The sequence below is a fragment of the Perca flavescens genome, chromosome 5, assembly GCF_004354835.1.
Source record: "Perca flavescens isolate YP-PL-M2 chromosome 5, PFLA_1.0, whole genome shotgun sequence".
In the NCBI taxonomy this organism is placed as follows: Eukaryota; Metazoa; Chordata; class Actinopteri; order Perciformes; family Percidae; genus Perca; species Perca flavescens.
In genome coordinates, this window is record NC_041335.1 from 18190400 (window position 1) to 18304224 (window position 113825).

Genomic DNA, 113825 nt, shown 5'->3' on the forward strand with positions numbered 1-113825 from the left:
TACATAGCCAGAGTATCATACATTAAATATCAGTTAAATTAATTATAAAGTTAAATCAGATAAGCATTGCATACATTTTGATGGTGATTCACCCTCTAATCCAGAAATACAATCTATATAATTTTTTAAGTCAATTTTAAAGATATTGAAAAGAGGTTTATTTTTCATAAATTTCGATTTATGAATAAAGAATTTTCCAAGCAAAATTATTAAGTTGACTATATATTGTACAGAGGAGTTGGAGTCAGAAAAGTAAAACAAGATATCAAAAGTAGATAAATTTATGTTTGAGCCAAGTTGTCCATTAATGAAAGAGCTATGTGAACAGCTATAGAATAAATGGTCTATTGTTTCTGTTTCCATAAAGCAAAAGCTGCATTTTTCGTCTACGGTAGGGATAAATTTAGAGATAATCTTGTTACAGGGGTAAAAAAGGTGAAGAATTTTAAATGATATTTCTTTTACTTTGTTTGTAATTAAAAACCTATGTGGGTTACTCCATGCTCTATTCCAGTTAATATTTTCATATAAGGGGGCCCATTTGTATCTGGAGGCAGAGATAGATTTTGCACATAGAAGTTTTTGTATTACTTTGTTGTTGACTTTTCTGTCTAGGAAAGATAGACCATTTACCAATTACCGCATAGTACAGGATAAGCTCGCAGGCAGTTTGGACTTACATTAGCTGTTTAGGTTTAATTGCTGATGTTAACTAGCATTTTAGTTAGCAATAATTAGCCTGTGCCCATGTTATCTCCTTACATATACCTACGCTCTCTGTCTCTGTAAGATTGGGAATGATTGAGATTTCTCTTGGCACAGCTACCAGAAGACTTACAACTTTCAGACACGTTGCTCACGTCACATTTACATTGTCTCGGTCAGTTGGAGGCTGCGCAGTAAAGCAAGTGATCCCCGGAAAAGTGCTTCTAATAGCCTTCACTGGTCTCCGTCCAGAGCAACGGCCTCTGTTGGTCCATTTTATATATGTCAATGCTCAGTTCTAAACATAGAAAAGAAATGGACAATGTCACACTGTTGTTTTCCACAGAGACCAGTGAAGTCTATAGAGAGCCAAAGGCACATCCCTTCCGGTGGACCTCATGGGACCTTATTTCAGAAAAAGAGATAATAATTATTTTTTGATCCCATTTGAATTGAGCCATGGATTACAAATATGATGTTCGTCAATTTAAAAGATAATTTTTCAACCGAAGTCTCGGTTAGCCGTAGGTTTGTCATATGACCACTTAGTTTTGTGTGAAACCGCTTAGTGAACTACCTCTCTCGTCTCACACAATTTACGTCACCTAGCTTGATGCTCAACTTGCTCGCTAGCTAGCTTAGCTTTGTTCCACAACACATGTAATATTATCTTACCTGATGTGTTTTATCCAGTGAAGTGTTTTCAGCAGATAAGCAAAAGAACAAGCAAGATCCTCTGTTCATTTGAGTAACATTACATCCCCGGTACGATACACAGAGACATCGTAGCTTCAGCGAGACGTCATCCATGCGACATTGAAGTGTGTAGTCTTTGTAATTATGTATTTTCAAAGTCTTATACTTTTACTTTAACATCATATTTGTAATCCATGGCTCAATTCAAACGGGATAAATAAAATATTATCTCATTGACTCTCGTTCATATTCTTTCGAAAGATAGGTCCCATTGGCCGGAAATAGAAGGGCGTAACTTCGGCTCTCTATTAGAAGTACTTTTTTGGTGATGGCTGAGCGTTACTGTGCAGCCTCCAACTGAGCTTGACGACATAGATGTGACATGAGCAACCTGTCTGAAAATTGTAAGTCTTGTGGTAGCTGTGCCAAGAGAAATCTCAATCATTCCACATTTTGCAGAGACGGAGAACATTGGTATATGTTAGGAGACAACATAGGCACAGACTAATTATTGCTAACTAAAATGCTAGTTAACATTAGTTATTAAACTTAAACAGCTAATGTAAGTCGAAACTGCCTGCAAGCTTCTCCTGTACTGTACGGTAATTCCTCTACTATGCAACAGTAAGTTGCGTGGCTATGACACAATCGTTAGCCTATTTTTACAAAAACGTCTGCTACGGAGCCATAACGTGAGATACAAGGTAATGGAGCCTTTTATACATTGTTGTGTTTCTTTATAAATAAACAATGGACAAATAGTCTTTAAACACTTCAGATGTAAAGTTATTAGCTGTCAAAGTGACGCCAAAATGAATGGCAGTCAATGGAATGCTCCATCTACTGAGCATGCGCCAACCAAGCTCAAGAAAACACTCAACACACACATTTTTTTCTATGTTTGATGTGGCACACTTACTGTCTATATATATATATATATATATATATATATATATATATATATATATATATATATATATATATATATTAGGGCTGCTCCATCTTAGTCAATTAGTCGACTAATCGGTCGTTTTGGTCTTAGTCAGCTTAGATTTCTTTAGTCGATTAGTCATGTTCTATGCTTTTTTCATGCTGAATGACTTATTTCCAAGAAACATATGAGCGCATCTCTGTTAAACACAAGAATTAAAGTGGTGCTTTTGCATGACTCTTTGCGGAGAAACTCAGATTTACAGATCTGTCGATCAAATCAACTAATCGATTAGTCGATACAATTGAATGCGTGTTAGTTGACTAAGAATTTCTTCAATCGAGCACAGCCCTAATATATATATATATATATATATATATATATATATATATATATATATATATATATATATATATGTTACCTTAACTGTTATACCTTAAACTTATTCAACTATATAAATTCAACAGAAAATAAGTGGGTATTATGTAGATTTCAAATTACCTTAACTTTGCAAAATTATGAGTTTCTACTACTAAAGTTAAGATAGGAAAGGTTTTGAACTTATCTCAATGTATTGTTATAAAATACTGCAACTTTGAGTTAACATAAGTACGGTTTTAAAAGTGAACTTTATTTATTGTTATGAGTTAATGCAACTTGGAGTTAATAAAAACAAAAATTGAAAGCGGCACCAACTCTTTTTTTTACAGTATTTCCTCTGATCTGCTGCCATCTACTGGTCCCTTCAGAAGCTTTCATTAGCTGTTATTTTCAACAAAGTATTACAAAGTAATTCAGGCATATTCCTCTTTATTTAGAGAATGGACTACATACAATCTATGGTTTAGACACCCGGTATTGGCCTTACCAAACTCCAGATATGTGCAGCAAGAAGTCAAACACCCAAGTAAGGCTAAATCTCAGTCTTAATATACACTCACCTAAAGGATTATTAGGAACACCCTACTACCATGTTTTACCCCCTTTTGCCTTCAGAACTGCCTTAATTCTTCGTGGCATTGATTCAACAGGGTGCTGGAAGCATTCTTTAGAAATGTTGGCCTATATTGATAGGATAGCATCTTGTAGTTGATGGAGATTTGTGGGATGCACATCCAGGGCACGAAGCTCCCGTTCCACCACATTCCAAATATGTTCTATTGGGTTGAGATCTGGTGACTGTGGGGGTCAATTTAGTACAGTGAACTCATTGTCATGTTAAAGAAACCAATTTGAAATGATTGGAGCTTTGTGACATGGTGCATTATCCTGCTGGAAGTAGCCATCAGAGGATGGGTACATGGTGGTCATAAAGGGATGGACATGGTCAGAACAATGCTCAGGTAGGCTGTGGCATTTAAATGATGCCCAATTGGTACTAAGGGGCCTAAAGTGTGCCAAGAAAACATTCCCACCACCAGCCTGCCCAGTGGTAACAAGGCATGACGGATCCATGTTCTCATTCTGTTAACACCAAATTCTGACTATACCATCTGAATGTCTCAACAGAAATCGAGACTCATCAGACCAGGCAACATTTTTACAGTCTTCAACTGTCCAATTTTGCTGAGCTCGTGCAAATTGTAGCCTCATTTTCCTATTTTCAGTGGCGATGAGTGGTACCCGGTGGGGTCTTCTGCTGGTGTAGCCCATCCACCTCAAGGTTGTTCATGTTGTGGTTTCACAAATGCTTTGCTGCATACCTCGGTTGTAACGAGTGGTTATTTTTGTCAAAGTTTATCTTCTATCAGCTGGAATCAGTCGGCCCATTCTCCTCTGACCTCTAGCATCAACAAGGCACTTTTGCCCAAAGGACTGTCGCATACTGGATGTTTTTCCCGTTTCAGACCATTCTTTGTAAACCCTAGAAATGGTTGTGCATGAAAATGCCAGTAACTGAGCAGATTGTGAAATACTCAGACCAGCCCGTCTGGCACCAACAACCATGCCACGCTCAAAGTTGCTAAGATCACCTTTTGTTCCCATTCTGACATTCAGTTTGGAGTTCAGGAGATTGTCTAGACCTGGACGACACCCCTAAATGCATTGAAGCAGCTGCCATGTGATTGGTTGATTAGATAATTGCATTAACGAGAAATCTTACAGGTGTTCCTAATAATCCTTTAGGTGAGTGTACAAAGCCCAGATAAAGTAGTAACATATTTTTGTCTGTATTGTTATTTTTTAAAGAAAGGTTTATTGTCTTACAGTTTGACAATATTACATATATTCAAGGACTTGAGGTCATTTCTCCACTTCTAGTCTATTTTACACTGCAGTGAAAATTTGTGGTTTAGAGATTTACACATAGCCTTTAAATTGATTACCAAGTTATCTTTTGTTTGTTTTCTTGTTGAAATGACTTGCTCCACAGCACCTGCACATTACACCTGCCACTGTGATTGGGTGACCCAAGTCATCAAAGTAGAATTATTTTTCCTTTATTACAAAACAAGTGCAATAACAGAAAAAATACCAATGGTTCAGGGTTAAAAAAAAATAATATTAAAAAGGAAGGATTAAGTTCAGACAATTATAAAATGTGCATATATATATATATATATATATATGCACATTTTATAATTGTTGCATCGATGAATTTGAAGCAGACATCTCCAGATCGTGAACTAGGCCTAAATAGTTTTTTTATTTTATCAAACAACATTACATGCTACATGCTCGTCCGAAGCAGACGGTGGCGATAATGCACCTAATACGTAGTTTGCCAACTGTGGTTAAAACCTACAAAGAAGAAGAGCAGCACGGATGTTATTATAGACAAAAATCACCTGCGGCTCATATCGTTTTGTGCTTCTTCACATCATGTCAACATCTGGCTTTATCCTGGTGGTCCTCGCGGTGTCTCTGTGGCCCGGTAAGATAAACATTTACTGGCAACGACTTTAATGTCCGCATCACTGTCACCTGACTAGTCGCCATTCGTGCTGTTGTCAAAGATCAGGTTCTTATCGTCGGATTTATCACAACGTACCCTCAAAACACGTTACACCCCAATACTTCTGACAAGTGCTGAAATATATAGCATAATTATATAGTAGGCTACCTTTACCTTTTTTAAAAGCGTGTCCTTTGTCTCTTTCTCTCCCCACCACTGTCTTTTCTCTTTCTGATAAAAGGAGACTCCAGGTTCATCAAACAGAAATCTGTGGTAAAATTGTATTAGAATAATCCTAATTCTCTTTTTGCACGTATGTGTGTGTTTGTTTGAAATAGCCAATGCATTTATTAATTAAAGGTGATGTTATTGCCATATGTCACTGGGCTTTAACTGAATCAAATATTGCTGACATGATTTTTCAGGTCTAATAAATCTCACTGTGGCTTCTCTTTATTAGACATTAGCTATGTGTTCAGAGTGCAGTCAGGTCATCCAGCTGTCTGCCAACATGATTTCCAGCAGAGATACCAAGGTAAGGATGTTGGTGACCGCAGTTTCACTTTACTGACCACACACGTGCAGGGTTTGTGGAATTGGTTAAAGGGGAAACTGGCAGACACACCCAGCAGCTGGGATCCCAGTAATGTCTTTAAAAGTGAAACCTTAAAATGAGCGCTTATAATGAGGTACTTGTGCGTTGTAATCCGATTCGATGAGAGAAATTCCAATATTCTAATGTCAGGGCGTTGAAATGTGACTTTCAAAGCTTTACATTTTGTCAAGCTATTTTTCACGTGCCCGCTTTGCACTCTGCAGAGTAGATACCCAGTATTATTGCCACAACATAGACAATGCACTGACTGCTGTGCTTTTGCAGGAGACTGTATATGGAACCTTGTATGCTCTTTGCCAAAGCCTCCCAAGAGAGCAGGCATCAGAGTGTGAATCACAGGTGAAGATGTATTTGCTGAAAGTCCTGCAGCAGACACCAGGTCACCTGGTGAGTTTATTCACCTATTTAGGCTTCTTTAAAGATACATAGGGGAAAAGAATTAACACTATGGCCTTCAATGGTCACCTTTTAATGCAAGATAATGTGTTTATGTAGAAACCAGGAGAGACCTGTATGGTTTTTGGACTTTGTGTTGCCCGTAAGGAGGATGAACTGCTGAAACTTCCCCACCATGCCACCAATAAAGATGTATCCAGTTCTGCACTCAGCACAGCCACCAGCACCCATGTTAGTATGAGAAAGCAGAAGTGGCTGTTAAATGAAAGTTGAAATGAAACTTATGTTTTTTATTTCCATCTTATATATGGCCATCTTATCAGCTATCATCTCTTTAGGGGCAGTTCAACCCAGCTTGCACCCTGTGTTTGTTTATTATCAAGAAACTGGAAACCCTGTTGCCCAAGAATATGACTGAGGTAACTTTTTTTCTATCATTTTGTATAACATCAGGCACATATCCGGTACATCACATCATGTAAATATCTTCTTTTTTGCCCTGCAGGATGCTTTGATGAAGATCATGGGAGAGGTGTGTGGTCTCGTACCAGAGAGCTATAAGGACAGATGTGATGATTTTGTCGACAAATATGGCACGCAGATAGTCGAATTCCTCTTATCGTCAGCTGCACCTCACACAATATGTACTCTTTTGCACCTCTGTTTGTTCGAGGAGGAGCCTGATGCAGGTTAGTCACATGTTTATAATGAATACATTAGGCCATCGTTTGCTAATCAGTTTGACCAGAAACTCACACTTTTAACAAGTTTAACGCTCCGCTGATTTCCTAGAGTGGTTCCTCCCCTCGGATTGTGAGTCATGTCGCACGCTGGCTGTGCTGAGCCGACTTCACCTGGGTCTCAACTCTACCGAACCTCAGACTTCCTCTTTCCTCCAGTCTGTGTGTGTCCACCACCCCAATGCCATCCCCAAGGTCTGACCCTCAGCTCCCACTAACACTAAATATCCATCAGTACTCCCAACTAACACCTTCACAAATCAGTACAACTATAGAATATATGGCCTCTCCTTTTTTAGTTAAGACTAAGGAAACAAAATTTTTGTCACTTTGCATGGAAGTAACTCTTGTGCTCTTTGCAGTGTGAGGCTTTCACTAAAATCTATGGCTCCCGACTGCAAAAAGTTTTGGGAAACCAGATGGACGTTCTGCATGCTTGTGAGGTAAGAATGAGCTCTTTTACAATGACCTGTCTTACTGGAGGGACAAAAAAGATATTTCTATATCCACAAGTCTTGATTTACAACAGTATGCTGAGCCCTAGAAAATGCAATACCAATCATAAACCAAGTATAACCACTTGAACTCATGAACACACATTCTTTGGTCTGGTTCATTTTCTCGGGATCTCTCGTCTGTCCTGCAGAGAGCTGATCTGTGCGTGGCCTCCAAGAAGTTGGAGCCGCTGGGAAAGAATCGCTGTACTTGGGGGCCAAGCTACTGGTGCAAAGACATTCAAACTGCTCAGAAATGTGGTGTAAGTTAATTTTTTCTTTTTTAATTTTTTTTTTTTTTTTTTTAAATACAGCGTACAACAATGCATTAGGTTTTTCAACAAAACCGTATTTTGCCATTTGCAGCATAGGCCACCCATATCATCATGTCATTTCACAACCATTAAACCTGACCCAAGCTTTACTCAGCTACAGGACTCCCGGCTGTTCTCTTATTTTAAGTCCACTGTATCTAGCTTCTCTTTTGTAGAGATTTTAACCTATTAATTCAGGATTGTTTTCAATGTTTTGTTCCGTGATGGTGAATAAGTAAGTAAATACTGTATTTTTAGTACCAGGGGAGGCAACTACGATGGTCTGCATTGAGAGTCCAGATGCTTTATCTGCAGCATGGATGATAGGCATAAGGTTTTTCCGGGCAAAAATGACAAATCACAGCTAGAATTTACATAATTTCATTTTAGAGAAATGTTGAAAAATTTGAAATGGGTTTAAAATGCATGGAAAATCTATTTTCTTTTCTTGAAAAAGACAGACTTGGGTCCCTTCCCCCCTATGCGGACTAGTCAAAACACTGTTTAAAAGTGTGAATAATTGAATTTGTTTCACATCCTCTTTCTGTTTGCATCTGCAGAACCAGGCCTTTTGTGAGAAGTACATGTGGAAGGAGTGAACCAAACTGCCGCCCTGTGTGCACACAAAGAACTACTTCCTTTTCACAAATGTATTGCACTGATGAACTTTTATAAATGTATTGCACTTAAACTTTTTTTTACTTTTTTGGGGAATTTATCCATCTCATATCAATGAGCCATACATATTCATCATTAAATGTTCTACTTTGCATGAAGTGTCACAAACATCAGTTTCTGCAGTGATTAACAGTTTTGTGAAGCGTTATTCTGTAGATTGCTACATGTATGTTATTATGAATGTAGAAATTGCAAAGAAAAAGTTAATTATATAGAATAAGCTCTTGGTATGTATTCAAGACCATTTGGATGACTTGACTACTCAAAAAAAGCATCTGTTATCTTGTTGCAGTTCTATGATCCCTGGTGCAAATAACCACATACGCACGACAAAGTCCTAAAACTAAATTACAATCAAATGGTTTGTCATTAAAATTCAACATACAGACACGTGTCCTGGAGTTTGTTTATTTGGAAACTTCCACATAGTAAAAACGTAAAACTTTAAAAAAACAAAACTAAAAAAAAAAAAAAAAAAACATGGGAGACATTTATATTTGCTTTTTTGTGTCTATAAAGAAAAAGTCCTGATGCTCTTTTGCCCCTCATTTCTATATTCTGTTATTTTCAATCACTTAAATACCCCATTAATTTCCAAACTGATGACAACACTTCTTGCCATTCACACAGAGGAAAATGCTGCCTCACTTACACCCCTGTGTGGTGGTTTGTGCCATTGTCACTGCCTTGTCTCTTCCAGATCTAAGAGAGAGAAAAAAAAAAAGCACAATGTTACCTTCAAAGACTATTTCTTTCTTAATGATTTAAAACTGCAATCTGGTATGAAAAATTATTCAACTGATAACAGGTTTTTGAAAGCTGCGGTATCTTTATACTGAAACTCCTAATACTTTGTCCTAATAATCTGTATCATTAACTTTTACAAATCAGTCCTCCACTGTGTACATCAGCAAAATCACCACTTCTACACCAGATACATTAAATTCTCTGCAGCAGCGCTTCAAGGAGGCATGATCTAGTTCCTTTATTTGATAAAAATGAAGATGTATTTACATTACTCATTTATGAGTGATATATATTTATCTTTACAAAAAGGCCATCGCACAACAGTAACATTCATTTATGTAAAGAACAATAATGATTTGATTTTATGTTTTAGGGCTGGGCAAGTTAACGTATTATCTTGTTAACGTCAACAATTATCGCGCATTAACGCAGTTTTTATCATTTCTTTTATTATTGTAAAAGTCTGTTGCTCACAGGCTTTTATTTTGTAAAAGTCTGTTGCTGACTGCTGCCGTGCTTACAGGAACCGGAAAAGAAAATAATTAGCGGATAAACAAACCAAACATGGAGAAGGGTACGGAACTTTTACATCGCCATTTTCCTTTTAAAGTTCTTCCAGATGGCGCATGTTAAGAGTAATACTGTCTATTTATTTTTTCATATCACTACTATTACTCCCAAGCATTACAAGTTAAACGCACCTTAGTCTATCACATTATCAGAAGCTGCAACTGTCTGTACTGTAGCTTTGCCTTTAAAAATGTAACATTTTACAACATGAACAGAATAAGCTGGAGGACTTGCCTGGATGTAGGCCTCCGACAGCGTAATCATCTGGGGGAGAATGTCGGTCACCTGCAGGTCCTGCATCTCATACCACTTCCCAGTTCCCTGATTAACACAAAGATTATTTGATGCATTTTTGGGGTAGTTTGTACCAATGCCACCAGAAATCATTTCAGAAATATCTGGCTGCAACCTACGTGATGCAGAACATGTATTCTGTATGCTCCCTCGGTGGGTTTCCCATCATGCACTACGTTGGCGACCAGGTCATACGTTGTGTTTTTCTCTGTAACTTGCGCTTCTTCTGTCAAGTACTCACGAAGGTCTACATTCCTGTTGAGGCAAATACAGAGCGACAACATGAACAAGTGCATATACTGGAGGACAAAATGACATCACTTCTCACAAGAGTTACATTATAACAACCATTCATTACTATTATCAGAAACCACTTTATGGTTTGGTCAAAAACTTTGATCAATGCTACATATTTCGTCTTATGGTGTATGAACAGCACTTACGTGATGGGGAAGTTGACAATTGTGGGATTCTTTTCCACAAAGAAGTTGTTCTTGGTGAATCTTTTGATGCAAAAGACGAGGTACGGAGGCAGTTTGGTCAGCTGGAACCTTTTGAGAAAATTCTCTTTGTAGGTTTTGTACTCCTGAATAAAAAAATTAGATGGGAAAGCATGCACAGATATTTAGAGTGCTCAATACAGGAAAAAAATGGAAAGTGGATGGCACAGATTTAACGCGAGGCTAATAGCAAATTGTGGGGCAACAGGCAAAGTATGGTTGTCGTAATTTGCTGGTAGATGGCAGAAGTTAGGATTTCTTTTAAAGAAGATAGTAACTGTGGTCACCATGAACAAGGTAGATTAAGAAAAACTTGGAAGTACATGCCTCAGTGCCAACAAGCCGCGAGATATTGTCATACACCAAACCGCTGGTAAGAATGATCAGATCTAACGTGGAGTGGTTCTCCAGAAGGAAAATGTCTAACTGCTGGCTTGTCAGAGAAGAACCTTCTTTAGCTTCCTGTGTGTGTTATCCAGGAAAGGTACCGGGCAAGAACAGACTTTCAGGATCTCAAGCATCTTTCTGAGAGGATTACCAAACATCAAAAGCAGCAGGACAATGTGGTAAAATTGAGCTTGTTTGCCAGAGGAAACACAGCAACTGACAGTGCATACAAATGCGGAATAACAGCATATTGAGGAGAACAGGTTTGTGACCAGTCTTGTTGAACTGTGTGGGAAATGTGACATGGCACATTATGTCAAATTGTGTAATTTTCTTGTTTTGCACCTGTTCAAAGTAGTTGTTGCCCCACCATTATCCACCCTAAAAAAACGCCACTGGCTTTGAATATGTCAGAAATGTAATCAACCAGTTTTGGGCGAAAAATCTTTATCAACACCAAGGCTTTTCCGTTAAAAGTACTGCTTTGTAATATTGCTTTAAGTCATTTTTCCTCAATTTTATTATATTTTGCTTGTTACATTTGAGACAATTGGTACCTTCTCTGTGTTGCCATTGAACTTGCCCAGGATGTTGAAGAGGGGGACCTGTGGGATAATAAGCTGCTCCTTCTCATCCTTGTACAGTGGAGCTGTTGGGAGGTCAAGGGTTAGAAAAAGGAAGGTGGACTCAGACATCTGCTCCTGGTACTCCTCTGTCACGAGCAATGCCTCTTTCTCCTCCGGAGTCTGGGGAATTTAAAAGAAGAAGCCTTTGTTAAGGTATTACTATCTGCAAAACTGGTAAGATCATTTAAATTAACATTTTTGAATAACCCTGAGCTATTCTATTCGTAAAATAATTCATATTCCAGATGTCAATTTATTATTTTATAACACAGGCAGGAAACTCACCAAGTCTGGGTGTGGAAGTTTCTTGGAGAAGATCCGCATGGAGCCTTGAAACGCTTTAGCAATGATTGCTTTGAGGGCAGAAAGACAAATGAGGACATCATTTAATTTACATTTTTCTAACAATAAATGATATATGAAACAAACTTTGATTTCCCTACTCACATGATTTTTTCTTTGTGCCTCCAAGAGCACCATGCAGAGCATTCAAGAACCACGTCATGAAGTCCACAGCATCTCCTGCAGAACAGAAAACAATGACTCAGCATCACAACATAGTCTCTAAAGAGCAGCATGTGTTAAGATCTGCAATGTGTAGCATAGTACAGCACTACAATTTCTGGCAACTAAAGCTTACCTTGCTTGGTAATTTGGAAGTTCTTCTTGCTGCACAGCACCACAGCCTGCAGCATCTCATGTGGTGACACATGAGCTTTGAAGTTTCTCGGATTCCAAAGTTTGCGCATCAGTTCACCAAACCTCTGCACCAAGAGGAACATAATGTCCCCCGGTGGCCTACGGATTCCCCTGTAGTTTTCCTCCTCCAGGAAGTAGTTTCGCAACGGTGGAACATTGGAAAAAGCCTAGGAAGAAGAGGCAAACATGAAATGGTCGGGATTCTTTAAAACCTTTATGACCAAGTGCGGAGAAGGTTCACCGTGGGAGTTCATCATACCTGTAACACCACATTGGCGTAGTCATTGGCTTTGATGTTGTTGAGCCCTACAATGCCTGGCAGGTAGGTCGTACCATCATAGGCTCGGTACAGTTTACCCTGCTTGTCCAGCCCCGCAATGTGCTGCTTGGTGAAAGTTGGTTTTAGCACATACTGCGGAGAAAGTGAGAAAGTGTCAGATTACCAACACAAAAGTACAGTTTGCAGTGGAGTATTTTTATGCAGAACCTCAATATTGACAATGTGATACTGAATATGACCTGTGATGCTTTAAAACAGCATAACTAATGCTGTGTCAGACAAAACATTTGAATATTGGATAAATTGACTGTGGTGCAACCTTTAAAACAGGATCAGATGGCCTTTAAAATATATCCTGATACAACATTCTCAACTACAAACTATAGCTAGTATAGTGGTTATTAACCCTTTCAGCTCTACCCATAACAACATGCAGCGTGAGATTTAAGTTGTTTTTCTTTTTTTAAAGGAGGGTTCTGAACATAAAAATGAATTAAACATTTGCAATCAAAAATAAAATGATGACTTTACTTACCGTGATATCTTCTAGTGAAGAGTCAATGATCTCGTAGTTGTCTGGCAGACAGTAAAACTTAAGTGTGTGCAGATTCAGGAACACATGATGGGTAAACTGCACACTGTGAGTGTAAGCATGGGACTTCAAACCTCTACCTACAAGAACAAATACATAAATAAATCAGTCGATGTACAAGAAGGTGTTTGATGCCTGGTTAAATGTCAGATAATTCACCTACCTTGAAAGTATTTCCCACATATAAGGCAGGCATAGACATTGATATGGGAGAGAGAGATTGAGCAGAGTTTCTCAAAGTCGAAGTCCAGCACACTCCTAATGGATAAACCAGACAAGACTGTGAATCAGCTGCAGAGCTATAGGGGAGGACAGAGCTAACTAACTTTTAGCAATAACATTAGCTATGCACATTTAACAATCTTGCCTGTTTATGGTGTCAAGGTAAGGACAGTGGCGGCTTCTTCGGTCTTCTAGTACACGTCCTCTGCCCATTTTGGCTGGCACTGCAAAATGAAGTAAAACAACGAGATTGTGTTCAATTAGCCAAATGTAAGCTAGCTAATGTTATACATGCTAGCTGACCTAGCATTTAGCGATAGCTAGGTTGTTAGGAGATAATGGATTTGAAACAGAGTGAATTTGAAGGGTGGTAAATTACATTTGTTTAAGCCAGTTCAAATTACACCGTAGTGGTAGCTACTTGTTGATCTGCCTGTGTGTGACTGGTCCGACATGTGAATAAAATCCCACGCACTTTCATCTGGCTTCTACAAGTAGCATTGGTTAGCTCTATGTGATTAGCTAACGTCGCACACACGTTAGAAGTAAACAAACGTACCTCTGTCTTCGTTGTCATCATCGTCCACTTCAACCTCTCTTTCTCGTTTCAGAGAAACCATCGTAACACTAAGCCTGTGATTGTATTGTCAAAACAACGGAGAAGGCACAACTTTATTTCAAAGAGATGAATGAGTCAAGGACCGTGCGCGTCGAAACTCGCGGTGGTAATATACGTTCGTGTCGCGCAAATACAAACAGCAGGCTAAAAACTAGCCCGGAGTTTGAAGCCATCTACATCGATCATTGAGCTGCTCGATTCAAGTTTAAATTTCAAGTTATTTGTTGTCAGGATGCACGACAAATACAGAAGCAGTCACTGTCACTGTAAATCTTGGGTCTCAGGCTCCCTCCAACAATGCTAATTAAATTAAAATAAAACGAGATGAGAACCTACATAAAGTAGTGCAAGTTAAAATATAGGTATACATATACATAATGTAATGTGAAATAAGTTAATGTAAATGTGTGGAAGACAGTAATTGTAAATTAATAAGCTTAACGTAAACATGAATGTAGTTTTTTTTTTTTTTAAAGTATAATTTCTAGCTATTGTTAAGTTGTAAACTCCGGGAGTGTTACATTTGGACAACAACTTACCAAGCTAGCATGTAGCTTTTTGTCACTACTTTCGATGGATATGAGACCAATCATTAGCGTCATTAGCTCACAGATACTGTCACCGCATTTAAGCTGTTTGTTAAAATGGACATGTTAAGAGACGAAGAAGTGCATGAGCTGAAATACAAACCTGGGGGCCGCTTGGATATGAGCCATGGCTTCCTGCACCATATCCGGAGGAACCAGATTGCTAGGTTATTTCCTCAACTAGCTACCGTTAGCTAATGCTAGTAGCTAGCCTACAAGCTAGTTCACAATATCTAGAGCTGCAACCACACATTTCTTTTTATAGAAGTCAATCTGGTGGTAAGGGAAGGTTCAGTTGCAGGGCAGGTACAAATATATGCAGCTTCTTCTACGTTAAAAATGAAAATATAAAGAAAGGTCGCACAGGCCCAATGGCCAAAGTTATCATTTGTTTAGGATACTGCTGGAAGCAAACAACCTAACGCACCTTTTACATCATATTATATTTGTATGGGTGTGTAATGTATGACCTCAAGACATTAAAACATTGGCCTTTGTTGCTCATTGACACAACATAGAAATGCAGAGGAAAATGCATTTGAGAATGCCACAATTCATTTGTCTCTGAAATGCATTTCACTAAAGCAAATGTATATAAGAAATAATTTATTTATATACTTAAAAAAAAAAACGTTACTTTCTTGAAGGTAGAACAATAGTTGAAGTAAAGCAACTTTAGACTTGTTAATATATATATATATATATATATATATATATATATATATATATAATATATATATATTTTTAGGAACAGGATTCATTCATCCTTATACAAACTACAGTAAAACAAGAACAATATTGCTGTAGTTTAACTAAGGTCAGCGATATGCTGCAATGCATGTTTTGAAACGCATATGGTATATTGTACATTTCCAAGCAATAACAAAATGTTTAAATTATTGTCTCTTCAAGGGATGACTATGATAAAGAGGTGAAGCAAGCCAAAGAGGTCAAGCAAGCTAAAGAGCTTCAGCGGCGGAGGCACACCACAACCCCTAGACGACCCCGTCGACCTGATATTCAAGTGTATCATCCTCGACGCAGACGTAAGTTTGATACGCTTTGTTGTTGTGTTTTTTTGTCGACACTAAATCCAGTAAAGAATATGCATGTGTTTGCTAATTTCCCAGATGGATCAGAGCCGGGGGCCAGTGCTGAGGCTGAAGAGTCTAATGAGAGTGGGTCGAGCACAGAGACGGAGACCCATGGTACTGAACTCTTCTGGCTCGACTATCAGGCAGACTCTGGTACCATTACCTCCTTCCTTGTGCACAAGGTTAATGCAGATCCCTTTGACTGATATTTCTGACTCTTTGACCTATTTTACTTTGCCTTGGTCTTAATTCCCCTCATGATCTTTCTGTTTTTAAAGGAGGATAATCCTGAGAAGGTGGTGGAACGTGTCACAGAGAACAATATCTTAGATTCAGCCATGAGGGCAGCTCTAGAGGCTCGAATTCGAAAGGAAATTGACAAAAGACGAGACAAACGCTGAGTGATATTCTCAAATAGTAGATTATGATGATAGAGGGGCTACACGCAAAGAGGAGCAAGACTTCATTTGCAGTTCTACACTCCTAGAAAGCATCAATGCCGTTGACAGTGTAAAAGGAGGACTCTGGGATCATGAACAGTGACTGTCAGCAGAGATCCAACTTGATGAGCTACAAATAATCCGTCTTCTGTTTTCTAAGGAGAAGGAACAGCACTTATCAAAGACAGTATAGTTGGGAGTTGACTGTCATGTTTACTACATTTTACTCACCATGGATTGTTACCTCATACCCTCATTCATAACTTTAAGGACACGTGAGAGAGCACTGTTAACCATCCTCCTCTGTTGAACATGTCCTGTGTTTCTTGTGTTTACAAAGATCTAGTTTTTTTATGAACAAGATTTTGACTTTTTTTGGAAAAATGCTGTGAAGGGAACATCAGTCTATCAGCGATTCTATGTTTAGAAATGTGAGAATTTAGTTTGGTTTCTTTTTGAGTTGGAGTTTGTGGATGTCCATGATGTGTTTGTGTGGAAACTGTGTTTCATTGTTTTCAGTATTATAATTTATTTTGGATTGTTGAAATACTTTTATTTTTGATACTGTAATATTTTGAGGACACAACTCAGTATATGTATGAAATGACATATATATATATATATATACATATATATATATATAAAGGCATTTATGACTGTCCAACTGTGTCATAAAATGATATGCTGTAAAAACACTCAAATATGTGGGGTGGAACTACTTCTATCCTGAAATATACATATTGGTGGGAATATAGAACTGAAAAATACTTACTAAAGAACGGCAAAATACTGTATCAATTTAAACTGAGTGATCGAAGTGTTTCACATCATGTCCTCAGCAGGTGGCAGTATGAATCAGCTTTTCAGACTGCACGCCACCTTCTGTGTCTAAACTTTTTTTTTTTAATCATAAGTCAAATTGGATTTTTGTCCATAAGCAGTGGATAGAATACAAGACAAATAGCCAAACTGTAATTTTCTATACACAAGAAATGAACAGCTATTCTCAATCCTTCTGAAATGTCACTTCTGTGGGCAAGGACACTTCAGGTACTACTTGCTGAACTTGCATCACTACTCAAAAGGTAGAAATAAACTGGAGAGCTAAACCTTGGATTTCCAGGGTGACTGGTGTATAATATCATATAATACTGGTGGGTGCTTGTCTGATAAAGAGGCCTGTTTTGGTATCAGCCATTTTCATTTCTTTTACCACCCTTCAACCTGGCGGACTAGTTTTTGGCCTGTTTTTCCTGCTAAGACAAACCCAGCAAGTTAGAATCAGCCAGGCGCTTTGAAACCTACACACCTACAACAACATTGATGTAAAGAAGAGGTATTTATATGGCCCTGGGACGCACCTAGAGAAAAAAAATTGTGTTCTTAAAAAGCATAGCATTCCCCTTTTCATCAGATACCAGTATTAGTGTACAGGTTTAATGTATTGCTTTCCCATTCATCCTCACATAAATAGACAAATTCCTCCCATCCCCATGCTGAAAAGCAGATACAAAGTTCCACGACCATGCCCTGGCTGTGGAAAAAAACATAGTTTAGTTAACATTTCGACAGACAAGCTGTTGATCCGCACCAAAGTAGGAGCTTAATTCATTGTTTTCATTAATGCATAAAAATATGCAAACTTCATCCTCTGCCCACATGGCGGGCCAAGTCTCCACAGTGTTATGCAAAGTCTAGTCATGGTGGATTGGTCTCTGCTATGCTATTGGTGAAACAGAGACACTCCCCAATAGATTGTTGACGCCCTTCTCCAGCTCACTTTTCATCTTCCAGTCAGCATGTGACTGAAGTTATGTCACCTATTCCACTGCTCGCCAGATTATCTCCAGTTTCACCATTTGTCAGTTGGCTGAAAATGATCCAATCACAACTCACACCTTCCCCTCTTTGTGCATCTTTACATTATATAAAACACAAAAACCAGTCGGTGCAGTTATTAGCCTGCAGGAAACACTTTGTTGTTTTAAATGCATGAAAATATGCAATTTACTGAGGTACCTGTTGTGACAGGCAGGCTGGCAGGTATGTTTGTATGAAATATGTGAGAATATCTGCCTCAACAGTGGATACTCAAACAGCTTCCATCTTATCATGGCCTCCATCACATTGTTAGTGATGACTTATTTATACTTATTTATTTATTTATGGAGGTACTAAACTTCAATAGTTATGTAAATATTGTAAACAAAGCTCCATTGTTAAACACAAAAGTACACAATATCAGTCGCCCCTTTCTCTGTATCTTGGTTAATGGAGTTGTGTTTTCTTAGTAGGCAGAACGTGTAGCCTATATTAACATTCTGTTTTTATTCTCTTTTATTTGTTTGACCAAAATGGTGACATTCCAGGGTCAGGGGCCAGTTTTCCTCATCATCCCGCAATGTCTCTTGATTTCTCTATAGTTTTGACTGCAACTAAACTGAAATAAACTACTTTAATATGCTCATGATAATCTAGTGTAACAAAACACACACATTTGGGAGTTTGTAATAGGATCAACACGTCTACCGCACATTCATATTTTGGACCATTTTTTTTTAAGTGGCTTTTAAACTTACACAAGTAGTCTCAAAGACGGATGTTATGTAACATTCTGTAGAATTTAGGCTGGGCTGGGTTCAATGACACATTGAGTCTAAAACAACTTTAATAACAGTCTAGATCTGGCTACTTAAAACGCAGTTGCATTGCGTCAACACTGACGATGGCAGGTTGATTCAAAGGTGCATATATGTAATCTGATGACGTACCTTTGTAACCATCAAAACAGAAGATATGAAGATAAGGTGTTATTACTCAATAACCAAATCACACAACATATCCAGAGTTAAGAAAGTCAGAACTATTGGCTGAACATAGGCTACATAACATGCAGATGGTTCAGGTTAATGTTATATTTCATATTTTACATTTTTAAAACATGTAGGCTGTGCAATAAGGCAGTATGAATACAAAATAGTTTGCATAAAAACAGGACTATACTTAACAAATTTGCATTTCACATTAGACTATAAAAATACTTAAGTACAGTAAAAGCAAATTCATATACCGTTTATACCCAGTGTAAAAACACTACAAATTGAAAGACAAGCTATGAAAAAACAGTTTAGAAAACATTGTTTCCTTCCTCCTATTTGGTGCTGAATCAGGAAAAAGCACAAACATAAACCTGCTAAAGTCAAATGTTAATTTTGAGAATGACTGCTGAACCAACATCAGTTTAAGGGCACCAATGTTAACAATTTGGAGTGAAATTGAGTAGTTTATCACATGCAAAAAAAGAGCAATGTGTGGCTGTGTACTTTCCTGCAAAAGTACAGTAAAGCAACAGCAAGCTCCCACAGATATTGCATCAGCTGTCACCCAATCCTTACAAGTCTACTGACCTTAACTAAACAGCTGACCTGTTTCTGCTCTCTACACTGTTGGGCTCAAATGGTGTGTGTTGGCAGTGAGAAAATTAAAGACATTTTATCTTTCAGTCTGCAACAATATTTTTTATATTGTCCCACTGTCATGCTCTGTTTAGGCGTATATAGCACTTTGTTTTGTCTCAGATGTGAGCAGAGTACAAGTGGTGTCCTCTGAGCTATTTGTTGTGGGAAGAATTTTCTGTCTAGAAAAAAAAGAATTTGTTTAGGAGAAATAATATAAACTTGTATCAAAGATGTATGTGCCACAAAAAGGTACCTTTTTTAACATCAATCCAAAACATTGTAATAGTGCAGATCTTGTGCGCATGTAAAAGTGTGATGCTTTGTCAGCTTGTCATTGCCTCACACAGTGAGGGTAGTCTAATGCTCTCCAAGTACAGTTTCCCAAAATTTTATTAAACCCACCCAGGACATTTCAGCTGCAACAGCCTCCATTACTGCTGCGATACTGGTGCAGTAGTGAATGGTCTTGCCCATTCAAGGCTGTGGGAGTGTAACCCCCCATCATTCAGAGATAAATATAGACGTTTGACGGAGCCAATGTGGTCGTGGAAATGCACAGCTGCTGTAGTCCCACTGCACATAGGACTTGAGGTCTGAATTTGATGATGTTACTTGAGCATGAATACTACTCATAGCTTGATATAGTGTAACTGTAGTGATGTAGTTACTTTGTAAAATGATCTGGGCCGGCTCTTCTAGACATTATTCATAATGCCAGCTTGTAGATGTAGGCTATTTAGAGTTTGTAATTCAACCTCCAAAACTTTTATACACCTTCACATTTACCTTATAACATACAAAACATAAAGTTGTATATCAACACCTTCCATTAACTTCCTTTCATGAATAATACAACCAAAGTAAGCATGTTTTATCCAAGTGTTGCCATAGGCGGCAAAAGTACCTGAAATGTAAGTATGCAAGTCTCCTTAACACCAAAACTCTTATTCACATGGGCAGACCACAAAATCATTAATTCATTAATTAATTAATTATTTAAGCAGTAATGAGTTCAGTCTAACTCATTACTGCTGAGTTAGACTGAATTTTAATAATGCGCGTTACTATTGGAAGATATCTTCATTGTTTAAACTGCTAAAGTAAACATACTGTAGCTTTGAATCCTGTTGGAACTAAGCAAACCAGTTCAAATTACATAACATTAGCAAAATGTACCTAAAAGTATACAAGCATGTGAGAAATTTATGTTGGGGTTAAGAAGGGCTGCAACATGTTCTTTTTTTAAAGGTCAAGCCGTATCTTGAATTAGCTGCAGGACTTTAAGGGTTTGATCATGTGGGCCAGAAAGCCATACAGTGCAAATTAAAGGTCCCATGACATGGTGCTCTTTGGATGCTTTTATATAGACCTTAGTGGTCCCCTAATACTGTATCTGAAATCTCTTTCCCAGACTTAGAGCCACTAGAGCCAGTCCCACAATGAGCTTTCCTTAGTATGTGCCATGTCTGTAGCTATTGAGGAGGAGAGAGGGGGGCAAGGTGGAGGGTGGGGGTGTGGCCTTGACCAACTGCCACTTTGCTTGTTTGAAAGCCATGATGTCTCTCTCTCATGGGTGGGCCTAATTCTCTGGGCGGGCGAAGCGGAGAAAGGGGAGGTAACCTTGCTCCTTATGACCTCATAAGGAGAAGATTCCAGATCGGCTCATCTGAGCTTTCATTTTCTCAAAGGCAGAGCAGGATACCCAGGGCTCGGTTTACACCTATCACCATTTCTAGCCACTGGAGGACCATAGGCAGGCTGGGGGAAGCATATTAATGTTAAAAAACCTCATAAAGTAAAATTTTCATGCCATGGGACCTTTAATAAAACGCATGATTATATCTTCATCATGCGTTTTATTAATTTGCACTGTCCCCTTCTTATATAAACTGAAGAAAATTGAATTAAGACGGCAGCAGCTCGCTAAATGTCTAAAGTCCTTTTCTAAACTTCTTTGCTTTACACTTTCTCAGCTTAGTGTTGACAAACTGCTTTATCTCACTTTGCCATTTGCTCCATTTCCTGCTTCCACAGTTACAGTATTGTTTTGTTAAATAAATATTTGCTTACACCAGAACCAAGGCCTCCATGAGCCCTTTGTGTTTAGGTTACAGTGTCAAAGGGCCAAATGTTTTTGCTGAAATACTGAGAACTACAAATGGCCATAGTCACAAAGTACGCATTTCTGCCCTGTATCTAATCAATTCAAGAGCCACTTGATAAAGGTCACTCAAGTCACTGTTCCGTTGTCCCTGTTCCTAATTATTAACAATGCAAAGTTTGGAATCCTTAAAGTAAATAGTTAACTACACTTTTAAAGAGAATGTCTTGAACAAATTTGAACCAAATTACAATTACCATTGTCTGCTGGCATCTGCTGCTGCATCTGAAGCTTAGCTTGGTATGTAACTGGCCAACAAAAATACACGTTTGGGATAATATGATTCTTTATTGACTACAAGTCCTTCAGGGAAATGCGTTGGACAGTCAGTTAAAGCTCCTTTTCTTTTTTCTTTTTTAAAGAAAATGTGTTCAGAGAAAACATTTATATAGCAGAAAATAACATGCTGATTCAACTCAGGTTTTAATTTTGAAAATCAATAAATTACAAAATCTGAAGGTATATCATTATAGACCAAAGTGTTGGCTGTTCAGCAATGTACTGGTGCAACCTCCTCATTTTGTATTTTTTTCAAAAAATAGATGTTTTTCCAGTTATTACTTTGTTTTTGTCAACACCGTCAGACACAATAAAAAGCATATTATGTTTTATTTATTTGGTCTAATATGTATTTAGAGTTTTTAAATCATTATCTGGCATTTGTAGTAGCCTACACAGATATGCTGTTAAATGTTGAATATTCACTTTTGTTCATTTTTTATACTGTTTCACGTGTACTCCTTTAAAAGATCTAACATCATACAACGTTTACTTTAAGCCTAAATAGAAAAAAATAATGTTTTTTTATTTAACAAACTTATATTTGTATTAAAAGAGACTTTTACTTTAATAACTCAACGGCACTGAAGAAACATATTGTAAGCATATTCATTTAAAACAAATAAAACTCCCTCTGATGGTGGTGACTTTAAAACTGACGGTGGTGACACTAATCTGGTAACAGTGGCCTCATAACAACTAACAATTCCAAAATGTATACCACACAAGATGGCTTCTTGCTTAACAACTTCATTTAACTATTGGGTCCAAAAAATAACAATCCTGAGCATGCATATCATGTGAAAGAGTAGGTTTTTGTCACCACCGTCAGACATCACCACCGTCAGGTTTATTGTGACGTACAGTCTGACGGTGGTGACAAAAACCTCCAAATGGTCCTTAACAGAGGCTAGAATATAATTGTTGATCACAATAAATACGGGCTCACGGCTGTGGTTTGGCCGCAGCCTCGAGGCCGAACCACAGCTGTGAGGATATCCACAAAAACCTGACGGTGGTGACAAAAACCTACTCTTTCACATGATATGCATGAGTTGTTTACATTATCCATTTTGTTTCCCCTCTATTGCTAGTTACTTCAGACCTCTTCTTAAAAAGTATACATTTATGTCATAATCTAATCTAATATTTTTTTTTATACAAAAGAGACGCTGTTTACATGTTATGGTGGCGACAGTAGCCTAAGTTTAAGAGAAAATAGCAAATTTAAGGGAGCTTGAGTGATCTTGACGCATGCAGTAGAGCTGAAGGCATAGACAGTATATAAGGTTTGAAAATGGGGTCCTCAGGTATGTAGTTGACATTTTAGTGTCCTGACTTTATTGCTTTTTATAAATATCTGACGGTGACGAATATGTGGGACACATTTTGAGCAACCACAAAATAATAGAAAATTTTGTTAAAAACTCACTGTTTGTAGTTTTTAAAACATATTACAATGTACTATTTCATGTGGTAAAGATATTATTCAATTCAATTATTACTTTTTGTTTTTTAATCAAGTTGAAATGATTATCTCCTATCCGAGGACAACTGATTTTGTAGGCAATGGGCCAGCAAATAATCATTAAATTAATCAAAATTAAAAATAAAACTATAAAAGAACCTTACATATGTGCAAAGGAACCCTTAATTATAACCGTGATTCTTTTTATTCATGAAAATGTTATTAATTTCCAACAGAATTGGCACTTTTCTTAGTGGGAAAGGTTTTTGCCAAAGTGTCAAGAATCACAAACCATTTGTTAACCTGCTTGAAAATTTCATGATATAAATCACTAATATTAAACAATATTTGACATAAGTAATGTGACGAAAAGAAGATTAAAATGTGTAATAATGTAATCAATGTGTGCTTTGAATGCTGGCCTGTTGGTGTTACACAAAGAGCATAACGGCTGACTTATTTGTTGGAAGCAGGGTCTGGGCCTAATCTCAGAAGGTGGATGTTGATTAAAAAGGGCTGTTAGTAGTGGGGGTGATAATAAATTATGCTCAGGATGCCGATACAGAGTGATGTCAGTGCTACTGCAGTACGTACTCTAGACACATGAAACCTTTTCTAAATTGTGTCTCAGTTGTACTTTAAGTAAGTTTTTCAGGGTGTTCATCCTGGAAAAACAACTAAATACACAATGATGCTTGGTGTCAAAGAAAGCTGGAGATTGACTGGTGAAGGCGGGATAGGTTAAAAAACCCGGAAAACAACCTCAGCTTTCACAATACAAATACCTTAACACTAATTTAAAAGGAAAGGCCAGCACCTGCTTCGAAAGCTGAGGTAGCTGGATGTGCCGTTACTCTCCAAGAGCTATCTGTCACACTAAAAGTATTCTGACCTTTTCATTAGGTTCAGGCAGCTGTCAGAGGCCAATATGGGTTGTCGGCTTGGGGTCAAACACTGCACAGGAATGTACCATGTCCAGGAGCAAGAGGCTTATCCTACACACAACTATGAACCTTGAACTACTTACCTCTGTCAAGAAGTGATGGGCGAAGCTACTTTGAAAGCAAGCTACCAATTACTTCAGACTGGAAGGAGTTGAGATACAGCAAAGCTAGGGAGAAATCTATAGTGTGGTTGACTAAAGCTACTTAAAAAAAAAAAGTGGTTCAAACTACTTGTCACATGCCAGCAGGAGTTGCCACTCAATGAAGTTTATTGCAAAAAAGTGCCCACTTGTTCACAGGTCATACATAAACCAAAAAATTTAAATACCCCACTATTCATTAGAAATTATGAATATGATAGCAATAATCAGTGCCTATGACTAATTGACACCTATATATATTCAAGTTTAGTTTTACAAATTCAGATTCAAAAAATAAAAACTATAGTCAAATATTTTTCACAGGTGAGCTTCCTGAAAAAACTCCCTGAGAACTAAACCTGTCCTAAACAAAAGTGGCTGCCTGAATGAGAATAGAATATGAACAGTAGTAATAATAAAAGCAATAATGATAATATAACTATGACTAATAATGATTATAGCAGTGGGTATGATAAGAGTGCACGTGTCCTCAACACTACAGGCAAGACACAAACACAAGGCCTCAACAGTGATCCAGCAGATGAACAGAAAACAACTGTCACACAAACCATTTTTGCGGACTTCAAGTTCCATTTGACATTTCATATTAACATAGAGCTCAACAGGCTCAACAGTGACCGCTCACTTTGTTTACTCCGGAAGTGTTTTTCCCCATTCAATTGTTTCATTGACGTTTCGAAAATTGCTTATTCACCTTATTTTTAAGTATTAAGTATTATTTTATTTTTAGAGAGTTTTAAGTCTCGAACCAAGCTAACCAGCTACGAGATGAATAGAGCATAACACATTTGATTCGGTGCAAAAAAACATTTTGAAAACGGCAAAAAAAAAAAAAGGCAAAGGTACAAGACCGTGTACAGACTTCAATGGTAGAAGCTCGCTCGCGGGTACGGTAAACGTTTCTATGGTAACAGCGAGTTGGACCAATCAGAGACGTGCTGTTACGCTTAGGATTGTGAGTAGTGTAGTTTTTCTCCATAAGATAAAACATGTTTTTCTTAAAGCAAGGTTGATTTCATACGGACTTCTAGCTTCTACAGGAGCAGAAACCTTCGTTTTACAACCACGTAGCTCGGGGTCAGTCTACCTCGGATGGTTTAGACATTATGACTGGTATTCTAAATCCTTATGGAGAAAATCAATGGGATTTTTACTTCCGGAGTCTGTGGAAGGGTCTGTTGAGGGCGGTTGAGGGTCACTCAAGCTAGCGTGGTTCTGATTATTTAGCATGAAAGCTAACATCTGGGCCTTTCCAAAGAGGGCTTGTGTGATACAGAGATCGCAAAAAATCTGAATAGTTTTATTTGTTTGCTACAGTGTTTTTATTTGTGTTTTCCACTGATTGCCAATACTTGGGAAAACAATTTTCATAAGTCTTGTTCATTATTGTTTTACTGTGAGATTTCAATGCATTCTTGTGAGATTCAATTTACGTTTATCTTTTCTTTTGTCATATAACATTTTATATATTAAGACATCACTGCAGCATATATCCTGATAGTCCAGGTTGTCCCAGAAAAAAAAAAATCTAATTGTGCAGAGTTGACGTTATACAAGCATTCTTACACAATGGGGGGAGGGGAGGGGAGAGAGAGACTGGTTTACACTCCAGGGTTAAACCTTTTAATGACCGCCAACTATGGTGACCTGTGAATGGGGATTTTCCAGTGTTTCAGCTGATTATACATGAACATATATAGTATCCTGGAGGGAAATTCTTAGTCCCAATTACATTTCAAAATCAACTACATTACACTATGAAGAGTATGGAAATGTTTTAAATGTGCCCTAAAGTCATTGGGATGTGCTGCTAAACAGCTTTAGAGGGCTTTGCCAATGCAATCACTTATTTTCATGTGATAATCAGTTACCCTAGCAAAATCTAAAACCTAAGAATGGGGAAACTAAACAGTTCAGCTGCAATCAATTTCTTTCCAAGCAGTAAACAATTTAGCAGGAAGTAGGAAATTTCCAACGATGACTAGAAATACAATGGGAGCCTTAAATGCTCTTGCTGTGGATAAATACCTTTTCATTTGGTTATCAGCCATGTATTATGCTTCCACCACAGGGAAAAGAGAATAGGCTTTTTAACCAGTCCGACTTATCAGACAAGCACAGGTGTTGGTAACACCTGCTGCTGTAACCAACGAGGATTGGGGATCTAGTACAGAAACTCTTGACATAGGTCAGAATGAATAGTTGTCAGTATGAAAACCCTACATCCTCACGGTTTCCTTTTTAGAACTGGGACCTTCTTCTGCACGTACAATATCAATGAACATGCCTACATCTTTATGGTTTGATATAGAAAGCTTTGTGTCCAAATTTCCCTTGAACTTTCTTAAAAAAAAAAAAAAAAAAAAAAAAAATCTGTGTAACCCCATTAAACAGGCATCATTAAGCATTATGGGCTAGAAGACACAAGTGTAGAACTCGAATAGACCCATTTTTAAGTCCTTATCAATTAAAATGATGCAATAGGCATGCTACTGGATACCAAGTTGATTTATTACTGATCAGAAGGAAACAATATATCAATATCGTCATACAAGACTAGATATCATCTTAGATTTTGGATATCATAACATGACATAAGTGTTGTCTTTTACTGGTTTTAAAGGCTGCATTACAGTAGTGTTGTACTTTCCTGAACTTAACAGACCGCTCTAGTTGTTCTATTATTTGCCTTTACCCCCACTTAGACATTATGTCCACATTACTTATCTAAAATCTTAGTGTGAAGATATTTTGTTAAAAAGCACCAATGGTCAACCCTAGAATATCTTTGAGGTATTTGGTCAAGAATATCGTGACCTCTGATTTTCTCCCCATCGCCAAACCCTAAAGGAAACTTTATAAACTGCTTTTTTGGATAACAGACAAGTCCTTGAAAAGAGTTGTGTTGTCCTGGAAACCAATCTTAAAAAATAAAATAAAAACATAATGACAGACATTTGAAAGGAGTAGTTTTTATTACAGAGCATAAGGAAACTACCCAGTCTAGACATGAAGCACAATACAGTATGAGCTACTTGCTCCTCTGGAAGTAGAGCACATGTTGGTAGGAGGGGAGAAAAGCAAATTGGGGGCAGGCAGGGGCGTAGAGGAAATAGAAAAGGCACTCTTACACTTACTGTAGCCAACGGGATGACCTCCGAGTTGGTAAAAAGGAACAAAACCAAAACCTATCCCACGCATGAGATGGCCATGTAAACAAGGCTGGTTTCTCTGTACTACACCAACCAAATGTTGCCATTCCATCAAGGATAGGTAAGAGCTAAAGAATTGCACCAGGCATTTAAAAAATGGGATTTCAAAACCAACCCACTTTGATCTACAGTCAAAATAAATAAAAAAGGTTGTAAAACAGTAGCCAGTGACACTCTTGTTGAGGCGTACCAAAGCTTTTCTGTAGAACACTCTGGAGCCTCAAGCCAAACACTGAAAAATGGTCAAGTCAAAAGGAATTCAAGATTCAATAGCCAAATGCGTTTAAAGCTGCCTTCTGAAACATCGGCTTCTCTGTATCCACGCCGAGTTTCAGAGAACAAATAAATAGTGTTAAGAGGTTTGACCTCAAGCCAATAAGACTCAGTGGCAAAGAACACACTCCTTTAAGAATAAAGATGGGGACCAGGTTTCTCTGTAGCTACACCTGCCATCAATATACTTAAGGCTTAAAAAAGGACCTTTAGTCACTTCAAACCAAAAAAAAAAAAAAAAAAAAAAAAAAAAAAAAAAAAAGAGACTCATTTAAAATTGAATGTCAATGCATAAACAATCCAATTTTTGCCATTACTAATCAAGTATAACCAAAACCTCTGCAGACCAGAGCAGGGACATAGCAGCTTCTGACTTTTCTGTATTACGTCAGAAAACAGCAAAGGTCTGTAGGGGCATTTGAGGCTTCATGCTCATTTGAGAGCTTCAATTAAAATTTGGCTTGCCCATTAGCCTGCAATGCATAGCATTTTTTGTGACAATAGCAACAACCCTTACATTTTAATTGTGCGATTCTAGCATCCTCCACAAAGACGAGGGAATAAAGCAAACAAAGGATAAAAGAACACTGGGTCAAGGAACAATTGGAACAGACTGAAAAAAGGAGGAATGTTTAGAAAGCCACTAAACTTGTTTGGGAAGGTGCCAGATAATATTACATTTTGCTTCCAAATGGACTTAAATTTAGATGTCATGCAGACTCATACATCAGTAGCCCCGGTGAAATAAGGAGTATTGCACATAGCCTAATATGCTACCGCCATGACACTGAAGACTGATGATATTGATGTGTGGAATGCCAAAAAGGTGAACAACTGAACGCAGCTATTCAGGGTCTATCCCAACAAGAAACCTCAAGACATGAGAGAACATGAAGTACTACGGTGCATGAGTTCATGGAACCCATCCAATTATTTAACAATCAAGTTTCTGAGGCATGCTTCCTATGACCCAGCATGATACTGCAACCAGCAGAAAACAGCAAGAAGACAGAAGGAGAGAGAGTTTGAGTGAGGAAAGGGAGTCATGTGTTAAATGATATAACTAAGAGAGACAAGGGCATTTCACCCCCGGAACCTTGGAGGCTTCTCTGTAGTATACACCAACAGGCCTGGGGGGGGAAAAGCTTAACAGGTTTAGTATTTAAGTTTTTTGGGCACCTCCCATGGGAAGGAGTCTCGGCCAAAGTGGCCGTAGGCTGCAGTCCTCTGATACAAGGGCTTCTTCAGATCCAGCTCCCTGGAATACATAATCAACATATTTAGCAGCAGTCTCACACACAGCAATCTCAAATGCACAAAATCTTACTCATACGAATTAACACTGACATTAGCCAGTGTGAGTGTATAGAGTCACCAAATAAAATAAAAGGAGAGGTCAAAAACAAAAATCAGGTTTGTTAGACCAACTTGTTAAGAGGGTAACATGAAGCTTCGCCACTTACCCTGACAACCAAACTCATCCCTGTGCAGTGTGGTGACTGCAGCTGGAAACCACACTCAAGGCTGCTAATTTAACTATGAGCTACAGGGCTTCGTTACAAAAGAGATCATACATTGTCTACCCAAATAATTGAGACTTCTGCTCCCACTAATGGCCACATGTGTAACTTTCAACTCTGCCATATAATTCAATGGAAAGAGCTAAGGCAATATAAAAGCTTTTAGTCACAGAAGCCAAACAAAGTGAAATCTGTATCAAAAGGATGGTTTCAGCAGAGTTTCACAATACATTAACTTAACCCTAAATTCTGGGCAGGGCAATGTACATTTATTTTATAAAAAAAAAAAAAAAAAACACAACAGCAAAAAGACCTGCTGTTTTACTGAGTAACGGCAGCTTTAGAGGTTATACATTACCTGACAATGACTCCAGGACGGAGATCAAAGTTCCTCTTCACAATATCAAGCAGCTCCCTCTCACTCTTGTGGGAGGTCCCATAGTGGAAGATAGAAATGGAAAGGGGATGGGCAACTCCAATGGCATAGGAAACCTAATACAACATACACGCACATGTATTATATCAAACAAAAAACTTCAGGTGGGAACCTCTTGCAGCCCCTCTTTCTAAAATGAAGAGCGGTGGGTTCTTCCACTCACCTGGACCAACACCCTCCTGCAGAGCTCAGCCTTCACCAGAGACTTGGCCACCCAGCGGGCAGCATAAGCAGCAGAGCGGTCCACCTTCGTGTAGTCCTTTCCAGAGAAAGCACCACCACCGTGGGCTCCCCAGCCACCATAAGTGTCAACAATGATTTTGCGCCCTGTCAGTCCAGCATCACCCTGTGATGAAGAACAGATGTTACACAGGTAAGCAACTCACAGGCTGTCATTTTCTGAAAGCCAAACCCTCTGACATTTACCTGTGGGCCTCCAATAACAAATCGCCCGCTGGGTTGCAGATGGTAGATGGTGTCATCATCCAAATAGATGCATGGAACAACAGCCTTGACAACCTTCTCCTTAAGGGTGTCCCTCATCTCCTCCAGGCAAATATCCTCATCATGCTGAACAGAGACAACAATTGTGTGCACACGCACTGGAAGCATGGCGCCACGGTCCTGTCGGTACTGGACAGTGACCTGCGAAAAAGATGCAAATATAAAAATGAGCTAAATCGCACTAACATGAGATAATTACAGTAGTCAATTACAGCAAGTATAACAGCTTCACCTGTGTCTTGGAGTCTGGCCGGAGCCATGGAAGGGTGCCATTGCGACGCAACTCAGCCATCTTAGCGTTCAGTTTGTGGGCAAGAACAATTGTGAGAGGCATGCTCTCCTCAGTCTCATCAGTAGCATAGCCAAACATCAATCCCTGTAAAGAAAGAAAGAAAAAAAAGTAATTGCTTAAAAAGCACACCTCATTTAAGGACAATAAAAGACCGGCAATCCAACTTCAGGACACACACAGACCAAAATGTGGATAGTCACTACTGACCTGGTCCCCTGCGCCAATGTCCTCCTCATTGCGATCAATATGAACACCCTGAGCAATGTCAGGAGACTGCTGCTCCAAGGCCACAAGAACATTACAGGTCTTATAGTCAAAGCCTAAGCAGGAGACAGACAGCAGCAGATCAGAACACTACTCTTAAGACCGTACACTTAAAAACAGAAACCAGAAATACAATAACATGCCACACACCTTTGGAGGAGTCATCATATCCAATTTGGCGGATTGTGTCACGAACAACTTTCTGGTAGTCCACTGTAGCACGTGATGTCACCTCACCAGCCAACAGGATCATCCCAGTCTTGGCAACAGTCTCTGCACCAGGTAAGAAGTAAAGTCAACATTTCAGTGTCAATGTAAACATCGGATTTGTGCCAACAAAGATATCAAAATTTGACTTACCACATGCAACTTTGGCATCAGGATCCTGCTTGAGATGGGCATCTAGAACTGCATCACTGATCTGATCACAGATCTTGTCTGAAAAAGAAGAACAATGCAACTAAACACCGGCAACAATGATGGACTGCTCCAAAACTGTTCTGTTGCTTTAGCGCCACCGACCAGTCTCGTGCTCAGTGGGAGTGGCTCGGAGCCTCTCAACAGTCGCCATTTCAGCATGCGCACATGTGGTGGGGAAGGGAGGGCGCGCGCAACTAACCGGGGACCTGAAGGCAAGCGTGATACACTTCTAAACATTGAACCGCTTTTCTCTGGCGACAATAAAAACGTGGTTCGCATAAAAAAAAAAAAAAAAAAAAAAAAAAAAAAAAAAAAAAAAGGGAAAGAAAACACCCACCATCCCACGCTGCTGTTCAGTCCAAAAGTTACTCGCAGCAGTCATTGTGCCTCATGAATAGCCACGAACTAGTTGGCACATTAAGGAAAACGTTCACCAATTAAGAAATAAGGACAGTGATGTGAACAGAGTGTTCAAGTAACGTAACGTTACAGTGATTGTCTGGTAGGAACACTAGTGCGTTTGCGGTCGATTGACTAAACACGCGTTGGCATTATTATTTTAGCAAAGATTAACTTAGCTAGCTAAGTAGCGCGTGCTCTAGACACCGGCCCAGCTAACGTTACAGTGACGTAGCGGAAAAGGCCGTAACATCCAAAATTCAATGAAAGTAGATTCAATTTTTCTTTTTCAAGTCAAATTGTACAGTAACGTTATGTTGGGCAAACGACGTCGTAAAATATTATTTTTTGCTCATTTCCTCAGACAGACTCAAAGAACCGTGTGTAGGGTCTTACCGGGATGTCCTTCCCCGACCGACTCCGAGGTGAACAAGAAGCAGTCCTCGTCAATGAGGGAGTTATGAAACCCATTAATCTGTCCGTTCATTGTCTTTAACGGCTGCTGTTAAGTTAAAATGTTACGGCGTTAATATAAAGCTAACTTATGTTTCGTATACTCGCGGTGTCTCGGCGTTTTCCCTCCTCTCCCAAAGGACAGTCCTGTTAATTCGGTGTATTGATCCTCAAGATGAGCCTCATGGCGCAGAGCTCCAGTATTTATCCTATGAAGTCAGACGCTTTGACGTCACGCGGAGGTGGACCTTACCATCGAGCCTATCAAAGGGGTTGTAGCAAACATTAATAACCGGATGAAGTGTAGAATGGCAAGTACACACAGCGATAATACCTATGAAAACGTTACAGTGACACGAGAGCCTTGCTCAATCAGAACCTTACCTAAACAGTAACGTTACCATATCGTGTGTGTGTGTGTGTGTGTGTGTGTGTGTGTGTGTGATAAGAATGATGATGTAATAATAGAGTTAGTTGCGCCTTGTGTTGTGTTGTCATTTTAAATGAGATGTACAAGCTAGAAACCATTCCAGTCTTGAATCAAACCGTTGTTAGACCTGACTTTAAAACAGCTGGATTTGAATCATAAACTTCTCTGCCAACATACACCCACACACACAGGCTTGTATTTCTTTTTTCCCTAGCCTTGATACCATCAGTGCTACATGCCATTCCTTAACCATTACCCAAACACAAACTGTATCTTCATTCTAACAATAAATCAAAATTAACATCAATCCCTAACCCTAAAATAGCTTCTTTAAGAAGTTAGGACTGGTCAAGATATCCTTGCTTTACAAAACATAAAAAAACATAACAAGATTGTGAATAATTCCAAATATGAGGATGTGGCCCGAATGGTTGTCACTTGAAAGAAGAGCCGGCTGTCATTGTGCATACAGGAAGATTTACTTGTTCAACAGAGCAGTGTTTGTTGCAGTGACAGTTGTGTTTTTAAGATGTTATGATCAGTTTAAAAACTTATATTTAATCAATAAGTTAGACAATAGAGACTTAAAAGCCCTTATAAAAGCTCAGATGTTAGACAGTTTGTGTTGTGTGTGTGTGTGTGTGTGTGTGTGTGTGTGTGTGTGTGTGTGTGTGTGTGTGTGTGTGTGTGTGTGTGTGTGTGTGTGTGTGTGATGTGTACCAGAAGTGTACCACACAACAAATAAAAGTTTCCCAGAAACCATTATTAGAGTTTGGTATAAACCAACACTGGTTAATTCAATCTGATAAACTGCATTCATTTTAGCTATCACCAGAACATCAGAACATGTGCATTCCTGGTGAAACAACCTGGAGGTACATTTGCTACAAAGTGAAAACTGGACAGTGGAGAAAAGAGCAGAGGCTGAGGATGTTGTATCTCAACATAACTTGATTATACTTTACTCAAAATCCATGTTCCTCGTATCCTTCAGGCACTGTTGTTTAATATAATCAAAAGCTCTGATTGTGAACATGATCTGTGAAGGCAACAGATGGGTTTTATTGTCGCTACAAGGACTGGTTTACCATGGTTTTAGCTTCAAAGCAGCATTTTATTCATTTGAGAGGAGTAGTATCTCTAATTTCACTTCCAGTGCCTGTTTAAGTTTTTTTTGCTGGTCATTATGAATACGTACTATCTGACACCCTGCAACTATTAATCATCCCATTATAAGGGTATATTTAAATGTTAAACATGGCTAGTCACAGTGACAAAGCATTTATGAAGGTGTGGAACACACAAACAGCCGTTTCCACAATCAAAGCCCCGTGTTACATCATAGAGCAAAGAGACCTGCTGTTCTATCTGACCTACAGTGAGGAGATATAACATGTTCTAGGTGCTCAACTTGAAGTCAATAGTCCATCAGTGTTAAGGTGTAAAGATTACTCTAACAGTAGTGTTGGGTCATTTTTATTATCATAATGCAAGATAAAAAATAAAGGCAGCATTGGTAACTTTTAGTGTGGCACATACTGATAATGGTTATTCCACACACAGTGGATCATAAGTCATAAAAGGTAAAAAAAAAAATCAAAGGTTACTTTTGACATATCAGGGTCATTAGTATGGTCATTTTCTACCCTTTTAGTCCGTTCATTTAAATATGTTATTCTGGTGTTTATTGTCACTAAAACAACCAACCCAATCCCTGACCAGTGTTGCATCAGAGTGGTACATTCATTTGTCACCATGAATTTGCAGGGTGGACACTTTCTGTTCAGAAGACAAAAGCATGATGCAAGATGCACCTGCTGTTGCCTTTTGCAGGATGCGTTGTTGTGTCTGTTGCCCTCATTTATTCAGAAAGTCTAAAATAGCAGGTACCAATTATAACTCACAAAGAGCTGAATGGTTGTCCAAAGATGAATAATAGTAGACTGGAGGTCCACTCTAATACTGGTAATCACTTAATGAAGTTCAATTCTTTTATATAATTGAAGATAATGCATGTGCAGTACTGTTATTGCATTAACAACCTTTGTAGTCACACACACACACACACACACACACACACACACACACACACACACACACCTTTTTATGATCTAGACTACTGCTTTCTTTCTATTGTGAACTATTAAAGATATACTTGATTATGTGAGTAACTATGTATTAGACAGGTTTTGGACTTGTTTTGAGTGTTTTCCAATGTATTGTTTATTTTTGTTATGCTGTAAGTATGAATAAAATAAAAATATAAGAAACAATAGATTACAATGTAATTACCCATTTTTCAAGCAATGACAATACACATGAACAGACTCAGGAAACACACAGACTGCACAATTTGAAAGGGAGTATATTTTTTCTTTGGACAGTGTTGCACTAGTTTTAGGTTAAAGAACAAAGAAAGCAACCCCTAAAAACCCTTTTGCTTCATTCATCAGATGATTTCACAGAGATAAACAATTTTCATATGCCATCAATTAGTATCTTAGTATCTATCATAGGCTTGCTATTTTTTTTTATTTTTTATTTCATTCACAATTATACAACAACCGGTAGACTAAACAATCTACACTTCAGACAATAAAAGCAACATTTTATCTGGATTTACTAAAATGGCATACTGGAGAAATCTGACACTCTCTTCATAGTTGCTTATAGAGCAAGAAAATAATTATCAATATTCTGTAATATCCATTGAAATAATGCTCCCTCACTGGCCAGCAGAATTCAGGCTCATTTAACAGTTAAATAAGAAAATAAATACATAATTTAAGTAAAATAATCTTTGTGGCATAGATTGTCTCCTATTATGTTTTCTACCATACTTAATATTTGTCCTTTACATACATATTTCTTCTATTTTAGCCACTTCATTATAAAACAATAACATTCTGTAGACACAGCATTTTTTCCATTAACATTTCACATTAGATAGTCACTGGTCATGACTACAGAACTGACCATACTTACTTACTTAAATTACTTAAAGTAGGACACAGTCATACAATCTTAATCTTTTTTTAAACAAGTTACTCTAAACAAATGTCCATTAGATTTTTCATTTTCAAAAACAATAAAAATACATGAATGCACTATGAAATTAGTCAAACAATTTCAGATTACTGCATAAGCATAATTGCCCTGCATTTTCTTCACCTAACACTTACACTGAAGTTAAATGTTTATACTGTCCTTACCAAGTTTTTCTAACAATTTTCACAGCCACAATTATAACAAAGAGGAGTCAAAAACAGCACTTTACGGCACAAAAAATCACAGTACCGGAATGTACAGTATGTCCAGCAGCAAACCATGCAAACACAGTCACACCGCCTTCACTGCCACACACACACACACACACACACACCCATAAAAACACATACACACAAAAAACTGATTACAGACATACACACTGAGGTTACAGCCACAACAGTATACACTGTCCTACGCTAACAGCCCAAAAGTACAAGTGTCTAAGATGGTGCATCAGAGGTCACCCGGTAACAATGCAACACGATTATTGTGACTATTGTCTGCTAACCACCAGGATCAGTAAGGGAGGATCTGAGCAAGAGAAAAATGCAAAAACGAACACAGGAACAGTGAACTGAATGAAAGCAAAATTTCATACAAAAAAATAAAAGCATTAGATAAGACAATTTCATTTATTGGAAATATCACATTAGCATTGTGATATTTCACAATAGTGGAACATTTCAGCATTGTATCATACTACTTACAATGCAGTAACAAATATGATTGTTTTGTTTTCTTGAAAAATTCAAAAAGTAACTTTGCTGCTGTGAAAAGCAAGAGTTATGTAAGGCGCATTAACTCATATAGAAGGAATGAGTCCAAGCAATATACTCTATATGTTTCCTGGGTCAGATATTGCTGTAGTTAACACTGAAGTACAGAGTTGGAGACCAACAATTAATCAACTAGTTCTGCCAAGACAGCCATGCAGATAGCTGCCGGTTAGCCTTCCACACCCATCACATCCCACTGTACTGATTTGGTGGCCTATTTAAAGGCCTTTTACGTATTACACAATCACTTTCTAAGCTGACATGTGCTGCGATGCTGCCATGGCTGGTGGCCGAGCCCCCTGAACCCCAGGCCCCACCACTTTTTTTCATGCATCCTAGAGGGATCATTTGAAACGTTCCTTGCGTCATGTTGCTATGTAATGCTGAATTTCCGTAGCATGGAATATCCACAAGAGTAGACTTATACCGCCAAGTCAAGGTGCATATCTCCATTTGCAGAAGCTAAAAATGTTAGTGATTGTTGATAGAGCTGGTGATGCTTATATGGGATGTTTTGGAATAAAATGCTTTTTTCACTGTGTCTATGGTCCTATTGGTCTGAGCGGATAGATACATGTTCCACAACTAAAGCAGGTGAGCTATTTGTGAGCATTGTCTGTGTCAAGTACGTCATACTCCTCGTCTCAAAAGTGTTTACTTTCATTGGTATGCAGTCTGCTGACTTGACTGATAAGTAAATCAGTGCAGAGTTTCAAATCATCGTCTGAATATGGGGAAGATGGTTTCTTAAAAGCATTAAGTAACCATTCTTTTACTTTACATGACCATAACATCCGTGAGTTATTTCCTAATGCAAGGTGTCAGCTCCCTGTACTGTCCACACCTGAGAACGGACAAAGGTAGAAGAAACACAGGACAGAGTAAAAGGTTTACAAATAACAAAATATGTGCACAGCTTAAAAGAACAACTCAAGGCAAAGTAAGCCTTCTGGACAAACAGATGGCTGTTCCTGAAAAGGATGGCATCAGAAACTGTATATTTTCATTACAGAAAACATACAGTGTAGTGGATGTATTTAATAAAAGACACAACAGTTGGCTATGTGACTTGTGACAACAGAAGGACTATGTTGTGTATCACAGCCCTGAACCCTCCATGTCTTTTTCTTTCACCACAGGAGCAGACACCTGGCTGCTGCTGCCCTCTGCTGGACGTCTTGTGGACTCACTCTCAGCTGTGGTGGTGGTGGAGGGAGAACCAGTGACATTGAGCATTTTCATTTTGGCCTGTGCAGGGCTGCCAGAGCGGCTGCGACTGTGGCTGTGGCTGTGGCTGCGGTGGCTGCGATGGCTGCGGTGCTTGGCCTTGCGTGGACTGGGACTGCGGGACCTCGTCTTCATGAGGACAACAGTGCTGTCGTCCTCTGAGCTGAAGTCAGAGCTGTCTGAAGAACTGGTGTCAAGACCTGAAGTGGGAAGCTGGATCTGAAGAAAGATAAAAAATAATAATAATAATAAAAAAATAAAAGGAGGACAAGAGGGGGATGTAAGAGATAGAATATGGAGAAAGAGCAGCAAAATGTTGGTAAATATTGGTAAAGGTAATTAAATAATTGTTAAGAATTGTTAAGATGCAGATGGGAACACCAGCAGTATTAGTATACAACAGATGTAATGTCCCTTTCTTAGTGCTAATGCATTTGATTGATTTAACCTCAAGAAAGCAGTGCCAGAGTGCCATGATTACCTGAAATGGCTCTGTTACACCCACAATGGTGCTCATGTTGTTGCTATAGTAACCCAAGATAAAGTCCCCTGAGCCTTTGGGCAATTCCTCCTCGGTAAAGGTTACCTGGAAAACAGTTAGTCAGACATCTATTAAATGTGAAACAAAATGATCTCTGAAGAGAATCCAGCACGCAACCAGATTACCTGCTGTTCTTGTCGATTAAAATCAGCTTCCTCTTGCTTGGCCCACACGTATCCCACATAGTCCTTATGGTGCTTGAAACCCACCTGGGGATGGGCAGCACAATCACTAACAGTAACTACATGATTAAGATTAGTAATGCACAGAAATATGTCGTGGATGACGTGGATTCTTCAGCCATAACGTTATTTGGCCAGTAGAGGTAAGACTTTTTACCTTGTACAGTCCGATCCAGTCCCAGGAGCTGCGAGGGTAGCTGGGCACCAGTTTGAATTTTGCTGTGGCATCAGCAATACTATTCCACTCATCCTCCACTATGATTGTGACCAGGGGAACATCCACCTTGTATGGGAACTACAAAGAACATTTACCATAAACATTTATGTAGTGCAAAGTGACTGTAAAGTTTCTTTCTTTTTTTTAAAGATTTTTTGGGGGACATTTTAGGCCTTTATTTTTATAGGACAGCTCGAGACATGGAAGCGGAGAGAGAGGGGTATTGGCATAAAGCAAAGGGCCGTTGGTCAGAATCAAACCCGCGGCCACTGTGTCGAGGAGTAAACCTCTCTACATATGGGTGCACACTCTACCAACTGAGCTACCCAGGCGCTCGACTGTAAAGTTTCTAAGATAAATTTAAATGATAATGAGGACAGAGTATCGAACCTCAGTAAAAGTGTCCACGGCATCAATTATTATAAAAAACTGTTAAGTTGGCACCAAAAGTTCATGTTCTTAGGTCCAATATGAGCAGTTTCCTGATTTAAATCATAAATTTGCTAAGTTAAAACTGTTTAATTTACTTTGGCAATGTTCTTGTACAGCAGTTTGAGTTTACATATTAAACATTGTTGTTTAATTCTCAAACTAAGGTGTTGAAAATAGTATTGTTTTGGTGTTGTATTTTATTATGTTATTAGCACCAGTATCGAAAGATTTCAAACCTGCAGGGTAAAGATGGAGGAGACTGGTTTGTGGTCACTGACGGTGTATTCCATGTGACTTCGGTAATAGTGCTGTGTCACTTTGGTCCCGCTGGTCAGCCCTGAAATGGAGCTACGCTTCCCTGAGTTGACAGCAGCGCCGGCAGTGGCTCTCAGGCGCCACAGGATCCGGTCGGTCCAAGCTGGTTTACGCTTCTTCCCACTTGGTGGACGACAGAAAGAGAGATGGAGCAAGAGAAAAAATACCAACTTGTTAAAAAAAAGAAAATGGAGAGAAAAAAAAAAAGAGGCACTTTCATGCTCCCCCTCCCCTCCCCCCCGGGCTAGTGAGGACCTTTCAGAGAGGAGAGTGTAAGTATTACTAAGCTAGGCTGTGATATCTGGTCAGTTGTCTAGAATTCATAACAGCAGCCCTGGCATCACCAACCTTGTGTCGTATGTATCTGTTCCAACATCAAACTTGTAGGTGGGAGGGAATTTTAGCGGCCCCTCTTGGAAACCCTCCAACACTGTCTCACTGTCTTTGGCCATATTGAGCTGTAACAATGAGAATTAGTAGACATCACTCACTGAGGATTTCTGTTTGGCACTCACTGACAGCTCCTGTGAGAAGATAGTGTGTTTCTTTATTGCCCTCTAGTGACATCACCTACACAATCCACCAGACAAAAACAAAACATTTACTACATTTAATTAATTAATTACATTTAATTAAAAACATAACGTAAACGTAATTTCAGCTTGTGAAATGACAAGTCATCACAAGAATTCTGATCTCAAGTTAAGATTTTAGGGTGGGGGCGGGAGGGTCTTAATGATTTTCCATAAGATTTAAATGGAAAGACTATTTTTGTTCAAAATTAAAAAGTCAATCAAAAGTTAACCTGATACCAGGAATACAGACAGAGTTAAGGGGCAAGTTGCTTTTCAGGAGGACTACATGCAGACGAGTTAAATGTCCCATCCCCATTTTTACCTGATCCTTTTCCAACAACATTGAAAATTTGTTGTTATCGATGGCTGATTTTACCACTTGCATATCTAGGTCATCAATGCGGAAATTGAGATCTCCAAACCAGAACACCACACTGTGAAAAAATAAGTGCATAAGTATTTTTGCTATGCCGATTGTGACACCATTTCCCTCATAAGACATGAATATGGAGAAAACAAGTCTGGGATTGTTAAGCACAGATATATCAGAGTGCAAAGGTTGTGCTGACTTACTCATGGTCAAGAACCCCAATGGCAGCCTGGCCCTCAAACTGCTGCTGCTGCAGGATACTTTCAAAGTCCTCCATGCGCTGCTCCGAGTTTTCCATGTGAGCCGGCAGGTGGCAGTTGAGGAAGCAGATGGTGTGGCCGAACGCTGACATGCGGGCGCTCACACCACCTTTATTCCCCTGTAACACCGACAAGCACAGGGGAGGTTAAATAATATTAAAGAGAGGAAGGCAAGAAAGCTTTTGTATTAATTGTCTCATTTCACTGGAAGCTAAATTAAATAGTCAGTGATGGAAAAGTGCCTAAAGACTGTGTATGTCAGTGTTTCTACTGTATTGATTGGTGCAAGTGTCTGTGCCACAGACAAACAGGAAGTTTACTCATTCATCTTCATTAGTGAAGAACAACATCAATATTTAATGCTAACAGTTGGGGGACAGGATGAGTCTGCGGATTTCTACCTGCTGGTCTCCCAACAGCTCTGACCCACTAAAACACAAGATGTTTCAGTATAAAATGTGCGGAATGTGGTGATGCCTGTCTGACTTCATACAGGGAGGATTTCACTAAAAAATAAGGGCTACATAACTTTTCAGGGGACAGCACTTAGTTCTGTCTCAGAGCATGTCATTGTCTTTTAATAACATATTGCAGCAAACATCTTTTTTTCCCCCACCTGTTTAAAAAAAGAACTGGTCTTTATTCTCATAAAACTGGATGAATCAGCATTGTATATATCATGGCATATCAAGTAACAAGATAAGGATAACAAGGATAAATACAAACAACCTCCATTATTTACAAACCAAGCCGTAGCAGTGTGTACTGTAGTGGAAAGTTAGTGTCTGTCAGATCTCTATCAGGGTATCAGTGACAGTGATACAGGCTTAAATCTAGTCACTCCTGCAGAGATGTTGTCCTATGTACAACAACACAGTGCTTATCACAGAAAGGTGTCAGGAGCCGTCTCACCCAGTAACCCCCCAGGCCAGTACGGGTGGTCTCAGTCTGGACTCCGCGGAGGAAGGGCAGATGGAAGTACTTGGCAAAGACCAGTAGTAACAATCCCTGCATCCGCTGGGAGGTCACCTGAGGCACAGGCAGGAGAGACAGACAGACATGGCGAAAAAATATGATAACATGAATAGGTAGGTACACAGTGCAAATTAGTAGGAGGCACTTTGCATATTTCTGAAAAGAGAAATCTATACATAGCTTTATCTTTAGCACTAATATTTCAATAAACAAATTCTCTGAGCTGAGTCCAGCTTTGCTGTGTGTCCATTTCTGCTGCTTTGCTTAACTTTCTCTCCCCCCTCCTCTTTCTGACCCTTTGCATTTCCATTTAGCCCTGCAGGAGCCAGCGGTCCAGCTCTCCTACTACTTTACATGAAGCACTGCACATTAAGGAGGCCATAGCTTGTGGTCTGCCCTCGCTGTGGCATTAAACCACTTTGTAGAGGAAACGTGACGTACACGCTGAAGGCACTTGATGGTCAGACCTTTCCTTTCTCCATGCCCTCCACCATTATCTCAATAGCACTTGCATCTTGTTCTGCTACATAATGAAATGTCGATTTTGACATTTGTTCGCCACTGGTATAAAAAAAGGTGTACATATTTATGTACTGTACAAGAGGGGCAGAAATATGACACATACATTGTGAAACAACATGAGGTATTTGCATGCTATGTCAAGCCCCTCACCAGATATTTATGTCCATCCCTCCCTCTCCCTTTCTCCAGTGGCCCACACATCCCAACCCCCAACTGCAGACGGAAGAAGCATGAACACACCCCGCCTGAAATGCCCTGTGGCCAGTAATGGACGCACACATCTTTGCACGTGACATACAGTAAGACCCGCTCGCTTGTATACTAAGCAGCTAATGTAGATTTTGACATTTGTTCGCCACTTACTGTTTTTGTTATGCAACAAAACTTTGTTATGTAATGCATTCTACTGAACCGTAAAGTGGACCCAGTTTATTTGTGCTATGTGTGTGGACACATACAATGTGTGTGTGTGTGTGTGTGTGTGTGTGTGTGTGTGTGTGTGTGTGTGTGTGTGTGTGTGTGTGTGTGTATGTGTATGTGTGTGTGCATCTGTGTCTAAAGTCTGAGAGAATAGAATCCCCTTTTTCGCTTGCATGTACTGTGGTTGAAAAGCACATACAATAAGTCACGGTAACACATTCAAAAGAGTGGCCATGTTGCATTTTGTGATTAGGGCCAGAAATTGCTAATTTGTGCATATAAATTGTAGCTTACTGAAACATAAATGATGGGGACAATCCGCAACTGTGCGGTGAATAGCCAGAAAAAATGTTTTGTTGGCTCAATGTTTCTGCAGTGAAGGGCAATAAGCGTTCCTGTGTCTGCAGTAGTTACAGTTTGAACCTGACTGAATGAGCGTTGGTGAGCACTATCTCAGAGCGAAAAAGAACTGATGGGGTGTCTCATTACTACGTGTCTGTCCACCATGTCATAACTAGACTGATTCCTACTGACACCTTGCATCTCCCTCTGCTCAAGACAATCTACAATTAACACATCCCCTCAACCTGTTCACAGTATTAATATCCACATGAAGTACACAAAAAGGAAATGATTTCAACGAGGTTAAAGCTAATGTAGCGGACCGCGATACAGCCGGGGGACAGCATCAGTCTCACTGTCAGAGGCCCATCAACCCGGACAACAACGTGATCCAAAAATAAAACAGCATCCTGGGAGACATTTGTCTAGCTCTTTCAGCTCGACAGCTGATTCACGCTCTCTGGCTCACCATGCCAACAGAGCCAAGCATCGTTTCAGATGCAGCCAGACGAACACCAACCACAGCTGCAGTACTTGCCCCTTAAAAACATAAAACCTGGTAGATACCAACAAACCAGACAGTTCTTCAGAAAATAAACATTTTTGAGGATTTCCCATAGATATTTTACAGAAACACAGCCATGCTTTTTACATCTTATTTTATATACGGTATGGAATACATTTTAGGAAGTATTTGCTACATCCGATTTATTGTGTGCATTCCATGAAACCTATTGTATATGGTATGGTATGGTATGTGTAGGCATTGTGAAATAGAAAGATAGAGAAAAAGGTGCAGATACTGTATGCAGTCATAAAGGCACACAGAAGGGAGACTGAGAAACAGTGAGAGCTTGACTTTGCATTTTGAGCTTGGCAGACAGCGGAAGATAGCAGATACGCTGACATTACACGCCTGTTATGAATTATCACCCCATCCGCTGCTCAGGGAACAAAATGAGCCAAAACTGTAGCGGAGAAGCAGAGATCTTATCAGCGATCACGTCATGCGTATGAATCTAAGCTGTTTAGCATTTTACTATGAGAGTGTGCATATGTTTTGATAATAAAAGCCATTACTGACCAGCACATAACCAAAGGGGCTGAGTCTCTCCATGCAGACCTCGCTCCACTGGTCTGTGAAGAGGACATCTTTTAGCCTTTTGTTAATCATGGAGTTCACTTCTTGCAGCCTTGAAGAAAAATGACACACAACAACACAAAGGGGTCAACAGCCGACAGAGATGTAAGAGGAGCTGTTGAGTGGGAGCTTTGATAATGTAAGGGAGGATTAATAAATGAAAGAAAATCATAGCCGTAAGGAGAGAGACATCATCACTGTGGTACAGAACTAAGCCTGGCTGCTCATTAGGGACATTGTTTTAGGTGTCCATGTGGGACAAATGTACATAAATGGAAAATTCAGCTTTTTTTTCAGTAGGACAGATGGGGACATGAAAGGGGAGAGAGAGGGTGAATGACATGCAGCAAAGGGCCACAGGTCGGAGTCGAATCCACGGCCGCTGCGTCGAGGAGTAAACCTCTATATATGGGCACATGCTCTACCAGGTGAGCTAGCTACCCAGGTGCCGGAAAATTCAGCTTTTATGTGGAAGAAACTAGATGTGCCACAAAACACTCACCCGATAATGTACATGTCTGTGTTTCCATCACCAACATTCAGCCCCAGCAAGGAAGTGATGTCATCAGGTGGCGTGGCCGAACCCACGTTCCAAGTGATGATGTGCAGCCTGTTGGAAAAGAGTGTTAGGTAATATCTGTTATAAACTAAAGTTTCCTACACACCTCAGGGTCATAACCTACAGACTCTGAGTGACACAGCGGAACCCTTGTATTAATAAAAATTATTAGGATGTAATCAATTTAGCAATTCTGATTCATATGCAGAGGAAATTGCATAGAATGACTGAAGAAATATTAAGATTAAGTAAAAAGATCAGTACAAACTGACTGTGTTCATTTCCAGCAGCTACTGTTTCCATTAGATTAATTAACACCATTGATTAGGGCAGTTGCCAGACAGCACTGGTGCAAACCAAAGGTTGTGTAAGGGATTGTATTTACACTTTGTATGTTGTTAATTCATGCAGTGTGATTCTTGAAAACAAGAAGTCCTGTGTTCAAATTTGCTGGTGCTGAAAGCCGAGCCAACTCTGGACCAGTCTGAATGTTACACATGTATATGATCTACTGTATATTTAATGCAGTATTTACAGTGCATTTGCAGGCAAGCTATTGAACAATTCCCCCCTCCCCAAAAAAACAACTGAATGATCACCCAGCTCTTCTCTGTTTACTGGCCAAAGGTGATGGCAAAAGATAAAGGACATTTAGGTTTCCAGTTGTTCCAGGGCACTTGAGATTCAGCTCCCAAGAAAATTCAAAAAATGTTCTATAAAAAGCAGTGAGCTCACTATGCTTGCAGTGTTATCATTACATTTCCACTTCCAGCAAACCCTGTGGCTGATAAAACTGCATAAATGTTATTTAGGTTTGCATTTTTTCTTGTTCATTAACATTAGATTGGCATTAAATCAGACTTCAATCATTTAAGTTTTCTGTGCCACAACACTTCTGTTAAATGTTCCCATTAATTTAGCAACCTAAACCAAGTCATTGAATTTACTACTTACTAAAGCAGGAAGTGGTTAGAAACACACCCATAGATTACATTACATGTCATTTAGCTGACGCTTTTATCCATGTCTTATACATAGATAAGAAGGAACCAGAGGGAAAGAAAGACACAAACCTAACACTGAAACCAATTTGGTTGTTGAATTTGTAAAAAAAAAAAAAAAAAAAGTAGTGGAATTACATGTTTCATGACACAGAAACAAATAATTATGATGACAGTATTTCGCAAAAATCACCAGAATCTGACTACATGTTCACTCTAGTCATGTAGCCTTGCAGTGTTGACTGTCAGTGTATATAAATAAATACTATGTGTGCCAGGCTTTTTTTCCTCAGCTGTTTGGGAAATAAAGGCGATGTTAAGACATGCTAAATCATGGTGGGACAAACAGATAAGGGAACTTGCCTGAAGTCTTCCACAATCTGGGTCTGAGTGTCAGCTGTACCTGCTACAGAGAAGGCTCTCTGTGCATGAGGGTTCAGGTGAGGAGCCTCAGGCCTGCTAGCAGGTGGGTGGGGGACTGAGGCAGCCCTAACCGGGTGGTGGCCCAGTCCTTTAGGACCAGCCTTACCGCTGGGCCCGGTGCGCTCTCCTAAGGGTTTGACTGCTCCAGGGCCAGAGGTTTTGGGGCAACTTGCCACAGTGCCATCAGGAATGCACTTGTCCTGGTTAGCCACTGGAGTGGATTCATCTTTGGGTTCAGCTTTAAGTTCAGAGATGTCAACAGAGCCCTCTACTCTGGCGCTTCTCTGGGGCCGTCTAGGCCTGGCAGGAGCTCCAGGCTGGCCGGCAGTGGAATCTGTGGCCGAAGTCGCTGTATCTGATGCCGGAGCTGGAGTTGTTAAAGCTTCTGCTGCTCCCTTTGGGTGGTCTTCTTGCGTCTGGCTTTGGCTTGGATTATCTCCGTCCATTTCTTAATATTTCTGTGACAAAGAAAACAATAGGAATGTTTCCACTTGCAAGATGCACATCATGTTTGCATTTTAGGAATTTAAATTCATATTCTTCCACAACATCTTACCCTGAAGATAACATTCTTGAGTAGCATCAGAATTATATGGAGAGATTTATGTAAGGAACAAGACCAAAGTCTCTGTGTCCAGTAAATGATGATATAATGTAATACAGAAAATGAATTTTAAAAAAAAGAGCTAAAAAGGAGGTACTGAGAGGATTTCTATCACCCGAACACTGAACAGCACGACATGCAGCCTCTTTCACAAATGACAAGTCCATTCAGCTGATGACTGCAGGACTGTCATGAGACCCTATTGAGCCAGCAAGACAACTGAGTGAGTCAGTCAGGCTCCCACCGATTCATGACTGTTCAATTACCTGCCTTCTCATGGCCTTGGAAACAGAAAAATACAGCTGCATGTATGATATGAGACCAAAATACATAAAGCAACAGCTAAAGAGCAGGTAGAGACAAGGAGAAACATCTTCTCCTATTGTCCTAACCTCTTGGAAAAACGCCTGAACACAGTTTAACATCCTCTCTACGTGTGCCTAAGCCGCCCGCCAGTCCAGCAGTAACCAGGGAGATGCTCAGTCAGCTCATATCAGCTCAGAGCACCTGCCACACATTAACATGAAGAACCGCTGCACCGTACAGAACCACAAAAGTCAACAGCAGGGAATAAACAACAACACAGAGAGAGGAGCTGCAGAGAAATCAGACACAAACAGAGAGTAGAGGACAGGAATAAAAAAGAAATCTAAACGCATTAATTCAAGTAACAATCCATTTGATTATTATCGTGTGACTAATAATAACAGATTGATAGGACACAATAGTAATGTAAGCTACTGCCCATTGTTTATAAAAGATTTTTAAATGTCGGATTTAAATGCAAAACGTGAAGCATTTTAACTGCAGAGACAACTGCTTCAATGAGTTGATAAAAAATGTATAAATAACTATGTAATTAGTAATAGTAAATATGGTGATGTCCAACAGGGCTGACGATAAAAGAGTGCCACTTATAGAAATTCAAACTTCCATGGAAAAATATGGCCACACAATTAATTGGAAATCAAAGGAAAAAAAAAAGATACAGACACTGTAGTCCATAAATTGTTCATCACCAAAGATGACGAAATGAAAGCAAGCAAGAAATGGTCAGATGTCAAATCCCTTAAACAAAAAAATCAGCCACATACAGTAGATGGGGACATTGTATTGTGCTTGTGGACACGTCAGAGCCTTAAAACAGCTGATTTGGGCACTAAACTGTGGCAGCAGGGAAACAGGTTAGAAAAGGACCAACAAATGTCAAAATCTTCTATGAGGGTGAGCGGACACTTAATCTAACATTATCAGGTGCACAGCCAAATCTTGGCAGACATTAACCCAATATATTCTTTACATGGTTGAAACGATGCCATGTACATTAGGGACATATTTTTGGTCAGCAGGGAGACAGGGTTATCTGCTTGGGGACGGGGAAACGACAGAGCCTTTTTATAATTATTCACATGACCTTGAAAAGACGGGGGCCATGACTTTCGTGCAGAGAGGAGGGCTGCCTCTGTATTCCACATGTGCCCACCAACATACTGTCCTCTCAGTCCACCAATAACCTGGTGCCTGGCTGGGCATAATGTATTCCTATGGTCCATGTATGGCATTCGGTGGGGGGAGTGTGGAGGAGGGTGGGAGGGCACACGTGGGAGTGGGTGGGTGCAAAACGAGCCGAGGGAAGCGAGAGGGAGAGCGGAGCGAGACAGCCCATTCAGTGACAACACTGTGTCTCTTTGCAGAATGTCTCTAAATTGATCCTCTCACACTTCCCTCTGGCACGGTCTATTTTTTCAAGCTTTAATCTCTCTCTCTCTCTCGCTCTCTCTTATCGTCCCATTTCTCTAATCCTTTCCCTCTCCCCATCTTCTCCCAGACTCTGTTGTTCCATCTTACCCACCTCCACTGCATGGGTACTGAATCGCTCACCCCACCAATTTAGTTTCCCCATCCCTATATTTTCCCTTTCACATCAAGCTGAGCGCAGGCACTATTCCTGGCCTAAAATCATTCCTTTCCTCTCTTATTCCGCCTGCACTCTGAGGTGACACTTGCGCTCCTCCAGCGACGTGCTCTGTATTGTTTCCTTCAGCCAACCACCTCACAGTCACTATCAATGACGTCAACATGCCACAGTCCCAGCGGCCACCGCCACAACAACCGGACATTGATCATAATCAGTGCTAATGTGCTCGGGAACATGGGGAAAAAGCTGGAGAATGAGAACATGTTCAAACCATCTTTGAGAAAAATATCTGGTAACAATGGGGAGGTACAGTATGTAGGACTTTGTGGAGGGGATAGTGAAAGAAGGAAATACTAAAACGTGAGATATGGACACTGATTAAGGTGGAAATAGCACATGCAGAGACACTTTTTTTTTCTGCAAGCCAAAATCTAAATTTCTAATACACAATTTGTTATAATTTGCTTAATGTAAGACAGAGTAAGAGCCAAACATTTGTCTTTCCGGGAACAGTAATGACACATTCCCACTTCTTATTACACTCACGGTCACCGAGGAGAGAGTGGAATGATTTGATAATAACAAATGTGTCATGGTGTTTACATGCGCCCTCCTGAGGGGGCTAAAACTGAGAGAGCCAGGAAGGATGTGGTGTAACCCAAACAGCAGGCTCTAGCCAGCCTTCTTGGCTCCTCTGGTGGGATTATTTGACAACACAGATAGTTTTGGACGACCAGATGATCAGATCACAGCAAAGGCTGTAGGATGTCAAGATGATCTTGTTTACAGTCTAACACTGAAGACATGTGCTGACAACATGCAGTATAATGTCTGCACTGCAAAATTATATTGTAAGATGCAATTTCAGATTCTGTCAATTAACAATTATAGAAATCAGCCAAATGGAAACATTTACTTTGGCTTCATTCTGCTTAAAAAAGGTCCTCTGTAGAGGAAAACTGTCACCATGTTGTTATCAGATGCAAAAGCAGCATCTGGTTCACCAAATAATTGACTTGCATACATTGCACAATTTCAACTAATTGGGATAAAGTTTGTCATTCAGCCCTACCTAATCTGTCTGTGAAGGAATCTGCATGCAATAACAAAAACTCATTAGGGATGATAAAAATAAATCCACTGTGCGTGGACTGGAACGTAAAACAGGCCCACAGCATGTGTACTAAGGTCTGCCTGTACATGGAATTAAAACACTACTTTATAGAGAAGTCTGTTCACTGCCCACATATTTCTACATGCCCAGTTACTGGTATTTAAGTAAGAATCAAGAAATACGTACGGAAAGTTGCAAAAGCTGCTTCACAGTACAGTAACTACTGAGAAAATCTGTTAGGTGAGTGATAGACTCACATTGCCAGACCTGTGCTGTGGAGTGATAGTCAGGGATAATCAGTGAATTTAGACTAAAATTAAATGCAGCATTTTGGAATCCAATGTTGCTACAGATTATTAGGCTTGCAGCTAAATCCTCCCTCAGTGCATCTTTCATATTACATTATATTCTAGCACTATAATGTGCTTGGTGCGATTCAGATTGGCAGAGTAAGGGTAAAGCTTATATGGTTTACACAATTTTAACAGAACATAATGACAAATGTATAACATGAGTTAGTGACCTGAATGCACATAAATATGCAAATATTCATGACAACCAAGAGAAGGATTTGTGTCAGGAAGTGTCTCTGTTTTGTTAACACTAGAACACAAGTTTTATATTGCACACTTTTCAGTGTCCTGTGTTACATATTTACATTCTGAAACAGAAATGACTGATCTATCAGCTGAAAGAGGACAGCAGTAGCAATTACAGTATCTGGCCTAATTACACTCTTGCTTCAACAGCAATTTTTGTCTGGCAGAAAAAGAAGATGAAGGTCATTTTAATGTAGTGTTTTGCCATCAAATTCACTCAAACACATGAGGGCCCTCCTGTGCATTCATTTGTATTTGTGTGTGTGTGTGTGTGTGTGTGTGTGTGTGTGTGTGTGTGTGTGTGTGTGTGTGTGTAAAATATAAATATCAGTGCCAGAGTCTGTAAACTAATGCGTGAAAACCTGATCATGATTCATCTACATGATCTCTAGCATTGAAAAAGGTGATACATTTGATATGTTTATTCATTATTATCATGGTTTTACGTTGCAAACAAATAAGCTGTAACATGTATCAATGGCCAACACATCCACAGCATGAGGATTTCTTTACAGTGGATGTTACAATGAAACAAAAGTAAACAACAATATTTGTGTTTCTGCTGTCACAATCACTGGTAATTAATAGAGGCGCGTCCTGTTACATAAATGTCCCTGATAGGTTTCAAGACTAAACAGCACGCATGTTTGCAGCTGATTAATCATCACCTTTACCTGTTGTGGTTCTTCTGTGCTGAGGATTTTTCCAGCTGATGGCTCTTGAGTAAACCGTTGTCACAGATGTAGCAGTCGGTCAGCCTCGGTAGCCTCGGTGGAGGATGTGAATTAATACGAAACACGAGAAGAAGAAGAAGTGAAACGTTAACCGAAAATACACTGAACTTTCCTTTCCAGTCGCCTCCCAGATGAAACTATCGGCATCCCAGCGCCTTCCTTCCTTCCTCAGCGGGGAATGACAGGGAGGAGGAGCAGGTGGGTTTCTAGCGATGTTGGCGACAGATTTGCCAGGCGGGCTACATCTCAGGAACACAAATGTCTCCCCCTGCGTTTAAAGAAACAGGCTTGCAGCAGCACGCGCACGCATGTGTGTCCTGTGCCTTCACCGTGCCCTTCAAATGAAAAGAAGACTTGTCCGGGACTGCACGAGAGACGGAGAGAGAGAGAGAGAGAGCGCGCTTCCGTAAACGAGCAGCCGCTGCCTGCCAACGATGTTAGGTTGATGATTACAGTAGTCCGGCTCTGAGGCTCCCAGAACTACAGCAAGTAGAATGGAGATATCATGACAATTCCACAAACATGGCTTACATTTGCGAACTTAGCGTACACGTATCTCTCTACAACAACAACAACAACAACAACGACAACAACTTACCGTTTGTCAATTTTAGGCCGCTAGCCAAATTACCTCTTACCTATTAATCAGTGTGGATTTGAATGGCCGTTCTATGTAGTCAAAGTCTATGATGAAGCACTACTGCCGCATAGTGGTTAGTTTGGAGAGGTGCGTGGCATAATTACAGAACAGCACTGAGGGTTGTGTGGCCTTAGCTTCTATAGCATCTTTCAATTGGCCATTTGTAGAGTGTAACTGTCTAAAAAAAACAACTGAGAATATTTTTGTTGGTGGATATAAGATTTGATGCAGCCTACCTTAGATTTCACTAGTTTTAAAAAAGAGCAAGGGCGCCATTTTGGGTCAAGGGTCAAGGTTAGAGTTGCTTGGTATTGTCTTAGCAGAACTTTGAATACTTTAGGCTACTTATTAACTTGACAGGAAAGCCCTAGGCGGACATTTGCCTCCACTAAGCCCTGTCCTCATCACATGAAGACATGCTTTAAGCCAAAACTTTTTTTAAACTATGTAAAAATATCTTACTTATAAACTTGCTCTAGATCTCGCCTTTCTATATCCAAATTGTAATAAATCAAATTAACAAAGCCAATTGACATGCATAACATTTTTTTTCTTCCATTTTTTAATTCATGCTATGTATTGCTATGCTTTTAATTTAAATCATTTGTAACATAACATAGATGCAACTCTTTGTAACTTTTCTTTACAAAGTAATGGGATAACAATGATGCATTTTTCTGTAAATTTAAAAATATTGTATTAATTAATTGTTTGTAATTTAGAACATTGTTACTGGTACCCTGCACTTTCATGCCTATACGTTGCACCTTCAAAAATCAGTGAAACAATAACCAAAAAAACGTTTCTGATGACACTCAAGAGAATAATTTAAATATTTATTCCAGGAATTCAAGTTGTGCAGTACAGTAAATGTGGTGAAGATAGTCGCTTGAAGCTACTGGAGGCAGAAGTAAAAGAAATACTGCAGGATGTGTTGAAAGCTCACTGCACATATATACTCTATCCTCATATGGAAAAAAAAACTAATAGCATATCCATAGTCAACATAGATGTAACGTTGACCGTAACATACATACATAGATTTTTGTTTTTTTCTTATATAATGTGGATTATACACTAAGGCATTTCCAAAACTGCTATATCATAAAAAGCGACTTTCTTTGCATACTAGAGGTTGTTGGGAATTCCTAGGAAGTATAGAGTATATAGTAGGCTAGGTACATTATAAAGTATATCGTCAAAAGTCTTTTGGGTCAATAAGGCTACTATTCTCACTTTGCCAGACCCTAGGCTACTATACAAGTATTGCCAGACCTATCTCTGCAGAGCTGTGTCAGTAGAAATAAGCTAAATACTAAAATCTTATTTTTGTTATAGATTTTCTTTTTCATCCTTTCAATGGTCCTATTCTAGAGCGGACCAGCAGTGCTGTATGTCTTTCTCTTCTGTGATGAATCCCACTGACAACATAGGTTTTTGTGCAGTATATAGGTCTCTGTGTGTGTGTGTGTGTGTGTGTGTGTGTGTGTGTGTGTGTGTGTGTGTGTGTGTGTGTGTGTGTGTGTGTGTTTTTCCTAACCTCTTTGCTGCTTTCCTCATTATATCCCTTCAGTGTTCCTCTGATGTTCTATTGCAACTCATCACACCAAATTCACATGTTTACTGAAATGCTTTTGAAATCGTCCACTTCACTGGCAATAAACACTGCCTCTGTACATCTTATATATCCCATTTTTGTTGAAGTTGTAGCAAAGGAATTACAGGTATTAATTCAATTTTGTGTTCATTTATAAAGCTTGTGGTGTTGCGTTATGCTGAAACGTTGACATTGGAAATCAGTTGTGTTCTGCCACTATGTACATATATGTTTGACATAATATTAAAAGAATATACATTTGAATATAATCAGGTTGGCCTTAACTGAGCAATTTGCTCAAGAAATGCCTCATGATTAAAGAGACTCAAAAGCATCATCACCGTTTTGACAAATGTACTTCAACTCAGCTCAGGGGCCTGTTTCACAAAACCAAGATAAGGGATTCCCAGTTATCCTGGATGAATTAAGCCTTGACTCGGTTTCATGAAAGTGGAGGCACATAAATCACCATGGAGATTTATTCTGTTCAGCTAGCCTGCTCCCGACCAGGCTAACAGCCAGGATTTATTTAATCCTGGAGCCTTTTCTGATCACCCTGCAGTGGTTTTACCCTATTGTTATCAGCCTGCATTAAAATACAACAGGTGCATATTGCTGTTCATTTAAGTACTGTTATTATTTGAAGTTGTGACCATTAAATAATTATTCATGTGACAGTCATTGTTACTGTTATATTGCTGTATGAAGACTGCTGTTCACATATTGTTGTTAGAAGTTTGATGAATATATTATGGCAGTTGTTGAGATAATTAGAAAAGGTTAATAACATTTCAAATGTGTTTTAAATGAAGTCTGTTACTAAGGGCAATATATACAATGCTGTACATTTCTTTAGTTGACCAATGCCCTTGAATTATTTTAGTTGATTAATTTTCTTTTAAATTCTTTAACAATAAGGATCATGTTTGTTCCTCTTCCATGTACATTGTATTTGGCATTCTTAGCACACAATTTGTGTTGTCCAGTAAACTGGGCCTATAATTTGGGAGGATTGTACAATTTTAAGAACATATTGTAATTGTACAATCCTCCCAAATGATAGTCTTAGTTCACTGGACCAGTAACTATCTAGTGGTGTAGGCTACTTTACATGCATGTAACAACAGGGAGAGGACACCTCAATGGTTTTTGACCTTATATTTTGCTGGGGGGATAAAACTGATGAATATACTCTGTTCCATTCATGTTAACAGTGTGCATGGAATTTATCACTTAATTATCTTTATAGTTTCTAGATTTTAGAGTCCAATTGCTTCAGTGTCTTTATTTCCTATGTCCATATATATGAGGGATCAAGGCATATAATATGTAGAGAAGGAAACTCGTCCTCTATAAAAAAAATAAAACAAACGTTATAAAAAGTGTGGCAGATAATAGCGGACCGACTGAATGATAGTCTTAAAATATACATTTATGAACTACAGCTCTTAACTGAAACCATTCAATGAGTCACTTGTTATTTGCAAAAACGAACAGTTGTACACTTTGCATTAAAAGCGAGCAGTGGAAGTTAATATGACTTAGGACATTTATATTTTAGCCCATGAGAGAGAGAGAGAGAGAGAGAGAGAGAGAGAGAGAGAGAGAGAGAGAGAGAGAGAGAGAGAGAGAGATATTTACGCATCATATTCTAGCGTTGTAGAAAATTGATCTTCATGGTAAATTTCCCGAGTAACATTATCTTCTGCTTACTTTTAAGGCAAAGAGTACAACTGTTAATTTGTGCAAATGATTAGTAGCCTAATTCTTGAATGGAATGATTATGACGGCTTCAATTCAGAGCCGTGGTCAGTTAATGTATATATTTAGGATACAATTACGCATTCAGTCGTTCCGTGATCTTCTGCCTCGCTCTCACTCTTTGTTTCATTACAGCGGCCGTGTTTCTTTTCTTTTTTACAAATAATGTGTTTCACGTCATCATACTTCCACAAGAAGCTGCTGCTCTCTCTGTATAAAGTATGTACAATGCGTATTCTCCATTTTGGCATCAGTAAATCTGTGATCGACCTCGCGGTCTTTTGAGGAAAGCCGTGGACGCGCATCTATCTGAATCACTTCAGCCTGGCTTGACCTAGTCGCTCCTCCTCAGCCTGGCTTGGCCTTCGTGAAACTCACCAAGCCAGGATGCACAGGTTAGACTAGGTCAAGCCTCGCTTTATCGGTTATCCTGGATTTAGATATTCTGCTTTTGTGAAACAGGCCCCAGGTCCCCATGTTTTTTTTTTTTGCCAAACACCAATATGTTAACAACTGTTGATACAATCACTTAAAATATCACATTTTTGGACAGGTGTTTTTTTCCATCACATGTAACTCCTCCTAAATGTAGTAACACATGATTTACTTTGTATAAAGTTCATTGTTCATCAACTTCATTTTTTCTAAATATGAAACAACCCACCTGCCATATTCTGCTTGCGTCATCTTAAAGTAGGCCTAAATAAATAGACTACGTAGGCGATCTTTCAGCCTGTATGGTTTTATAAAGTGATTTCATTCTTTCATTTTAACATTGCCGAGGATTAACCATGGATTGCATCTCACATCTATGGGATTAACTGTAACTTGATGGGGATCTCGCAGATAACCAATGAGCGCCCTCTCCACGCCTCTCTCTTTCTCCTCTGGGAGAAATCTTTGACGTGGCAAGAGGTCCGGACGTGACATATCCGTACATCAGCTCTCTTCCTCCTCTCTTCAGCTGAGTTACGTTACTTACCTACAGACATCTGCAGGTAGCCTACTACTGGTCCTGGAGCAGAGCGATTCCTGGTCCACGATCTGAACCAGGAGAAATAATGTGGCTGATCGCGTTGGCCAGTTTACTTCACTGCGTCTCGGCCTACGACGTGGATCTGAAGAAACTGGACGGGCTGGCGAAAGCGAGGGTGGAGGTACAGTAGCCTAACACCGCAGTTTATGATGCTACTCATAGGCTACGTGAGAATAGGCTGATAGTTGCATTTGAAGGTGCGGCCGCTCTGTGACTACATTTTCAGTCTGATTTGGTTAAATGTATGAATGGATGTGTTTTAATCCTTATATTTCCGTGTTGGGCGCATGCGTGAGTGATTTCTTTTTTCTCCAATAGAGCTGTAGGGATCTCCATGCGTTTACAGTATAGGTTACCCAATTAAATACACAGACTGCGTAGACAACATGTAGGCCTATTTTATGTAATAACCATAAAATTGGCAACAAAACGACAGTTCTAATTCTTATCTGAAAAGGACTGGAGGTCTGATTCCTGCACAAAAGTTTCTGAAACTCAACCCCTCTTTTTGTGAGAAACCATGCACTGTTTCCCCCAGGCTGTCACCAAATCACCACCCTCACCCTGTCACCGTCACCGAAGAAAAGCATGTTATCTGTTGCTATTGTTGTGTTAGTCACACCTGCTACTCAATACCTGCGGCTCGGATTTCTACAAAAATGGGTTAGGCATCCATCCCAGAAGCCTAATCTAAATCTGTGCTCTCAAAGGATGCAACGCTGCAGTGATACCAGAACATTAGAGAAGTGTTTTTGAACAAGGAAGCTAACTCAAACAATTGCATCTCCACAAGGCAGATGTGCATAATTCACATTTCAGTGGCTAAAATATGTCAGTTATCTTATTCCTAATTAAGGGGATGTCTCATTTCTAAAGTATGAGAGCTGCTTGTTTAACTTTCCTGTATCTTATGTTCTGTCTCTTTCCAGACTTGTGGCGGATGACAGCTGAACAGGCTCAGAGAGGTAAGTTACCCCCATCAACAGGAACAAAACAGGCAACACACTGAGCGCCAGTGCCAGAGGCCTGAAAGCCCTGCCTAAAAAAATTCAGCTCACTGAGAAACATTTTAGATCTTGAGTTTCACATAATCCCCCCTACAGATCGGTCACTGAAACCAGCTTTGAGTGAAAAACATTAATCCCCACCTCTGTCTGCAGGTCAAAGCCTTTGTGGTCCAGGACATTCCTCTTTAGTATCCTTTGACTCAAGTACACTGCTGTGACTTGTTCTTAAATATGTTGTTTATAATTTGCACACTGTAAAAAGTCCAGCATTTTCTCTCTGTGCCGATCCTTGACCATCACTACCTTAGCCATAACCTGGTGATGAAGCACATTCCTGGGGCCGACCCTGAGCTTGTCCTCCTGAACCACTATTTTGAAGAGCTGGATGTAAGTCTTTGTTTTGCAGCTTATTTATATTTGCATTGTACTTGTTTCACAATATCAGAGCCCCTATATGTAGACTTGGAATGTGATTATAGCATCTGAGGATGTCATGTGACAATTATGATGTAAATCAGAGTTTGTGTGTTTTCATCCTATTTGATCTGTGGAATTGAAGGGGTTGGAGTCTTTCTAAACCAGTTACTACAGTCAACTTTAAAATACCCCACAAACAGAGTCTGTAAGCATTATTTTTAAAATAAGTAAAAAAAAAAAAATTTGGCTTTGATGGTATAATTTATAGCTGCGTTAATGTTTTTGTCCACTTGGGGGCAGAACTCCATACCAAGCTGTAAACCCACATCTGACTTCACCTTTTAAAGCTCTTATAGCAAATTTCCTAGCAAACTGTTGCCAATTAACACATCCAGCAGACACGGAGCAACACGATGTGTAATGCAGTTTTTCACGCAGCATTAACAGTGACCAGAAAGTAAATTTTAAACTGGAATTATAATGCAACCTGCGTGTGTCCTCCACAGCGGATCGCCCTATCTGACATGACCCGCTCGGAGATCAACAAGCTGCTGGGGGAGCTGGGCTTCTACAAGAAGGCTAAACCTGAGGACGAGGTGCCGGAGGAGTTCCACTTTTCTCCTGCCAAAGACAGCCCGTTTAAAGATGATCCGGCCTATAAACCCTCCACTTCCCATCTTGCCTCAGAGAACGCCTCCTCGGAGCCCAAAGCAGAAACCAAGCATACTGACCTATAACCCGTCAGAGTGGAGAAAAGTAGGGATCTCACAGTACCACTAAGCCCCAAAGCTGCTCCACGACCAGCTGGTTATTGCAGTCGATGACAAACAAAATAAGACCAGCAGGTCATGGATCAGCCCTTGGGCAAGGACACAATCTTAGCATCAGCAAAAGGCCTTTAAAAAGTCCACAGTCTGAATTTGCACATATTGTTCTTGCGATTTGTTCTTATTTTTGCAGCAATAATAACCCAACCGGCTGCTTTGTGAGTGCTTTTCTACTCTCTACAACGACTGGAAGTGTGTACATTTTATTGTTCCATCATGTGTCAGCTGTCTTCAGGATTTTCATCTCTCTTGAGTTCTCTTGTGTGTCTGATTGCTTCCTACCTACTGTGAAACCGAATGAAGCCCCAGGCTGAAAACTGTCTGACTGGCCTGAGGCTGATGCTACATGTTCTGGTGGGTTTGACAAATACACACAAGAGGATTTAAGTTGAAGCATTGTAAAAGAATAAAATAAAATATTTGAAAAATAACCTCATCCTCTGCCTTGCTGTGTTGAATGTTTGTTCTCACGTCTGTGTCCTTCAAAGTGTAAATTTGGCAGATGCATGAATGAATGTAAGCACGTTTGACACTAAGAAATAATCTGGTGTGGAAAAAGCAAACGTTAAGTGTTTTATGGGATGATTCAGAGCAATAATCCCCAACAAATGCACTCATTTCTCAAATTGGTTTAATTTTAATTCACATTTAACTGTCGTGCACAGAAACATGAAATTATAACGTGTTTAAGCTCTTATGTACAGAACTCACTGCTCCGTGGCAGGTGTGTCAGTGGGCAGCGGTGATAATTGTCAAATTTCTCTAAATCTACTAAAACAGAGCTTTGAGAAATAAGTTTCTTCAAAATCAGCTCTGAAACAATCAGATTTTCAACATCTTCTCAAAGGAATCTTAATTTTACAAGCGGAATACAAATCTTCATTTAAAAAATGTCCTTAGCTTAATGTTGTCAAAGGTACAATTGGCAGTTATGTTCAGTCATGATTACTCACGTTTAAAACAGAAAGCCGGCTTTCATCAGGCCCATGAACTCGTTCAAAAAGTGACCCCAATTAGTTTCACAAAACATCGTGATAGCTTGAGCTTATTGACTCACTTTAAGCTTTTGAAAGCATTATGTACACACTAACAAAATAAAAAATAATATATTTCAAAAAGATCTACTCAAGCATAAATAAGAAGCCCTCTAAAAGAGCTGTGTTTTGCAGGGCAAGTCAGTGATGCTGGGGATGATGGCAGAACTGCTGTACACACTGTTTGTACATATGCTGTCAATCAAGCAATAAGAAACGTCAAGTAATGATACAAGTCAGCTGTAGACTACCACCCATTGCTTTTTTTCTTTCTACCTGAATAAAAAAACTTGTTTGACTGCAACGCATTTCTGCTGTTATATTATGATGATACAGTGAAACAGGAGGGGTACAATGTTCAAATAATCTGAAACATGTTCTCAGTAGCAATGTAGAGTTCAGAAAAGTGAGATTACTTATAACAATAAAGAAAGAACATACCTGTTCTAATAACTTAATTGAAATACTTCAAGAGTTTGGTAAAAGTTAAAAAGTACAGAAATTAATGCATCATATGGTTAGGTGTATTTTTCTTCTTCTGTGGAATTACAAACAGAAATGCTAGCAAATTGAAGTGTAGCAGAGAAAAATGTAGGTATAAATAACTTAAAGGGGAAATACTATAAAAATATTTCTCTTTTCTCTCTTGATGTGTTTTTCAGTACACTGGCGTAGTGACACAGTTACTGCTAGTTAAATATCACCTAGTACAAAGCTGAGTACAAAAAAAAAGTACAATTTTAAAGATTAAAAGGTAGTCTTATAAAAATGTTGATGCTCTCTTGCTGGAGAAAGGTGGACTTTACGTGAAAAAATTAATAGACATCACCGCTGCCAAGAAAGAAAATAAGCAAACTGACAAACGTTCTCTCTCTCACACACACACACACACACACACACACACACACACACACACACACACACACACACACACACACACACACACACACACACACACACACACACACACAGCTGGGGAGGGGTGAGGGCTGATGAAGAGGAAGTGGAGGGGAGGGGGTGATGCCACGTCAAGGCTGAACCCTCACTGAGCACAGGTCAGAGGTCACAGGGCCGACCCATGGACATCTCGTATCTGCGCAGGTGGTTGACCAGAGACTGTACGTAGGTGAAGACGCATTTGGAGTCGGGTTTATTACCCATGATCATCATGTCCTCCACTTCCAGCAAAGGCATGCAGTTGGCGTAGCTCCTGAGGAACAGCATACAAGACAGTGTGTATGAGAAAGAGGAGGATGAACAGACAGGATGGTAGAGGACCTGAGTTGGAGCAGAGGAGAGGATATTCTCTTCAGATGTCCAGTCATGTTTATTCATATTTAATCTCGTGATCATTGACACACACACACACACACACACACACACACACACACACACACACACACACACACACACACACACACACACACACACACACACACACACACACACACACACACACACACACACACACACACACACACACACACACACACACACACACACACACACACACACACACCCCTTGTTGTGGTTATGCTCTACTTATTCTTTTAAATCCTTTTTTGTCTCGGTTTTCTCTAAAGCAGTGTGGAAAACCCTTTAAAAGCTCTCTATAAATAAACTTCAGTAATGCAGCGCATTTCAATAAACAGTTTTTAGGAACAAAGACTTCACATGTGAGCTATGCAGGGAGTGACCACAGGGCGGCATTATATCTCCATATACTGTAAACCCTCTGACATCCCAAACAAACAAAGTGTAGAGTACAGGAACAGCACGAGGGCAAATCTCTCATATGAGAAAATAAATGTCAACTACATAAAATCGGTTATGTTTTTTTAAAGGAACTGTAGACATGGGGTTATTCTGCACTTTCCTATTTACACTATCTTTAAAATGCTTCACAAGCATAAACACCTATAAATTCACACTTGATAAAAAGTCAGTGGACAACAAAGCCTTCCCGTTCTCTGCTTTGTTTCTCTACTTCTCTGTTTGAAACATTGAGATACAGCAGTTCCTTTTAAAGTGTTGAGCTGCAAATGGTCCTGGCTCTCTGCCTGGGCCATAGTCTGACTATGCAGAAATGCACACATGGAGACACACACACACACACACACACACACGCACACACACACACACACGCATACCATGTTTGGTACTTTGGACCTCAGTAGCTTCAGATTAACATGAACAATCAGATATCCAAAAGTGTCCAATAAAGGAGTTTTCTGAACATCCACGTTTGATTTAAATCCTAACAGCTGCTTAAAACATGCAGTCACACCTACTCATACACACTCCCTCCATCCCGTCTCTCAGAACCAAAGTAAGGTTCCTTCGTAGGTTTGCCCCCTCTCTCACCATGGGTTCAGTTTTAGGTGGGGTGCGACTCTAGGAGGAGTTTTTGGTTTTAACCAGGCCTTTCGTCACCAGACCTCTGTAGAACTCCTGCAGGTACGTATACACACACTTCCAATCCGGCTCGCGCATCTTCACCATGTCGTCCACATCCAACAGCTGGGGACAGTCCACTAGTTTCCTGTGCCCACACCCAGCAGGGGTGTGGGGGGGGGGGAGGGGGAAGAGGGAGGACGAGGACAGGAAGGAAAGGCAGACCCAAACAGATAGAAACAAAGAATAGAAAGGAGGAGAAGGGAGAAGTACAGATAACAATAGAGAAGGAACAGGACAGAGATAGTGGACATAGTGTGGGAAATAGAGTAAGGACGAGGGAAAAAAAACAAACAGATAAAGCAGTGAGCAGCCAAAAACGAATAAGATTCAGGGTGAAGAGACAGAGGGAGAGAGAAATGACACAAAAAGAAACAATAACATTACATTCTCTGTGTTCACAAATCTAGTGTAAGTTGACATGCTTCATGAACATCATGATACATACATTATGTGGCAAACACACACACACACACACACACACACACACACACACACACACACACACACACACACACAAGACAAAACAAAAAGTCAAATGAGCGTCAGGGGATGCTCATTTAGCCTTTTTGTTTGTGGTTGTTTTTTTCTGTGAAACTTTTGACAATTTCAGAAACACAAGACACGATGAAAAAAACAAGGATTCTGCAACAAAAAAAACAACAACTAAAAGACAACCATATGGTGACTCTAAAAACAACACACTGGTGCACAGGATGGAGTGTGTGTGTGTGTGTGTGTATTGGGATTCCAGATAACAGCAAACTGCTGGGAGGGTCAGGAGTGCCCAGGGAAGTGTGTGATAGTGCAACACAAAGGTGGAAATGCGGGGGCTGTGGTTGGGTGACAGTCCGGTGTTGAGAGCATGAATTATACATCATATCAGCATGGACATTATGCTACTGGGAGCATGTGAGAGCACACATACACACACACACACACACAAAAAAGGTGTGTGTGTGTGGGGGGGGTGGGGGGCGGCATTACAAGTCAGAATGGTGTGATGTAAGAGGGATGAGAAAGAGAGGAAAAAGGAGAGGAGAGATATTAGGAGTAAAAGGAGAGGAAATGTCGGGGGCATAGCCGAGAGCTTGTCCGTTGTTTTTTTTAACCTGGTGGTTGTTTGGGGAGGGTTTGCTCATGGGTCTCTGGTTTAGAGGAGATGGAGGGTGTCACAGCAGTTACTCATAGTAGAGGACAGATGGAGAGTGGAGGTTTAGAGGTGGAGTAATTAGAGTAGTAGCCTTGAGGTGGTTCAAGACACCTGGGAGAGACGACAGGAAAATTAACACTGGGACATCAGTGGAGGAGCTTCCACATGTTCTCCGTCCGTCTCTGTACTTAAGGCTCAATTAGATGATGGCAAAACTGAATAAAAGCTTGAAAGGGATTTTACAGAGAAACGAGAGATGGGTGTGAAAAACCTGTATGATGCAAAGAAAGGGAAATGTTGGATGTTTGGAAAAATGGCTTTGACGGTTTGATTGGAGTGTGTATTCACTCCACGGCAGCCTTGGTTGGAAGATCATGTTTCTATCTTTAAGGAAAGCTAAGCCTGCGGTAGCTTCTTCTGCTCCTCATTTTCTTCCATTTTTTCTTCCAAGCGTACGAAAAATGAAGTCTCACTGCAGCGGATGTGGTTTCTCCAACAACGCTCTCACTTAACAGTCAAAACTTAACAACAATAACAACAACAGAACTGATGTGGTTAGTGGACATGTTACTGGGACAAACGTGTTTTTTTTGTTGGTGTGTACTCACTCTGCAGTGCTGAAGGCCACCTCAAAGTTTTGCCTGCGGTTGCTGGGGCTCAGGGAGGCGTAGTCAAAGGATTCAGGGAAAAAATTGTGCACCAGGGCACAAAATGCCATGCCGTTACTCCAGCTGGATGAAAAATTCTGTATATCCACATGCTGAGGGGAGAAGACAAACTCCAAATAAGTGATGGAAAGATTCCAAAAGTAGGAAAATATTATCTCAGCCTATCTTGTCTTAATCATCAGGTTCAGCTACAGCTCCACTGGTTGACATTACAGATGAGCACTAAACACACAATGGGTTGCCATGGCAGGTTGGCTCACCTCATACGAGCGGGTCTTGGCACGGCACCAGTCGAGCAGCATCTGCTTGATGGAGTTTGCGTTGGGTACACCAAAGCTGGTGGAACGCTGGACCTTGTTTACCTTGGCGACCGCCTGATTTCCAGGGCTGAAAGAAAAATTAGCTTTGTGTTAACATTTAGATGCTTCGACCTGCTCATTTTCTTTCTTTGGTAGTGTTTGGTAGTAACACCTCTCTGTTTATCCTTACCCTCCTCCTTCCTTCTCCAGCTTCTCTATCATGGCTTTGCGGGCCTGCATGGCCGAGGTCTTCGGCAGAGTCTGAGCCCTCATCAGCTCCTTGCGCCTCTCTGCCTGCCTTCGCTCCACTGCGGCTAACCCGCCACTGCCGCTGCGGGACGATGTGTCATCCTCGCGATCAAACACACTGAGGCAGGGACACGTACAGCAAGTTAATCTGCAAAAGTCCACGGATTTCAAATTGAGTGTAATTACTGTGCTGATATTTAGTGACCTACCTGCCCACTTTTTTGCTTGTGTTGGAGGAGGAGGAGGAGGAGGATGTGGAAGAGCTGTAGCTGAATGATTTGGACTGGACTGTCCCTCCTGAGATAATAAACAAAAACACAGACATATGAACGATATTGGTGATATAACTGTAATAACTATACAGAATTGTAAGAGAAATAAAGTAATGACTCACTGTCTGTTTTCTGCACATAACTGGCTTCGACGACAGTGCTGCGTGTTGATCGGATCCCATCATCTGTAAACACAAACACTTGAAATGATGTACATATTGGACATATCTGTTTCATGACTGTCAGTAGCCTTTCAATTTGTTTTTCATCTGCTTTTACAGTTAACTTTTACCTCCCAAGATGCCTTTTGTGTCTTGCAATTGTGAATAACAAGTCACTGTGAGTGGTTAAAATACAGGTTCAAAAAAGGTTCAAAAGAAAGTTTCAGAAATGCAGGAAGGAAAGAGAAAAGAAAAAACTACCAGATGAAGCAAAGCGGTCTGTCTTGGTGACTTGACTGAGTTTGGAGCCATCCGCTGACTTCTCCACCTTCCTCATCACCACCTCTCCTGCTCCGACACCAGCGAGGCCTTTCTGTGTTCGCTCTTCTCTCTGCTGCCGGAGCTCCTGCAGACGGGTCTCGCGCTCCTTTTCTCTCTGGTCTGTGTGGAGGAGAGGAGAGAAGGGACGGAGAGAAGGGACAGAGAGGTGGAGAGATGATGTAAGTGGAAAAAGAGGAGGAGGAGGACAAAAGGTCCTAAACAAACTGACAGCACCTCATCTGACAGCCACAAAGATGGATTAAAAACAGGGCTTCCAAATTTGAAGCGATACATTTCAGGATTTTTTTTTTTTTTTTTTCACAGTACCGTAAAATTCCTCTGAACACAAACACCCACACATGGGAGGCTCGGAGCTGAGCCAAAGTTGTCAAGTAGTATGTACTGCGCAAACATATCAGATCAAAGAGAGCAAACACACTCTGACCGTCCTCTGTGGAAGGCTGTGCCAAGTTCAACAATGTCCAGAATACTGATACCTTAACACCTGCAGGGCTACCTAAAGCTTTGACCTGAGAGTGTGCATTATTTAAACCTACTATGCAGTGTTTTTTTTTTGCCCTTGGTATGCTCCATGCCACTGAGTGCACTGAACTTTTACAGATCAAATAAGGAGGTTCAACTGTCAGCCTAATGCAACCAGACGCCTGGTGAAACCATATGTCAAGCACTCACAGCAAGAATACACCAAATGTGGTACACGTTTTAGCAACAATGTTGCAGCACACTGAGGTGAGTGGGAAACCAGGATTCATGCACTCTAACAAAACTGTCAACAAATCCTTCATCATCCACCACAGAGGGCTGAGAGATAAACTGTTGTGGTCCGACAATGACAGGATGGTGCACACAAAAAGACAAATGCAGGCAAGTATCAATTGTTAATGCACACTGCACACCAACCTGCCCTACCTATCTCCTCTTGAGTACATCCCAGCATGGCCTCTGAGGGCAGAATGGATAGAAATCATGCAGAAATTGTAAATTCAAAACCATCAGGCTTGATTATAATGGCGATGTGTCTACCTTTGATGATTTGAAAGAAAGCAGTTGTCATGATAAAATGATGGAGCAAAAACTTTGATGTGGTTGGAATACCAGGTAGAAGATTGTTGTTACCTCTCTTTCTCTTGCGAAGGTCTCTCATTGCTGCACGGATCATCTTCCTCTCTTCAAAGTCTTTCGACTCATCGAGCTGTGGAAGGAAAAAAAAAAAAAAAACACAAACGGAAACAATGAGGTCAATCCTCACAAAAAGCCAACGTAGCATGGCTCTATGTATGCATGCAGTTGTAACATAGCATTACGCATACACACAACACCAAGCCAAGACTTTTCCAAACACACCGTTGCATAGTGAGACATTCAGTGTTATTACACAAACTTTCTGCATGACTGAAGCTGCTGTATTTGTTACAAAGTGGTGCTTTCAAATGTAAATCATCCAGAATTATAACTTGGGTGTGAAGTACCATTTTGTCAAGGAGCTCTTCGTCCTCGATAGCAGCCAGCTGTTCTTCAGTCAGTTTTCCGGAGCGCTCGTCGGGTTTGGCCCGAGTGCTGGAGCCGTTGGGGATGGCCGGGACGTGACACGCCACCTGGGCAGACGGTCCAGCTGAAAACACCGGCTCAGACGCCACGACGGGCTCCGTCTCCATCTGCACAAGTCACATAACACAAAAACACACAGCATGAGCACATACACACAGACATGCAAAAAGATGCAGTTACATTAATTTGTTTCATTGTCTATGTTCATTTAAATCCATTCAAACAGTCATTTGTGACCGTAGTTGCATATGTGTTTTCTTTAACGGCACTATCTCTCTGCCCAAAAGTGTTCAAACAAAGTTAATCAGAAAACGGTATATCACTGAAAACACCAGTGAATCATTCATTCAGCTTTTCTCCTCTACACCCACCCTCACTGGGGCCTCAGTCACTGAGCTTGTAGATAATTTCAACTGTAAAATTACAAATGTTATTGATGCTATTGCTCCCCCGAATTGTTTGGCTTCTGATCTTCTACAGATTGTAAACACATCTCTGCTCTCAGGTATCTTCCTACAGGCCCTGAAAACTGCAGTCATCAAGCCACTCCTAAAAAAGAACCATCTAGACACGACACTAATGAGCAACTATAGGCCAATATCAAACCTTCCATTTTTAAGTTAAATCATAGAAAAAGTGGTTTTTCCAACAACTCAACCTTTTCTTATCGCTTAACAACAGTTTTGATGCCTTCCAGTCAGGTTTTCAACCACACCACAGCACTGACACGGCTCTTGTTAAAGTCTTTAATGACATCCACTTAAACACAGATAGTGGCAAAATTTCAGTCTTAGTATTACTTGATCTCAGTGCTGCATTTGATACGGTAGACCATGACATATTGCTTGACCGATTGGAAAACTGTGTTGGTCTTTCTGGCTCAGTACTAAAGTGGTTTGAATCCTATTTAAAGAATAGGGACTACTTTGTGTCTATAGGTAATTATACATCTGAGCATACAAATATGACGTGCGGAGTTCCCCAATACTCAGTTCTGGGGCCTCTTCTGTTCAACATCTACATGCTTCCACTGGCTCAAATTATGGAAAACAACAAAATAAGTTACCATAGTTATGCGGATTACACACACAAATTTACATAACCTTATCGCCAGGGAACTATAGCCCAATACAACAATTAAATATGTGCATTGAACAGATTAATGATTGGATGTGCCAGAACTTTCTTAAATTAAATGAAGAAAAAACGGAGGTGGTTGTTTTTGGAGCAAAAGAGGAACGATTGAAAGTCAGCGCTCAGCTTCAAACGACAATGTTAAAAACAACAGACAAAGCAAGAAATCTTGGTGTAGTCATGGACTCAGACCTAAATTTTAAAAGCCACATTAACATAATTAAAAAATCAGCCTATTATCACCTTAAAAATATATCAAGGGTTAAAGGGCTTATGTCTCAGCAGGATCTGGAAAAACTTGTCCATGCTTTTATCTTCAGTAGACTTGACTACTGTAACGGTGTCTTTACAAATCTCCCTAAAAAAATCAATCAGACAGCTGCAACTGATTCAGAACGCTGCTGCTCGAGTCCTCACTAAAACCAAGAAAGTGGATCACATCACTCCAGTACTGAAGTCTTTACACTGGCTTCCAGTGCCTCAAAGAATTGATTTCAAAATACTTTTACTGGTTTATAAATCACTAAACGGTTTAGGGCCAAAATACATTTCTGATCTGCTACATTATGACCCACCCAGACCTCTCAGGTGGTCTGGGACAGGTCTACTTGTTGTCCCCAGAGTCAGAACTAAACAGGGGAAAGCAGCGTTCAGTTTTTATGCTCCACATATCTGGAACAAACTCCCAGAAACCTGTAGGTCCGCTGCAACTCTGTTCTTTTCAATCTAAGCTAAAGACTTATCTTTTTGATGTTGCTTTTCTTTAAATAATCTATTTTATTAACTTTAATTTCTTATACTGCACTGTAACTTTTATTCTTATACTGCACTATCAATTTTATTCTTGTCTTTTCATGTTTTTAATTTGTTTATTATTGTTTTTTAATTGTTTTCTAACTGCTCTTTAATGTTTTATGTAAAGCACTTTGAATTGCCCTGTTGCTGAAATGTGCTATACAAATAAAGCTGCCTGGCCTTGCGTTGCCTTGCATTGTCATCTGAGAGCTCTTGCAGGACGAATCCCCTAACCTAAAGCTCAGGCTTTTAAGTTGTACACTTATGAAAAAAGCATGGGGTTTATATAAAAAAAAAAACATAACTGCAGCTTGCTGACATTTAGGACGTGATAAGCACAAGAGAATTTTGGTTAAATACGCTGCAGCCATAATAGACCTGAATGTGTGAAGTAGGCTCCCTCTAATAATCTCTTTTTGTACCAAGACTGCCAGATCGCCACGTCTCATCATTTCTTCCATCCCCTCCGCCTCCCAGCCATGCCAGAGAGGGTGACAGTGAGGACATGAGAGCGAGAGCACCCCTGCCAAGTTACTGTTACCGTAGTTCATGGAGTGTGACTGACACACTGAATGTCTAAATGATACAGAGCTGCTGTAAAGCAAAAGTTTATGTGACAGGTTCGGTACACCATTATGGCTGGAAGATGGGAACAATGCATTAGCAGATATAAACTCTAAGGAGATGGTATATACACCAAAGAAGGAGTGGTGAGCGTAGGAGCAAAAGTAAAGAGTGAAGGAACATGGTGAAAAGGAAGCAGAGCACCAAGAGAACAAACATAACATTATAGGTTGTTAATGTAAACCTAGATATTTACAGTACCAGCATATTTGGAGTGACCATAAATCCTACAGAAAACAACTCTTACATTTTCATTACATATGGTGCTGAATGCCTGCGGCAGACTATGAGCTCTAGCTGTGGCTTCAATGCTTTTGTTGTAACTGAGTCCAGGTCCAGATATAGCTTAGACAACTGGCCCCGTCCCTATCCACAGCTGCCCGGTCCTCCTCCCTGTGGGCCCCAGCAGGGCCAGGTCTCACCAGTGAGGTAGAATGCCCAGCGCAGCCACTGTGTTGTGTGATCACGGGTGGCCACTGGTTTTAAGACTTTTCTGGACATGGGACAGACTGGACTGAGAGGCACTTGACCGACGAGGAATGTTTTGGGACCCAACATAGCCAAACAAGGCCTCTGATAGAGGCAATGAGGGAATGCCAGTGGAGTGAGAAAATCCCAGATAACCTTAGAACCCAAGACATAATTTAATTCAGCTTCAGGATAGTTTTCAGCATCCGGGTAAATGCTCTTTTTATTTAGTTCTTCTCTAATGAGAGGGCTACTATTCTTCTGAAATGTTTTTATTTCACCACTTAGACCAGCAATACAGTCTCTACCAGCAGAATTATATCAAGCTGACATGGGAGAAATAGCTGATATTGCACCACGGCAAAATAGTCAGATAAGGTCACCCCTCATTATCACAATTACGAGAGTAACATTTCAAAGAAGGCCATCACCTTTACTGGAATAGTTGATTGGCAGACCCAGCTGTCTTTGCAGGATTAGACAGGAATATGAACACTGGCTGGTTGAATAACTGAAGATAATGCAGCAAATACTCAATATACATCAAAATGACACCAGTGTACACAAACACACACACACAGGGTTTGTTATGGGATTTTAAGCGTACACAGAACAAACAAGGCTAAAGATGAGGGCCGAGAGTTATCCTGTCAGTCATGTGCATCAATCTCTATAATGATAATGTACATAAGACCTTAAATCCCATTCTTGTTCTGAAGCCAGACAAGTAAAACCTTTTCATTTATGGCTACTTTTTAGAAGAAAATAAAATATCTAATGCTAAGTTTATGTTCCTGCCAAAGTTTACATTATGGATGATCTGAAAATGGCAAACTATAGGTCAGGGCCACGGTAACTGTTAAAACATGGTCATTGTTTCCTCCACCAGGCAGTGTATCCACTCACACTTGCATGCAGACACACATGAGAGCCAGGATCAGAAAAGCATGGTGTTGGAGGATTGGAATACCTCTGTGACAGATTGCAGTGAAGTCCTCCACATAAACACAATCTGTCAAAACTGACTGACAGCTGAGACAGCCTTTGTTTTTATTTTTGTTTTTTTTAAAAGAAGTAAGGATAGAATGTAAGATTAAAACCAATGGAAAGCTAAGAGAGATTGAACAGCAAGTCAACAAGTACGTGAGCAAGAACATAGAGCGTCACTAGCAAGGGACGTAAAAGTACTCATGGCCAGCTCCACATGTATTGTCAACACTGGAACAAAAGACACTCCCATTCTTCACGCAGCTTTTCTGATTTAAAAGCAGTCATGATCAGAATCATTAACAGAGAGCGGTACCGTGCTGTTGTTGCAGGAAATGTTTGCCATCAAAGAAGGAGCAGAGAGGGAGCGGTGGGTTGCAAAGGTGGGGGGGTGAGGGACAGGTGAGGGCTCGGATTTCTGAGGTATGCTTGTCCCAGTAGGTACAGAGTCTGAGTCCTGGGGGCATGATAAAGGTTCCTGGGGTATGCTTGATGGAGTATCCAAGAGAGTGCTAGCTGCACTGGATGGGGAATCTTGGAGAGTACAGGATGAAGTATCATGTGGCGCTTCAAGTGCAGTGTCCTGGGGTGTCCAGGCTGGAGGATAACTGCAGGATGTTAGAATATCACTGGATGAGGATGGAGAATCACTGGATGACGTTTTGCTTTCACATGGAATTGTAGGTGAGCTTTCCTTTTTGGGCACTACATGCAGTAACGTATCAGGTAGCCCCATTACCTGGCACAGGGCCTCCACTTGCCTCACCAGCCTTTCTTGCTGAATCCTCACTCTCAGGTTCTCCTCCTGCAAACTGGCAATGGCCTCGGCCAGAGGACCCACCTGAGCTGCAGCCTCCTCCAGACGGGCATCCACTCGCTTCCCAAAGGCCTGCAGGTCCCTATGGATCTCCCCCACTGCACACTGTCGGGTTAATTCAAATTTCCTCTGGCAAAACTGCTCCTCTTCATCCTTTGCCTCCTCCTGAGCAAGCAGATCACCAATCACCTCTTCCAGGCCAGACTCTGCACAAGCGCTATCTGGGCTGCCCAAAGCCTCTGGAGCCTGTGAGGCTGGTAGGAAGTCCAGGTTTACTCCAGGCATGGCCAGACCAGCTGCACCCAATATCACACTGGCCAAAGTCAGTTTAAATCCCAAAAACTTAAGTCGGGGTGTAAGATCAGAGAAGTCAAAAGGTTGTGGTCTCAGATGGGAGTGTAGGTGTCCTCTCTGTCTGTCTGTCTACGGAGACCTTCCACAACAATGCACGTTCTATATACCCCCCCAACAAATCTCCCCTAGCCAATGAGCATGCAAGGAATCCTGTTTCCCAGACAGCAGTAGCACCACCTCCTTATTTCAAGGGGTCATGGACACATCTATGTATCTCCTGGCCCGCCATCATTCCTCTGAGCCAGTCAGTCCTGGGGCACTGGTGGAGGCCAGAGGGGGAATGGTAGCGGCAACAATTCAGAAAACTCACCCCTCCCTTTTTGAACTTTCCTTTTATTTATAGCCGTTGTCCTTCACACCTCGACTGGCAGGCGACGCTAGGTTTAGATGTGAATCAAGGCCTGGGCTGAGTGGAGTTGCATGTTAGTGTTTCACTCCTCATAAAATCGCTTTCTGACCAAATGCAACTGCGTCATGACTAATCAGGTCAGTTGTGTAGCATGGCTGTGATTCAAGGCAGAGGGAAGATCAGTCCATGAAGGACAACATGCTTAGGGCCATGACCCAGCAGACAGGGTGAGGGTTAGCTGGGGCCCAGTTCTCCGCGCCTCTCGGCAAGGATGTTGGGAAGGTCAATGCGGCCCTTCCAATATTTTGTTTTAGGCTTACTGACAAAGCAGCATGGGCCCAGCTGCTGCTCATGTGGATGCTTCAAGTGCTGTTGTGATAAATTAAGAGCTCTCCAAGAGCGCTGACAGAAGTCTGTGTGTGTACACTGTTCATAGTATAAGATGCTCAAGTACATCTTTGAAATGCCTACTGACAATTTATTGGCATATTGCAGACCATGTAGAGAAATCGAATGGTACATACTGCAGCTCTGAAGGAAGCCCAATAAGAAGCAAAATGTGATTAACCTGTAATTCTTGATTACATGCCAATACATCACAAGCATTAAACTGATTTTACACAACAAAACACTGTAAATATCTGTAACTTCAAAATGCAATGTCATGACTATATAACCAATTTTTATTAATGATCTAAACACATAAACAGTGCATGAATCTAAGATCAAAATAATCTATGCTGGCCGAGGGCAACAGTGGTCTCTCCTGGGATGTACAGGTAAGCAAATCAGTTTCCAAAAACAAATCGGACCTCGAGGGAGAGAAATGTGACTGGCAGCAGGGAAAGTGGGTCAAAACCCAAGAAGGACATGGCTTTAGTCTTACCATGCATCAAAGCCCTAACACACTTTACCCACAGCAAAGCAAAGTGATGTAGAAAGACAAGGAGCATGACAAATGTAGACTGAAAGTACATACACACACACACACACAACAATTTTCTACATATATATGGGTCTGTATTTCTGATTATGGCAGAAACATATGTAGTGGAAACTGTATCTCTTCTCTTATGTATGTGACCACGTCTGTGGCTACTGTGAACCCTCTGCTGCCATTCACAAAAGATTTTCCAAAAAATAATAGCTTCCAACAGTGCTCAAAAATAAAGCAATGCAGAGATTTTAGTCTAAAGAAGAACCAACATGAGGAAGACAATCTAAATCTAAAATGGCAATAAAACGTCATCCAGACATTAGATAATCTCACATCTTTTTCTCCTCAGTCTGCAGACCAGGCTTAAATCTGTGACACGTGTGAACTGGTTGGGTAACCAGCATGTTTCATGGATCAGCAGTATGTTAACAATGGGGTCCTTCTTCCTCCCTGCGACACGAGACAATCTTTCACTGACTGTGGGCCTGTGTGTCCATGTTCACGCAGCAGCACTTTACCAGTGTGACCCAGAGCTTGGCAGTAATCTCCATGACCACTGTCCTGTCATCACTCTGGTAATTAAGCTAAGGCATTGTTTATATTTGTGTTCAAGGCCGAGCGCAGTGGTCGGCATGGACGGACAGCTGAGATGAGTAAGAGCAGCTGTGGTCACTCGGAGCAGGAGGCATCAATATTCAGCTGCTGGTCTTACCTGTCTGAAATGAACTTCCATTACTGCACTGAAACACTACAAGCATCTTGACCTTGCCATTAACTTTATCTTAATGTTGAATGAATAACAAGGAGCAGCTCCGTCTCTTTAGCTCACATTTGTCCCCTCATTGTTTCAAAGTCTTTCCATTGCTTATTTTATCTCAAATGTTTCTCTCCATTGACTCTCAAATAGATTGTAATCTATAGGCAATTCACTGCAAGAACAACTTGTTTTATTGGAATTAAAAAAAAAAAATACCATAAAAGAAATAGGGGAGGTTGTGAGTGCTGAAGTTAGACCACCGAAGAGAAGCCCAGACCACCCAAACAGATGAGAGTCCCAGACAGGAACCAGTGTGGTCAATAAACAACAATCAAACACTAAACAGGAAGAACATATTAAAAGTAATTTTACGCCACTTTGATATCTGCACCCTCTTCTTCTTATAATGAACATATGCACTAATGTGAAAGGGTACTTGTATAAGCTACTTTCACATGAATCCTCCCCTGACCTGTCACACAACCTTGCACTTTGACTAAACCAGGGAAAGTCAGAGGAAGAATTGTCTCTAGATCAGTCTGAAGGTAACTAAGCTGCCTCCCCTCTGGTTGATGCTAACCAATGTCATCTGCCAAGTCACTCAGGCTCAGTGTTTGTATGGGAAAACTTGTGCAGGTGAAATATCAACAGTCAGTGTCAGAGTGACGAGAAGAGAAAGACTTACTTACTGTCATAGCCATGTGTTTCATCAATGCATGCATTCATGTTGAGCCTATACAATGCTGATGCAGTTGTTCGTATAGCTATGAATGTGAATCTCAGCCTTGCATGCAGTCAGCAGGATAGTAACAATTTAAGGCTAAACTAATGATTGGTGACTGGCTATAATCAATAACAGTGAGAGGTCCTGGGAGGTAAATAAACTATTCTAATTGAAAAAAGAAGATCATATGATGCAGACAGCATATATTTCTTTTAGCATAATTTAAAATACATCATGTTTAGTAATATCATACCCATGTGAGTACACGCGCAAAGACATTACCTGCATGCCGTTATGGTAAGGTTGTAGCAGCACTCAGCTCAGACAAATATAAACATCAGCTCCTGCAGAATCTTTGTCCTCTTCTTCCTACAAAATCCCTTTTCTACAAGGCTCTGCTGTGGTATCGTAGTTTGTACCTGCCCTTGTGTTTGTGCGTCTCAACAAGGGCATATCTGATGGAGTCTCATTCCAACACCTTAAATGTACCCCGCAGCCTTGTGGAGCCTCCTCTCAGCCCTAATTAACCAGCTCCCAGATCCCATAACCAGATTACAGCTGCGCTAGACACAGGGGTTGGAATACACAGCCATTTAAGAGAACACAGGACACCACTTCTCCTCTCCTGATCCTCTCAATCCCCCACTCTCCATTTATCAGGACACTTCCTTTCATGGAGGAACGAGGAGGTTATAAGGAATGAGGCAAATGGGAGTTTAGCTGTTCCCCCAGAGGTCACTGTGAGACGGGAGGGGATAATTAGACTCTGATCATTTCCTTCCTATCAGAGTGTGCAAATTAAGAGGCTAGAGTTGAACCTTTAGGTTTTGGCCCCCTGAGAAAAGATGCGATGAAGAACTTGTGTCAACGTGTTTCGATGCAGCTGGACAGCAATCAGTGTGCATGCAGACAGACAGGTGTGATTGGGGACTGAGATAAATCTCAGTGGGTATGGCCTGCCGAGAGAAAAACTAGGAATGCCCGGAGCACCTCCCTCTCCCTCTCTCTCCTTCACATACCCTACAAGGACAGATGTGACTGGCTACCCACTCTGTGTTTGATAAACACTGTTCTTCCCTCTCCTCCCTCCCTTTCTCACACTCTGTCTGTCTTTCACTGTCCTGGCTCACTTACTTTTCAGGCCTTTATAGGGGATTGCTGTGACAGGGACGCAGCAAAAACAAAGCGGAATTCAATTAAGTCCGTTGGGAATGAAATAGTATGAAAATAAAGCGTTAATCTTTAATTGGAAGGAACGGTGAATGTGGTTTTGATATTTGTTTGTCAGGTTCTGTCACCAGATTCTCCGAAGCCTCAATGTTTTGATCATTTCTAAGAAAATAATTTGCAAAGGCAGCCTGTACCTTGATGGAGGATCCGGAGGAGAGGCTGGATGAGGAGATCTTGAACGGTGTAGCTCTGAGGCCAAGGGTCAATTCTGAAACAGACATAATGAAGAGACAAATTTATATGGATTCTATGTATAAAACATTTTATTTCAGGTAGATATAGTCCACAGCTATGGGTTGAATAAAAACAAACTCCAGAAAGACAAGAAAGGTCCCGGCGCCCATATGCCATATGGTGGCCATTAGTCAGTTACATAAGCTGCCATAGCCATAGTGTAATAAACAACACAGTCTCATGTCTAATGAGAGACAAGCGAGAAAATGTAGATGACGCCACCTTTAGTCCTCTTTATTCGCCTGCAAGAGTGCATTGCACATGCATTTCCTTGTGCCCTGTTGTCAAGCTATATGATACAATACAGGATTGATGCACACCAGCCCAGCATAGTGTACATTTAAGACTATTGGTAGGTACTTTTGAAAGAAACTGGAGACACAATCCCAACCTGCCTTTGGTCAGAGGGAGACAGGCAGGTTCCCAAAAAAGGAGCCCAAAACCATTAAAGCAAATTGAGCTGAGAAAAAAAAAAAAAAAAAACAGTGGGACCCTCATGAAGGAGCCCAGTGGGGCTGCCAGAATGTGTCGGGGGTGTTGGTTGTAAGAGGTGTAATTGCACAGGTCCAGCTTGAGTCTTAAATAAACTGTTTGGGTTGGAGGTCCCGGTTGCTGGGAAGAGCTGAAACTTAAGACGGCTTGTTTGGACAGACGGTAATGGCAGCTGCAGCAGCTCTGCTTCTGAAACAGACTGAGATTCAAGCTATTCATGTTTTTGCTTATTGCAATTATTGAATCCCTGCTGGTACCGTTTGCACTATGAGTATGTACTGTGCTGAGTATGTACATGTACAGGAACAATGTGTCGCTGCTTAACATGCTTAATAACTACTTGACAATAAAGAAAATCACACCATCTAAGTATGCTTCATTGAAAACTTGCTGTGGCTCTCTAACACCTACAAAATGCTACATATTTTAGTAATTAAAAGTTGCAAGTAGTGTTTTTCAGTGTGACGTGACTGATAGAAAAAGCAGATACGGTTAGCTCAATACAACTGATAAGGCCATGCATTATTTTGAAAGATATTTATATATTTTCTTCCTTCATCAGCCACCATGTTCCAGGGAAAACTGTCTCATTATTTTGTTCCATAAAAGTTATTTTCACGGGACGCCCCAATGGCCGGCCCAGAAGTTAAAGCCACCTACACATGATATGCGGTGAAACTGCTCGCTGGCCGTTCCATTGTTTTCCTATGGGGAGAGCAGTGCCGCCCAACTAGGCGCAGCGCTACCCTTGCCATCCGAATTGTCGGCGTGGGCTGTGCTCAAATTTCAAATTATTTCAACTTTGACCTACTTGCCGCTGACCTTTCAAGGCACAACCATGGGCGCAACCAATTCCAGAACGTTCCTCCTCTGCGCTTTGCCTCTTTGCTCTGCGCCCTACCTCACGGTTTTGCTGCGGATCATATGCAGGAGGCTTAAGGGAGTGACCTTGAACTGCAACATCCCTGGTTTGTGTCCGCCCCGGGGTCCTATGATGCAGGTCCTTTCCCATTGTGCCCACAGGGTCTAAAACTGCTGGGCCACCACTGGCTAACTCATGACTTTCGTTTCTATGTTTTCATTTCTTATCAGACAAAGTAATCAATTAACTGGTTTCCCAGTTCTTTTCTCATTTAAATGAACACCCAATGAATATCTACAGCATGGAACAAAAAAACACTGTACTGTGTTGTTCTATCAGGCTTCTTCAATTGCACTGTAACAGTATTACTATTCAGTCTGGCCTGAGACAGACAATTATTGTTTCCTTTGTCCCAATACACTCGCTTCTGTTGACTACTGACCTCATCCCCTCCACATTGCAGCATCTTGCCCACTATTATAACAAATACCCTTGAGTACAATCACGCTGTTTCATATTCAGCCCTAACAGTTATCCCCACTCATGCATGCGCTTTGCATCATCCCACTTGTGACCAATTCCTTGGTGCCGGTCGCCTCCCACAGCGACTGGGATTCCATTGTGATCCAAGGGTTGATATAAGCAAGGAAAGACATATAGACGCTAAATTAAGAGTCATACAGCCTGAAATGCAGTGGGCCGCAGATCGACATACTGTACGACCTCCATAGAGAGCTTTAAAAAGGTTTTCATCAAAAGGTTTCACCTAAAAAGCATGGTACATTAAGTGGTTAAAGAAACATAAGTGTTCCGTCATCATTCCAATCCTGAAGTAATAATGCATCATGTGAAGCGACTTATTTGAGCACTGACTGAGCTAGACTTGTTGGTTGGTGCTCCTACCTGCTCTCTGTCCAGGTGCATTAGAGGTAATGCGTGGGGTCACGTTGGTGATGGGTACGATGTTGCCCCGAGGGGAGGACGTAGAGGAGGTGGTGGTACGTCCATCCTTGATCTCGATGGTGAGGAAAGTCTTCATGTCTGGGTCTGCCTCTCCCTGGGTGACCTGCTGTCCAGCTGCTCTCCCTGGGCTCCTGTCTTCCTTTGAGTTACTGGAGGCATGCACATCTTTTTCAGCTGGATGCCTCGTCCCACCCATGGAGTTCTGCCATTGGCTAGCTGAAGACAGAGGTTTGTTAGCCACACCTCTTGGCTGAGGTATGGCCTGACTATGGGATGCGGCAGGGGTGCGGGAAGTGGAGTCCACACATGGCCCTGCTGGCTTGTCTCCAGATGTGCTGAGGGATGCTGCTGTGTGTGTAAACAGCTCAGTGGCTCTGGAGAGATTTGTCATGCCGCTACTGCCAGTGGTGGTCCCGTTCCTTAGAGGATCTTTCTTCAAAGCTGGGACGTTTGGGCTCTGGCTGGGCTCCGTGAACTTGCGCATTCGATCACGTACAGAGTTGGTGCGGTTGAATTGTTCCAATATAACATCTTTCTTCTCAGGTGCTGTGAAGACATAATGCAGGAGGGGAGTTGAAATCACAGAAAAACACAGAGCCTGGATCCCTTCCACTATTCAGGATGAATTCAGCACACATACAGTATCTCTTGCTCTCATCATCAGCTCCTCCTCCACCTTAAAAGCACTCTACAAATCCCATTCCTCTTTTCCTCATCTCTCTACATTTTGTTCCTGCCCCTTCATTTTGCTTGACTTAACCTCCCCCGTTTCACCGCCTTTCAGTTTCTATTTTTTGGACTTTTCAGGACATGTATCTTCCACTCATGGATATATTTTCATTCTCTCATCCGTAATGTTGTCAGATAATGTGTACAAAGCTCACGATTTGGCACAGACCCTCCAACGGAAAAAAACACTAGTCATTAGAGGAGAAGAACTGAAGTCATCCTTCCAAAGAAGCTGCTCAGAAGGAAGACCACAGTTGATAGAACAATGGACACAAAAAAGAACACTGTCTGTTAGAAAGAGAGAAAATTATGTAAATCATAACAATTATAACACTCCCTTCCCAGCACACTTTACAGTCCCACTAATGGCTATCATTGTCTCCATATACTGGAGTCCTGCAGGCTATAAACCATCTGGTGTGATTCCCATTTTATTACACACTTAAGTTCCCCTGATGAAGATGACAAATGCAATGTCATTGACCATAAACTAAACCAAATGAATCTGTGCATACAGTTATAAGAGAATATAAGAGTTATAACGTATGATTTCCATTATTAATAAATCTGGTGATTATTTTTCACAGTTAAAAATTTAATTTAGTCTATAAAAACATTAATGGTAAAAAATGCCCTTCACGATTCTTTCAGAGCCAAGAATATTAAACATTGCTGTCATTTTTCTAAACAACAGTACTGACCCCAAACAATGATTGAAAAGAGAGAGAGATCCAACAAATCATCACATTTGAAAGGCTATAAATTATGAATGTTTGGACTTAAAACATGATCAAAAGTGATGTTGATTGATTTTCTATTGATTAATTAGGTCAGGACTAAGAGTTAGACTAGTTTCTTACCCAAATCCTTTTCTTTGCCACGAGTGAGAGACAGATCGCTGTTAATTGTCATCTAAAAAGGTGGAAAAAACAAAGAAACATGATAGAACAATCAGCAGAGGAAGTAGAGAAGATTAAGGGTTAACATGCACTGTGCCTGGATTGAAACCACAGAGCTACTATACTCAACAGCTCCATGTTTAACAGGGCAGCAAGGCACATTCATGAGAGACTGGAGTCTACATGGGCGGCTGTGGTGACAACTACACACACACACACACAACCACATATAGACCTACACAATCCTAAATACAGAATAAACCGGCAGTGTGTTCATTATGTAACACATTTGTGTTTGGAGTGAAGCAGTGGGCCTCGGTTCTTTTTTTTGGCAGCGGGGCCATGATGGGCCCCAGAGTGTTTACATTACTCTCAGGAGACAGAGCATCAGCACATATTGCAGGGAACAATACAAGAAGCGGTCCGGGGCTAGCCTTGGGTAAACACATTCAGAAGAGCGACACGGTGGTGTCATGGTGACCAGAGCCCCAAAGATGGGAATTGTTGCTCAACAGTTAACGACAAGTACCGAACAGCAGCTCTGTGTGTTTGTGTGTTCTATGTACTGTGGACTGAAGAGAGACAGAACCTGTGGCCTGTAACAATGTCCATCTCTCTCCGACAGCAGGTGAGGGTGACACGCCACTGAGGTGAAGCAGAGACACTCAGGTACACTGTTTGTTTGTGTAGCCAAGTAACAAAAGTTAAACAGCACATAACAGGAGTTCAGCATGGTGTGTTTATGGATGCCGATGTGACCTGGGTGTCACTGAAGAATGGAGTGACGGGGTTTATCAGGGATAATGAAATGGAAAAAAAGAGAGAGCTTGGACTGTTCCTGCATGAGACCGTGGCTGTGTGGCTCAACACCCCACTCTAGTGGTGCATTTATAATAAATACTGTGTATTGTTGTTGCTGTTCAGCTGGCTCAAACTGATACAGATGGGGACAAATTAAAAGAAAAACCAACATGAAGTGTCTCATTAAGCCTCCAGAATAGCTGCAACGCACCTTTGCATAGAGATGTCTCTCTATATACTGGAGGGATGAACACCATTCTTCCAAAAGATATTCCCTCATTTGGTGGTTTGACAACGGGAGTGGAAAGAGCTATCTAACAAATGTGTCCAAAGTCCAACTGTAATCACATTTAGTCATCCATTTTTCGGAGTAAAAAAAATAGAGACAAAGTAACGTGCAGTAACCTACACGTCATGTATGGTGCAGCAAACAAAAAGAAAACACATGTAATTTCAGTTGGACTTTAAAGGTGTTTAATTTTGTTGAAATATGGTAACTGTGAAGTCTTGATCATTTTCATAATCATCAAATCAGTCAGTGACCCCTCCTGCCCTGTATGGAAGCTGCACGTATTAGGTTTCTCTTTTATTCAGGGTTTTCCTTTGATTTGTCACCTGTCTGCATAGTCCAGACTCAAAGACGACAGCCATTCATCTGATACAAGGACTTTGAACTCTACCTTTTGTTTCTGGATGTCGATTTTTCCCTTGGCGCTACCGTTGAGCAGGCCATTTCCAGGATCTCTCCTGGAAAAAACAGCCCCATCAGGCTGCTCCTGGTCAATGATGCGGTCCTGATTGGACCGAGCATGGAGGCTGGCTGGACCTTGGCTTCCGCTCTCGGTTTCTGAATCTGTGCTGGAAGTTGAACCCCTCGTGGCGACCTCCACCTTCTCTGCTGGACTTCTGTCCTCAGAGGATACACTGACACTCTGGTCAGATGTACCCGAGTCAGTCCGTTTCCGTGACAAAAGACCAATGCTGTCTGAAGCCCCAGAGCCCAGACGCGGTCTGACAGAGTCTGAGACATCTGAGCCCAGTCTTTGTCTGACGTAAGACAGGGAGCTGAGGCTTCGCTCTGATGCCCCAGAGTCTAGCCGACCACGCTGTAAGGGACTCTGGCTTCTGTCTGAGGCTCCAGAGTCCAGCCGGGCTCTGTAGGCTGAGCCCAGACTCTTCTCTGAGGCCACAGAATCCAGATTGGGCATTGAAAGCACAGAGGTCACACTGCGGTCTGAAGCTGAGGAGTCGGACCTTTGACGATGAGACAGGACCAGTTCAGGCTCTGTTGTAGCAGCCTCTCTCTGAGGCTGGATCAGCAGAGGTCCAGGGCCATCGTCCTTCACCAGGTGATCCAGAACCAACACCATGCCTGAGTTGGAGCCTGCAGCAGAAAACACAAATGAAATGATGAGCGATAAATACCTTGTGCCTTCCTGATTTTGTAATAAATGGATTCTCACATTACTTCTATTCTTCCGGTCATATCAGTAGTACACCAAAGTGAAGAGGGTGTTACTACATGAGCAAAGGAAACAGTAGGTGGTGAAGTCTGAGATTGAAGCGATGAAAATGAAATACTTCTGGTGGCACAGAGGCCCGCATGGGAGGCCAGGCTAGAAAATATCACTCGGGATCACAGAGGAGGCACGTGGAGACATGAGGGGATGTAGGCATTTCCTCCAGACCAGCCTCAGTTCCTGAGCAAGATTTGTAAGATTGTGCCGGTGGATGTGCGTAAAAGAGAAGGAGGGGTCACAACTAAAGAGAGGGAGCATGTGGCTTAACCATAGGCGGTAAGCAAGTACAAGAAGTCAAGGATGAAGTGGGGGTGAAATAGAGACAAGGACAACTACTTCCCCTTCCCTCTGTCCAAGCTCCTTCAATGCTCCTTTATTCCTCAGGAAACCACACTCCAAACTCAGTGCTGCCCACATCCTCCCTCTGTGATAGTCTTTACCTCTAACACCCCATAGTACGTCTAGTGATTGAAATATCTGAAAACAGAGAAAACCAAGAATGTATCAGATTCCCACACCGAGGCATGAAAACACTTCTGTGTGACCTGTGTTTGCACAAACTCTGCAACCAAATGGGGTTCACCAAGTATGCATGCCTGTCATTTACAAACCAAATCAAAGAGTCTGATCGGCAGCCGCAGAAATCTTTTTCAACTTCCGACAAGACAGGATCAAGACGGATGTTCACAGCTTCATTTAAAGCAGCTGATCTTTATTATTTATTTATTGTGTAACACCTACTATTAAAAGATGCTCGCTAAATTTGTGAACAATCTGTTTATAAATGGCAAGCCGTTTTTGGTTAAACAGACCAGATGATTATGTAATACGGTCTGAATAGAAAAGGTGATTATGAATCGGACAATAAATGGCTGCCATTCTCATATGTGACACTATGAATGGTCTACTAGACAGCAGTGTCTATACCTAATGATGCACTCAGCCCAAACTCAATTACTGCTCAACTAAAGTGAAAGACAAAAACACATTGCTTCTTCTACAAACTCTCACGTTATTGTTCATGTTTTTGCCATCGGGAAGCTCTCATGTCCATTGTGTAGTGATTTCTGGGAAAATCCCTGATGCTGCTGGGTAATGAGAGGCTTGCTTTTTTTTTTTTTTTTTTTTGCTCTGAAATAGCTACAAAAGCAGCCTGAGTTGTGCACTCTGCTGCCAGTCAATATATAGAGCACAAACAAAGGCCAACCAAGGATTTTCTTTATACTTCTTTCACACCGAAGCAATGACCCGAGGAAAGCTGTTGTTTGTCGTTGCTGTGAACAGTTCAACACAGGCTTTTCTACTCTGCCTCGCCTGCTGATGACCTTGGTTTTACATGGGTTCGACACACCTCTGCTTTGGCGTACCAGAAAGAAGAAGTAAATGTTCTGTTACTATCAAAGTCTCATTCAAGCTGTCGGCATTCACTTTTCATAATGGTACCATAAAAAGAAAAGAAATATACACTAGGCTGTAAAAAACATGCAGAAACCATTTATGCCATCAAAAAAGGAGTCTGGCTGACCAACATATTTTTAGGTGATATGCCCATGATTCCTAACCTTTTTGGCTTGTGACCCTTCGTAGTGATCAATGCCCACTCTTGACCCTTTGTTACAGCTTGCATACGTCTCTGAGCTGTGAGAAGTTCATGCAACGTTAGGTTTCCTGATAACATTTTGTTCATTTTTTTTCACAAGATTTGAGTGTTGTCTTTTTTTTCCAATTCTGTTATCCTCTCAGATTTATCTCATGACCACCTCCTCTATGATTTACTGTAGCAGTGACTTGTATGGTGCCACAGTTCCAGACCAAGGTCTTGTGTGAGAGGTAATGACCTGATTTACATGCATGACTAGAGGCCTGTTATAAATGGTCATATATGCTCCTGTGTTCAGTCTTTCACAGGGTTTTGTGTTAAAAATTGGTACAAGTGTCAAACTTCAGTTGAGCAAGTTTCTCTTTCTGGGAACTTGAAGCACACAACACATTCCACTGAGCATCTCTTCAAACATTTCATTTCCTAACTCGCAGACGTACAAGTTGTAGTTTGCACTAGACTACAGTACGGCTGGACGCATGTTCATTGAGGTAAATATAAGCTTTTCTGTCTGCGAGGTGTGTTCAAAGAGCAAAAAGAAGCCGCCACTGATTGTCCAAGTCAATCTCTTATTTTCTGCCACTTTCCCTCTGCTAAAAAGACAACCGCCCATTTAAGAACCACTGGCCCACCCTGGCTACACTGTCTTTTCCCAACCATAAACGGTAGTGTCCTAGTTGATTGGTGTCCACTTTAAAAAGGCACCTTCCTCCTTTGCTTTTCTATGGTGACCTTATTTTGTTCACCCTAGCTTCACACTGGTTTAAATTGTAAGGTAGGGATAAATAAGGAACAGTGGGGACTTTCTCCGCCAAGTCAACTAGGTCTTAGTTCTGGTATCAGCTTTATTTAGCAGAGGTGTGGCTGTTGGGTTTCCCTTTGTTGCTTCCCATAACCCCACCACCAACCCCAGGTCCATGAGAAGGACACTGGGAGCCAAGTCCAGGGCAGCCAAGGCCACACAGAATGACAATTATTATGGCTCTCAGCTAAGGGCCAAGTTAGGTCAGCCCGGCCCGGGCTTAAATAAAAGAAGAAAAACACTTTCATCTTCAGCCAAGGATGATCCAAGTTAAATTTGGTGTCCTATACGAAGAGGAATGTCTAATTAATAGTTTGTCCTGGTTTGTTTAAATTGAACAAGATGTAGGTAGGTTTGTAACAACATTTATGACTTGTCAATAACGCACTTTTGTTGTTTCACAAGCTATTCATCGTCAGCTCTGCGCCTGCAAAGTTTCAAAAGCACAGAAGTGAACGAAGCACATTCATCCCCGTCTGAACGCTTGCATTCATAGTACTTTATTAATGGCTGGGCTAACAGAGTGGTTAATGAAATGACTTCTCACTTAAGAAGCCAAAGTCATTAAGCCTATGGCTGTGAGGGACTCCAAACAGTTAATAAAGTTAGATTAAGGAGCCTGAACTAATATGACCTCCTGACCGCCACCTCAGGAGAATGGCTCCTTCAGCTTACTATTTTAACAGGCAGTGAGGAGGAAATTGCATGAAGACGGATGTATGCAGTCACATAAACGCAACAGAGGTGGTCAGTGTTGGCTTCGAGTTATGAGTTCTTACCCAAACTTGACCTTTAGGTGAATGTTTACAGATAATAAGATTTCATGTTGGCCAAACATGATCTAAGTGTGTATAGCATGCAGACAATGTGTGTTAGGCAGGCGGTCACAATCAGTTTGGTAGTGAGTTTGGTTTCTTACCTCTTCTCTGCAGCTCTCTGCTTTGTTGTGTGTGCTGGGCGTGTAACTCCCGGATCGGAGATCTGATACGCTCTCGCTCACTGTGACTCTCCCGCTCGGTCAACTGTAATGAAAAAAATAAAAAAAAAAAAAAAAAAAAGAATCACACATGCTCAGTGCATTTCAATAAAGCTCCAGGTGTATAATGCTCTTTACATTTCTCAGGTCACAATGTCTTCCAGTTTTTAGTAGGGACAAACTGCCAACCCATTCCTCTGATCAAAACCAAAGTGAAAACATTAGTCCTACAATCCTCTGTTTGAGCTCAGCTGGTGATCACAACAGTCTTTTGTTGGAGGTTAAGGTCAAATGCTCAAGCCATGATGAGCAACATGCTTGTCCAGCTGGAAAAGTAAAGATCTGTTTTATTTTCCATTGTATACATTGGAGAGAGAGAGAGAGAGAGAGAGAGAGAGAGAGAGAGAGAGAGAGAGAGAGAGAGAGAGAGAGAGACCCTGATTGCCAAAAGAGCCAACATATACAGTCGATGTATGGTTCAATACTGTGTTATATCTCTGCTTTGCAGCCTTACTTGACCCGGGTACCGTAGCTCCCACTCCTTCAAGATTACCTGCAGTCTGACTGCAGCACAAAATACAGCTCTTTCCGCAACACGCTGGCCCTAACCTGCACTGATAGAGGAAAGTCGCAGCAGGGGTGAGATCTCGGAGGAGAGGTGGGAGTATTTTGGCATATGGAGAGGAAACGGGAGAGGTGTGGAGGGCAGGCCCAAGTGGGGAAAGATGAAGATGCCGGCACTACTGTTGAGTCTCTGATGCCTGATCTTGAGCTACTCCACAGGAGAATCAGCTGCACAAATAAGCAAACACACACACACACACACACACACACACACAACACACAACACACAACACACACACACACACACACACACACACACACACACACACACACACACACACACACACACACACACACACACACACACACACACACACACACACACACCGAGGACTTGCAAACTTTTCGATGAAAGGGCAAAAAGCTCTCGCGTGTGGAGCTTCAGGTGGTATAGGTCATTCTGTAGCTCATTCGAAATGATTAACTATATCACGGCACAAGATCTGCTTAAAAGGTGTTTCACAAGAGGCATCTGGGTTAAGAATAATCCAACAAAGGTTTGGGTGGATCACAAAAAAACATACAGGACGTGACCTTACATACTTAAAAAATATAACTCCAGATTTAAAGCCTACTATTACTTTCAAAAAGCTTCTGAAAACACATTCACAAGCTCTCAAGCAAGCAAAGAAAGCACACACACTCAACCACACACCATAATCAGTTGACCATGTGTAAACTATGCTATCCTACACAAGAGACTGGCACAGAGTGAAAATCTTATAAGTCACACCTGTGTGTAAAAGAAAAATGAAAAAAAAAAGGCTTTTAATCAATGCAGTGTGTGATCAGAGAGAGACCGAACACAAAGCCTGCTCAAATTTAAACACAAGCCAGAGGCAGAGGTGAGAAAGGACTCAAGGCTTTCTGCTCCGTTGACTGTGATCTTCCCCACCTTGTGCAGATTACAGGGCAGACCGGTTCAATCACTGAAGAGAAAATGTAATCAGACTGTTGCAAGAGATGGCAACACAAACAGGAAAGGTGAATCTGGAATGGCACTGCTCAGGTTATTAACAAAGACACGATGCCAAGTAAATGTTTCACATAATGTAGTTAAGAGGAGATTAAAATTAAAATCGTCCAGGAGAGATCGATCTGTTAAAATCTTCAAAAGAAGCAAGAAAATTGAAATACTACATGTGACATCATAGCAGTGTAAATCTACATACAAGGTGCTCCAATGACATTTTTCCATGCCTTTCCATTTTCCAATAAGGAGCAAAAAAATCTTGGTGGCAGCAAAATTCTGAGGCATAAAAAAAAAAAAAGAAAGTCTTCTCAGCTTTTAAAGCCAACGCTAAAAGTTGCTTATGTTTAGTGGAATGCTCATTTAATGAGTCATTACAGTGTCTGATGAGTTTGGAGGACACAAACAGTATTCTGCAACAACACAAAAGACTTGAAGGCACTACAGTGCAATAATGTGAGAGGTCACACACAAAGGGCATTCTCCTTTTGAGTGGAGTCACTCAAAGAGTCACTGGGGGAGATTATTGTGTTTGAGCCATAAACACAATTAGAGAGGACAAGTCTTTCCTCACCCGCCCCTCCTCTCCTTCTCCTGCTTTTACCAGGAGTCAGACAGACACAGCCATCATTTCACAGCTCCCACTAAACCACAGGGAACATATTTCTCACAGACAGTGAGGCAGAAGGGGAAAAAAAGGGAAGATAAAGTGGAACTGTAGAAGCAGACCAGAGCTCCGAACCTGCTGCCAGCCACCATGCTATCATTAGTGGCTTCCCTCTGGTCCAAACAGTGAAGACCTGACAGAGTGGAACCAACCCTGACACCGAACCACTCATCTCACGTGGCCTCAGGAGCCTGATGCGTTGGACTATAATTGCAAAAACTTAAACCCGTAAACACAAAAACAACTGTCCTCTCTTGTGACCACAACGAGGCGTCGGCCATCTGGATTCCTCTGAACCCTCAACAGAAAAAAAACAAAAACAATGAGACATCGCTGAGGCACACTCACCTCCTTCACTGAGCAACTCAGACAGCTGACATCAGCTACAGAATAACACGCTGGGTTTTAATGCGAAGTTTTCAATGACAGTTAAATCCATCACTATACCGTTAAGGTCAGACCTTTTAAGGGTCTTCCATGGGCTTCACGTTGGAGAGAGAAATAAACCTGGCAGCTCTTTTTCCATTACTGCAGCCTGAGGAGCCACACACTCGGCTTACCTCCAATAACTGAAATACAGTAGCTGGAATGAAGTAGCAATCAACACACACACACACACACACACACACACACACACACACACACACACACACACACACACACACACACACACACACACACACACACACACACACACACACACACACACACACACACACACACACACACACACACACACACACACACACACACACACACACACACACACACACACACACACACACACACACACACACACACACACACACACACACACACACACCTTCCCATTTATACTTAGTGCACATCATCACATGCCAATCTAAGCTGACTTTCTGGTCTTTTTCTTTTTCTACAACTCATCTCCAAAGTCTGCTAAACCCTCTCTATTGCAAACGTTAGGCCCAGTTTAAGACAGCTAAAATGACTCTTTCCTCAGGTCTCTTCTTGCAACATGTTTATGATGAGATCAGAGAGCAAACAAAACTCTGTCTGGAACTGCAACACCCACCATACCCAACAGCCTACCTGAGCTCTCCCAAAACACCTAGACAGCATGCTGTCTACCTAAACTGTGACCTCAAAGAGACAACTTGCAGGGTTAATTCATAAAATACTTAGTCTTTAACTTGTTGTAGAATCCTTATCAAGTTGCATTCATTTTGGAATTAGGCACGTTGTCAATGACCCAGTTTCATCTCATACATCATTAAGGTGTCATCTACATCCTAAGAGTTAAACTGTTAACTTAAGTGAACAAAAATGATCTAACTCAGAAATAAACCATTATGTACACAAACCTGAAAGGTAAACAGAGAGGCAGGTACGTCCCATTCTTCCGTCAGTAAGAAACAAGCGCAGTTCAATGAGGAAAGATGTTGAAATAGACTTTCAGTGCATAAAAGATAAAGACAGTCAAAGAGGAGTCTTTAGTCTGTGACAAATGGCAGCAGAAAAAAATATGAATGACATTTACCTTCTCTTTGCTGACCCACTGCCTGCCTGACTCTCTCTCTTGCTCTCTCTCAGGAGTAACCCTCTTGGAGTCAGGACGTCCGCTACTCTGCCGCTCTACTCCCTAAGCCACATCATACACACTCAGACACACACATACACACACACTACCACCAACACCACACGCACACATAATACCAACAAGCCACTCCTTTGACTTCCCCTCCCTCCCATTTAGTCTCCAAAGGGATCTGACCCCCCACACACACACACACACACACACACACACACACACACACACACACACACACACACACACACACACACACACACACACACACACACACACACACACACACACACACACACACACACACACACACACACACACACACACACAAGGGTTGCCTGGTTGACACATTAACTTCTGACACACTGTCTTAGTTTTGACCTCTTGTTTTCATTTCTCTAATTGTTGTATTACTTGAGACAAAATTAGATATTTGACTGTAACAGGAGCTCATTTAAATTATTAAATATTTTGCACTTTTTGATCCTTTTTCCTACTGGCATTTTTTGTTGCTACATACATATAATTAAAGTTTTTTTTTTAAGCTGTTAAAGTATGGTTTCTCCCAAATGAGCAAAAGGAAACTTTTATTGTACGTCAGCTATCCTTGCATGTCATTAAAACATGGCCATTAAATACAGTTATTACCTTATAATGGGTGTTGGATTCTGGTAGAATTACAGCTACAAGGAATATTTCACCCTCAAAATGATCATTTCTATGTCACATTTCTAGCCCACTTTTTCTTCAATTCATTAATTATTTCCTCTGCATTTGGGTTCTTCATTCACCGTGGAGGCATGCAAAAACTAAATTTTCTTCAAGAATTCAAGATAACACAGTTATTAGAGTAATTGAAATACATATGATAATTTTGAGGATGAAATGTTCCCCAAACCCACTAATTAAACATGCATATACTCCATATATTTTCCATCTTACATTTTGGTTACTTGAGGTCTTGAACTGGTGTTTGTTTCAAGCTGCTGGCAGAGTACACACATTGCGTGTGTGTTTACGTGTGTGTTTGGCTGCTGTGGAGGCCTATCTAGGACCTCCATCTGCCACGGGACAATTGTACGCAGCTCAAAGAGATCCGCTGCTGTGATGTGAGTGGAAGGAGCCCTGCTGCTGCTGGCTGATGTTGTTATTGGCCCGGTCCCCATTCCAGCGCAGACTAGGCTGCTGAGGCACAGCTGGTGGGCTGCCTGTCTGTCTGTCCGAACTTCCCCCGCCCTCCTCACTATCCAGACTTCCAAAACCCCCGTCATCCCTCACACCACCTGTAGCTCACAACTCCACCGCCGTACAGCTCAGCTGTCTTACAGGAAGTGAGGTAAAAACGCTTGAATGTTACAGCATCCTGTGACGCCAGGATGCTGTCCTTGCTTCCTATCGGAGGAGAATACACACACACACGCACACACGCGCACACACACAGCAACAGACAATGGGACGGATACTAACAGCGATTCATTCCTTCCCCTTTACATCACTTTTGCGGGAAAAGTGAGTGCTTTCACACTCGGATAATGCGACTGATTGTATTTTTCCTTTAAAGCGTAAATAGGTGTTCCTCCACTTCCTTGAGCTTGAGCTACAACAGTGACCACATACAGCAAGATATAACTTTGTTTTCCTCCACTAAAATCTCATCCACTGGCAAAAAGAGCATTTATCAAAACAAAACTGTGAGCAAACACAGCAGATAAGATAACATTTGGCTCCCGACAAAGTCTCCCGAACAGTAAGCCTATGTCTTCACATCATGTTTTCTGCAACAATTCAATCGAAGGGCTGTAGAGAGATGGATAGTGGGCAAAATGAGAGTGTCTGGGAGACCGTCCCTGTCAAAAACTATTTACTGCCTTCACTAAACACCAGGCTCAAAGTAAATTTGATCTTTCTCCTCATACTTGGCCAAACCTGAATGAAGATATAAAAAACAAAAGCACATTCTTTGCTGCATGGCAGCCAAAGCACGTGTTTTGTGTGTATGTGTGTGTGTGTGCATTCATGAAATTGTGTGACTCAAGTCACAATGCTTGTTGTCGTTTGTTGCATTCTTCATTGTAGCAGCAGAGAAACCTCAGTAGTCACTGTTGCCATGCAAACAAACATTGCACCCGCAAATTAGTCTGCTGGTCAGTTCATTTTTGCAAATGGAAGCTGACACGAGTGAGTATTAGACTTGGGACAGTTTACTCATTACACACTTGTAATGTGACGTTCAGACTATATCACCATAATGCAGTGACATTTAATAATTTCTCCTTTAAATGACACTGATCATTCTGTTAACTCCGCTGTACTCACCCCAGTTCCCATGCTACTCTGGGGCTCCACACTCTCAGGCTCCAGGCAGCGACCCTGAGCTTTACCCCGCTCCACAGTCCCTAAAAACACACACACACACGGCAGTAGCACAATAATTAGAATGAAGTAGGTGAATCATTATCCCATCTGATTTCAAACCTCTGGTCATTTATGAAATCAGGAGAAGAGAAAACACAAAACAAGATTCTCTGAGGTTCCCAGACATGGCCCTATAGGAGGAGGCTGCATCAGTGTTTGAGAGTGACAGGGGCCTCACACAAACCAGACAGCGCTAAGGAATGACAGGAATCCACTATCTGATCCAGCATCATAGGTAGATCTGCCACAGTAACTATGGCGACCACAGACAGCCCGCTCTCTCTCCCACAGGAATTATGCATTCACATAAACACTACCTATGTATGTACCATGTTTCCTAAAAAATAATTAAACTTTAAAATGAAAATGAAACTGTCAGTTAAGGTCACAGTTTATCTTCTACCTGTAATTTCAGCGCCCTCATCAGGCCAATCGGTGCATTTATTTTTAAATTTGGTACACACACTGAATTTCCCTGAATGCATCTACCTTTTTCATCAAGATTGAAGCAGTGGTGTCCAGAATATCGCATAACATTTAGAATATTGAGTCACTTTTTTTTTGGTGTCCTAATGTATTAAATGTTCGCCCTTAAGGGCGATAGGGCTAGATTTGTGCCAAAAGTTTTCTGTCAACCAGAACATAATTATGGTCTTTCAAAGTCTGACATTTTGACCTTTAACTAGATCTTTGCAGCACAATCTTCAGACTAAACAGTTTTAAGTGTGTGAGTTGCCAGAACACAGTGACAAAATGCACCATCCTCAAATGTTTTGTTACAACCACACAGCTTGTGTCACATAGGAGTTTAATCTGACCAGTGAAAAGAGGCATCTTTCATGTGGTATCATATTTTGAGGCATTTTTTAGGCCTTTATGTCTATAGGATAACTTAGACTTTGAAAGGGGGGAGAAAGAGAGAGAGAGAGCGGGGAATGACATGCAGCAAATGGCCGCAGGTCGGAGTCAAACCCGCGGCCGCTGCGTCGAGGAGTAAACCTCTATATATGGGCACCTGCTCTACCAGGTGAGCTAACCAGGCACCCGTGGTATCATATTTAACAGACATACAGACTTGTCTCCATTTTATCAAAAATAGCTGGACTCTGTGGCCGGGTTGGCTCAGTGGATAGAGCAAGCACACATATATTTAGAGGTTACGCAGAGGTCCTGGGTTCGACTCTGACCTGTGACGATTTCCTGCATGTCTTCCCCCTCTCTCTCTCTCCCCTTTCTCACCCGTCCTGTCCATTAAAAGGCAGAAAAGCCCAAAAAATAAAATAAAAAAAAGAAATAGCTGGACTCACCTTGCTGCTGTTCATTTCGGACTTGTCGGATGGCTGCTCTGATCATCTTCCTCTCCTCATACTCGCTGGCGGCACGGAGCTTTGCACAAACACACACAAAAACAAAATATCAGTGTGCACACAACAAGCATGTAGTGTCACCATTTTTCATGATATTCTGTCCGTTAATACCCACCATTTTCGTGAGCTCATCAATGTCCTCGATTGATTGCAGTTTTCGTGACAGGACGTCCAAGTTGGCGCTGGATTCTGACCTGAGAAGGAGAGATGGTGAAGTGGTTATAATGGTGGTCATTATGACTGAAAGTCAACTTGTGCTCATGCAGCAAGCTACAAACTGGGAAATCATAGTATGTTAAAATATCCAAATACAAAATGGTGTGCTTCACTGACTCTATCCTGAGGCCTCTCTGTGGATGTGAAAGGCAGCAGAAAACAATTCCAAGATAACACATTGTTTTATTGGCCCATCAGGGGAAACGGTCACAAATCGACCGTGGAAAATGTAATACTCTGGCAAAACAGATTTGACAGCAATGACAGAGAGTGTCTAAAATAGGCTTCCCCCCTCTTTTCAGCCTCATTTCCCCGTTTTATTGCTCACTTTTATGTTGGTTTCTATTACTCATACGCTCCTCCAGTTCTCTTATTATCTTCTCTTCAGTCGTTGGTATTAAAGGATGTGTGGCACGTCAGAGTGGAATATTTCACATTCCACCACTGAGAAGTACGGGATAATGCAACTTTCAGACGGGTTTTGTGTGTGTGTGTGTGTGTCTTAACACGTGTGTGCGCATTTGCTTCGGTAGGTATGCTTATTCTAGCAGCTTCAGTGAGGCTTTGTTATTGTAATCCAAGACTTCTGAGAGCAGCAGTGAATGGAAATGATTAGGCCCGGCCACTGGTCTTAATTGTATCCAGTGAGAGAAAACGACAGCAGAAGGTTGAGTATCCTCTTCACATCCAATAGTGTTAAATTGTTGCTGTGCTCAGATTCAGACATTACCAGTCATCAACAGTCCCCGGTTACAAGATTCAGTCCATCCTGACATGCAAAGCTCACCTCATCCACATAGAGAATTAACTTCAGACCATCAAAGCTTTAAGTTCCCATACTATTTGACTTTTGTGATTTGGTCAAATATATGATGGCTAAGGAGGAGCTATGTAGGGTCAAGATCGTCAGACAAAAACCTGCATTGATCACCTAAATTACATAAATCACCCCTAAAATATTATTTTTTAATAAAAGTAACATGAGGTTTGATGAAGACTTATATTCCACTAAGTGTCTTTAAAACACAGATAATTACAATGTTTACAGGAACACCGGGATGATCTTTAATAACTAAAGCCTGTTTGTCCTGTTTCTCATTCACTTTGCCAGCAGAAAACGTGTTTATTAACAAAATGGAGTTATCCTTAGCGGTTTGTTTCTGAACTGGAAATCACTGAAAATTCTCTGACTAAAGCAATAAACAAACAAATGAGCTGAGAAAACTACTTCAGTCTGACTCTCATGAGATGTAATGTGACATAAGGACACATTTTTTAAAGTGAAAGTATTTACAGTGAAATGAGCATACACAATGGAAAATTGAAGATTTACTGTGGTTGCAGTTTTCTGTCTCCTATGATTTCCTGACATGACTTTTCCAGACTTTTCCCTTTTCCCACTTGAGTTGAGGAATGCTGCATCTGGCTTTTGTGAGCGTTTTCTCAGCATCTCCAGTTCACCTGGACTGGTGATATTTGGACAGGTCTCTTTGTGCATTGTGTGTGTGTGTGTGTGTGTGGTCTAGAGGTCGACCGCGATTAATCGGCCGATTTTTTGGCATTTTTTACATAATCGGCATCGGCCAATATCAAGCCGATTAATAGGCAGGCGCATCTGCGGGCAGCCTGGTGTTGTTGTTGTGGAACACGTGTTTGACGCACGCTGCCCCTAGAGTCAATTACCAGCAGAGTGAGCAGACCTCACCCAGTGCCTAAGGAAGGAGCTGTTCTTCGGAGAAAACGGTAAGGATTAAATTCTTAAAGTCCTATATATTTAATGAAAAACGTATGACATGTTACTGCCAACTTCGAGAAAAAAACATAGGCGACATGACGTTCGGCTACTTTGGATTTTAATAGCTGTCATGTCATGCTGTCATGTCACAATAATTAAGCTAGAATTTTGCAATCACAGACAGTGGATCTGAGACTTTTATTATTTGTTCTGTTCTGTTGTTGAGGGTTGTCAACTCAATGCAGAGAAAGAAGTTGTAGTTAAAAGAGACCACCGCACCATAGGCTAGTGAAGGACTGGCTTTGCTAGCGTCGTTGCTAGGGTTGGTACAGAGTAGACCCGCTGCTAATACGGCACCTGTGCCTAACGACCCGTATCTACCGGACCGAATAGCAGCGCGGATTTCTGTGAGTCATTTCGGCGCCACTGATATGCCTGCGTTGCTGTCTGATGCTCGAAAACGAATGTTAGAATAACCGAAACATCGCAGCATGTGACGCTAGTTAACATTACACTCGTCAGCAGCTAATGTTAGCCTACCGTTAGCTAGCAGATGGATTAAACACAATTAAAATGCTGACAGCTAAACGGTGTAAAGTGTGATTTATTTCACTGTATATGATCCAACAGCAGCATGTTAAGCAGTGTGCAGCTGCCGTTGTTTACTTGTCTGAAGAACAACACAGACGGTGCGTCGCGGTGCATTCAAAGTTGTTGTAAAATACCCTTTGGCCATGGTGGTTGTTTTTGTCGTTCAACAGCAATTTACTAGTGAAATACATTATTGTTATAATTTATAGTTATTACATTATTATTAAATCATTTAATTTTGACCATATGGCCTAAAGTTGTTTTTTTTTTTGCGATAATTAGGTTTTGTCCATTTGGCTTTGTCTGTCAACAAACAAAACAAAACAAAAATACATGTTTCAGGACAGTTTTTGGGAAGATGATAGAAATGTTTTTAGCCTTGTATCACTTACAATGCACTGAATTATTAGCTGATTTATAAAACAAATGTTAGATTTTATATCTATACCCATCTATAAAATGACTTGAAGAAGATACTATACAAAATACTAACTTAACCTTGTATTTTCCCCCTTTTTTTAGTCATTAAGTCTGATGGCTGAAAAGAAAACCAGCCCCTTATGGCAGCACTTCACCCAGCCAACACCAAAACAAAGAAATGCTGCTGGTTGCTACTGTGTGTCAGCACTGCTATTGTTAAAATGGTTAATTTATTTTATTGTTCTCAGATGTTTGATAAATGCTGCTAAGTGCACTAAACTTTATCTTTTCATTGAAAAGTTTATTTGACAAATTTAAGTTTATTTTCTTTCTTCTTACCAGTTTTGTGTATTTATACAATATATGTTTTTACATTATACATGTTTAATGTAAGTATACAAGTGCAGACTGGTGTTCAATAAATGTTTTTGTTGAGAAATTTTGTGTATCTTAAGTACTTATTAGTGTTAAATTTTATCTTTCAAATAGGAGGTTAAAAACAAGCAAATATCGGCCAAAAATAATCGGCAGCATATATCGGCCATTGGCCGACCCTGATTTCAAAAGATCGGCATTGGCCTGAGAAAACCCATATCGGTCAACCTCTAGTGTGGTCTTACCTGTGCTGGTTCTCCTTGTCCTCCTGCTGTTTGAGGCGTGTGGGTCGAACTCTCTTGCTGGCCAGAGCGGCCTCCATGTCCTCGATCTCCCTGCTCCTTAACTCCCGGATGGCTGAACGGATGAGGCGCCTCTCGTCCAGATCCATGGTTCCATCCAGCTGCAAGTACAGCAGAAAAAGACAAACAAATAGAGGGCATGAAGACTAATGTGTTTTTATAGTTTGTAGGGGTGTGCAAAAAAAAAAAAAAAATCGATTCACATTCGTATCGCGATTCAAGCTCTACAGATTCAAAATCGGTTCATAGAATTCCAAAAATTGATTCATATTTATTTTTCTCATTTTGTACTGGCGTGTATACTACTATATTGTCCTTAAATGAGTTTAGCTCGCTGCATCAAATTCACAATGACGCCTGGATACTCTTATTATAATCAAAAGAAGAACGAGTGCAGCAGAAGTAGTTTAGTTGGCGCAAACAATGGCAAACCTCACAAAATTATTCAACCTGCTCCATCCTCAGTGAAGCTGAGAGTTTGGGCACATTGCGGCTTTTATAACCTCGAGGGGAAGATGGAACTTGATAGGAATCATGCTATATGCAGGCTTTGCAAAGCGAAAGTTAAGTATTTTGGAAACACCACAAACTTGAGAACTCACATGGTACGCCATCACCCAGAGATTAACATTAAAGACGTGGACAAACAACAACCTAAAGTACCTCCTCCTAACATGCCAGTCAACCAACGCACTCTTTCAATGCTCTAAACTCCCACCAAACTCTGACCAAAAAGCTCTTTTTATTTAACAGTTTTATTTTATACTTGAATTAAATGTATTTGAAAGCTGGCCAAAGCTTGGCACTTTGCAGTTTTTAGTTGCAAAAGTTTTTATTTTTGTATGAAGACACAAAGTAATATCAAACTACATTTCATGTGTTGCATTTTTCTTTTAAAATTGTACGGCTACTGCAATCACATGGGAAAAGTAACTACATTTACATACTGTGAATTGTTTTTTTTAAAATCGAGAATCAATTTGAATCAAAAATCGATTTTGAATCGAATCTTGAGTCTAAAATAAAATCAATATTCAATCGATCGTGACATTTTCTGAATCGTGCATCCCTAATAGTTTGCTAAAAAAAATTAGGACGCGACACAGGACGCCAAACATTCTATCTATCTATCTATGAGTGAGTACACCACAGAAGCATGGTCAGGAAACAGCCATACAGTTATTTAGGAATCCAGTGCTACAGTATAGGTTCACAGGCTTGTTCTCAGTGTAAGTACAGAGCGGTGAATAAGCAGAACAGCAGCGCTCATAGCGTAGAGTCGTAGCTCCAAGTTCCTTCAGTTGCCATCTCTTGCCCTCTGTAATTAATGTTGTCAAGCAAGGACAATAATGCATTTGTTTTCAAGAAGAGAGACTGTGAGCCAATCTGCCTGAACACACAGATGTCCAGCCAGAGTATACTGAAACATTTTGTGAAAAAGTTTTTAGCTGCAGTAGTAGCAGCTTGGCTCTTGGGATAGCAATGTTGGTCTGTCAGTTGACTGAACTATAACAATGCCTAAAGGCTCTGACACACCAACCCGACCGTCAGCACGAAAGGCAGTTGGACTGACTGCCTCCCCGAGTTGGTAAAAAAAGTGCCTCGGAACACACCGAAGCAGTACGTCTCCATAACAACAAGCAGCTCTAATCTGTATTGTTGCCCAAAAAATGAAAATCGGCAGCTGATTGGACGAACGCATCACGTGGGTCTGGCTTCTCCTGAATTTCAAAATCGACCTTAATGGCGGCTTGTTCGTTTCGGAAAACATTTTAAGCGAGAAATAGGCCATGCAGTTGCTGAATCCGTTTTCATTTCAGATCAACAAAGGTCAGTTTAAAAGATTTTCGTCAGATTTTGAGAGGTGTTTGTCACGCTCATCCCACTCGTCATTTCCGGGTTAGCACTCCACCAATCAGATTGGTCACTGAGTCCGACTGCTCACTGTCCGATTCAACAAGTGAAATCGGCCCAAATTAAGGCCGACGGCTCCTCCGACTGACGACGGCACGGAACACCCTCGAATCACTGACCTCGCCAGACTTAAATGGGTTGCCATGAAATTTTGTACAGACGTTAATGGTCCCCAGAGGATGATTCCTACTGACTTTGGTAATCCCCTGACATTTACTCTAGTGCCAACAGCAGGTTGACATCCGGGTTGATCAGCAAGTTAGCATTTTCATTGACATCAAACTCATGCTGTGCCTCAGTTCATAGCTGTAAAGTTTAAGTTTTGTTAAAGATCGCAGCCTAACCAGAGTCATAGCTGACAGATAATAAACACAAGTATCATTCAGGTGTGTGACATGCAGACAGTATTAGACTAAACGGCCCTGGCTTAGTTTTAGATGTGTGATAGGGAGTTACAGGGTCAGCAGGGCCGATGAACGGCTTATCGATTGGTGATGACAAGTGATCTGACTTCACTAATGTGAAAAGACAGAACCACCTGAGCAAGGAGCAGAGGATGAGAAACAGGCATGGCAACAGCTGGTGCTCGGCTATAAGAAAGAAGTGTGTTCAGTTTGCCGGGTCGACCTATCGCCCAGGTGTCTTCTTCTGTGGCTGGAATTCTTCTTGGTTGAACAGTAGCCAGGCTGCAGGAGGCCCCAGAGACTCAGATGATGAAGTGGCTCACTTAAAACACTTACAGAGCCATTTCATTGTTCCAAGTGGCTATTAGCTTAAAATGATTTATTTTTTGAGCGAAAGAGGAGTAATTAAGGTGTGAGTTGTGTGTATAAAAGCACACCTGCAGACAGACACACCAGTCAGCGAGCTGGATGCTTTCTTGTTAGCGACAGCCGCGAGTATGGGAGGGTGGAGGGAGCCCTCTATTGTCAAATGAGAGACAGATCTGCCTTTTGGTCGACAGCGGGAACCGGTCAACACATGCAGAGATGAGCAGCTCCTGCTCCTCTGGCAGGCTTTTCTGATACACTTCGCGCACAAACACACACTTTAAGGCTTCCTGCTGCACCAGTTAAAACCTGCAGTCGACACACAAACCTTTGTATGCCAACTGGTTGCTACTACAGGGAGCTGGATGTGGTTGTTAAGCTAAGCCTTGCAGCCTGCTGGGTTGAAAAGGGGGTTTATGTGCCCCCCCTGCTGGGCCTGGAGGAGGAAGAAGGTGGGGTAGATGTCTCAAGAGAGATGAAGAGGGCCAGTGGTTTTGAGGTCTCGCTGCGGTTTGACAAAATATGCAGCCCGAGCTGTACAAGCGCAGAGGGGCTCTCCTATATACTATAATTTGTGGAAATTCAAAGTGCTGAGCTGACTGAAAATAATGTGTAAGAGGAGAAAGTGCTCAGAAAAGGCAGGAAGAAAGTATTTGAGGAAGAAGGAAAACGATAAGGGGGGAAAAGTAAAGTGGTTGACAGGGAGAAAGGATGACAAAGTGAAAAAGAGAAAAATTAAGCTGGACTCGGGAATGCCTAAAAATGGGCAGATGAGAGCTGGGTGGGAAAGGGCCAGGCCTCGTACAGGTCATTCCTCACATTCCTGCTGACTCACAAGGAAAGAGATGGTAGTGAAATCTGACCATCAGGAACTGGAGCTGGGTCCAACCTAGCAGTGACCAGGAGTGTCAGAGTTTAAGAGAGGAAATGAGAACACACTTGCTCATTTCTATCATTGTCTAGTGTCTCTCTCACAACACACACACACACGCACAAACACACACACGTGCACTAACCAAACACTCGAGGGAGCAGTCTGTTACCACACTGTCAAGCTTACTGCAGAATAAATGTCATAATGTGATTATGCAGCCAGTAGACACTGCCAAGTTTTAGGACTTGATTTATGATTTATTTACTCATTATTGAGATATAACAGAACAGCCTTAGGGCTGGGCCTCTACTCTAAAACAATAACTTCTGCTTAGCATTTCAAAACAGGCTGCATTTTGGGCCTTTTTTTCTGTGCTTATCAGATTAAACATAAAGCAAAATCACAAAAGAAAATGTTCAGACAAGGACAACCCCTAAACTCAGCATGTGATAAACTGCAGAACTGTCCAAATCGGTTCCAGTAATCTTTTTAAATACAAGCACAGGGAGAGGAATCAAAACCATGATGTGATGAAAGGGGGAGATGAAAAACAATCCCTACATGTGCACGTCAGCACTTTAACTTTAACCTGCTTTAAGGAGTTTTAAATGGACCAATGGGTGCACAGATGGCTGCATGTTGAGTCAGTTTCGATTGGTTGCAACATTTGTACACTAAATTCAATTGGCACAAATCCAGCAGCTGTAACTGACTTTTCCTTTACGTATTTGAAAAGAGGAAAGAAAAAGTCAACCAATAACTTCCCTGTACAGGAAGGTAATGAGTGGGCGTAACCCAAGCTAATAAAACACACCTTAAACTTGGGTGCCTGCCAAGGAAAACAGCATGACCGTTAAAGACAGTGGTCTTTACAGAGAGTCAACTGTGTCAGTGGGAGCGGAGAGGGGGAGGAAAAAAAATGAAATCAATGCAGTTACACAGTGACAGCACCTTACACCATTGACCGTCCCCAAAGGCAATTTTCAAACCAAGCCACAGACCTCTGGGTAACCAACTGTCACTGTGGCTCAAAACAACAACACTGTGACCAAGAGAGCAGCCGTTATACCCAGACAGACAGAAAGCTTTTCATGCTTCTACTGCTAACAGACGTATGAGTCAGAAATAACACATAACAAATAGGACACACACAAATATGTTTTACTGAAAATGATGCCAAGACGTCACCGAGCTGTCAGCACCTTTAATGATGGCGGGGAGGAAAGTCATGTTACAGTCCGGTTTGCTGTACAAACCGAGGTCTCATCAACCGATCTGAGGAAGCTGCTGTTACACCTGTTGGCCTCGGTGGAGTCACCCGACTCAGCCGGTGATATACAATGTTAGGAACAGGATGGAGGAGGTGGTTATGGCTGACAGGGTGGGGAGAGAAAAGACAACCCTGTACAAACTGGGACAAATTCTTCAAGGCAATGCTTCCAGATGTGTCTTCCCAACTATTTTTACTCACCGACATAAACCAGAAAATGATTACCTTATTTGGCAGGAATCATACTGTGGTGAAAAGCAAGGTACATAAAAAACGTTTTAATGTTTCACAAGCGGGCCTGCAAAGGCTTGTACTGTGCTGTTGGTCATTTCCTGCCCGAGCAGCAGCTTTCTATGCTTTAAAAAAAACCTCAAACCTATCCAAAGACATTCGACTGAAGCAGCTCAATTAATCACAGCCAATTAGAGAGTTCATGGTTTAGCAGTAATCCCGACCAGCTGGTGACACACTGCTTAGGACAGGAACACCCTCTGAACTCATCTGCTACACATGAAACCAATTTAAATGTGATTTTTTTTTAGTTTGTGAGGCTGGTTTCATTTATTGTGACACACATGGAAATAGCCTCATATGTGGTCGAATATGGCAAGATTTTTTTTTTGTATTTGAATCATATTTTGCCTGTATTGCTACAATTTCAGAACAGGTACAGAAAAAAAAGGTATAATTTTGGTATAAATACCATAACTTATGTATCACTTGGGACACGAGTATTGCGAGATTTTGAATACCCGGGCATACTATGCGTGTCTCTGCAGTCTGCGTGCTGTGGTTTACAAAGGTCAGGTCAACATCACAGCTCGTTGTGTGGACAAGACCTAGCTTCACCCTCCCACACACACCCACCCAGCCAGCCCTGCTGGGAGCACAACGACCCCTCAAGCCGAGTCCCGACCTTTTGACTCCCGGTGGGTGTGCATGTGCTTGTCTCATTTGCTGTTTTTGTACTTAACACTTTCTACTTTGTAAACTATGACGTGTCAAATTCCCTGACACAAAGGAGTATGTATACTTTCTGCACGCGCGCAAGTCCACATGCATGGGTATGACTGAGAGGTAGGGGGTACTCTGAAATGAGCTACAGTAATAATTTATTTAGCAGGCTGAAGGTTAGAGTGTAGCCAGGCAGCAGATTGGATCAGTGCTTTAAACTCACTTGTGTCAAACCCACAAGTGAGTTTGCCCTTATAAGGACATACGGGACACTCCTGGTAGCAGAGCTGAAGTGGATTACCAGCTGCCACTGAGGAAGCCGGACTGGTACGGACATTGAGACAGACACAAATAAAAACAATATAGAAACACTGAAAAGGGTGAGAAAGTTCAAAAATATTTGTATCACCCTTAAATCTCTTTATTGCCTTGCTTTGGGGCAAAACTCCAATCAAAGTCAGGTGGAAGCCTATAAATCATTTCTCACCGCCTCAGGAAAAAAAAAAAAAAAAAAAAAAAAAAGGAGTGCATGCATACAGTAGGCCAGCACACCACACCCACTCAAAAATGGGAATATAATCAGGATACATGAAAGCCCTGCAAGGCATGGGATTCCTGGTTTCTCAGAGGAGGGAGTTTCAGTCACCTCTCAGATAAAAAATTAACAAAGAAACGAACCAGATTCAAGGTTAAAACTCACTGTGCTAGAGTGCACACTGAGCCTTCATTGTCTCACAAAAGAGAGGGAGTACCTGTGATATATACAAGCCAGGAAGAAAGAAAGATTACTGCACATGTGGCAATGTGCTCTTTGTGAGTGCGGCTGCACGTGTGGGAAGGCTTAACCTTTATTAATAACTAGATGGTAGGACAGAGGCCCAGAGCAGACCTGGGAAAACAGTGTCCCGTTTACACTTGAGGTAGCAGGCATAAAGAATGGACGCATGGAGGAATGCATGTGGGTCAAAGGGGGGTACAGGCATCAACTATGTCCTATAAGACTGTAATGATGCACTGAAGACAGATCTGAACTCACTCATGTGCATGTTTCTGACTCATGCTCACAGTAGTCTTACATTTAGTGCAGTGGACTCCACACGCTTATGGATAATAAGTGCACACTTGATTGTGCACATGGGGTCAATGCTCTGTTCTTATCTGCAAAATATTGACCTTTCAGCTTTCTGCAGGACCTCAAAGTAATTTCCAATTTTGCCGCATTGTTGCATATCTAACTACTCTCTTATAATCGTCCACAGAAGAACAAATTGCTGGATCGGCTGCCTCCGTAAGGAGGTTGTGGCCAATTTCAGCTGTCCACACACACTTTTGTCCCCTCTGAATGGGTCTCGCTTCAGAGCTGCAGGTCAGGTCACAGAGAGTGATCCAGATCAGAGGCAGTCTGGTCGGGACAACTCGGCCCCAGGAGCTGGCCTGATCAAAAAGGGTTTAATATTGGCCAAAATAGGCAAAAAAAAAAAAAAAAGCAGTCTCATTATTCTGCTAGAAACTGCCAGAGCTGTACAATACATTATTAAAACCTACACAGTACATGCAGACCAAGTGTGAACATTACATGAGCATCAATTCACTTTGACAACGGTCTTTGATTGTGGGCATTTCACTCTCACCTCTTAGGTCAAATGTTGAGTTTGTTTGACAATGTTAAGTAGATGTTTGTATTGCAACTGGTGCATTGGTTCTCCAAGTTGAGCTTGCTCCAAAAAACACACCAAAACCTATTTTCCACCAAACCAGGATCTTTTCTTTTCACAGCTTCTTTGTGTAAGGTTTTGACTCATCATACCAATAGACTTAACAGTCTATGATCATACCTAATCATAGGAAACACAGAGGAAGGGAGCTGTCCACAGTTTGTTAGTATCCTCGATAGTCATAAGCAGAAGATCTGATACAGAATGACATATTTCAGCCGGAAGGAGCCTTCATAACTAAAAATAAGAAAGACTGCATTGGATCCTGCACTTCAGCCAGCCTTGTGCTGTGAGCAGAGCTAAGTCACAACAGCAGCTAGAGCATGATGAATCTTTTCCAAATATGGGACACCACTGGCCAAACCGAAGCCCTGCGTGACCGTCACTTTTAGTTTAATGAGGAAAGACCTAGAAAGAGAGAGGGATGTCCCGCAGGAGGAAACAGGAGGGGGGTTAAACCACTTTGGGAGGCTGCAGAGTACAAACAGTTTGTTTTAATAGATCCATATGAGCCAGCCATGCTGACTCCACAGTACCTATTACAACGGGAGTGACTGACAGACAAAACCAAACAAATGTTAACAGATCAGCTGTTATTACCTCAAGAATGCCACACCATTAACAACAGTGGTCTGGAAAGTAAAACATCAACATCCGCTGGACGATTTCTAGTAGATCTCAGGAAATGGCTCTTTCCAGACTCAATATAGATAAGGCCAAAACCAGTGTTTCTACATTTCTCTCTTGGTCTCGCTCTTTATCTATTTCTCTTTCATCTGTTTTATTTCCCATGTAAAAAGTGCCATCCTTTCCTAAGCTTGTGAAATGTGACACCTGTATCTTTTTTTATTGGTTTAATTCAGAATGGGACTTGGCAGTAAACCCAAAACATTTTTGATCCTGCAGAGTGCTGCATGCCATTTCCTGTAGGCTATTTTGTTCTCTATAAAGCAGAGCCACGCCTTTATTCCAATGCAAAGACTTATGAAAACTGGACCGAAGCCCAGCTACATTGTGGAATCTTACAAGTGAGAATCTGTGTTTGGCCAAAGCAAATGGGTGCTGAACAGCAAAGACATTTTAATAGCATCTCTTCAATTATGTAAGTCACAATGTTCTCGTCCCCTGAAAGAAAAAGCTTCCTTATTTCAAAGTGGACATTAACCAAGTTTCAGGTTAAAGTGCCATATTTTTTCACAAATTAAAACACACAGAATTTGATCTTTAAATCCTGATGAGTGAAGGAAGTATGCTCATAGTGGGACATTATAAATAAGCATGGAGACCACTGAAACAGCAGCGACAATGCAGATTGTACACATCTGGTAAGTGTTCATTCTGACTGGAAAACACCTGGAAAACAGCAGCTTTGAGGGTCTCTAAAAAACTGAGCACCTAAAGCATTCAAACTCTAGCAGTGATTTCTCTAGCCAGAGACGCCTGGTGGTAGTGAAGGAGACCACCTTCAATCCCTTATCCAGACCTTTTGCTTATGGCATTATGACAATCCAGACAGATGGAGCTCAGTGATAAACACCTTTCTGCTGGATCACTTACCACACAGACAAAAACACCAGAGCAGCTCTGACAGTCTGGTCTATATCTGATGCGCACAACAATTGGCCCACCTCTCGTTTAATATCCTTGATAAAGCCCCATTTATCAAGGCATAATATACTGTTAGGATATCAGTCTAGGTCTATAAACCTGAACTACAACACGGACCGAAACAGCAGCTGGGTGAGTTTGTTTAACAATACTGTATTCATTTACTATCATATCATATGATTGAGGTCACTTTTCTACAGTAGTAGCAGCTGGTGTCAAGCTGCAACTCTTTGGCCTCCCTCAATAACTACAGGCTGGTTCTGCGGTTTCTCCAACATGCCCAATATCTTATCACTGACTGCGTTTTGACGTGCGCAGGGGCAATTCGATTCACATCCTGCTGCTATTCCGTTGATCTACAGTCGGAGGTGGTAATGTGCCAAGATACATAGAAATGCGCCAACAAAGTCATAGCAACATCAAAATTATAGTGAGCGGCCTACAGGGGGCGTTACCTTTGTAGGTGGTCATCTTTGTCATGCACAACATGTTTGATCTTTAATTAATCAATTTCCAGAAAACTGCAGAGAATTAGGCATCTCATTGGCCTAAGGGGGCATTAGCACATTTGTTCAGCTGTCTATTATAAAAAATGAGTTGTGATATTTTCAATGTATTCCCTCACTACAGGACTGCATACTTACAAGGAGCACAAGCAGTAACAAATACAGTTTACACCTTGAAACACTCATAAACAGTCACAAACTGTTCATTTCATTCACTTACTGTCAGAATGTAATCACATTACTGCGCTGACACAAGCCGTATCAACCTATGTAAGGTTTGTTTGTTTTACTAAGTGTTAAACTGCCACGTTATTCTTTCATGACTTTTTAAAATGACAAAACAGCACCTATTAATGAAATACTGCTCCTCATATTCAAATGCCAGCTTATGTTTCCAAAGTAGCATATATTTAAAAATGAAATAACAATAGCAGGTTTTCATTTTAATAAGGAAATACGACACACAATTTCAACCTTAAACATGGAGCAAATATTTGCTGAAATACATCTTAACGCGTGCTCCACTTGTCAGAATTATTGTTCCACAGCAACAAACTACTTAAAGGCCACAGACCAAAAATAGACTTTGGTGGATATGCAGATCATCTCAAAGTTCACTGCTTTTCTTTTCTCATCCTTTCAGAGCCAACCATGGCTGGCTATTTATAGCACTATCCAGTAACAAAGGTTTCCGGTTTTATCAAACAAACAAGTGACTTCTTATCTCTTTGCTCCCAGTGGCAGTGGTGTTTTGGATATTCACTGTCAGAGGCTGAAGTCTGCAGTCTCTAACTAAACTGCTCTTGTTGTTGCGATAGACTCAGTACTGTCACTGCAATAGTGTAGATAAGTCAGTTTTGAAGGAAAAACTGCTCTGAATGGTGAATTGTTCACAGCCCGTTTCTTTCTTACCTCCTCGCTGACACCTTTGAAACATAATCATATGGGAAATGCTTTGTGGCAATATGAAGGGCGTAAATACCTGTGAGAATGATGACAGACTCAGCAGAAGAAAAAAAAAAACAATCAGGTGTGCACTGTGAACGCTGTGCTTGTAGTTACGCCTGAATTACTTTTTTTTCAGGGGAGAGAAACACCTTGTAAACATCCACTGAGGTCAAAAGGCAGTTATGTCCACCAACTGCCAGCATAAACCCAGAAGCAGCAGGTGTTATCAAGGCTCAGGAGCATAAAACTCTACAGACTCTTTTCTTTTGTGTGTAGTAAGGAGTGGGGGAGCTGTATTCAAAAGGAAGATCTGTTGCATGCAACAGCTTGTATACGAAACACTCTGCAGCTTCTTTGAAGAAAGAGAAATAGTTTTCATCATTGTTGACAAGACTCAGGTTAAGTCTTGCATAGTCATGCTCCTCCAATTTATGACTCCTCTTGAAATATAACTTTAGTGCCTGTTAACATTTCCCTCAGCCCAAAATAACGTTTTCAAATGTTCTTTTTTGTCTGACAAACTGTCCCAACTACATTAAGTTTACTATCATGTATGCCAAAAGGAAGCCTCAAATCTTCACACTTTAGAAGTTGAAGCCAGCAAAGGTTTGGCACTTTTGCCTAAAAAGAAATTGACAATTTAGAAAAGCAATTGTTTTTTTGTGACTGAAAAAACAATTGTTCAATTATCATTATAGGTGTCAATTTAAAATAAAGAAGACATTTTTAAAACAACTACGGCTCCTGCTTCAAGTGTAAGAGGCAACTAAAAAAAAAAAATCTGAAAATGTCAAGTTATATAATGCGGTATAATTTTTCCAATTTATTCTTTCCTGATGATGAGTCTGACATTTTCGACCATGTCTCCGGGGGGTGGGAGAACCAGGGACTTTACTGAGAGTCCACAAAACAAACCCATTCTTCCTCTAAGACTGTAACCGTTGAGCCCTTGTCAACGCACAAAGGGTCCAGAGAGCCATAAAACGAAGGCCCAGGGGTCCCATATATCACTGCAGCCGGACCACAGAGTGAAATTGCCCTATTTTAAACATGTGTGAATGCTTCTTGCTCACCAGGGAGAAAGGACGGTCACAGGGCTGGCAAGACAAGTTACAAATCATTATGCGAGACATACAGCATGTGAAATCAGCCCAGCGGGCGCCACTGACGGAAATGTCCGCAAGCAGTCATGCCAATTCAGAAATGAAAAGGCAGACATGCATAAGCAGACCACAAACTGTAAAAGACAATAATAACATTTCATACATATATTGACGTTTCTAAGCATGTATGTCACATTTGGTATTTTCCTGCACTCTTCCAATGATGCATTGCAGCTGAGGGGATTTCAGATAATTAGGTGTGTCTGACAGATGCTTAAATCAAACCTTATTCTTAGCTAAGTAGGCAGGTGAACAGGTGCCACAACAACAGGCGCCTGTAGATATGGCTCGTCCTGCAGCTTTGTCACATGCACACAGGAAGCTATTGCCACACAGAAGGCTCAGGGTTGTAACAACTGATAATCATCACCCTCCGAGCTGCCAATCACTCCGCTGATAAAATCTATTTTTAAGTGACAGTGGCTGGAGTGGTTTGGTTAGAAAGAGCTTTTCTCTGATTGGCCTCAGCTGCTTTTGTCTTTTTGTGTCCGCAGATCTTAGGCACCATTCAGACAGATGACCCGAAACAAACATCCTCTCCAAAAGAAAGTGGGACACCAACTGATTATTTTTGTGGATATTTAAATAATTGTGGTGGCCAAGAGAAAAGAGAAAATGCTTTTCCTGGTTGCCATGGAGGGGATTAAACTAGCAATATAAAAGGCAGTCTGGGCTTCGAATAGAAGTGTAGAGAAGGGATTAGAGAGGCTGCCATATGACCTTCTGACTGTTTAGTTCATTAAGTGCAACACAGGCCTGGAGTGTGTGTTTGTTATCCAACTGTTGTTTAGGAGAAGCTCCTCCTCTCATCTTTATTAACAGTTTAATTAAGCCTGGGCATCTCTGAATGTCCATCATCTTTTACTAGAGTCCTAAAAAACTATTCTTAATTTACCAGCTCTTCAACAATGACTAGATTTAATAAAAACTAAACACAAAAGGCTCCATTCATGTCTCTGAGGAGCTGAATTTAAATTCCATCACATCCCCATATGAACTTCTCGTCTGAGCAACAAGTTTAATCAGAGTTTGTTTCCTTTGAGTTCACTGTGGAAAACCCTGACACTCGAGTCACCGCAAACATCATCAGTGAAAATGTGGGATCTCGGTGACCTTATGGTCACATGTGACGGAGGGATTCAGCTCCATGAATCTATTGCTAATAAGAGATCTAACTCAGTAATGGGTTGGCATCAGATGAAAGTAAACCCCATGAATTTCAACATCTGCTTGATAGTCGTTTTATTCTGCGGCTGCAGCTCTCTTTAGACAATGCCGACATTTTTACAGCGAGCTCTCGCAGGATACAGGCCACACGACAAGATTCAGACACAGCTCGATTTTGTTTCTAATAATTTTATCAGAAATAAAATATTACTTTGATAAAAAGTGGAAGGGAGTCCTCCGACTCACATACATACATAAATTTGAAGCTCAACTCAATTAAATATAAATCTACAACACAGTGTTAGAAAACTAAAGTGGTCCAGCAAAGAGCTTGAGATGTCCTCATTCTTTCCACTGTCAAAATCTGTAGTGACCAGTGAGTCCTTCCTTTTTGAAATAAATTTACTCATCAAAGCAACTAATGCTCTAGTTTGAAGTAAATGATTATACTGAAAGCAATATTATTTCCTTGATATACTCCTGTTCTTCCACTATTATAATAATGTAACTTTGATAAATAAGGTTGGCCTTTAAAGCAACACTAGAGAACTTTTTGTAACTTAAAATAATGTTTCCAAAATCGTTTCAGTGGTTCATCAACTCGTAACAGGGTGAACGGCACTTCTGCATTCGCTTTGCGGCTCTCTACCGGCTATAACCGTACTATGCAAGTTTGCCAGATCGGGTAGCGGATCTGTAGTTCGAATGAGACATAATGGGACAATTCTGCTTCCAACCTGTAGGGGGAACGAAGTGGGAAAAGTTCTCTAGTGTTGCTTTAAGAGATTAATGAGAAGAAAGCTCTTGGCCAGACTTTAGGTAAATAATAGTTTAAATAATCTCAGGCAGGTCAAGAAAACATTATATTTATATCCCGCCTTGTTCCAAAGTAAACAGCCTTTTCTTGTCAGGTTTACTGATCTATAATGAACAGAAATCAAAATGTTTTTTCGGAGATTGGCATCTTCTTAAAAGGGCACAGTCTTGGGAAAGCAAGTGGTGAGAATAATGAGTTAAATTCGCATGTAGGCTAGATTAATACAAGAGGTGGTCAAAAACGTCACTGTATTTACCCCTACTTTAATTACAAACTTCCAGGTCATTATATATTCGTAGTAGTCATTACTCCAGAATTAAAAAAAAACACACCAAAGGACGGTATTGCACATGTGTTTCATGTACCGAACCGTTGCATTATGTATTACTGTAATTTAGACAAACCCAGTGTACCTGTGTCTAAACAGGAACAGGCTGACTCATGCGTCCTTGTAAATGTGTCTGTGTTACAGGTGTCATAATATCTGTCAGACAGCCTGGTGTCTCACCTTCCTCTGCCTCAGGAAATAATTAGGGCATGACGTATGTGTGACTGTGAACCAGAAGTCTTCTGTTTTTACATGTTTTACTTTATCAATACTGATTTTCTGCTCACACTTGTGACATAATGTCTACTATAGTAATGACCAATACGTATAATGTTATTGTGACTCACCTTTTAAAAAGAACATTACTTTATCACACTATTTTGTAATAGAGATATGTCTGATATGTGTCATCACACATTAATGCTTACTCTAGTCAGTTATGTCTACGAATATTTTTTTTCTTCGTGGATCACTCCATTATTTATTTGATTTTTTTCCCCCCAATCACCAGCCCAGAACCTAGAGATTTTAAATAATATAAAACAACAAATCCTTGCATGTTTGGTTGATAAATTACTTAAAACAATTAAGCGATTATCAAAACGATTAAACAACCTTTAACAATTATTTTCATTATCCCCCTGCCTATTATTTTCTCAATTCGTCGATTGATTATTCTATTAAAAATGTCAAAATAATGGTGAAAAAATGCATATTTAAACTCCTCAAACCCAAGGTGACCTCTTCAAATGTCTTGTTCTGTCAGCAATCAAACATTAAGCTATATAAAAAGTGACAAATCAATTTAACGGTTATCATACAGAGCAACAACAAGCATACAGTATGTGTGCATACCACCTGCCAGTATTATCATATAACTGACATACATGAATTATCACAGAGCGATTGGCAACAAAATTATGAAAATGGTATTATGGTTAAACATGTTGGCTACCCTTGAATTAAGCTGTTATGGTGGACTACGTTAGCCTATATAGGCTGTAGTAACAATACAGACATATATCAGCATGAGACATTTCCATTTATTTTCCTTATAAGACTTCATCCCCATAAAGGATTTAACCCGTCAGATACAACTTCATATTATGTATGCAAACTATAGAATGACGATAAACATATATCTGCTGAATGCTAGGCTATATTTTACAATCCTCTGTGGTCCGCCAGACAGGTAACGTTAGCATTATCACCACAGCGGTCCACTTTCATTAGCAGCATGTAACTTCAGTTCAGAGCATCTCATCATCTACTCACCAAGGCTCGGAGAGAGGACTCATCCAGCGCCGAATAACTCTCCACGGACATTTGAATCTTTCTTGTTGGGCTCAGGTGAGACGAGAAGGTCTGGATGTGATCTGGTTCCCCGGTCAACGTGTGGTCTACCACCTGCACGACTTGTTGCTGTTTTGTGTCTTCTTCTTTTTCAGTTTGTCTCGAACTTCAGCGCAGTTAAAAATTTAGAAACTTCCTATGAGTCAACGAAAATAAACCCGTGTCCCGTTTATGGAGAGCATATTTCGGTCCGGTTTTTGTCGTTTCGAGTCACAGTGAAAGCAGAAACAGACCCACACTCTCTCACGAGGGGACGTTGGCAGCTTTTTGAACCGAGGATTCCCACTGAAAGGTGTAAGCCCGCCCCTCTCTGTCGCCGGATTCTCACGGTGCTCATTCAAAGCGCGCCGCTCTGTGGGAAAACGCAAAACAGCGTCCATGTATAGGGGCTGATCAGTGCCACTGTTAGCCACTAAAGCCTCAATGTGTGTGGAAACAAATATATAAATAATGCCTATATTTGGACCGTATTTGGCGTTTTTCAGTAATAGTCATTTGATGTATAGGCTACATTACGTTACCATGCCTATAATAGCAGTTTTCAATGTTAGTGGCGTTCTCCAATTTCTTTCCCAAGGAAATTCCTCTGGAAATGAACAACTGCTTATAAACTCAACACAACAACCAACTAAATACGTGTCTTAAAATATCTCTATCTCTACTATTAGTAGCCTACTAGATTCTTTCCAGGAAACGTCCTAGGAAACTGTAGGCAAATGATAAACCTGGAAAACAATGCAATATCCTTTTATCTCCTCCTGAAATCCATGAAGCCAGTTAATACACTTGCAGTGGAAAAATACTGAATACTTTATTTATATTATTGTCCTTAAAGTATTCAAATGTAAACATATAAAGTGTGAAAATACTGGAATTGGCATAAAAAGAATTGTGTAGAAAGAAAATCCCCAGAAAAAACACAGGACATGACCTAAGTGTACTACTTAGTATCCTAAATGGTAGCGACCGCCCGTCTACAGTATTTCATAAAGATAAGAGCAGTCCCAAAGGAAACTGCATTGATGATTTGAAAACATGATCTTCTGGACTACTTCAAATGACCCAGTTTAAAATGCATCCATACAATGTTACTTTTATTTCCCTTTTCCTTTCTCAGGAAACACCTATTTATCAGCAAATAAATTTGCAAATAACAATATGTAGGCTATTTTTTTATACATTTTTTATTGTTATTAGCATCATTTATCATTCAGACATACAGAACAAATTCCAAAATATGTGCCAGGTAATATCAGATGGTGCACAGAACAGAGAAACAAATTGAACAAGAGCACCCTCTCTCTAAACCCTTTCCCACCCTCTGCAGTCTCGAGGAAAACAAAACAAACAGAAATCACACCTTGCCTAATCACTCTCCTCTAGTTCTTGTGGGGCTGAGGACATTAGGCCTGATATTTGTGCTGCTGTGCTTTTCCATAGGTTGATAGTTGATGACTTGGCTTTTCTACAGTCTATATCATATTTCTTGTATTGCTCATATTCACTAATTGTAAGTTTGGTCTTAAGAGATTTATTTATTTCCATAATCCCCTTTTTGCTTTACATCGGTGTAGATATGAA

General features: G+C 40.8%; 7 protein-coding genes across 13 annotated transcripts; 3 read left to right on the plus strand and 4 right to left on the minus strand.

Moving 5' to 3' along the window:
* Positions 1-5007: 5007 nt before the first annotated feature.
* sftpbb (surfactant protein Bb) lies at positions 5008-8854 on the plus strand. 2 transcript variants are annotated; one of them, XM_028577863.1, is made up of 11 exons: positions 5013-5207; positions 5470-5501; positions 5689-5763; positions 6109-6231; positions 6340-6471; positions 6579-6659; positions 6746-6929; positions 7033-7175; positions 7343-7423; positions 7627-7737; positions 8349-8854. In XM_028577863.1, the coding sequence occupies exons 1-11, from the start codon at positions 5156-5158 to the stop codon at positions 8385-8387; spliced, it is 1053 nt and encodes a 350-aa protein (XP_028433664.1). In that variant the 5' UTR covers positions 5013-5155; the 3' UTR covers positions 8388-8854. The 2 variants fall into 2 exon arrangements, with proteins under 2 accessions (XP_028433663.1, XP_028433664.1); XM_028577862.1 differs by lacking the exon at positions 5470-5501 and having other exon boundaries at positions 5008-5207.
* A 4-nt stretch (positions 8855-8858) lies between these two features.
* On the minus strand, positions 8859-14968 carry usp39 (ubiquitin specific peptidase 39). Of its 3 annotated transcripts, none has more exons than XM_028577859.1 (14): positions 14693-14968; positions 13943-14016; positions 13529-13607; positions 13325-13419; positions 13105-13241; positions 12549-12701; positions 12231-12456; positions 12038-12112; positions 11876-11943; positions 11522-11710; positions 10521-10663; positions 10197-10332; positions 10018-10104; positions 8859-9168 (listed from the first exon to the last, which is right to left on the minus strand). In XM_028577859.1, the coding sequence occupies exons 1-14, from the start codon at positions 14731-14733 to the stop codon at positions 9115-9117; spliced, it is 1557 nt and encodes a 518-aa protein (XP_028433660.1). In that variant the 5' UTR covers positions 14734-14968; the 3' UTR covers positions 8859-9114. The 3 variants fall into 3 exon arrangements, with proteins under 3 accessions (XP_028433660.1, XP_028433661.1, XP_028433662.1); XM_028577860.1 differs by lacking the exon at positions 14693-14968 and adding an exon at positions 14542-14674; XM_028577861.1 differs by lacking the exons at positions 13943-14016; positions 14693-14968 and adding an exon at positions 13763-13871.
* c5h2orf68 (chromosome 5 C2orf68 homolog) lies at positions 14540-17237 on the plus strand. The gene is made up of 4 exons (XM_028577864.1): positions 14540-14756; positions 15502-15635; positions 15720-15865; positions 15962-17237. The coding sequence occupies exons 1-4, from the start codon at positions 14647-14649 to the stop codon at positions 16082-16084; spliced, it is 513 nt and encodes a 170-aa protein (XP_028433665.1). The 5' UTR covers positions 14540-14646; the 3' UTR covers positions 16085-17237.
* Positions 17238-28458: 11221 nt separating this feature from the next.
* mat2ab (methionine adenosyltransferase 2Ab) lies at positions 28459-32554 on the minus strand. Its single transcript, XM_028578846.1, has 9 exons — positions 32311-32554; positions 31456-31533; positions 31246-31368; positions 31039-31151; positions 30772-30915; positions 30462-30680; positions 30199-30381; positions 29958-30091; positions 28459-29337 (listed from the first exon to the last, which is right to left on the minus strand). The coding sequence occupies exons 1-9, from the start codon at positions 32399-32401 to the stop codon at positions 29235-29237; spliced, it is 1188 nt and encodes a 395-aa protein (XP_028434647.1). The 5' UTR covers positions 32402-32554; the 3' UTR covers positions 28459-29234.
* A 2592-nt stretch (positions 32555-35146) lies between these two features.
* Positions 35147-51514, minus strand: inpp5jb (inositol polyphosphate-5-phosphatase Jb). The gene is made up of 13 exons (XM_028578970.1): positions 51033-51514; positions 46064-46581; positions 44643-44750; positions 44084-44192; positions 41653-41769; positions 40684-40859; positions 40433-40544; positions 39884-39993; positions 39457-39658; positions 38729-38866; positions 38515-38598; positions 38330-38434; positions 35147-38067 (listed from the first exon to the last, which is right to left on the minus strand). The coding sequence occupies exons 2-13, from the start codon at positions 46567-46569 to the stop codon at positions 37720-37722; spliced, it is 2115 nt and encodes a 704-aa protein (XP_028434771.1). The 5' UTR covers positions 46570-46581; positions 51033-51514; the 3' UTR covers positions 35147-37719.
* A 4445-nt stretch (positions 51515-55959) lies between these two features.
* Positions 55960-58813, plus strand: selenom (selenoprotein M). The gene is made up of 5 exons (XM_028578509.1): positions 55960-56247; positions 57056-57091; positions 57287-57321; positions 57442-57520; positions 58057-58813. The coding sequence occupies exons 1-5, from the start codon at positions 56152-56154 to the stop codon at positions 58285-58287; spliced, it is 477 nt and encodes a 158-aa protein (XP_028434310.1). The 5' UTR covers positions 55960-56151; the 3' UTR covers positions 58288-58813.
* A 1543-nt stretch (positions 58814-60356) lies between these two features.
* Positions 60357-112552, minus strand: smtnb (smoothelin b). Of its 4 annotated transcripts, XM_028577947.1 has the most exons (21): positions 112167-112552; positions 96801-96958; positions 93334-93412; positions 93159-93237; positions 91753-91832; positions 85555-85657; positions 81394-82097; positions 79874-79925; positions 78225-78830; positions 75868-75941; positions 66479-66664; positions 66126-66201; positions 65919-65951; positions 64929-65108; positions 64629-64691; positions 64444-64531; positions 64176-64352; positions 63947-64073; positions 63627-63778; positions 61776-61953; positions 60534-60621 (listed from the first exon to the last, which is right to left on the minus strand). In XM_028577947.1, the coding sequence occupies exons 1-20, from the start codon at positions 112215-112217 to the stop codon at positions 61806-61808; spliced, it is 3216 nt and encodes a 1071-aa protein (XP_028433748.1). In that variant the 5' UTR covers positions 112218-112552; the 3' UTR covers positions 60534-60621; positions 61776-61805. The 4 variants fall into 4 exon arrangements, with proteins under 4 accessions (XP_028433747.1, XP_028433749.1, XP_028433748.1 ...); XM_028577946.1 differs by lacking the exon at positions 61776-61953 and having other exon boundaries at positions 60357-60621; XM_028577949.1 differs by lacking the exon at positions 65919-65951.
* Positions 112553-113825: the final 1273 nt, after the last annotated feature.

What these genes read in the sequence shown, in the direction of transcription:
- sftpbb (XM_028577862.1), top strand. Translation starts at nt 5,037, where the DNA reads ATGCACCTAATACGTAGTTTGCCAACTGTGGTTAAAACCTACAAAGAA. An exon ending in ACCCCAATGCCATCCCCAAG is followed by an intron (nt 7,176 to 7,342) that starts GTCTGACCCTCA and finishes TGCTCTTTGCAG; the next exon opens with TGTGAGGCTTTCACTAAAAT. An exon ending in AAACTGCTCAGAAATGTGGT is followed by an intron (nt 7,738 to 8,348) that starts GTAAGTTAATTT and finishes TTGCATCTGCAG; the next exon opens with AACCAGGCCTTTTGTGAGAA.
- c5h2orf68 (XM_028577864.1), top strand. Translation starts at nt 14,647, where the DNA reads ATGGACATGTTAAGAGACGAAGAAGTGCATGAGCTGAAATACAAACCT. An exon ending in GTATCATCCTCGACGCAGAC is followed by an intron (nt 15,636 to 15,719) that starts GTAAGTTTGATA and finishes CTAATTTCCCAG; the next exon opens with ATGGATCAGAGCCGGGGGCC. An exon ending in CCTCCTTCCTTGTGCACAAG is followed by an intron (nt 15,866 to 15,961) that starts GTTAATGCAGAT and finishes CTGTTTTTAAAG; the next exon opens with GAGGATAATCCTGAGAAGGT.
- usp39 (XM_028577859.1), bottom strand. Translation starts at nt 14,733, where the DNA reads ATGGTGCAGGAAGCCATGGCTCATATCCAAGCGGCCCCCAG. An exon ending in CATATCCAAGCGGCCCCCAG is followed by an intron (nt 14,017 to 14,692) that starts GTTTGTATTTCA and finishes ATACAATCACAG; the next exon opens with GCTTAGTGTTACGATGGTTT. An exon ending in ATGTGGGAAATACTTTCAAG is followed by an intron (nt 13,242 to 13,324) that starts GTAGGTGAATTA and finishes TTGTTCTTGTAG; the next exon opens with GTAGAGGTTTGAAGTCCCAT.
- mat2ab (XM_028578846.1), bottom strand. Translation starts at nt 32,401, where the DNA reads ATGAACGGACAGATTAATGGGTTTCATAACTCCCTCATTGACGAGGAC. An exon ending in GGTCGGGGAAGGACATCCCG is followed by an intron (nt 31,534 to 32,310) that starts GTAAGACCCTAC and finishes CTTCTTTTTCAG; the next exon opens with ACAAGATCTGTGATCAGATC. An exon ending in CGTCCTGGAGTCATTGTCAG is followed by an intron (nt 29,338 to 29,957) that starts GTAATGTATAAC and finishes TATGTATTCCAG; the next exon opens with GGAGCTGGATCTGAAGAAGC.
- inpp5jb (XM_028578970.1), bottom strand. Translation starts at nt 46,569, where the DNA reads ATGGACGGAGATAATCCAAGCCAAAGCCAGACGCAAGAAGACCACCCA. An exon ending in GCCCCTTTGGTTATGTGCTG is followed by an intron (nt 41,770 to 44,083) that starts GTCAGTAATGGC and finishes CCTGTGCCTCAG; the next exon opens with GTGACCTCCCAGCGGATGCA. An exon ending in TGTTGTTGGAAAAGGATCAG is followed by an intron (nt 39,994 to 40,432) that starts GTAAAAATGGGG and finishes TCATTGTTACAG; the next exon opens with CTCAATATGGCCAAAGACAG.
- smtnb (XM_028577946.1), bottom strand. Translation starts at nt 112,217, where the DNA reads ATGTCCGTGGAGAGTTATTCGGCGCTGGATGAGTCCTCTCTCCGAGCC. An exon ending in GACAAGGAGAACCAGCACAG is followed by an intron (nt 93,413 to 96,800) that starts GTAAGACCACAC and finishes TCTCCTTCTCAG; the next exon opens with GTCAGAATCCAGCGCCAACT. An exon ending in CTGGAGAAGGAAGGAGGAGG is followed by an intron (nt 64,074 to 64,175) that starts GTAAGGATAAAC and finishes TTTTTCTTTCAG; the next exon opens with CCCTGGAAATCAGGCGGTCG.